This window comes from Eleutherodactylus coqui, chromosome 4, assembly GCF_035609145.1.
Source record: "Eleutherodactylus coqui strain aEleCoq1 chromosome 4, aEleCoq1.hap1, whole genome shotgun sequence".
Lineage (NCBI taxonomy): Eukaryota > Metazoa > Chordata > Amphibia > Anura > Eleutherodactylidae > Eleutherodactylus > Eleutherodactylus coqui.
The window spans coordinates 149,109,114-149,253,292 of record NC_089840.1 but is presented as its reverse complement, the minus strand read 5'-3'; the positions used below and the strand labels follow the sequence as shown (position 1 = coordinate 149,253,292).

Here is a 144,179-nt window from a genome sequence, read left to right as displayed (position 1 = left end):
TGAGTGTACTGTGCCATATGCTGCTCGTGTGTGGTTGAGGGGATGGGCCAGCCTGAGCCTGTCCGGATCTGCCATGTACAGTGGCCTGTGAGAATCAGTGTCATTACTGACAGTAATAGGCAGTACTTTAGGTGATGAACGTGACAATAAAGATAATACACTGTACTACATAAGTAGTGCAATGCATTATCTAAACAATAAAAGTCCTCTTGTGGGATGAACTAATGTTGGATGAAATAAATAAATAAATATTTAACATGTAAACCCGTTTCCCCCCCCAAAAAAAATTCCAAAAATCCCCATTTATCTATTTATTAATTGAAAAGTACAAATTAAAAAAATACTCCACAAATTCGGTATTGATGCATTTGTAACAATTGGTACTACAAAACTATTATGTTATCTATCCTGTATGGCAAAAGCCGTTAAAAAAAAGGGAAAATAATGCTAAAATTGCAATTTTGATGGTATTTAAATTCCATACATTTATGGCATATCCACCTATAGGACCCATTTCTATCTCCAGACCAGGGTTCCCCTGCCCCCTACCTGCCTCACATCCTATTTCGGAAATAACCAAACTGGCTGTTCTACACTGTTTCTGTAACTCTCCTGCAAGAGAATGGAAGTTAGGGAAACAGAGTAGCTCGCTGTGCTATATTGTTTAACTACTATTCACTTCTTTGGGGTTACTGAAATAGTGTAATAGTGGATGTTTCAGTAAATCCGGCCACTGGTGGCCATGGCCGCATGAATGACTGAGCTGGGAGTACTGTCTTTAAGCATTAAAATATTTAAAGGGTTGATTCATCATAGACATAGCAGTATATTCAGGGGATATGCCAAAAATGTCACCACTATGAAGAAACAAGTCCTTTTAGGAATCTTGCTCTACATTATTGGCCCTTGCTCTTAAAATAATCAATGTTTATATTCTTTTGCAGGCAATTACCCTACAGTCAGCGACTATGGTAGCAGTGATGGTGATTTTATATTTTAACCTCAACTTGGATCTATGAACAGGAGCTTAATAGAACTATCTATACAATTTGTAAAAAAAAAATGTATTTTTACCCCTTTAACTATCACTAATAACATTGTCAGGCACATCATTACCATTTGCAATATAAAGATAAAGGTGGTTTCACATCTGCGCTTGGGGTTCCGCTTTCCTGCAATGTTTGGGGAGAAAGAAAGCGAAATCCCCTCAGCTAAATGGATCTGTCTCTGGATAGAGCTTAACAGCGCCAGAGGGAGCCCATTGACTATAATGGGGTCTATTTGGTTTCCGCCCAGCTTTCAGACAGAAGAAAAAGCACTGCATTCAGTGCTTTTTCTTTTGGTATTTTGAGCCAGATCTACAACGGAACCTTCGACTAGAGGTTCCAATGCAGATGTGAAAATAGCCCTAAATATGCGCACACAGACACCCACACCCTACATGCACATACATATATTATCCATCATGATAAAGAATTGTCCTAAAGTTCTAATAAATTAGGAGAGACCAAGGTTAAATGTAACATTTCATGACATATCTTCATGTTAAGAAATTGTATGTACTTTATGAGAATGTGCTGTTTCTTTCTTGATTGTACATGTGTCAATAAAATGGTAAATTCTATTTTTAAGAACGACTTTGTGAGCAGTTCTTTGCTAGTTTTCAAATGTGTCAGAAAAAGTGGGCAGGGATTCTGAGTAGGGGGTGACTCATTTTTTACATTTTCTGCTATGGAAAACAGCAGCAGAAAATCAATTGGCGACCTCTCTTCATGCAGCGCGGGCGTCAGCTATTTATTACAGCTGACACCCACACGGCCGATCTGACAGCGACATTTAAGTCCCCCGAATGATGTTCGGGGTCCCCTTACGCCCCCCCGGCGGTGAGATCGCAGGAAGATGTGCAGGTGTCATGGCAGACGGTGGCCTTCTGAAAGGCCCCAGGGCTGTCTTAGCAGACTACCTGGCAAGCCACCCCACGGAGATGGCTTTGATAGGCTGTCTGTCAGATTGCACTATGATATAATTGTATAGCATTACATCATACTGCAGGAGCGATCAAAGGATCGCAAGTTGTGGTACCCTATGGGGGCTAAAACAAAAGCAAAAATAAGATCAATAAAGTTTTACTAATTGTGAAAAAAAAGTATTAAAAGTTTAAATCCCTGTTGCGGCTTGTCGGTCGCAACAGCGTTGTGGCATGGTGGCTTTAATGCAGGCTATGACCTGTTGCCTGGTTAAGCAGGTCAAGGATTAATGCATCATGTGCAGAATCAACTATTGCTGTCTGCCTTGCTGCATGACTGCATGTTGGATTAGCCATGCCTGAGAGTAGGGTGGAGGTGTGCTTCTCTATTCACTCTGCCATTGTTTCAGGTGCAGAGCAGCTATTTATTCTCTGCCCTCCTGGTTAACAGTGCTGCTTATTTTCGTACACAGTGGAGTATGTGGAGTTGGAGCTTTACTGTGCCGGGTGTTCTGCAACTGGCAGATAAGTAGCTGCTGGGTCCTTTCCAGTTGTTTTGTTGTTTGTCTATTCTGTTTTAGCTTTGCGTGTTGGTGTGTCTCTCCAGGGGTTCTTATAGGGACATTCAAGCCCCAGAAAGAAGATCGCTTGGCTACGATGTCCCCACTTTAGGTAGGGAGCTGTCAGCCTCCCAGCTAAGTTAGGGCCAGGCTTCCTTCCTCCCTTGAAGTTGCTGCCACCGTCCCGCATTTCTGTGTTTATGGTTTTTCTACCATTTTGTAGGTTCCCTGTCACCATGCGGAGTGGTGTACTCTTGTGTCCCACGGTCCTTACTATCATGGTTATCACCACCCCGCGTCCCTATTGAGCGTGGTGCTCCAGCTCTGCTCGGACGTGACAATCACCCCTCTTTTGCCATATCTATAATTTAAAAAAATCTAACTCATCAAAGAAAAATACATATTTGCTATCACTGCGTCAGTAAAAGTCCGATCTATCAAAATAGCACATTGTTTACCCCGTATGGTGAACGTCATCTGGAAAAAAAAATAAAGAATGCCAGAAATGCACTTTTTCAGTCACCCTGTCTCCCAGAAAAAAGTGCAATAAAAAGCAATCAAAAAGTTGTATGTATTCTGAAATGGTACTAACATAAACTACAAGATGTCTTGCAAAAAATGAGCCTTTACTAGAGATGAGCGAACGTACTCGTCCGAGCTTGATACTCGTTCGAGTATTAACGTGTTCGAGATGCTCGTTACTCGAGACGAGTACCACGCGATGTTCGAGTTACTTTCACTTTCATCTCTGAGACGTTAGCACGCTTTTCTGGCCAATAGAAAGACAGGGAAGGCATTACAACTTCCCCCTGCGACGTTCAAGCCCTATACCACCCCCTTGCAGTGAGTGGCTGGGGAGATCAGGTGTCACCCGAGTATTTAATTCAGCCGCTCCCGCGGTTCGCCAAACCTGCATTCTGACAGAGATCAGGGAAAGTGCTGCTGGTGCCGGAGCTGCTATAGGGAGAGCGTTAGGAGTTATTTTAGGCTTCAAGAACCCCAACGGTCCTTCTTAGGGCCACATCTGACCGTGTGCAGTACTGTTGAGGCTGCTTTTAGCAGTGTTGGACAATTTTTTTTTTTGTATATCGGGCGTGCAGAGCATTGCGTCCGCAGTCTGCAGTCATTTACAGTATAGGGCCAGTACTGGTGAGGCAGGGAAAGAGATATTCAGGCTATATAGGTAGTGGGCTTTTTCCAAAAAATTGGGGAAAAATACTATATTTGGGCTGCCTGTGACCATCTTCAGTTTACTGCATGTCTGCTGGGGGTAGTAGTCCTAATTAATACGCAGCTAAGAGTTACAGCAGGCTTGCGCAAAATTGTTTCCTGGATCTGCTGTCTCTGTTACATGATCGCCGTCATCCCGCCAGAGGGAAAGAGTATACATAATATTATACGCTGCCTACAGTATCTATCTGCTGGGGGTAGTAGTCCTAATTAATACGCAGCTAAGCGTTACAGCAGGCTTGCGCAAAATTGCTTCCTGGATCTGCTGTCTCTGTTACATGATCGCTGTCATCCCGCCAGAGGGAAAGAGTATACATAATATTATACGCTGCCTACAGTATCTATCTGCTGGGGGTAGTAGTCCTAATTAATACGCAGCTAAGCGTTACAGCAGGCTTGCGCACAATTGTTTTCTGGATCTGCTGTCTCTGTAACTTCAGCGCTGTCATCCCGCCAGAGGGAAACAGTATACATAATATTATACGCTGCCTACAATATCTATCTGCTGGGGGTAGTAGTCCTAATTAATACGCAGCTAAGCATTACAGCAGGCTTGCGCAAAATTGTTTCCTGGATCTGCTGTCTCTGTTACATGATCGCCGTCATCCCGTCAGAGTGAAAGAGTATACATAATATTATACACTGCCTACAGTATCTGTCTGCTGTATCAGCTCAGCATTTAAAAAAAATAGAAGCAAAATACTTAAGGCCTAGTAGTGGCCTTTGGCCACTTGACTGCTTCTACGCTGTGAATTCCACTAGCTCAGTCATACGCACCTACGTCTCACTACAGGCGTGCGCAAAATTGTTTCCTGGCTCTGCTGTGCGTTCCGTAAGGGAAGTCAGCCTCCAACCACAGGCCAATAAGCGGCACATTTAATTACAGCATTCTGTTTCTGCACTACTGGTAATACAGCATGCTGAGGGGTAGGGGTAGGCCTAGAGGACGTGGACACGGGCGAGGACGCGGAGGCCCAAGTCAGGGTGTGGGCACAGGCTGAGCTCCTGATCCAGGTGTATTGCAGCCGACTGCTGCGGGACTAGGAGAGAGGCACGTTTCTGGCGTCCCCACATTCATCTCACAATTAATGGGTCCACGCGGTAGACCTTTATTAGAAAATGAGCAGTGTGAGCAGGTCCTGTCGTGGATGGCAGAAAGTGCATCCAGCAATCTATCGACCACCCAGAATTCTGCGCCGTCCACTGCTGCAACTCTGAATCCTCTGGCTGCTGCTCCTCCTTCCTCCCAGCCTCCTCACTCCATTACAATGACACATTCTGAGGAGCAGGCAGACTCCCAGGAACTGTTCTCGGGCCCTTGCCAAGATTGGGCAGCAATGGTTCCTCTCCCACCGGAGGAGTTTGTCGTGACCGATGCCCAACCTTTGGAAAGTTCCCGGGGTCCGGGGGATGAGGCTGGGGACTTCCGGCAACTGTCTCAAGAGATTTCAGTGGGTGAGGAGGACGATGACAATGAGACACAGTTGTCTATCACTCAGGTAATAATTATTGGAGTAAGTCCGAGGGAGGAGCGCACAGAGGATTCGGAGGAAGAGCAGCAGGACGATGAGGTGACTGACCCCACCTGGTTTGCTACCCCTACTGAGGACAGGTCTTCAGAGGGGGAGGCAAGTGCAGCAGCAGGGCAGGTTGGAAGAGGCAGTGCGCTGGCCAGGGGTAGAGGCAGGGCCAGACCGAATAATCCACCAACTGTTTCCCAAAGCGCCCCCTCGCGCCATGCCACCCTTCAGAGGCCGAGGTGCTCAAAGGTCTGGCAGTTTTTCACTGAGAATGCAGACGACCGACGAACAGTGGTGTGCAACCTTTGTCGCGCCAAGATCAGCCGGGGAGCCACCACCACCAGCCTCACCACCACCAGCATGCGCAGGCATATGAGGGCCAAGCACCCCACAAGGTGGGACGAACGCCATTCACCGCCTCCGGTTTGCACCACTGCCTCTCCCCCTGTGCCCCAACCTGCCACTGAGATCCAACCCCCCTCTCAGGACACAGGCACTACCGTCTCCTGGCCTGCACCCACACCCTCACCTCCGCTGTGCTCGGCCCCATCCACCAATGTCTCTCAGCGCACCGTCCAGCCGTCCCTAGCGCAAGTGTTCGAGCGCAAGCGCAAGTACGCCGCCAAGCACCCGCACGCTGAAGCGTTAAACGTGCACATAGCCAAATTGATCAGCCTGGAGATGCTGCCGTATAGGGTTGTGGAAATGAAGGCTTTCAAAGGTATGATGGTGGCGGTGGCCCCGCGCTACTCAGTTCCCAGTCGCCACTATTTTTCCCGATGTGCCGTCCCAGCCCTGCACGACCACGTCTCCCGCAACATTGTATGCGCCCTCACGAACGCGGTTACTGGCAAGGACCACTTAACAACGGACACGTGGACAAGCACAGGCGGGCAGGGCCACTATATCTCCCTAAAGGCACATTGGGTGAATTTAGTGGAGGCTGGGACAGAGTCAGAGCCTGGGACCGCTCACGTCCTACCCACCCCCACAATTGCGGGCCCCAGCTCGGTGGTGGTATCTGCGGCGGTGTATGCTTCCTCCACTCAACCACCCTTACTCCTCCTCCTCCTACGCAACCTCTGTCTCACAATCAAGATGTGTCAGCAGCAGCACGTCGCCCGCAGTCGGTGTCGCGCGTCGTGGCAGCACAGCGGTGGGCAAGCGTCAGCAGGCCGTGCTGAAACTACTCAGCTTAGGAGAGAGGAGGCACACGGCCCACGTACTGCTGCAGGGTCTGACAGAGCAGACCAACCGCTGGCTTGCGCTGCTGAGCCTCCAACCGGCATGGTCGTGTGTGACAACGGCCGTAACCTGGTGGCGACTCTGGTGGAGGCTCTGCAGCTCGGCAGCCTCACGCACGTGCCATGCCTGGCCCACGTCTTTAATTTGGTGGTTCAGCGCTTTCTGAAAAGCTACCCACGCTTGTCAGACCTGCTCGGAAAGGTGCGCCAGCTCTGCGCACATTTCCGCAAGTCCCACACGGACGCTGCCACCCTGCGCACCCTGCAACATCGGTTTAATCTGCCAGTGCACCGACTGCTGTGCGACGTGCCCACACGGTGGAACTCTACGCTCCACATGTTGGCCAGGCTCTATGAACAGCGTAGAGCTATAGTGGAATACCAACTCCAACATGGGCGGCGCAGTGGAAGTCAGCCTCCTCAATTCTTTACAGAAGAGTGGGCCTGGTTGGCAGACATCTGCCAGGTCCTTGGAAACTTTGAGGAGTCTACCCAGATGGTGAGCGGCAATGCTGCAATCATTAGCGTCACCATTCCTCTGCTATGCCGCTTGAGAAGTTCCCTGCAAAGCATAAAGGCAGACGCTTTGCACTCGGAAACGGAGGCGGGGGAAGACAGTATGTCGCTGGATAGTCAGAGCACCCTCCTGTCTATATCTCAGCGTGTTGAGGAGGAGGAGCAGGAGCATGAGTAGGATGAGGAAGAGGGGGAAGAAACAGCTTGGCCCACTGCTGAGGGTACCCATGCTGCTTGCCTGTCATCCTTTCAGCGTGTATGGCCTGAGGAGGAGGAGGAGGATCCTGAAAGTGATCTTCCTAGTGAGGACAGCCATGTGTTGCGTACAGGTACCCTGGCACACATGGCTGACTTCATGTTAGGATGCCTTTCTCAGGACCCTCGCGTTACACGCATTCTGGCCACTACGGATTACTGGGTGTACACACTGCTCGACCCACGGTATAAGGAGAACCTTTCCACTCTCATACCCGAAGAGGAAAGGGGTTCGAGAGTGATGCTATACCACAGGACCCTGGCGGACAAACTGATGGTAAAATTCCCATCCGACAGCGCTAGTGGCTGAAGGCGCAGTTCCGAGGGCCAGGTAGCAGGGGAGGCGCGGAGATCAGGCAGCATGTACAGCACAGGCAGGGGAACACTCTCTAAGCCCTTTGACAGCTTTCTGGCTCCCCAGCAAGACTGTGTCACCGCTCTCCAGTCAAGGCTGAGTCGGCGGGAGCACTGTAAAAGGATGGTGAGGGAGTACGTAGCCGATCGCACGACCGTCCTCCGTGATGCCTCTGCCCCCTACAACTACTGGGTGTCGAAGCTGGACTCGCGCTGTATGCCCTGGAGGTGCTTGCTTGTCCTGCGGCTAGCGTCTTGTCAGAGAGGGTGTTTAGTGCGGCTGGGGGAATCATCACAGATAAGCGTACCCACCTGTCAACCGACAGTGCCGACAGGCTTACACTCATCAAGATGAACAAAGCCTGGATTTCCCCAGACTTCTCTTCTCTACCAGCGGACAGCAGCGATACCTAAACAATACGTAGGCTGCACCCGCGGATGGAAGCATTGTTCTCTATCACCATCAAAAACGTGGACCTTTTAGCTTCATCAATCTGTGTATAATATTCATCCTCCTCCTCCTGCTCCTCCTCCTGAAACCTGACGTAATCACGCCGAACGGGCAATTTTTCTTAGGCCCACAAGGCTCAGTCATATAATTTTTGTAAACAATTTTTATACGTTTCAATGCTCATTAAAGCGTTGAAACTTGCACCTGAACCAATTTTTATTTTAACTGGGCTGCCTCCAGGCCTAGTTACAAATTAAGCCACATTAACCAAAGCGATTAATGGGTTTCACCTGCCCTCTTGGTTGGGCATGGGCAATTTTTCTGACGTACATTAGTACTGTTGGTACACCAATTTTTTGGGGCCCTCGCCTACTGTGTAATCCAATTAATTTTTTGCCCACCTGCATTAAAGCTGACGTTACATCAGCTGTGCTGGGCACTGCAATGGGATATATTTATGTACCGCCGGTGGGTTCCAGGGAGCCACCCATGCTGTGGGTCCACAGGGAGTTGTAACTGCATGTGTCCACTTCTAAAGAACCCCAGTCTGACTGGGGCATGCAGTGTGGGCCGAAGCCCACCTGCATTAAACATGACATTACCTCAGCTGTGATGGGCAATGCAATGGGATATATTTATGTACCGCCGGTGGCTTCCTGGCACCCACCCATGCTGTCGGTCCACAGGGACTTGTAACTGCATGTGTCCACTTCTAAAGAACCCCAGTCTGACTGGGGCATGCAGTGTGGGCCGAAGCCCACCTGCATTTAATCGGACGTTACCTCAGCTGTGATGGGCACTGCAATGGGATACATTTATGTACAGCCGGTGGGTTCCAGGGAGCCACCCATGCTGTGGGTCCACAGGGAGTTGTAACTGCATGTGTCCACTTCTAAAGAACCCCAGTCTGACTGGGGCATGCAGTGTGGGCCGAAGCCCACCTGCATTAAACATGACATTACCTCAGCTGTGATGGGCAATGCAATGGGATACATTTATGTACTGCTGGTGGCTTCCTGGCACCCACCCATGCTGTCGGTCCACACGGAGTTGTAACTGCATGTGTCCACTTCTAAAGAACCCCAGTCTGACTGGGGCATGCAGTGTGGGCCGAAGCCCACCTGCATTTAATCGGACGTTACCTCAGCTGTGATGGGCACTGCAATGGGATACATTTATGTACAGCCGGTGGGTTCCAGGGAGCCACCCATGCTGTGGGTGCACACGGAATTCCCATTGCGGAGTTGTACCTACCTGTGACTATTTATAAAAAACCGCGGTCTGACTGGGGCATGCAGACACCTTGACAGAATGAATAGTGTGTGGCACATAGGTTCCCCATTGCTATGCCCACATGTGCAGCTCCTGATGGCGGTGGCACAGGATTATATTTCTAATTGCTTCTGTACAGCATTGTGGGCTATCGCCCCGCCCCTTTTAAAGAGGGTCGCTGCCTAGCCGTGCCAACCCTCTGCAGTGTGTGCCTGCCGTTCCTCCTCATGGCAGACGCACTTATAAATAGACATGAGGGTGGTGTGGCATGAGTGCAGCTGAAGGCTGTGCAGGGACACTTTGGTGTGCGCTGTGGACACTGCGTCTAGCGGGGGGGGGGTTGGGCAGCATGTAACCCAGGAGAAGTGGCAGCGGAGTGTCATGCAGGCAGTGATTGTGCTTTGTTGGAGGTAGTGTGGTGCTTAGCTAAGGTATGCATAGCTAATGAGGGCTTTTCAGAAGTAAAAGTTGTTGGGAGGGGGGGCCCACTCTTGCCGCTATTGTGGCTTAATAGTGGGACCTGGGAACTTAAGATGCAGCCCAACATGTTGCCCCTCGCCTGCCCTATCCGTTGCTGTGTCGTTCCCATCACTTTCTTGAATTGCCCAGATTTTCACAAATGGAAACCTTAGCGAGCATCGGTGATATACAAAAATGCTCGAGTCGCCCATTGACTTCAATGGGGTTCGTTACTCGAAACGAACCCTCGAGCATCGCGAAAATTTCGTCCCGAGTAACGAGCACCCGAGCATTTTGGTGCTCGCTCATCTCTAGCCTTTACACAATGACATTAATGAAAAAATAAAAAAATTATTGCACGCAGAAGATGGCAGCAGAAAATAATTGTAAAAATTAAATGTTTTTGAAAAAAATAAAAGCAGTACAGCAAAAAAAAAGTTATACAAGTTTGCTATCGTGGTAAACGCACTGACCTATAGAATACAGTTAACATGTCATTTTTGTTGCAGTTTGTGTGCGGTAGAAACAAGACGCATTGAAAGATGGCGGAATGTCGTTTTTGTTTTTTTTTACCCCATTTAGAATTTTGTAAAAGTTTTTCTGTTCATTAGATAGTACATTAAATAGCACCATTGAAAAATACAACTCGTCCCACAAAAAACAAGCCCTCATACAGCAACGTCAATGGATAAATAAAGGAGTTACGATTTTTTAAAAGGGGGGAGAAAAAAACAAAAATGAAAGAAGGAAAGCGTCATTCAGGGGTTAAAATATTTCCAAATCAGGTCGTAGCAGTGTTGAACCCTTGGGCACATTAAACAGAAGACACTATACCACACAGTACCTCCTCAGAGTGATGGAGTAGCTTATGACTCAGGTATGACATCATGGTGTAGAACTGCTGACTAGGAACTACGGCACAATCCTATGCATGAGGGAATCAATTCTGCAACCATAATTGATATCTGCCTTAGACACGAGTTTAAACAACACATTTTTTTTTTCAAATAGTCCCTGCTAGTTTCACTGCCCCTTTTTATAATTGCTTCTAAAATTTGCTGTATAAACATACTTTACTCTACAGGTACATTAAAATTGAAAAGAATAGAACATTGAAATCAATAGATTACAGCTGGACATGGGAGCTCAAAGCAGTTGGGCAATCTGCGGTCAGTTTATTGTCTGGGGACCTTCTAATGAAAAAGGAATTTTTTCCAAGTAAACTGTATTCCACACTGTAGAATGAAAAAATGCAAAACATTAAAACCCATATACTTAATTTTTGAATTCAGGGTGTTGAAAATTCTATTATGTCATTAAACTGATAATCTAAACCCATTTTCCTTTCATGCTCCTCTTAAATACATCAGAAGGTATTACCATACCCCAACCAATACACTATCAGGGATATCTAGAAGCAATGTGAGAGATACTGTACCATATGTTAGCACACTGAGTGTAGAGTCACACAGCCACAGGGGTTCATTTAAAAGCTTAATTAGCACACATTCTTAGCAGAAAGAATGTTGCTGAATTTGGAACTATGGAAATATTTTTCCCCCCATTTTTGTTTTTTTCTCCCCCCTTTTAAAAAATCGTAACTCCTTTATTTATCCATCAACGTTGCTGCATGAGGGCTTGTTTTTTGTGGGATGAGTTGTATTTTTCAATGCTGCTATTTAATTGGTGCTGTTAATACACAGATTTGTAATTTATGTTTTGTTAAAAAGGAAAAATATGGTTACATTGTTTAAGTAAACTCCACCTCCGATACGACCGAATGGTTGCGTCTTGCTTCATCATCTATCCAAACATGTGGCATACATAAGTCCTCTGTTTTCAGACCCAGGGTTAGAATAGAGGCCCTAGGGATAAGTTGGGACCACCCTCAGAGGACCATGGATAGCTCCTAGAAACCTCCAACTTCCTGGTTAGGTAAGGCAACACATTCCCTAGTGGTTAGGTCAAGTTTTTGGGATGAGGGAGGAGGTCATGTTGTTGATGGTATGGGGGATGAGCTGGGTAGCATGATGAATCGGCCGCAAAAGGAGGAAGCTGTTAGTGAAATGAATATGACTCCATGTTCTATCCTATGCATAGCTATTTTATAAGCAAGTAGCCATCTTCTGTGTCTATTTTCACTGTATTCATTTGTCCTCTTTCTCCAGGATATATGGATATTAAATGGTTATTTAATAAGCCTTGAGTGAATCACTTAGTCTTTTTGTCCAGAAGATAGTTATATGGCATTTAGACTGGATGGCAGGTCAAACTGACATGTTCCTAGCTGTTCACATATGTTCCCAAACATTCTATGTAAACAATTTATTGTTTTTAATTATTGTACTTTTGTATTCTGAGAAGTTAATCATGTGTGACGCTTCTGCACTTCTGTGGTTTTTGCCTTTAATTTTAGATGTTAAATTCTTTATCTTGCATATTTATATTTTGTTTATGTTCTTTGATCATGGTAATAAATGAATTATAATAGATTTGAATTATTGTAATTGAATATTTGACCCTATAAAAACAGATAACTTTGGATCACAACCCATGCTGTGTGATTTGTTAGTCTCCTGAGCTCAACTTACCTCTAAAATTGAATTTGGACCCCAATAGCATATCGCATAGCAAATATTGGTTTGCACTAATACTTTCTTTGACCAATGGTAATAAATGAATTATACTAGATTTGAATTATTGTAATTAGATCTACAACAAAGAGCTTAGATTTTATTTTTCTACAGCAATTTAGGAAATTAAAGCTCTGCTTTGATTGGGCAAGATACCACCTCTATATATCTATTCAATTTCCACCAACTTTGCCTGAGATTTTTAGGTACAAGCAATGTATCCCTGCACAAACCTGGTCACAGTATTGTTGAACCCTGGGACAATCCAAACAGAAGACACTACACCATACATTACCTACTTTGAATGATGAGTTGGTCAGTGGCTTAAATGTGACATCATAGAGTAGAGCTTTTTGGGGAGGCACAGGAGTTTACCTTTCCTTTAGACGCTCTTCTCATCTGGTTCTACTTTTTCTTTTTACTCCTAGGGTCTGGTTCCTGTGAAAGGGACAGCAAAGAGATATCCAAACCTGATAACCATAGGGATGTCTGATGCATCCAGTGAAAGTAGGGCTGCTGCTTTGGCTGCAGCATCAGCCCTTCAATTCCTAGAGCCTCAGGAGTTACTTCCTTGGTGTGAGCCTGGAGCTCACTGACAGCTACCTATTTGTGAAGAGCTAAATGCTAGTACAGCAGAGACACTGCTTCTGCATTCCGGATTGGTTTACCCAATGATCCAACAAGATTCTACTGTGCCCCAAAAGTGTGAAATTGAATTCAATTCCAAAGGCATACTCAAAATGGGAGTTTCAACAACATTTTCCAGACCCATCATCTCATGTTCCATTAATTCTAAACAATCATGCATTTATATTGTATATTCCACATTTTCTCCCTCTCCTGAATTCAGTGAAAGTAATGAAACTGTTTTCAGGACTACACATCTTCTAATTATTATATGTGAGAGTGCTATTTTGGAAGAGACAGGCAGTCGTAGAGAGGTTGCAGAAGGCTGGAGACTTAGGGTATCTCTGCAATATCCCACTAATCCCAGGAAAGTGCGCAGTTTCTGAGGGTTTCTGGGGTGTGTGATAGCCTGTACTGCCTGACTCTTGTCAGTAGGAAAGTGCCTAGTGCCCTGTGAAATGCAATGGCCTAGGAACATGACTGTTGATAAAACAGAATTTTGGACTTGGATGCATTGCAGTCATTCTCAGCAAGAAAGTGTAACAGAGTAATTGTCTCCTCCAAACACTGTTCATAAGTGTCACAAGAACGACTTATCAACATATTGAAGCAGTGAGGTACTGAGATATTTTGAGACCCAGTTTTGCAAAGGTGTTTGTAAGGTCTTAGAGTACTTACTGCCCGGGGAAGTTGGCTGCCCTGGGATAAACCTTTATCTTTCTTTATCATATATCTTTGGTGTTTCTTTATTATATAAACCATTCTTATAATACCTGTATTTAATCCTGATTAGTGAAGGACCCCTTTGTAAACTATATTGGTAGTATTACCTTCAGGTGCGAGGATCACCAGACTACTAGCGGAACTCATTGTGGAACAGCCACAAAGAATGGACCATGTGAAGAATACTCCTCCCTCAAGTCTATTCCAGCTACCTTCAACGATTGCCCCTGTGATTTATTGATTGTCATTGCAAAGCAGACCTTGAGAGGGAACTGCAGTCTTTTGAACTCAAATGGGTACTTGGTGGGGATCAACGGTATTCGTAGTACAAATAGTTTCCCCTTTAGCACATCCAGTCATTACTGTGGCCTCTATAACATTTCGATGGAGAACTTTTATTTGCAGTCTGGTGCCATTATATAATTTCGGAGGGTTTAGACTCCTTAGTAACATAACTGGTGCACTAATTTTAGGAATGAAGTTAACATTAACCCAAACCCAGGATTAATACTAACCCCCCCCCCCCTCCCCCAGTATTAATAGTTTTCCCCCAACCCATATACTTACTTCCTCCTTGCTGTCAGCGCCACTCACCCTCTGCTCGCGCTGAGCCTGGGTGCACAATGACATCAGTGTGTGCGCCCAGAACACTTCCTCCCTGAGTCCTATCCTGCGGAACTGAGGAGCAGGGGACTCAGGAGAGGAGGATCCCAGCTGCACACTGATGTCAGAGTGTGCTTCAGAATCAGCGCAGCTAATGTGATTACCAGCGAGGAGCTGTGGCACCCCAGCTGGTAATTGCTACAGTGGTGAGTCACCGTTGACACGCCCCGGGCCACATAAAATGAGGTAGTGGGCCGGATTCAGCCCGTGGACCTTGTGTTTGACACATGTGATGTAGAGTAATTTACAGCTCGTGGCGTTCATCAGTAGCATCACTCTGTACTGACATAGTCATGGGGAGAGGACAATTTCCCCCTCCAGCATGAACATAACACGTGACCGGGCAGATGGAACACACCGTGCATTCTATTATTTCAATATGCTTTATTAAGCTCTGTTGAGCTCATACAAAGCCGACATGCATTAACTGAAAACAGCACCTTTTGAACTTATGATGCTTATGAATGAATGTTTAGTAGCAACTTAATGCGATATGCAACTTTTCTAAAATATGCATAAATATATTCATTCTTTATGCAACACTGAAAATATTTAAAATACTTTGTGTCTAAGTACTATCCTATATTAGCATAAATTCATTAAAACACACAAATACATGTAATTTAGGACATACTACATACATAAATAATAAATACAGTATACATTTTAAAATTATGAATATGACAAACTTCTAAAAGAATATAGAATACACAAATGGGATTATAAAGTGTTATATGCACAATTGTTATTATATGAATATATGTTATTATAAAAACTATTGTAATAACTTAGGGCTCAGTTACACGGGCGCCAATCCACCCGTGTTTCAGGACGGGAAGATGGCCGCACCGCGTGCCGAACGAATCTCCGCATGATCGGCTCCATTGCCAGCCATATATTCTATTTCTGGCAGGTGCGGAAATTCGTCCGCACTGCTGTCTTCCCGTCCTGAAACATGGGCGGAACGGCGCCCGTGTGACTGAGCCCTAACTAAAAATTTAGATTAATGATATTTTGGGATAATATTAGATTTTTTCCAACACCTCGTTAAGACCCTGAGGCGTTAGAGATTGGAGATGGTAAATCATCTAAAAAGGCAGAGCATAGCCCTGGGCCGATTTTCTACCATTTTATCTCATATATTGTATACTATTTTATTAGGTAGCTCACTGTAATCCCTATAGGGGATGTAATATGGAAACAGAGGCACTACATTATTAGTGAGTTCCACACACGCACATCCTGTCTAGGGGGAATACAGTTTATTGTAAACACTTTTTCTTGCACAAATGAGATGGCATGATGATCCCCAGTTCATGAGAACTAACCAGGGGTCATAGAGACATGTGCAACCATTTTCGGGAAATATATGCACATACATATATACATACACATAAATACACACAAAAAAGTTTTTAATTTTTTCTTTACGTGACCTGACCTTCATAATGCGGTAACGATGGATGTACACACAAAAGCGTAGAGGAAGATATTATAGAAGCGTGGGTATACATAAAACAGTTCTTCAATTTTCTACAACAAGTACTTCATGATTTTTAACACACATATTGTCTCAATTACTTTCTAACATTATTTTCTAACATATTATTAAAACCCCAAACCCATGGTAGTAAAACCATAACTTAAAAGATATGCATAGTCTAGCATAGTAACATAGTATGTAAGGCTGAATGAAGACAATGTCCATCTAGTTCAGCCTGTTTATCCTCCTATGTTGTTGATCCAGAGAAAGGCAAAAAACCCCAAGAGACCGGAGCCAATTGACCCTTTTGGGGGAAAATTCCTTCCCGAATCCCTAATGGCAATCAGACTAATCCCTGGATCAACCCCTAATATTTCCTACCTGCCTGTATACCCGGTTTAACAATTGACCTAAGATTTATATCCTGTAATATCCTTCCGCTCTAGAAAGACATCAAGTCCCCTTTTAAACTCCTCTATGGATTTTGCCATCACCACTTCCTCCGGCAGAGAGTTCCACAGTCTCACTGCTGTTACAGTAAAGAACCCTTTTCTGTGTTGGTGATGAAACCTGCTTTCTATAAGACGTAGCGGATGCCCTCTTGTTACAGTCGCAGTCCTGGGTATAAACAGATCATGGGAGAGATCCTTGTATCGTCCCCTCATGTATTTATGCATATTTATTTGATCACCCCTTAGCCGTCTTTTTTTCAGGGTAAATAATCCCAATTTTGATAGCCTCTCTGGGTATTCCAGTCCCGTCATTCCATGTATTAGTTTAGTTGCCCTTCTTTGAACCCCCTCCAGCACTGTAATATCTTTCCTGAGCACTGGTGACCAGAACTGTACGCAGTATTTCATGTGGGGCCTGACAAGTGCCTTATATAGCGGTAGAATAATGTTCTCATCCCTCACCCCTATACCTCTTTTAATGCACCCCAAGACTTTAGTAGCTTTTGCAGCAGCTGTCTGGCATTGGTTACTACAGTTTAATCTACAATCCACTAGTACTACCAGGTCTTTTTCCATATCACTTTTCCCTGGCAGTACCCCATTTAGTGTATATTGGTGACATCCGTTTCTCCTGCCCATGTGCATAACCTTACATTTATCAACACTGATCTTCATTTGCCATTTTTCTGCCCAAGCCCCTAGCTTATCTAGGTCCATTTGTAGCCGTACCTTGTCCTCCTTTGCATTGATTATATTGTATAATTTTGTGTCATCTGCACATATTGATATTTTACTGTGCAACCCCTCTATCAGGTCGTTGATAAATATATTGAACAGAATGGGGCCTAATACCTGAACCCTGTGGCACCAGGCTAGCGACGGTGGCCCAATCAGAGTACGAACCATTTATTACCACCCTCTGCTTTCTATCTCTGAGCCAATTCTTTACTAAACTACACACGTTTTCACGCAATCCAAGCTGTCTCACTTTATATATTAGCCTATTATGAGGCACGGTGTCAAATGCTTTAGAGAAGTCCAGATATACGAGATCAATAGATTCTCCCAGGTCCAGCCTAGAGCTTACTTCATTGTAGAAGCTGATTAGATTGGTCTGACACGATCGACCCTTCATTAATCCATGCTGGGGAGAAGTTATACCGTTGTTCTCTTTGAGGTATTCTTCGATGGGGTCTCTCAGAAACCCCTCGAATATTTTTCCAGTTACTGAAGTGAGACTTCCTGAAGTGAGCATATCTTTCAATTGGACTGAAGTGGCAGTCATCAACTGGATCTGGTATGGTCCATCAAATCTCATGTCCAAACTTTTTCCTAATATGTCCTTCTGAGGAGAATCCAGTCATCTTAAGACACAGCTTTAACCCCTTCAGTGGCACACCTGGAAATTTTCAGGGATGAGCTCCACTGCCCATAGTTATATATCCCTGAAGATGTTCGGGCTATGTTTTACTATGGGGCCTGCAGAGCACAATGCCATAAGCTGTGGCAGTGTGCTCTGCCTGCACAGACCCAGAGAGAACAGTGCAGGACTGTTAAAAAAAAGAAGCAGGAAGATATAACCGATCTGCCGGGAGCAGGAAAAGCTGGTGCTCGGCTATCAGAGGATAGCCGGGCCCCAGCTCTTATAGCAGAGAATGGAGAAAACCTCTGATCTCTGCTGTTTAACCTTTTACATCCCACGGTCTGTGCGACTGCAACATGTGAAGGGCTGGTAAAGGGAGGGGGCTCCCTCTGTCATACGATAGCCGGGCACCAGCTCTTACAGCAAAGAATGGAGAAAACCTCTGATCTCTGCTGTTTAACCCTTTACATGTTGCGGTCTATGCGACCGCAGCATGTAAAGGGCTGTCACCATTGGATACCCGCAATGTGATCAGGGGGTCCTGATGGGTCTCTGTGGAAGTCCCCTAAAGGGATAAAAAAATTTAAAAAGCAAAAAAAAAAAAGGAAAATTATTAAAAAATTTAAATAAAAACGCCAAAACACCACCTTTCTCCCTTAACTTTGTAAAAAATTAAAAATGAAATTACACTGGTGGTATCCCTGCGTTTGTAATGACCCAAAGAAGGAAGTTAGTACATTTAACCCCTTAATGACACGGACCCTTTTTTTTCCCCTTTTCATTTTTCCTACCCCCTTTTAAAAAATCCTAACTCCTTTATTTATTCATCGACGTCGCTGCATGAGGGCTTGTTTTTTGTGGGACAAGTTGTATTTTGCAATAATACTATTTAAAGTATCATAAAATGTACTGAAAAACTTTTACAAAATTCTAAGCGGAGTAAAATGAAAATAAAAACACATTCCACCATCTTTCAGTGCGTCTTGTTTCTATGGTTCACAAACTGCAACAAAAACTACATGATAACTTTATTCTATGGGTCAGTATGATTACAATTTTTTTGCTGTAGTACTTTTTTTCTTCAAAGACATTTATTAATTTTAAATTATTTTCTGCTGCATCTTCTGCGTGCAGTAACGTTTTTATTTTTCCGTCGACGAAGTTGTGCAAGGGCTCTATTTTTGCAGGATGTCCTGTAGTTTATGCTAGTACCAATTCAGAATACACACGACTTTTTGATCGCTTTTTATTGCATTTTTTCTGGGAGACAGGGTGACTGAAAAAGTGCATTTCTGGCGTTATTTTTTTTTGGGACTATGTTCACCGTGTGGAGTAAATAATGCACTACTTTGATAGTATGGACTTTTACAGATGTGACGATCTCAGGTCAGTGCTCACCTTCAAGCCAGTCCTACACATTGCAGTGAGTGCCATCATCTCCAACCTCCTAGGATATGTCCCAGGAAATTCCTCCCACTTACCAATAATGTATAACATGTTCTGCTTGTCTATTTCTATGATATTCTGGAAAAATCAACAGAAAAAACTCAAACCTTGCATTAGCAATTGGATGATTTTCAACATACTTTAAAATACAGAGTTTTTTTAAGCCAGTCAATGGTTACTGTTCCCATTTCCTCCCCCCTTTGAATCCATGCAAAAATAATTTAGCGGGATTCAATGTAGCTATTTTTATTTCTATGGCCCCAACCTAGCTGCAACTATCTATGATCACTCCCAAAGTTCAGGGAAATCACCATCACTTTAGGCCCGAAATAGGGAAGTCCAAACAGTTTTAGCCTCACATGTAGGCCCGTTCTAATGAAGACAATGTCATCCACCCATTTCCAAAGCATTTAGGGACCATGCTAAGGAAAGGGTCAGTTGAGCCGAAGCTGCAGACAGTTGTCGTTATCCTGTAATTGTTACTGAAAACTCTTGGCCGCCCATCTGGAAGGTGGGATCAGAAGCTTCCCAATTTCTGTCTAACCAGTCGCCCATAGCATTTATGGGACCTCATTACTTGGCCCCTTGGGCAAAAAGTTGTCCCTTTCCAACAGAAGCGATCCAACATCTATTTGTGAATATCGCTTACTGCTCCCTGCTGCCACATTCTCACCATCTCCAGGCACTACTGCACACGGACTTGCACAAGAATCCCATGTAAAACAAGTAGTCCCGACGGTCGGGAAGAACTGGGAGCAAGGAGCACCAAGGGGGTCGTTCAGTTATGGGCTCCTGATGGTTCAACCACAGAATAGGCCAACAGTAGCTGTTCAGTGGGCCGCTTCACTCTGGTATTCTGCCAGATTGTAAAGGACCAGCTTGGGACAGCCAGCCAAATTCTTATGAACAGACATGAATGAAACCAAAAATTATGCTATATGGATCATCAGTTCTTAATGGTGTCCCTACTATTGAGTAACATTATAATACTGGTATCAATTGATTAAAATAGCTAGCTCTGAAGTTTGAACATATACTGCAAGATTCATTTCAAAAACTATATCATACCAACAAAACTCACTTTTTATGCTTCTTGCTACAAGTAAATGCACTACAGCTCTATTTGTTCTAGATAAATCTCTAACACTGCTTATCCTGAACATTTGAATTAAAATGCTAGAGCTGCAGTGAAGACTGACACTTATGTCACGGGCATAGATAAGAAGAAGCAGAAGTAATGCTGATAACCCCAAGATCGTGGACAAATTTCTACAAAATTAATGTAATGGGAGAAGATTTTGGAATGTATACGACAAAACAAAAATAACGATAATATCTGAACATAGCTTGAATAATTCTCATAAAATCACTCTTCAATTACTTTTAACCCATTTGTAGTATTGAATACAGAAATATTACACTTGCTTCTACCTGAGTGCGCTGGCCAAAGACAGTGATATTTTTTTTCTGCAGGGGGTGGAGTTGTTACAACTCTCAACTGCCATAACACAGCATTCTCTATATGTTTTTAGGTTATAAATAGAGATGAGCGAGCACCAAAATGCTCGGGTGCTCGTTACTCGGGACGAAATTATCGCGATGCTCGAGGGTTCGTTTCGAGTAACGAACCCCATTGAAGTCAATGGGCGACTCGAGCATTTTTGTATATCGCCGATGCTCGCTAAGGTTTTCATTTGTGAAAATCTGGGCAATTCAAGAAAGTGATGGGAACGACACAGCAACGGATAGGGCAGGCGAGGGGCTACATGTTGGGCTGCATCTTAAGTTCCCAGGTCCCACTATTAAGCCACAATAGCGGCAAGAGTGGGCCCCCCCCCCCCTCCCAACAATTTTTACTTCTGAAAAGCCCTCATTAGCAATGCATACCTTAGCTAAGCACCACACTACCTCCAACAAAGCACAATCACTGCCTGCATGACACTCCGCTGCCACTTCTCCTGGGTTACATGCTGACCACACCCCCCCCCCCCCCCCCGCACGACCCAGTGTCCACAGCGCACACCAAACTGTCCCTGCCCAGCCTTCAGCTGCCCTCATGCCACGCCACACTCATGTCTATTTATAAGTGCGTCTGCCATGAGGAGGAACCGCAGGCACACACTGCAGAGGGTTGGCACGGCTAGGCAGCGACCCTCTTTAAAAGGGGCGGGGCGATAGCCCACAATGCTGTACAGAAGCAATGAGAAATCCAATCCTGTGCGACCTGCATCTGGAGCTGCACACGTGGGCATAGCAATGGGGAACCTATGTGCCACACACTATTCATTCTGTCAAGGTGTCTGCATGCCCCAGTCAGACCGCGTTTTTTTATAAATAGTCACAGGCAGGTACAACTCCGCAATGGGAATTCCGTGTGCACCCACAGCATGGGTGGCTCCCTGGAACCCACCGGCGGTACATAAATATATCCCATTGCAGTGCCCATCATAGCTGAGGTAATGTCGTGCTTAATGCAGGTGGGCTTCGGCCCACACTGCATACCCCAGTAAGACTGGGGTTCTTTAGAAGTGGACACATGCAGTTACAACTCCGTGTGGACCGACAGCATGGGTGGGTGCCAGGAAGCCACCGGCGGTACATAAATATATCCCATTGCATTGCCCATCACAGCTGAGGTAATGTCGTGCTTAATGCAGGTGGGCTTCGGCCCACACTGCATGCCCCAGTCAGACTGGGGTTCTTTAGAAGTGGACACATGCAGTTACAACTCCCTGTGGACCCACGGCATGGGTGGCTCCCTGGAACCCACCGGCGGTACATAAATATATCCCATTGCAGTGCCCATCACAGCTGATGTAATGTCGTGCTTAATGCAGGTGGGCTTCGACCCACACTGCATACCCCAGTCAGACTGGGGTTCTTTAGAAGTGGACACATGCAGTTACAACTCCGTGTGGACCGACAGCATGGGTGGGTGCCAGGAAGCCACCGGCGGTACATAAATATATCCCATTGCAGTGCCCAACACAGCTGATGTAACGTCAGCTGTAATGCAGGTGGGCTAAAAATTAATTTGATTACACTGTAGGCGAGGGCCCCCAAAAATTGGTGTACCAACAGTACCAATGTACCTCAGAAAAATTGCCCATGCCCAACCAAGAGGGCAGGTGAAACCCATTAATCGCTTTGGTTAATGTGGCTTAATTGGTAACTAGGCCTGGAGGCAGCCCAGTTAAAATAAAAATTGGTTGAGGTGAAAGTTTCAACGCTTTAATGAGCATTGAAACGTATAAAAATTGTTTACAAAAATTATACGACTGAGCCTTGTGGGCCTAAGAAAAATTGCCCATTCGGCGTGATTATGTGAGGTTTCAGGAGGAGGAGCAAGAGGAGAAGGAGGAATATTATACACAGATTGATGAAGCAAAAAGGTCCCCGTTTTTGATGGTGATAGAGAACGATGCTTCCATCCGCGGGTGCAGCCTACGTATTGCTTAGGTATCGCTGCTGTCCGCTGGTGAAGAAGAGAAGTCTGGGGAAATCCAGGCTTTGTTCATCTTGATGAGTGTAAGCCTGTCGGCACTGTCGGTTGACAGGTGGGTACGCTTATCCGTGATGATTCCCCCAACCGCACTAAACACACTCTCTGACAGGACGCTAGCCGCAGGACAAGCAAGCACCTCCAGGGCATATAGCGCGAGTTCAGGCCATGTGTCCAGCTTCGACACCCAGTAGTTGTAGGGGGCAGAGGCGTCACCGAGGACGGTCGTGCGATCGGCTACGTACTCCCTCACCATCCTTTTACAGTGCTCCCGCCGACTCAGCCTTGACTGGGGAGCGGTGACACAGTCTTGCTGGGGAGCCAGAAAGCTGGCAAAGGCCTTGGATAATGGTCCCCTGCCTGCGCTGTACATGCTGCCTGATCTCTGCGCCTCCCCTGCTACCTGGCCCTCGGAACTGCGCCTTCAGCCACTAGCGCTGTCGGATGGGAAGTTTACCATCAGTTTGTCCACCAGCGCCCTATGGTATAGCATCATTCTCGAACCCCTTTCCTCTTCGGGAATGAGAGTGGAAAGGTTCTCCTTATACCGTGGGTCGAGCAGTGTGTACACCCAGTAATCCGTAGTGGCCAGAATGCATGTAACGCAAGGGTCACGAGAAAGGCATCCTAACATGAAGTCAGCCATGTGTGCCAGGGTACCTGTACGCAACACATGGCTGTCCTCACTAGGAAGATCACTTTCAGGATCCTCCTCCTCCTCCTCCTCTGGCCATACACGCTGAAAGGATGACAGGCAAGCAGCATGTGTACCCTCAGCAGTGGGCCAAGCTGTCTCTTCCCCCTCCTCCTCATGCTCCTCCCCCTCCTCCTCCTCCTCCTCTGGCCATACACGCTGAAAGGATGACAGGCAAGCAGCATGAGTACCCTCAGCAGTGGGCCAAGCTGACTCTTCCCCCTCCTCCTCATGCTCCTCCCCCTCCTCCTCCTCCTCAACGCGCTGAGATATAGACATGAGGGTGCTCTGACTATCCAGCGACATACTGTCTTCCCCCGCCTCCGTTTCCGAGTGCAAAGCGTCTGCCTTTATGCTTTGCAGGGAACTTCTCAAGAGGCATAGCAGAGGAATGGTGACGCTAATGATTGCAGCATCCCCGCTCAGCATCTGGGTAGACTCCTCAAAGTTTCCAAGGACCTGGCAGATGTCTGCCAACCAGGCCCACTCTTCTGTAAATAATTGAGAAGGCTGACTCCCACTACGCCGCCCATGTTGGAGTTGGTATTCCACTATAGCTCTAAGCTGCTCATAGAGCCTGGCCAACATGTGGAGCGTAGAGTTCCACCGTGTGGGCACGTCGCACAGCAATCGGTGCACTGGCAGATTAAACCGATGTTGCAGGGTCCGCAGGGTGGCAGCGTCCGTCTTGGAGTTGCGGAAATGTGCGCTGACCCGGCGCACCTTTCCGAGCAGGTATGACAAGTGTGGGTAGCTTTTCAGAAAGCGCTGAACCACCAAATTAAAGACATGGGCCAGGCATGGCACGTGCGTGAGGCTGCCGAGCTGCAGAGTCTCCACCAGATTACGGCCGTTGTCACACACGACCATGCCCGGTTGGAGGCTCAGCGGCGCAAGCCAGCGGTCGGTCTGCTCTGTCAGACCCTGCAGCAGATCGTGGGCCATGTGCCTCTTCTCTCCTAAGCTGAGTAGTTTCAGCACGGCCTGCTGACGCTTGCCAACCGCTGTGCTGCCGTGCCGCGCGACACCGACTGCTGGCGACGTGCTGCTGCTGACACATCTTGATTGCGAGACAGAGGTTGCGTAGGAGGAGGAGGAGGGTGGTTTAGTGGAGGAAGCATACACCGCCGCAGATACCACCACCGAGCTGGGGCACGCAATTCGAGGGGTGGGTAGGACGTGAGCGGTCCCAGGCTCTGACTCTGTCCCAGCCTCCACTAAATTCACCCAATGTGCCATCAGGGAGATATAGTGGCCCTGCCCGCCTGTGCTTGTCCACGTGTCTGTTGTTAAGTGGACCTTGGCAGTAACCGCGTTGGTGAGGGCGCGTACAATGTTGCGGGAGACGTGGTCGTGCAGGGCTGGGACGGCACATCGGGAAAAGTAGTAGCAACTGGGAACCGAGTAGCGCGGGGCCGCCGCCGCCATCATACTTTTGAAAGCCTTCGTTTCCACAAGCCTATACGGCAGCATCTCCAGGCTGATCAATTTGGCAATTTGCACGTTTAACGCTTGAGCGTGCAGGTGCGTGGCGGCGTACTTGCGCTTGCGCTCAAACAGTGGCGCTAGCGACGTCTGGACGCTGCGCTGAGAGACATTGCTGGATGGGGCCGAGGACAGCGGAGGTGAGGGTGTGGGTGCAGGCCAGGAGACGGTAGTGCCTGTGTCCTCAGAGGGGGGTTGGATCTCAGTGGCAGGTTGGGGCACAGGAAGAGAGGCAGTGGTGCAAACCGGAGGCGGTGAACGGCCTTCGTCCCACCTTGTGGGGTGCTTGGCCATCATATGCCTACGCATGCTGGTGGTGGTGGCTCCCCAGCTGATCTTGGCGCGACAAAGGTTGCACACCACTGTTCGTCGGTCGTCAGGCGTCTCTGTGAAAAACTGCCACACTGTAGAGCACCTTGACCTCTGCAGGGTGGCATGGCGCGAGGGGGCGCTTGGGGAAACAGTTGGTGGATTATTCGGTCTGGCCCTGCCTCTACCCCTGGCTACCGCACTGGCTCGGCCTGTGCCCACACCCTGACTTGGGCCTCCGCGTCCTCGCCCGCGTCCACGTCCTATAGGCCTACCCCTACCCCTCAGCATGGTGTATTACCAGTAGTGCAGAAACAGAACGCTGTAATTAAATGTGCCGCTTATTGGCCTGTGGTTGGAGGCTGACTTCGCTTACGGAACGCCAGGAAATAATTTTGCGCAAGCCTGCTGTAACACTTAGCTGGCTGCGTATGAATTAGGAGGACTACTACACCCAGCACAGACGCAGAACACTAAGGACAGTCACAGGCAGCCCAAATAGATTTTTTTCCCCAAATGTTTTTGCAAAGGCCCACTGCCTATATTCAATAAATATATCTCTTCTCTCTCTGCGTCACCGCTACTGGCCCTGGAGTATGTCAAATAACTGTAGACTGTTGCACTGTGGACTGGAATACAGCGGTGATGTAACAGCCAACACAGAGCCAGGAAATAATTTTGCGCAAGCCTGCTGTAACACTTAGCTGGCTGCGTATGAATTAGGAGGACTACTACACCCAGCACAGACCCAGAACACTGAGGACAGTCACAGGCAGCCCAAATAGATTTTTTTCCCCAAATGTTTTTGCAAAGGCCCACTGCCTATATTCAATAAATATGTCTTCTGTCCCTGCCTCACAATATATGTGTTCTGTCCCTGCCTCACAATATATGTCTTCTATCCCTGCCTAACCACCACTTCTTGCCCTGGAGTATTACTGCAGGGCGCAATGCTTTGCACGGCCGATATACAAAAAAAAAAATGTGCAACACTGCAAAAAGCAGCCTCCACAGTACTGCACACGGTTAGATGTGGCCCTAAGAAGGACCGTTGGGGTTCTTGAAGCCTAAAATACTCCTAACACTCTCCCTATAGCAACTCCACCAAGACAGCACTTTCCCTGAACTATGTCAGAACGCATCTGTGGTGAGCCGCGGGAGGGGTGACACCTGATCTCGCCAGCCACTCACTGCAGGGGGGTGGTATAGGGCTTGAACGTCGCAGGGGTAAGTTGTAATGCCTTCCCTGTCTTTCTATTGGCCAGAAAAGCGCGCTAACGTCTCAGAGATGAAAGTGAAAGTTACTCGAACATCGTATGGTACTCGTCACGAGTAACGAGCATCTCGAACACGCTAATACTCGAATGAGTATCAAGCTCGGACGAGTACGTTCGCTCATCTCTAGTTATAAACATAATAAATGTTACTATGACTGAGTTTCATATTATATATTATATATTTTTCTTTTTTTCAGAATTTCTGGTTTTGGAGTGCTTTTGAAGTGTAAAATTTGCTATATCAAAATGCCACAAAAATGTGTAAATTTACTGAATAATTTTTATTACATTTGTGGTGAAATAACATTTTCATCACAGAAACGTAATCTGACTGCCTATCATCATTATTTTGTTATGAAGGTAGGGGACCAGGATAAGTCATCTGCTCCACATATGCTGCAACTCCTGTTCAGTTAAACTACAAGAATGGCTGAAAAATAAAAAAAAGATCTATGGCTTTTGGTGTGCCTATGGTATGGCGGGAGCCTACAAACCATACAGATAACTGCTATTTCTGCTTAACTCCGCCTATAAAGGCAGGATTGTCAATGAAGAAAACAGGAACAGTTCAATACCCAAATCTTCCTTCTGCTGTTTAACCTATTCCATATTCAGATAGTTTACCAGTTTCTACTCCACCCCAACATTATGAGCTTGAAGTAGAAAATGAAGAAAGTGTGGAGAAAGAAGCCTACCACATCCTATGACCCTGACTTTGAGGTAAAAGATGATACACCGCACAGACTGAGTCAAGCGGGATTGAGTGATCTCATTTGAGACCTTGACTTGTCAAATGAGAATGCGTAACTTCTAGGGTCAAGACTACAGCAATGGAATCTTCTCCAACGTGATGTCAGGATCTTACAGTACAGAGAACATCAGATGGATCTGCTTACTTTTTTTTTAAAAGAAAAACAATCTGGTTGTTTGCTGCGACATTAATGGCTTGATGAAATGTTTGAATTTGAACCATGATTCAACTAAATGGAGGCTATTCAAAGACTCCCCATCTTGGAGTCTATTCCGCACTACTGCGCATGCGCAGAAAGATTCAACCCCCACACGGCATTATGATATCCGGATTCCATTCACTTCTGTGGGTGATGCTATCTTGGCATGGTCCATGTCGCACTGCAGAGCCTCAATGTCATAGCCAAAATTAAAACCCACCTGTGTCACAGGTAGTATGCAAGGACATCCGGGCCAGTATGACATTGAGGCTCTGCACATGCACAGTGTGACATGGACCATGCCGAGATGGCATCACCCCCTTGAGTGAATGGTCTCCGGATAACATAATGCCGCGTGGGGATTGAGTCTTTCCGCGCATGCGCAGTAGTGTGGTATAAACGCCAAGATGGCGTTGATTATCGGAGTAATCTGTGACATCTCACGGCTGCACTACGGAGTCTTCGCTGGCCTGGATGTCCTTGCATACCACCTGTGACACAGGTGGGTTTTAATTTTGGCTAAACTATGAAATTGATTGGTGGAGGGTGGTTATATATTCGTTTGTCTGTACAGTGTTTTAGTGACTTGGCTGGATGTCTAGCCGAAACGTTGTCTATATGTGGAACTAAATAAAGGGACATCCTCTGCAACATGAGGATATGACAAGCTTTTTTGCACCAGTTGCTACTCCTGCTCACTTATTTTGAAAGCTGTATTACTTTACAATGGCAACTGTCTTTCTTCTATTCCTGTTGGTGATGCAGTTCACATGAAGGAGACTTATGCAAACATGACAGCCCTCCTCGACTCAATCATATATGCTGAACACAAGTGGAAAATCTGTGGCGATCTAAAAGTCATCGCTGTACTCTTAGGAATACAACCGGGGTACACTAATTACTGTTGCTTTTTATGTATGTGGGACAGTAGGGATAGGAAATCACATTACATTCAAATGGACTGGCCTGGAAGAAATCTTGACTCTACCGAAAAAAAAGGCGTTGCCGAACCTCTAGTGGATCCAAAAGATGTTCTTCTTCCACCCCTTCATATAAAGCTGTTGTCAAAGGTATGTCAAAGGTATGAACAAGGAAGGACAGACATTTAAGTACATAAGAGACAAATTTCCTATATTGAGTGATGCAAAAATTAAGGAAGGTATTTTTGTTGGGCTACAAATTGGATAACTTGTAAAGGATCCTGCGTTTGACCAAGTTTTGGGGGGGAAAGAAAAGGAAGCTTTTCAAGCCTTAAAGGGAGTTATTCATGGATTCTTAGGCAACAAAAGAGATGATAACTACACTCAGTTGGTGACAGTACTTCTGGAAAAATACCATCAACTCGAATGCAACCACATCCCTTAAAATCCGTTTTCTCCACTCCCACCTAGACTTTTTTCCTCTTAGTTGTTAGAGGCTACACCCACAGACCTTCCAATGGTCTATGTAAGTGGGTCACAACCTCAAGGTGAGGACTTATCTTCACCTTAGTTCCCAGTCCAGTGTTCCTCAGTGCTGAGGGAAAATCTCATAGTTGGGTAGACTGTAACTTTTGGTGTTTCATTGGGTATGCATCTTCATAAGGGTGTTGTCTAAGGTTTACCACCTAGGTAACTGCCTTAGCTGCTTTCTTACAAAGCTTAAAGAGATATGGTATGCAGCACTCATGTAATTTTCATTAATATGGGGCTATGTGTGCATATCCAGCAATTTGTAAGTTTCTCTGAATCATCAAAAGCCTTTATCTATAGTCTCATGATGTTTAACAAACTTATTGTCCCAATCATTTTTGCTGTCATTGAGTTCCTCTAATTCAAGGTTTGTCCATCTCAGGCTTTGGAGCCAAAACCTATTTACAACAACTTGTGTGTATCTAGGTGTCCTTTTCCTCCAATTTGACTGAAGTGGCAGTTGTCAGCTAGATTTGGTATGGATCATCAAATCTTGGTTTCAAACTCTTTCTCACAAGTATTTTTAAGGGCTACCCAGTCTCCAGGAAGCAAGTTATTTGACCCCTCTTTTGAGTCTGGATCTGGAATAGAGGAAAAGACACGTTTATGAGTGACAGTCAATTTTTGATGTAAAGCACTCACATAGGAGGTGAGGTTTCCATGCTGCGCCTGCAGATGTTGGATAATATACAGACCTGTTACAGAGGCTATTAGGTAAGGTTCTTAATGAATAAAGAATTAAGAGAAGACACTCTGACCATGATTTCTCTTTCTCCTCAATGGATTTCTATATTTTCAACTTCAAGGTGCCATTTAACAATTTTACCTTACCACTACTCTGTATGTGATAAGACCAAAAATAAGCCCTAGCTGCATTACATTTAAAAAAAACCAAAAACATTACCTAACAGACTCAATCCAGGTTCCTCCTGCTGATCTCCGGAGCTCCACCTCGCTTCTTGCAGTCCTCAGCTGCCCACAGAAGATCACATCCTGGTTACAGGATTCATAAATCCCACCTCTAGGAAGCAATGGCTCTGATTAGTCGTCTGCCGTCAGTGAGTGCACCCGTAGCAGTGCCACTGACTGATTACCAGCCAGGGAGACAGACAAAGGGCTGTTCTGCTAAGGAACCCTGGGGACAGCGGGACACGGGGTCACAAAGCAGGACTGTCCCGCGTACATCTGGTCACCTTAGTTGTACAACATGTGACAATTGTTGAGGTCCAACCACAGCCTCAGCAGCAGATGAGCAGTGGCGACGTACCATGACAGTATTTGATGACAGCAGAGGTGTATGCACTGCAAACTATTTTTCCCTAAATATAGAGCACATTTTCTATAGACATATAAACTTGATGCAGCTTCAGTGTTCCCAAGATTAGCTTGCAGCTTCTCTGTCCTGGTCCGAGTTGTAAAATGGCAAGTGGTAAAACAGTGCCTATGTTATATATGGCTAGGTCATGTGATGCAGGCATCCAGTGAAAGTGCAGCCCATATGCAAGATGGAGGAAATATTCGGGCACATCATTAACCTGCCTAGTGATTAGCTGCACGCTAACTTCTTTACCTAGCATTATGGAAAAAAATCGATTTTTCCGCAAGTTCCATTAAAAATCAGGTTGGACTCCCCCAATCTGATTTTGTGAAATCGACCTGACTAACAATACTTTAAAGTTCTCTTTGCTCAGCGAAAGCTTTCTCATATGCTGACTCCCTGGATTCTCTTCTTAAAGGTTTTTTTTGACCTTTTTTTTCACTGATGACCATTCCTCTGGATAGGTCATCAGTAGTTAATGGACAGGGGGTTATCAATCTAGACCCCCTCTATAACTGATCATCCTGCTCATCACTGTACAGTACAGCTGACCAGATGTTTGTCATATGCGGACAGGGGAAAGAGTGTGTGTGCCTGATTTCAATGGGGGAGCCCGCACTGCCACCACAAATCCTGCTTCTCTCCTGATCAGGGCTGAATGTGACATCCTGACCAGCAGGGAAACAGGAAGTGCCGTAGCACAATATAAACTCTTTGTAAAAAAAATCAAGCCCCTAGAGGTAGTAGTCGTTTTGCTGCAAAACACGGCATGCAGTTATATCTCACGCAGATATGTAAATAATTAGACTTGTGATGTGATGAGATGAACAGTCTTGCCACATGAGACCCTAAAAGTGATTCCCCCCATGGCCTATAAAAAGGCTCTCAGAGGCTCCTTGTGTGTAGTGACCTCTTCTTCCTCTTGTGGAGAGCTTGTGAACTACTAGACACCTCTACGACACAATCAAAGAGATTTTGCCCAGTTAACACAATTTGAGAGGGGGCGCATTATTGGAATGTAAGAAGCTATATGGTCATGTCAGTGTTTCGCCCACTACCTAGACCATTCTGACCATACTGTTTGGAGGTGTTTGGACCAGTAGATATGCGAGGGCATGCCCACAAGCATAGGCATACCGGCAGGGGGTGCCGGGGTCGCAATGGCGACCCGGCCCCTGCGCTTGAGGGGGCCCAGAGGCCCCCCTTCAGCATATACAGCTCTACTTTCACTTCCCGCTGTCGGCGGCCGCTTGCTAAGTTAGTGCGGTCCGGCCGGCCAACAGCACGAGCCAGAGAGTAGAGTAGGAGAAGGGAGGGGGGGGACTTGGAGAGAAGACAGAGAAGAGGTGGGGGTAGGGGAAAGAGCAGAGAGGACACAGAAGCAGACTCACCGCACATGGGCACAGAACAGCAAGGCATTGAGTGGAGCAGGGATGATGTCATCTCCCTGCTGCTTCCTCCTGCTGACACTGTGTACAGTCCGGGCACTAGGGTATGTATCTGCTTGTCTGCCTGTCTGTATGTCTTTCTATGTGTCTGTCTGTCTATCTATCTATCTTGCATGTCTCATATGTATCTATCTCTTTATTTCATCTATCTACCTATCTCCTAACTATGCATCTATCTATCTCCTATCTATCTGTCTATCTATCTATTTCATATCTCTCTATCTATTTCCTATCTATCTATGCATCTATCTATCTATCTATCTATCCATCTCATATCTTTCTATCTATCTATCTATCTATCTATCCATCTCATATCTTTCTATCTATCTCATATTTATCTATCTATCTCATGTCTATCTATCTATCTCATATCTATCTATCTATCTCACATCTCTCTATCTATTATCTATCTATCTCCTATCTATCTATTCATCCATCTCATATATATCTATCTATCTACCTATCTATCTCTTTCTCTCCTATCTATCTATGCATCTGTCTATCTATCTATCTATCTATCTATCTCATATCTATCTATCTATCTCTCTCTCTCTCTCTCTCTCTCTCTCATATCTCTCTCTATCTATCTATCTATCTATCTCTGAATCTCTCTCATATCTATCTATCTTTCTCTATTAGGCCTCATGTCTACTTGCATGCACGGATTTCACTGCGGAATCCCGCAGTGAAATCCGTGCATGCCCACGGACATGAAGAGGGAAAATACATTATACTCCCCTCTCCGGACGCTGCGGTGCTCCCCTCTGCAGGCCTGATCTTCTTTCTTCCGGTCGGCGGACGTGCTCGGCATGCCGGCAGCGTGCCGCGTGCATGTGCACCAATATTTTTAAAATCTCATGCTTTTAGCTGCCCTAGCGTTGCCAATGCATCCCTATGGGCAGCAAGATGCACAGATCTCCTGTGCGGGTCCACGTCCGGATTTTATAAATAAAATCCGCACGTGGACATTGGCCCTCAGGCATCGCTACAGGGCGAGGGGGAAAAGGGCCTGGGGGGGCCCGAGCTGAACTTTTGCACCCGGGCCCCTGAGCCTTTAGGTACGCCCCTGCCCACAAGGGACGCCCTCGACAGACTACCAGTAGAGAGAACTGTCTGATTGTTCCACAGGTACCAGCAGCTTCAACTGTTTCATTGTCCACCATCCAGAGACAAGGGGCGCCATCGTTAAACCCCTGTACCTGTCGGAACCATTTCCGGGCACTTGGCTGAAGGACATTTGGTCTCATGGTGCCCATCACATGTACTGACTTTGATACCCAATGTCGCCTCCATTTGCAGTGGTTTTGAATTACAAAACTGGACTGCTACGGAGTGAAACCGGGTTGTCTTTAGTGACAAATCCAGGTTCAGTTTTTGCACTGATGATGGCCATTCTCATGTCTGGAGACCTTTTCTGTGGAGCAGCACACTGCCCCCATTGCTAGTGTGATGGTCTGGGACGCCATCGCATACGACAGTTGGTCACCCCTAGTAGTGGTAAAAGGGACAATTACAGCTCAGTGATATATTCAGGACAATCTGCAGCCACATGTGTTCCTCTCATGGCGGCTTCTAAGAGTCAGCAGGATAAGGGATCACAGGAATGTCTCCACAACATTGTCACACTTCCATGGTTACCCGGTTGCTAGATTTATCATCAAAAGAACATGTATGGGACCATCAGGGATGACAATTTCGACAGCCTGTGAGTTTGCACACTCTAGAGGCTCAGTTACAGCAAATGTGGAGCAATATGCTGCAGGATGCCATATGAAACCTGTATGCCTCCATGCCCGCCTGCATCACATCTTGCATCTAAACTAGAGGCAGTACAACAGGGAACTAGAGCCTCCATGCCTGCCTGTATCCCATCTTGTATCCAAGCTAGAGATGGTACAACATGGTAATAGAGCCTCCATGCCTGTCTATATCATATCTTGTATCCAAGCTAGAGGCGCTACAATAGGGTAATAGAGCCTCCATGCCGGCCCATATCACATCTTGTATCCAAGCTAGAGGCCATAAAATAGGGCACTGGAGCCTCCATGCCTGGCAGTATCACATCTTGTATCCAAGCTGGAGGTGGTACAACAGGGTACTAGAGCCTCCCTACAAGGGGTCATTTCTCCACAATAAATGATGCTTTTGCTCTGATATTGTAATCACTCTCTTATAACAACGTTACAATCACACACAGAAAGTTTCATTAGACTTTGACAACTTCTAAAGGAGGGATTTTTTATGACAATAAGTGTATATTGACGTTAACCCCTTTACTGACCTAGACCAACTAATTATTAGGGCCACTGGCATAACTATAGGGGATGCAGTTGCACCCGGGCCTAGGAGCCTTATGGGACCCATAAGGTCTTTCTTCTCCATATAGGGAGCCCAGTACTAAAAATAAAACATTATAGTTGGGGCCCTGTTACAGGTTTTACATTGGGGCCTAGCAGCTTCAAGTTACACCTCTGATTAGGGCCAATACATTAATACATATTTGATGCTGTTTTGCATCACAGGCTCAGCTCAGCTTCTCAGCATGTCTGAGCCTTCCATCAGAGGTACACTGTATGCTAGAACTCAGGAGTATTTCCTAATGTACACCTCTGACAGTAGGCTCCAACATCCTTAACTGCCAACATTACAGAACAAGTATACATTCATGTCATTCCAGTGATGATTTAAGGGATATATCACTGATCTTTGAAACCATGGAAAACATGTACACTTATTGCTTCTTTGCACTTATCAGATATGGATTAATCATTTTAACCCCTAAGGACCAAGCTGTTTTGTATCTTAAGGACCAGACACTTTTTAGGGATTTTACCCATGTGGCGGTTTTACTGCCCTGTTTTGTTTCCTTTAGCTACCAAAATTATTTTTACTGCATTTTTTTTCTGTGAGATATAGGGTGATTTTTTAAATATCTTTTTCACTGACTTTTTTTCCGTTTTTTAGTTTTATTGGGGGTAAAATGCTAAAAAAAAAAATTTTTTAACATTTATAGTTATTTTTTTAATTTGGTATATTTATGCTAAAACAAAGTATGGGAACGCGTTCCTCTATTTGTTTCGGACATTTTGATATATAGTATGTATGGTTTTGGTTTACAGGGCGCATACGGCGATGGTTATGGTTGGCGTTGGCTTTGTGTTATTTTCTTTCTTATGTATATATTGTTGTTTAACCCATTCCCGCTCCAGGACGTACTGGTACGTCCTGGGAGCCTGGTACTTCCCGCAACAGGACGTACCGGTACATCCTGGGGATAGCGCGAGATCACATAAGATCCTGTGCTATCCCGCAGCAGGACGCCGGCTGCCAGTCACAGCCGGCGTCCCGCTGCAACAGCGGGGGGGCATCGGAGGTGCGCCCCCCGCTGTTAACCCCTTCCCTGCCGCGATCCAAGTAGATCGCGGCAGGGAAAGAGTTCACAAAGGGAGCGGACTCCCTCTGTGTCTCCGGCCGGAACTCGCGATGTCATCGCGAGAGCCCGGCCTGTCACCATGGCAACAGGATGCCAGACACTGGTGTCCTGTATTGCCTATGCCTATAATCGCTGTACAAGCGATAAGGCATGGCAGAGCGGTAGCTCTGCCATGCCTTATAACAGCGATCATAGGCACAGTGCTGCAAGTCCCTCAGAGAGACTCAAATAGTGTAAAGAAAGAAAAGAAAAGTGTAAAAAAAAGAAAAATGTCAAAAAAAATGTTTAAAAAACCCTTTTTTTATGCTTTTTCTAATATTACCATAAAAAAGGGAAAAAAATTAAAACCCCATATATTGGGTATTGACACGTCCGTAACGACGTGTACAAATACTTGAACACACTTTTTATTTTGTACGACAAAAAGCGTAAAAAAAAACACTAAAAAACTGAGGCAAAATGGTAATTTTTAGCATTTTGCCTCCCAAAAAATGCAATAAAAGTGATCAAAAAAGCCATACATTCCTCAAAATGGTACCAGTAAAAACTACAGCTGGTCTCACAAAAAATAAGCCCTTATAGAGCTCCGTGCATAGAAAAATAAAAAAGTTACGGACTTTGAATGCAGCTATAGAGAAAAAAAAAAGATTTCCAAAAAAAAGGGGGTTTTATTGCAAAAAAGTGTAAAAACCTAAAAAAATATAACAATTTTGGTATCATTGTTACCATACCGACCCGCAGGAAAAATTTAGTGTGTCATTTATGCTGCATGATTAACGCTGTAAAAAAAAAGAAAAAAAAATCTATGGCAGAATTGATGCGTTTTCTCTCCCTGTTATCATAAAAAAAAAAAAAAAATTTACGATATAGTCTATGTACCCAAAAGTGGCACCGATAAAAGCTACAGCTCGCCACGCAAAAAACAAGCCCTTATATGGCCACGTCGACGAAAAAATAAAAAAGTTATGGCTTTTGAAAAATGGAGATGGAAAAATACCAAAAAAGCACTTGGTCCTCAACGCCAAAATAGGCCATGTCATTAAGGGGTTAATTCTGTAATATTGTTTTCTTTGTGTATGTAATCATGTTTTTTACTATCTATGTTCCCTATGACGTCATGTAAGACCTCGGGGGGACATTCATTTTTTTTAAATCTTTTTTTATTTGACACTTTCCCACTGTAGCCGGGGCATCCATAGGAGTCCCAGTTACAGGGGGAAACAACCCCTGGAGTGACATTAGTCACTGGCAGAGCTGGCCAGGGTCGTATATTTTCGCACCTGGTCCTTAATGGGTTAATTACCATACTTCATTTTAAATAATATTAGCATGTTTATTGCTTCTGCACAATTCCCTTTTGACTTGATTGTTTGATACCCATTACCAGCACGATTTATTACAGGCCTCTTATGCCAAACACGATACTTAAAGGGATTGTACCAAGATTGCAGGTTATCCCCCCATCGGATAGGTGATAAATTGCTGATCTGCCCCATCTCCAGAACGGAACTCCTTTGTCCCATTCTGCCTGTTATTGCAGGGGTTACTTCTCCACCTATAGTAACATGGAGAGAGCGCTGAGCAAACAAGCGCACTGTCAGCACTCCAATCATTTCAATGGGGCTGACGTAAATAACTGAGTGTGTGCTGCTCGGTTATCTCTACAGTCCTAATGCAAGTGAATAGAGTGCTAGTGTGCCTGTGAAACCAGTGTTCCATTCAGTCTCCTCCTCACTAGTGAGACCCCCACTGATCAGCAAGTTATCCCATATCCTAGGTGATGATAAGCACTATTGTAATAGGTTTTATCAGCCTATTATGTGCATCTTTCATACAAAACCCCTCTTTAGCTGTGCAGCTAGGTAAGGACGGTGTTGAAAAGTCCATCTTTAGCTAACTGCATAGCTAAACAGGGATCTCCATCTGAGCCTACATTTTTCTATGTAGCGAGGTGTAGTTACAGGCTCATGGGCCTGCGTGCAAAAGGTTCAAATCTGACCGAGGGCAACATCTGTATGAGTTTTTGATGTTCCTTTTGTGTTTATTCTTTTTGTTGCTTTTATTGTGTAGAGTGGAATGCACGAGTGAGGTGGCTCAGTTGTTAGCACTGCTGGGTTTTTTTATTGCTGGAATTATAAGTTCAGATCTGGCCAAAGGCAATATGTTCTTTTTTGTATTTATTCTTGTTGCTTTTGTTTTCCAGAGCAAAACGGACAAGTGTAGTGGCTCACTTATTAGCACTGCTGTTTGTCAGTGCTGGAGTTATAGACTCAAATTGCACCCAGGGTAACATCTAGATGAGTTTTTTATGTTCTCTTTGTGTTTATTCTTGTTGTTTTTCTCATCCAGAGTGGAATAGCGCAGTGTGGTGGCTCCATTGCTAGCACTGCTTTGCAGTGTTGGAGTTGTAGGTTCATGTCTGACTATGGATAACATTTGGATGACTTTTTTTTCCTTGCAGAAGAAAATAGCCATACATGGTGGCTGAGTCGTTAGCAGTAGTGCTCGAGTTGTAGGTTCAAATCTGACCAATGACAACCTCTGGGATGACACAGTACAATTTTGCAAAAATTTGCTCAATTTTATCTTGACGAACAACACTACTTCCTAAATACAGTACCAGAACTAAGCTTACTGCATACGTATATATGGTAACAGAACTGAGCTTCCCACATAAAAGCAATAACAGAACCAAATTTACAACATAGAGAAAGTAACAGAGTCAATCTTACTACACATATACAGTACCAGGACCAATCTTACTACATAGATTCCATTACAAAACTGAGCTTACAACATAGATACAGTACCAGAATGTATACACATAAGTACTTTTATACATACATGAACCCAGACATATAGTAGACATACTTTTACATACATACATTTCAAATTCTCTATATACTTGCACAACCTAGCCGTGTTGTTGGCAACAGCTGCACACTGGTCGCAAGCCTGGATAAATGGGGAGGCATGGGGAAAGTAATGGCAAACTACTGCACTACCACTGCCAAATTACTTTATGGATCAAAAACAAATGAGTCCAAATATGGTGCTGGAAGGTGGGCCCCCTGGGCTGGAAGACACCGATCAAGCCACCAGGGAAGGACAAGGATGAAACTCAAATAACCAGTCTGTTGATGCAGCTCCAAGCGAAAGGTTTTGTTTGCATTTCTCAAAGATTCACAACATCGGCACATGGAACGTCCGTGGCATGAAGACGGCAAATTGGAAATTCTAAAAAATTAAATGGAACAGCTCAACATTGACCTGCTGGGTAACAGCGAGCTTCACTGGACAGGCAATGTTTTTTTCAATAGTGATGATTAAACCATTTTCTACTCAGGCAATTACACCATCAGACACAACGGAGTGGCATTTATCACAAATAAGGCAGTCACCAAAGCTGTCCATTGTTTCAATGCCATAAATGATAGGATCATACCTATACGTGTCAATGGGAATCCTCGCTCAATCACAATTCTGCAAGTTTATGCACCCCCAACCGATGCAACAGATAAGGACGTTGAAAAATTCTATGCCAATATCCAGCAAGTAATCAATCAGACCCCTGGTAAGGATATCACTTTTATAACAGAGTATTTCAATGCAAAAATTGGCTCTGGAGAAGACCTACCAGTAACTTCCAAATTCGGTTTGGATGAGCGGAATAATGCAGGCGACTGTATGGTCCAATGTTGCATGGATAACTGCCTATCAATCATGAACACATGGTTTAAGCAGCTGATACCCTGTTTGTACACATGGACGGCCCCAAAATGCCATGACCGAAACCAAATCGACTACTTCCTATGTCAACTGCATTGGAAAAGCTCAATCCTGTCCATGAGAACACTTCCGGGTGCAGACTGTGGCTCCCATCATCAGATACTAGTCACACAAATCAATCTCAGATTCAGCACCGTCAAAAGGTCACAAGCAATACACCGTTTCGATGTACACAACATCCCTTCAAGATACGCAGTCGAAGTCAATAACCGATTTGAAGTACTCAGCACCATCGAAAAGACCCTGGTGAATTATGGGAGGAAATCAAATCATCCCTTTCAAAAAGATCTGCAAAACGACCGCAATGACTATTGGATGAAACAATCAGAATTGCCAACAAGCACCGTGCAGCTAAAGCAGCGGGCACCATCGTTGAATTCAGACAGCTAAATGCGAAATTTCAAAGAAAAGTCAGACAAGACACAGAGTGCTACTGGAATAACCAATGTGCGAAACTGGAAGAAGCAAACCAGCAAAGGCACACTCAAGCTCTCTGCGCCCATGTGAAGCAGACCCAGGCACCATTTGTACCACACAAGACAACTATCAAAACTGAGATGGCAAATTACTACAAGAAGAAGTTGAAATCAAGCGTAGGTGGCAAGAATATACAGCAGAGCTGTATGCAGGCAATCAGACAACCCGTTGGATCACATACATCAAGTAGAACAAGAATTGGGCATTCTGGAGGAAGAAGTCACATGGGCCCTAAAACAACTACCAAACAGAAAAGCTCCAGGCATTGATCCCATATCAACGGAACTGCTCCAACCAGTGTCAGTTTAGATCCTAACTGACCTATGTCAAAAAATCTGGAGCTCCAAATCGTGGCCCAAAGACTGGACAAGATCTGTCTTCGTCACGCTTCCAAAAAAAAGGTGATGCTCAAGAATGTTCCAATTACCGCACCATCGCCCTCATATTTCACGGGAGCAAAATTATTTTAAAGATCATACAAAAACGCATTGCGACAATTATTGAACGGGAACTGCCGTACGATCAAGCTGGATTCCACAAAGGTCGTGGCACCAGAGACCAAATCGCGAACCTGCGCTGGATTATGGAGAAGACCTGGGAGTATCAAAAGGATGTGTGCATGTGTTTCATCGACTACAGCAAGGCATTTAGTTGTGTCGAGCATGACAAGCTTTGGAAGTGTCTGAAGCAAATGGGCATAGCAGAACATATTAGCACTAGTAGCTAGAAATATTGAAGGGCCTGACAAAGTTAGGGGTACAGGTCCCATGACATGTTTTATTCCTTCTTAACCTCTCAGAAAAAGGAAATAAAAAATATGTATATATGAGGCAGTTTATTTATATGATAACTTTTATACCACAGAGGGCTTAGATACAGTGGCTTAGCTACAGTATACTTCTAAATAATGCTGTTATCATATAATAGTCAGACATTGGCTCTACATAGTCATAGTGATTTACAGTACAGTTATCTCCAGTGATCACGGGAGATGTGAGTGGCATCATTTTCTTTCCCTTTTCTGCTCTGTGCTGGTCCAGACCGTCATGAAGACTTCTTCCATTCACAACTTTTCTCTACAGACTCTACCCCTCCTGTCACTATCAATACATTTCTTAATGCTTCCCATAGTAATAGTGCCCTCTTTTTGTGCCCAACAAAATAATAGTGCCCCTAACAGTAATAATTCCTCCATACTGACTACCACAAGAAATAATGCCTCTTTTGTGCCCATAGTATTACTGCCCTTCTTTCTGCCTGCTCCAAATTAATGATAAGCAAATAGTGCTCCTGAAATGTTAAAGTGATCCCTCAAAGTAATTGAATCCCCCAGTGCCCTTTCTAGGTAAAGGAGACCCCTTGTCATGTCCTCTAGGTAATGGAGCCCTCTGTTACCCTTTGTAGATAATGGAGCCCCCTCTGCATCTTCATCTGAATGAACATTCACAGCACTCAGAGGCCAATCATCACTCATGCTGTCAGCATTAGGTTACGCAGCACTGAACATAGTGCGTAGAGCACATGGTGAGCATGACAAGGTGAGGTGTTGGGATATGTTCAGGGTCGTATAACCCAACTCTGACAAATCAGACGCACAGTAGTAAGTGATAACTGACTTTTGAGTCTACTGTGACTGTTTATACAGATGGAGCATGAGAGGAAAACAGCACTACAGTCAATGTGGTGAGGGGGGTCTTTGGGCCCCCTTGTCTAGAGGCACGGCCACAGTTGTGACACCTATGACCCCTATAGCTATGCCACTGCTCTTTAGTGTAGGCACACTGTTACATTTAACAGTTTATGAATAACGCCTGCTTTATATTTTATAAACATTTATATGGAAAATAGTTAATTATATACTTTTACTATACTTTTTAACAATAAAAAAGCATTATTACATTTTCAGTTAGAAGTAGTTTACTGTTGGTGTGGAAAGATACATAAAAAATACCCAAAGCCTAACTTTGAGTGGAAAGCATGTGATTAGTAATGCCAAATTTGTCTTTTTTGAAATAAAGCTGTCACTTATCAATCATGCACAGAGTATCTATTTAACTTCCATTAAAGCATATCTTTTGGCACTTCCCAAATGAACTTCAAATGGTTCTAATCATAGGTGATTAAATAGTAGCGAAGGTCATAGCTATATATTATCACATTATTCTCACCTGGCAAATGAGTTATCTAAACCAGGAATGTTAAACGAAGAAGTCCATTGGTTGGAAACACCCATCGTACATAAAGGCACACATTTTAGCTTACCCTTTGACTTCATTTTGTTCCTGCAAAAGTCACTAAGCCCGAGGAACTGTCCAAAAATAATATATCTTAAATCTGATAAAATGTTTTTAAATAATTACTTTTGATCAAGATACCAACAAATAACACAAAATAATTGTATATTTCCAGAGTAATTAAGATGTCAGTTATCGAAAAGATAAGGAGAGAGAAGTATAAATAGTGAAACCTTTCTAACAGGAGTCAGTACGAGGCAAGATGGCAAAACTTATCCTCCTCACCGGTAAGGGAATAATAGCAATTATAAAAGCATATGATTATAATATATGTTATAATATTTATCAGAATTAGTTTTGTTGTGTTTCTGTAGCTTTTCCTATAATACAGCTTAATCAAGTTAATACCAAAATGAATATTCATCACTGAGAATTGTTTTCACATCTCAGTTTCTGTTTTACTAAGTGGAAGATATACTGGATACTGACATTTCTCCTGTATAACAAACACAACTATGTGATTGTTAGATTGTGTTGTAGCAATCAGTGGAAAGTACTTCCAGGTATCAGCAAGGTACCACCAGGTATCAGCAAAGTACCGCCAAGTATCTCCCACTGAAAAAGAATTGTGTGGCTGGATGACTGTGCTAAAATGTCCAACTATTAGTCACTACGTCTACCTCAATTTTATATTCCAGAAAATTTGAAAAAAGAAAATGGCTTTTTCTCCGGACTGGCTTTCAATGATTCCACCAAAAGAGATCAAACATTACATACATTAAATTGCCAAGTTGATTAAACTCTGCATGAAAACAACACATTTCAGGCAGTTTAATAAATTGTTTTATATAATGTTTAATCTTCCTTGGTGGAATGATTGGGAGCTTGTTCCAGAGGAAAAATATGTTTTCTTCATCCACTTTTCTGTTGAACTTGACCCCTGAAGTAAATCCCAGTGGCTGACTGGACCTAGAAGCATGCTGACTGATATGCTGTTATCAGGGGTATATTAAGGCAGCCATTGGCCGCAGACTGTCTGAAGATTGTGGGCCCCCCAGTAGTCTAAAGATTTAAGATGATCTGCTGCTTACTACAGAGAAAGATAATAGAACTGAGCTTAATACTTAGATATGGTAGCAGAACAAAACTCATTACATAGATGTAGTACCAAAAGCAAGACTACTGCATAGATACAATACCAAAACCATGATTACTATTTAGAAACAGCAACAGAACCAAGAAGACTATATGGATATGGTACCAAAACTAGTGTCACTACTTAAATGCAGAGAGAAAAAAAGGTCTCAGCTCTCTGGCAGTAACTGTAATTGAAAATGAAGCTGTAATGTAAAATTTAGTATCACTTACTTCACAGAGGTGCCTGTGCTCAGGCACGCCCAATCCCGGCAAACATGTAGAGAGAAATCAGCAGCAGTGATGGTTCCACAGTTTAATATAGTAATGTAGTACAACACGTTTCGGCCTTAGCAAGTACAAGTACAAGTGTCACTACTTAGATACAGCAAATGAGCCAAGTCTGCTGCATACATGTAGTACTAGCACAAAACCTATTGCAAGAATATGGTAGTAGAACTGATCGTACTACATAGATACGGTACCAGAATTGAGTTTATATTTGCTTCTGTTAGAGGAGTAACTAACATTGTTTTTAAAAAAGCAAAAAAGAAGAAAACAAATCCATAAAGAATAGCATATGATTGTTTTTCCTTTTTTTGTAGTATCCCTGAAAAAATGTGAGAATGCACATCTATCCTATGTTTTTAGAAAATATGTTTAAATCATCTGCATACGCTTTAGCACACCACAACCAGACTTAAAGCCCTTTTACACATAACGATAAATGTTCTGATTCTTGCTGAATCGCGGGAATCTCAACGATAATCGTTCAGTGTGAATGCTGGCAGCAGCTCAACGAGAAATGAAAATTTGTTCATCGTTCAGTTTCTGCAGTCATAAAGTCCCACAATGAACGATGATCTGCTTGTGTAAACAGGCAGTCAGTCATCTGCAATTGCCTGCTTACTGTGAATGGAGGCTAGAGGCCGGAGCGATCACCAGCTGCTCCACCTCCATTCACTGAGCGATCCTCACTCCTATGTGAAAGCACAGCAGCAATTATCACTGGGACAAGCCTTAGTACATAAATACAATAAAAGAACAAAGTCTACAGCATAGATACGGAACTAGAATCAAGCTTACTGCCCTTATTACAATCTACCATTGGCTCTTATAGAGGTTGTAGCTGCTCAAAACCCAGCAAGGTGAGCACATGGGTTATTGTTATCTGGTGTCACCTAATACTGTGGTACATATATATTCTCTATGATACATTCTTGCTTTTTCTGTTAGACTTTTGCATCATTTAGCTTGAGTCCACCATGTGTAATGTATTGTAACACACCGGATAGCACTTTTGCAGTGTTTGTTGCATGGTGCGTTGGTGAGATTGCCAAGCAGCTAGCATTTTGGAGTAATGGCTGCTCAAAAAAAATCAGAAATCCTAACCTTTCAACCAATCTAGAAGTCCGGCTGATTGGCCAAAGAGGAGATTGGGTGAGGGGAGATTTAGTGTGACCACAGGGAGAGCACAGTGTGATGTATGACCCTGCTCTGCAAACCTTGCCAGTTGTTGGAGAGTTTGTGTCCCACTTCCTGTTCTGTTTATTCCGACTTAGTAGACCTGAATTCCTGTATCCTGTTTTGAATATCTGTAGACCTGACCCTGTTTTCCCCTTTCTGTTTTCTAATGACTTGTATGTACCCCTCGGGTCTCTCTGTCCTAATACCTGCATTCTGACTGTTGTCCACTAGGCGCTGAGTTAACCACTCACAGTCATTGAATGGCTGTGATTTGATAACCCAGTGCTGGCTTTCATTGGCTGACGTCGTGCTGAGTTAGCCAATCAGAGCAATAGCTTTCTGGAGGCGGGGCATTCAAGCCCCGCATCCAGAAAGCAATGCTCTGTCGGCGTGGAGGAGGGAGCGACAGCCTGCAGCAGCGTCGCGGGGGGTGAGTATTGATTTTTTTTCTACAGCGTATTCCCGGCGTATAAGACGACCCCTGACTTTGGAGAAGATTTCCCTGGGTTAAAAAGTCATCTTGTACGCTGGAAAATACGGTATCATATTTGTCTGACATAGGCCCTGCCTTAGGCCTGTCCCATGAGTTTAAGCTACTGCATACTATGTGCACAGTTTTTGCATGTGTAATATGCAGTACCAATCTCTCATAGACTTTTAATTGTGCCGCTCACATGTCATCCACTAAATACGCGTGCGAAAAAGAATAGCACATGTTCTATCTTGATGTGTAATATGCTCACATACACGCCAAAATAGTGTATGGGGATTGGCGGCATGCAACAAGTATGAAAGGAATTGCATACTTCCTGCTTGCTCTCGTGCGAATGATATGTACGCGGCCCACTGGCAAACATGATCGCGTAAGCCCGGCCTTCCTCTAATCCTTGAAATTAAAGTACATATGAAACCTGACAAAGTCGGTACCACACTAATTGTCTGAAAGTGACTTTGAATGGAGATTGTAATTTAAAAAAAGAAAGTTCAGAAATGACACCTATAAGAAGATATCTTAATTGTCAGGATGCAAAAAACCCTCAAAACACATACAAAAATGTGATGTTAACAGAAGCTTGCCTTAGCATTAAAAGCCATTTTAACATTTCTGTCTTTTAGGGCTGGTATTGTTGCTGAACGCTCAGATAGGTAAGTTGTAAAATGTGTCATTCAATGGGTGATTGATAAGAATCATCTGCTAAAGCTATAAAGGAAACATGTTAGATCACTCTGATTAAAATATGGCATCATCAAGCAAGTATACTAGTGAACATTTCCAAACGGTAAAGATCATGGCTCAACTGATGGCAAGAATAGTATGACACATAGATTTCTCACCCATTTACCCAAAGAACGATTGGCTTCTTAGCATACAAAGCGAGAGTACACTATGGCTGATATATACATATTAACACAGTAATGGAAAGAATGTTTCAAACAATTTTCCTCTGGTGCCAGTGATATACATCAAACCCAAAGAATTCATCTTTTGGACCCTAGGGCGCCATTCGTGAGCCACAGTTGCTCATATAAGTCTTTAGCAGGTAGACAACTCACTGTTATCCTAGTGCAAAGGTACTACCTCAGTATAGATACAAGGATACACCACTAGTGAGTATGTATGTATCATAGAAAATACTGGTTTTGTATTCCTGGAATCACTACAATGTGCATATTTGTATGTGCTTATTCTTACTTTTGATATAGGCTCTGCCTTCGAGCTGTCATGCTATTTCACCAACTGGGCCCAATACAGACCTGGACTGGGGAAGTTCAAGCCTGATAATATTGACCCATGCCTGTGTACTCACCTGATTTATGCCTTTGCTGGCATGACCAACAACCAGATTGCCACAATTGAATGGAATGACGTCACTCTGTACGGCTCTTTCCAAAACCTAAAAAATCAGTAAGTAGTTATGTTATAATTTAACATTTGCTATTATTGGCCATTGGTCTAATGTGATATATTACCATCCTTTACTCTTGCTAATTGGCAGTCATACTTTAGAGGGCTCCTGCACACTTGCGTTCTTCTTGCACGTTTTTTTGCACACGATTTTGCTGCGTTTTTTTAACGCAAAGTCAATAGGACTTTCTAATGTTAAAAACGTGAGAGAAAAACGCAACTGTGCAAGAGCCCTAAAGATCATAGTTGCTGAGAATGTTGTGCAGTAATTGTCTTCCCCACAACTCGTTTTACCAGTCTAATTCCATCTGTTGTGTCGCTCTGAACTAAAGCACTCTCTACTTTTAGGCCTCATGTCCACGGGGAAAATCAGGCCCGCCGCAGATTCTCCATGCAGAATCCCACAGTGGGTCCCTCCTTTCCCGGGGAAATAAGACTAAAAATAAGAATAAACTCACCTGTCCGGACGCTGCGGATCTTCCCTCTGTCGCGGCCAGATCTTCTTTCTTCTTTGGCCCGGCGAATGTGCTCGGCACGCCGGCAGCGTGCCGCACGCATGCGCCAGGCACATCCGTTGGACCGAAGAAAGAAGATCCGGCCGCGACAGAGGGAAGATCCACAGCGTCCGGACAGGTAACTTTAATTCAGGTACGGCTGTTCTGCGGATCTGGACGGCTTCCATAGGCTTCAATAGAAGCCTGCGGGAGCCGTCCCCGCAGGACACCCGCACTAAAATGGAGCATGACGCGTTTTTTTTCCCGCACACGCAATCCGCGCCTGAAGGAAAAATGACATCCGCAGGTATTTAACTACCTGCGGGTGTCCAATGCATCCCTATGGGGCACTGATCCGCATGGGGGAAAAACACTGTGGATTTTGAATCTTATTTTTACGGAGGACATGAGGCCTTACAGTCATATTTCTTTAAAAAATCTGCTTAAATTTGTATTAATGTCCACTTCAAAATTTATTGTAAGTATCTGTCATGTCCATGATACATTTTTAGTGAATACATCGGGCGAATACATATGTGCACATAATATACATTATCTTGTATGAAGCACCATACATGTTGAATGAAAACAAAACTCAAACTGAAGTGTTAACACACAAAATCCATAGAAATAATTTTACAGGTAAAATTATAGCAATTCTTTATTTCAATCCATGGGACCCCTGTTACTAGACAATAGTCAAATGGTTAGGAAGAAAACTTTTAAGAGCAAAGTGAATAGCATTAAGCCTTATACACACAACACAATGTGAGGCACTCTATGAACTGCCAACTGTGGTAACAGATCATGCACATATTCTCCCATAAAAGCAATGCACCTAGTGAAATATACCTATAAAACAATATAAGATGGCATATGTCACAATTTATTTTTCTTCTGCATTCAAATCTCTATGGGTTCATATCTGACCACTGCCATATAGATGTACAGTATGGGCCAACAAATATCTATGGTTTCTGTATTGTAACTCCATTCAATCCAGAGGAACAAAAAGAAACCTTCTACCCATTTGTACATCCTCTCTATAGTAGAAATATGCCACTGGATAAAATGCATAGTTTAGGTCAATAGAAGTAATAAAATGTCTTAATTCTAGGAATGGTAACCTGAAGACTCTGCTGGCCATCGGAGGCTGGAACTTTGGCACTGCACCGTAAGTAGCAAATAATCCAGATATAATGTGAGTGCGTATCAATCAATCTATCTGAATTTAAAAACATTTACATTTAACTTGTTTACAGTTTCACCGCCATGGTGTCTACTGCTCAGACCCGCCAAACCTTCATCACATCTGTGATCACATTCCTGCGCCAGTATGGTTTCGATGGAATTGACTTTGACTGGGAATACCCTGGCTCAAGAGGCAGCACTCCTCAGGACAAAGCACTCTTTACCACTTTGGTTCAGGTACTCTTGGGTTCATGTGACCCATGTCTTAAGGTCCTTTTACACAGGCTGATTATTGGGCCTGAAGTTTCCACCAACAGCTTGTTTGCCTAACAATCGGACCATATAAAGTGACTAACGATCAGCCGAACAAACGCTAGTTCGTTGGCTGATCATTTGGTTTCATCAAGCATAAAAATACTCTGATCAGTGGTATTTAGCCATGTGAACAGGTACATGTACAGCCAGCCTATGAGGACAAACAATCATAGCAATGATCGTTTGTTCCCAGAAGCCTTTTTTTGGCCTGTGTGAAAGAAAATAAAACAAGCGCCGATCAATATGCATGTTGATCAGCGCTCATTACATCGGGCCACGAATTTGACTCATGTTAAAGGACCATTACTCATCTTTATTAGTATCCAAACTGCAAAAGCAGATATAAATAATAAGGCAATTTTATCTATAATGGCATCTTACAGGAAATGAGGGCGGCTTTCCAGACAGAGGCTTCACAATCCAACAAAGCAGAACTCATGATTACTGCTGCCGTAGCTGGTGGAATCTCCAACATTCAGTCTGGTTACCAGATACCTCAACTGGCTCAGTAAGTAGATAGAATAAATGTAATCATTTGTAATAGAAAAACCTTTGCAGGCATTCTTGTACATTTTATACTAGAAAGGGCTGTGAATGATATGTACTTGTAGTTGCGTTTTAAAGTGAATTCCCCCATAGCAGCACCTTACACTCTGCTGTACTGCTGCTGCAAGACTTGCTGCAAAGGCAGTTGCAATTCATTTGGTCGTTCCTCAGTAATAGACTTAAACTGCTGTCCTGTTAGCACTAGTAGTACATGATAGCAGTTTGTAGTATGCTGCTATGAAATTCTCACAGACTTTAAACACCCGTGAAATAGGACTTACTCGATAAACAGATAATCAAAGAATGGCATGAAAAAAATCTTAAATCTAATACAACTTTTGGCGTGGGCTCGGCTCCAGAAAGAGTGAGCGCTACCTGCTAAGATGAAAATGGTCTGCTTGTCCCCCTACCTCCTCGCAATTCCACAGACCCAGCAATATCAAAGTGTTTAAGACCAGGCCGGATGGCGGTTGATGGAGGCCCTGGGTTGTGCACCCCCATTTTAAGTAACCGTAGCTCACAAACTAGCAAACTTCATAACAATGAATTTATATAGCTATTATGCTATTTTATTGTTAGGTGGGCAACAGGAGAAATTCTTCACAGGCCAGCCCATATAGAAACTAGTACATAGAAAATCAAAAGTATTTATTTTCCCATAGCAGAAATATATTGCAGCGACGTTTCGACCAGCGATCTGGTCTTTATCAAGCTTGATAAAGACCATGATAGTACATGATGTACCATTTTCAATAGAGGTTATTCTGTTTACAAATACACTTGTTTTCCCTGTCTAGAATTTTCTATTACATTAGTACATATACAGCATATGCTAAAATGGTAGCCGACATGTACATTACTGCATTACTAATTAACAAATAAAATAGCTATTATGTTAATTGCATTAATTGTATCTGACTGGACATGAATTTAGGTAAAATTTTTGCTATAATCCAGGTAAAGGAATTGGGAAATATGGGACCCACTGGCAATTTAGGATTTTTAGTTATATTACATTATGAATTATTTATTTTAAATTTGTCATAAAACCGTTTTAAGGAACTAAGGGGCAATTTATGTGGTGGCTTTCTCGTAACAAATATTGCAAGGTTTTAACAAGGTTTCCAACATTTTAGGGCTTTGGATTACTTCCATGTTATGACCTATGATCTGCATGGATCTTGGGAAGGATATACTGGAGAGAACAGCCCACTGTATGCTAACCCTTCTCAAACTGGTGCCAATGCTTACTTGAATGTGGTTAGTATCTATCAAATGATAGTTCTGTGAATAAGCCAGGTGTGTAGTTCTATGTTTGAGAATTTCTCGGTGGGTGTATGTATGTACATTATGACTGCATATGCATGATTGCATAGTATCTCTGGGTGAATTGATAAATCCATGCAAAAATGCATCATTTATGTTTTGACGCTATAAAATCTGAAAAAGCATAGAATTTAATAAAATCTCACAAAATTCTTCATAAATTCTAGGAGTACGTCATGAACTACTGGCTGAACAATGGTGCCCCAGCTAATAAACTCATTGTTGGATTCCCAACTTATGGACACACTTTCATCCTGAGCAATCCATCTAACACTGGCATCGGTGCCCCAACTTCTGGAGCTGGACCTGCTGGACCTTACACTAGACAGTCTGGATTCTGGGCCTACTATGAAGTAAGATATTCTTAAACTAACTAGTAAGCCCAATGTTAAAACAGAAGGTGAAAATAAGAATAATTTAAGCATTAGGGCACACACAAGCAGGTGTCCAAAAATTGACACTATTGCATCATAGGAACAACCTAAAAATACATTTAAAGCAGTTTTCGAGCTCTGAACTTTTGATGACTTATCCTGAGAATACATCGTAAATAGTTGATTGGTGGGTAAGTGCGCCTGCCATTTTAGTCTGTTGCACAGTGTGTTTCTGGCACACAGCAGCTCTCTAAGGCTCTGACGAGGTTGGCTCATCATTGGTGTAGAGCTGGAAATCCCCCTTTAATTGTCTGAGAGACAAAACAGACAAACTCACTTAAAATAATCTTACTATTAAACAGAATTTCATAGAATCTCACTTTACCACTTATTTCTGCAGATCTGTACTTTCCTGAAGAATGGAGCTACTAATATGTGGTCTTCTTCTGAAGAAGTCCCCTATGCCTACCAAGGTAATGAGTGGTTGGGATATGACAATCAGAAGAGTTTCCAGTTAAAGGTAATTGCATTATTTTTCATTAAAAAAAAAGAAAAAAAACACAAGACATATATGACATTGTTGATTTTCACATTTCTAATATATAGGCTGAATGGCTGGTAAAGAACAACTTTGCAGGTGCCATGGTCTGGGCAATTGATTTGGATGATTTCACTGGCACTTTCTGTAACCAGGGCAAATATCCTCTAATTTCCACACTGAAGAACGCTCTAGGCATCCAAGCTTCTGGTTAGTATTATGCTTATGTTAGGATATTACTTTCAGTGAAATTATATCCTGACAGTAATCAGAGCTGGCTTTAGGCTATAGAGTGTGCCCCGTACAGGAAGATTTTGATGCCCCTCCATATGCCCGACATAGGAAATTGAATAGGGATCATCACTAATTTAGCCTTGACACTGCTGCACAACAGAAAAACAGTGAAGGGGTGCAGCATCGCAACAGAGCTGGCTGCTCTTCATTCTCAGGAGTAGCAGGGGTACCAGAGGTTAGACCCCCACAGATCATAAATGGATGGCATATACCAGCAATATGTTGTCACTTTATAAACTTGAAACCCCCCGTTAAAGTGATTAATTCTTGAACACTTGTAACATATTGCTTGTGTAGACTAATAAATCTAATTGTCAGGTAACCACATACAAATACACAGAGTGGAGTCACGTTATTATGACCACAAGCTAAAATCCAGTAATTGCCATGTGCCGCACAGACAGCAGCTGGACGAGCTGTGAGTGACTCTATTAGGTGTGGGTAGGTGGTCTCAGGTATCTGGAGCCATGCTGACTGCAGTACATCCCACAGTTACGGGAGGGTGTGCGGGGAAGCAACCATAGAGCGAACATGATGATAAAGGTGGTCCGACAGATGCTCAATTGGATTTAAGTCTGTGTAATAAGGGGTACAGGGAAGTATTTAGAAGTCTTGGTCGTGTTCTTCCAGACACTGCCTGACATTCTTCATTGGCTATGTGCTGTCAACAACTAAAGTAGGAGATAGTCATAATAATGTGACTCGACTGTGTATATACATAGCAATATTTGTCTGGGCGTTCTCTATGTGCTTTTTTTCTTGCATTCAGAGTAGGTTGCCCTGCCCTCCAGAATTATGGGGACCACATAACTTAAAGAGGTTTTGACCCTTCAGAAAAAATCTCCCTTTTCTACCTACAACATCTCCTCACTCCCTTTCTAAGAAGTCATCTCTGCACTTTGTGACATCATTTCACCCCACTACTCACAGCATTACCTCTGCCACTTCAGTATCATTTTTCCAACTTGGAATTTTGTTTCCTTCCACTTCCTTAACAGAATCGCCTCCCCGACCGAGATATCATCTCTACCCTTCCTTGGTATCAATTCAACCATGAGTCCTCCCAAGTATCATGTCTCCCGCTAGGTGTTATGTAGAAGGTAGAATGCTGGTCTGTAGATCTGTCCAATTGCAAGCAGGGGTCAGTAAAGAATGTTTCCACATTTGGGCAAATTGATCTATACCATATGAAATGGATAAACCTACTATGCAATTATACTGACATGTGCAGTAATATATACCAATAAAAAGCATGCTGTTCTGATTAACCTTATACATTTCTTTCTTGTAGGGTGTACACCTCCTGCAACTCCTGTTGCTCCAATAACAGCAGCACCACAAACTGTGCCCAGTGGAAGTGGATCTGGCAGCGGTGGTTCCAGCAGTGGTTCAGGCAGTAGCTCAGGGGGCAGCGGATTTTGTGCTGGCAAGGCTAGTGGACTCTACCCTGTGGCTGGAAACAAGAATGCCTTTTGGCACTGCTTGAATGGCATCACTTACGAACAGTATTGCCAGTCTGGCCTTGTGTTTGACCCTAGCTGTGAGTGCTGCAACTGGGCATAATCTGTAAAGAGTTAGTAACGGATGGCACAGAGAATATCAAAGTGAATTGTTACAAGTGCTACAAAAAATAAACAAGTGTTCAGCATATTCTGGCTCAATGTTTTATTGCAAAATTTTTTTGAATTAATCGATAATTGTATGTTTTACTTAAAAAAAAAGGCAGTTACATATACACACAACTCAATATAGGATAGTAGCAGAATCTTCTGTTACAGCTCTGTTGAAGTGAGAAGGCATTGCAGCAGGTTAAGTCACAAAACGTTTCAACAATTTATTAGTGTATGGAGAGCAAGAAAGCATAAGCAATAGAGATGAGCGGGCACCAAAATGCTCGGGTGCTCGTTGCTCGAGTCGAACTTTTCGTAATGCTCGAGACCTTGTTTCGAGTAACGAACCACATTTAAGTCAAACACCAGAAAACATCAGAAAGTCATGGAAACACCACAGAAATGGATAGGGAAGGGCAGGGGCAGCATGCATGGCTGCATCTGAGGCTCCCAGGTCTCACTATTAAGCCAAAATGGGGGCTAGAGTCTAGCATCACCCCCCTAACAATTTACTTGGGACAAACCCTCATTAGCAAGGCACATGCGCTGGCACATCTTAGCTAAGCACCACACTACCTCCAACCAAGGACAATCACTGCCTGTGATTCTCCTGGGTTACATGCTGGCATTACTGTCCAACCCCCCTGCACGACCCTGCGTCCAAAGCGCACACAAAAGTTTCCCTGTGCAGTGTTCAGCTGCCCTCATGCCACACACTCGCTTCATAGCCACACCACCCTCATGTCTATTTATAAGTGTGTACTGGATGAGGAGGAACCAGAGGCACACACTACAGAGGTTTGACAGGGCCAGGTAGCGACCCCCCTTTGAAAGTGTGGGCGATAGCCCACAATGCTGTTGAGAGTTGATGATAAATTGACGTACGATCATCATTCCAATCCCGTGCCACCTCTGTCCCAAAATTGTCAGGAGCCGCAATCGTGGGCATAAAGGGGACTCAGGTGCCAGCACTTCTACACATCTCCACAATGCAGCAATACTCTGTGTGGGAAGCACGTGAGCGGGCCCAGGGTCAAGCTCAGTCCCAGCCTCCACTTTGTGTGACCCAAGCTACATAGCAATGAGAAATCAATGTGTCCCCACACAATTCATTCTGTGTAGGTGTCAGATAGCTCAACACCGCAATGGGAAATCTTTGAGTTCCTTGGGCTTGCCTATGCTGTCGGTGCACAAAGATGGTATTACACAAGAAGAAATCAGAGCGTCCAAACTTGGCATAGTTTCACCCCGCCAAGGACCTTGGCCCACATTTCTACCCTAGTCAGTCAGTGTATTTGTGCTAGACAGGTAAAACACTGCAATGGGAAGTCTTTGTGCACCCACAGCATAGACGAGCCCCTGGAACCCAAGGAAAGTATTACACATAAAGAAATCAGAGCGCCCAAACAAGGCAGTTTCACCTTGCCAAGGACCTCAACCTCGGCTCACACCCTCAGTAATCGTGGGAATAATGCGGACTTGGATGCTAGTGCAGCTGTGAATGTCTCATTAATGCAGTAATGCTCCCTTTGTTTGGCCCAAACCAGTGTCTCAGATAACTGTGATATCACAAGAGAAAATACATGTTGCCCAGCACTGATCCTCAGACCCCAAGCAGGAGGAGGAGGTGGCATAACAAGGCCAAGAAACCATGACCGAGGTAGGACCCGCAATAGTCTGTGTGGGAAGTACGTGAGCGGGCCCTGGGTCAAGCTCGGACCCAAGGTGCCGCGAGTTACATAGCAATGGAAAATCCATGTGTCCACACACTATTCATTCTGTGTAGGTGTCAGATAGCTCGGCCTCAGCCCACATTTCTGCCCTAGTCAGTCAGTGTATTTGTGCCAGATAAAATACCGCGATGGGAAGTCTTTGTGCACCCACAGTATAGGCGGACCCCTAAAACATTTCTATAGCAAGAGTATAGGCGGACCCCAGTAACATTTCTGTAGCAAAAGTATAGGCAGACCCCTGTAACATTTCTGTAGTAAAAGTATAGGCGGACCCCAGTAACATTCCTGTAGCAGAAGTATAGGCAGACCCCTGTAACATTTCTGTAGCAAGAGTGTAGGCAAACCCCTGAAACATTGGTGTACCAAGAGTATAGGCGGACCCCAGTAACATTTCTGTAGCAAAAGTATAGGCGGATCCCAGTAACCTTTCTGTACCAAAAGTATAAGCAGACCCCTGTAACATTTCTGTAGTAAAAGTATAGGCGGACCCCAGTAACATTCCTGTAGCAGAAGTATAGGCGGACCCCAGTAACATTCCAGTAGCAAAAGTATAGGCGAACCCCTGAAACATTGGTGTACCAAGAGTATAGGCGGACCCCCGTAACATTTATTTAGTAAAAGTATAGGCGGATCCCAGTAACATTTCTGTAGCAAAAGTATAGGCGGACCCCAGTAACATTTCTGTAACAAGAGTGTAGGCGAACCTCTGAAACATTGGTGTACCAAAAGTATAGGCAGACCCCAGTAACATTTCTGTAGCAAAAGTATAGGCAGACCCCCTAGTAATCTTCCTGTAGTAAAAGTATAGGCGAACCGCAGTAACATTTCTGTAGCAAGAGTATAAGCGAACCCCTGAAACATTGGTGTACAAAGAGTATAGGCGGACCCCAGTAACATTTCTGTAGCAAAAGTATAGGCGGATCCCAGTAACATTTCTGTAGCAAAAGTATAGGCGGATCCCAGTAACATTTCTGTAGCAAAAGTATAGGCGGACCCCAGTAACATTTCTGTAGCAAAAGTATAGGCAGACCCCAGTAACATTTCTGTAGTAAAAGTATAGGTGGACCCCAGTAACATTTCTGTAGCAAAAGTATAGGCAGACCCCTGTAGCATTTCTGTAGCAAAAGTATAGGCAGACCCCTGTAACATTTCTGTAGTAAAAGTATAGACGAACCCCAGTAACATCAATGTAGCAGAAGTATAGGCAGACCCCTGTAATATTTCTGTAGCAAGAGTGTGGGCGAACCCCTGAAACATTGGTGTACCAAGAGTATAGGCAGACCCCTGTAACATTTCTGTAGCAAAAGTATAGGCGGACCCCAGTAACATTCCTGTAGAAGAAGTACAGGCAGGCCCCCTAGTAACATTCCTGTAGTAAAAGTATAGGCAGACCCCTGTAACATTTCTGTTGTAAAATCATAGGCGGAAGCCAGTAACATTTCTGTAGAAAAAGTATAGGCAGACCCCTGTAACATTTCTGTAACAGAAGTATAGGCAAACCCCTGTAACATTCCTGTAGAAGAAGTATAGACGGACCCCAGTAACATTTCTGTAGCAAAAGTATAGGCAGACCCTGTAACATTTCTGTAGCAAGAGTGTAGGCGAACCGCTGAAACAATGGTGTATGAAGAGTATAGGCAGACCTCAGTAACATTTCTGTAGCAAAAGTATAGGCGGACCCCAGTAACATTTCTGTAGCAAAAGTATAGGCGGACCCCAGTAACATTTCTGTAGCAAAAGTATAGGCGAACTCCAGTAACATTTCTGTAGCAAAAGTATAGGCAGATCCCAGTAACATTTCTGTAGCAAAAGTATAGGCAGATTCCTGTAACATTTCTGTAGTAAAAGTATAGGCGGCCCCCTGTAATATTTCTGTGGCAAGAGTGTAGGTGAACCCCTGAAACATTGGTGTACCAAAAGTATAGGCAGACCCCAGTAACATTTCTGTAGCAAAAGTATAGGCGGACCCCAGTAACATTCCTGTAGCAGAAGTATAGGCAGACCCCTGTAACATTTCTGTAGCAAGAGTGTGGGCGAACCCCTGAAACATTGGTGTACCAAGAGTATAGGCAGACCCCAGTACCATTTCTGTAGCAAAAGTAAAGGGGGACCCCAGTAACATTCCAGTAGCAGAAGTATAGGCAGACCCCTGTAACATTTCTGTTGTAAAATCATAGGCAGACCCCAGTAACATTTCTGTAGAAAAAGTATAGGCAGACCCCTGTAACATTTCTGTAGCAGAAGTATAGGCATACCCCTGTAACATTCCTGTAGAAGAAGTATAGGCGGACCCCAGTAACATTTCTGTAGCAAAAGTATAGGAAGACCCCAGTAACATTTCTGTAGCAAAAGTATAGGCAGACCCCTTTAACATTTCTGTTGTAAAAACATAGGTGTACCCCAGTAACATTTCTGTAGAAGAAGCATAAGCGGACCCCAGAACATTTCTGTAGCAAAAGTATAGGCAGACCCTGTAGCATTTCTGTAGCAAGAGTGTAGGCAAACCTCTGAAACATTGGTGTACCAAGAGTATAGGCGGACGTCAGTAACATTTCTGTAGTAAAAGTATAGGTGGACCCCAGTAACATTTCTGTAGCAAAAGTATAGGCAGACCCCTGTAGCATTTCTGTAGCAAAAGTATAGGCAGACCCCTGTAACATTTCTGTAGTAAAAGTATAGACGAACCCCAGTAACATCAATGTAGCAGAAGTATAGGCAGACTCCTGTAATATTTCTGTAGCAAGAGTGTGGGCAAACCCCTGAAACATTGGTGTACCAAGAGTATAGGCAGACCCCTGTAACATTTCTGTAGCAAAAGTATAGGCGGACCCCAGTAACATTCCTGTAGAAGAAGTACAGGCAGGCCCCCTAGTAACATTCCTGTAGTAAAAGTATAGGCAGACCCCTGTAACATTTCTGTTGTAAAATCATAGGCGGACCCCAGTAACATTTCTGTAGAAAAAGTATAGGCAGACCCCTGTAACATTTCTGTAACAGAAGTATAGGCAAACCCCTGTAACATTCCTGTAGAAGAAGTATAGACGGACCCCAGTAACATTTCTGTAGCAAAAGTATAGGCAGACCCTGTAACATTTCTGTAGCAAGAGTATAGGCGAACCACTGAAACAATGGTGTATGAAGAGTATAGGCAGACCTCAGTAACATTTCTGTAGCAAAAGTATAGGCGGACCCCAGTAACATTTCTGTAGCAAAAGTATAGGCGGACCCCAGTAACATTTCTGTAGCAAAAGTATAGGCGAACTCCAGTAACATTTCTGTAGCAAAAGTATAGGCAGATCCCAGTAACATTTCTGTAGCAAAAGTATAGGCAGATTCCTGTAACATTTCTGTAGTAAAAGTATAGGCGGCCCCCTGTAATATTTCTGTGGCAAGAGTGTAGGTGAACCCCTGAAACATTGGTGTACCAAGAGTATAGGCGGACCCCAGTAACATTTCTGTAGCAAAAGTATAGGCGGACCCCAGTAACATTCCTGTAGCAGAAGTATAGGCAGACCCCTGTAACATTTCTGTAGCAAGAGTGTGGGCGAACCCCTGAAACATTGGTGTACCAAGAGTATAGGCAGACCCCAGTACCATTTCTGTAGCAAAAGTAAAGGGGGACCCCAGTAACATTCCAGTAGCAGAAGTATAGGCAGACCCCTGTAACATTTCTGTTGTAAAATCATAGGCAGACCCCAGTAACATTTCTGTAGAAAAAGTATAGGCAGACCCCTGTAACATTTCTGTAGCAGAAGTATAGGCATACCCCTGTAACATTCCTGTAGAAGAAGTATAGGCGGACCCCAGTAACATTTCTGTAGCAAAAGCATAGGAAGACCCCAGTAACATTTCTGTAGCAAAAGTATAGGCAGACCCCTTTAACATTTCTGTTGTAAAAACATAGGCGTACCCCAGTAACATTTCTGTAGAAGAAGCATAGGCGGACCCCAGAACATTTCTGTAGCAAAAGTATAGGCAGACCCTGTAGCATTTCTGTAGCAAGAGTGTAGGCAAACCTCTGAAACATTGGTGTACCAAGAGTATAGGCGGACCTCAGTAACATTTCTGTAGCAAAAGTAAAGGCAGACCCCAGTAACATTTCTGTAGCAAAAGTATAGACAGACCCCAGTAACATTTCTGTAGCAGAAGTATAGGCAGACCCCTGTAACATTCCTGTAGAAGAAGTATAGGCGGACGCCAGTAACATTTCTGTTGCAAAAGTATAGGCAGACCCCTGTAACATTTCTGTAGCAAGAGTGTAGGCGAACCCCTGAAACATTAGTGTACCAAAAGTATAGGCGGACCCCAGTAACATTTCTGTAGCAAAAGTATAGGCGGACCCCAGTAACATTTCTGTAGCAAAAGTATAGGCAGACCCCTGTATCATTTCTGTAGCAAATGTATAGGCAGACTGCAGTAACATTTCTGTAGCAGAAAAATAGGCAGACCCCTGTAATATTTCTGTAGCAAGAGTGTAGGCGAACCCCTGAAACATTGGTGTACCAAGAGTATAGGCGGACCCCAATAACATTTCTGTAGCAAAAGTATAGGCAGACCCCTGTAACATTTCTGTAGCAAGAGTATAGGCGAACCCCTGAAACATTGGTGTATCAAGAGTGTAGGCAAAGGCCGGAAAAATTAGTTAGATAACAGTATAAGCGAGGGCCAAAAAAATTTGTGCACCCCTGAAAAATTTCTCAACCGCGAGGGCAGGTGAAACCCATAAACATTTTTTTAAAGATACAGCTCGCTGTTGCTTAATTTGTAACAGAGCCTGGAGGCAGCTCTGTGAAAAAAATTGGTTTCTGTTAAAATATCAATACTTTTGAAACTTTAAAAAATTGTAAAAAACTTTAAAAACAGAGCCTTTTGGGCCGCAGAAACATTGGCAGTTCAGCATGATGACATGATGTTTTAGGAGAAGGAGGAGTAGAAGGAGTAAATATATTCGAAAGAGATTGGCAAAGCTAATTCCCCCATTTTTGTGGTGATAGAGGATGCTTTTTTCTCCTGTTGCAGCGAAAAGAATCATTAGGTTTCGCTGCTTTCCGCCAGTGGAGAAGAGAAGTCTGGGGAAATCCAGCGTTTGTTCATCTTATGAGTGTAAGCATGTCAGCACTGGCAGTTGACAGGTGGGTACGCTTATCCGTGATGATTCCCCCAGCTGCACTAAACACCCTCTCTGACAAGACGCTAGCGGCAGGGCAGGCCAGCAGCTCCAGGGTGTACAGCGCAAGTTCGTGCCACGTGTCCAGCTTTGACACCCAATAGTTGTATGGAGCAGAGGCATCACGGAAGACGTTGGTACGATCGGCTACTTACTCCCTCACCATCTTTTTACAGTGCTCCCTCCGACTCAGCCTTGACTGGGGAGTGGTGACACAGTCTTGCTGGTGAGCCATAAAGCTGGCAAAGGCTTTGGAGAGTGTTCCCCTGCCTGCGCTCGACATGCTGATTGATCCCAGGGCCTCCCCTGCTACTTGGCCCTCGGAACTGCGTCTTCTGCCACTAGCGCTGTCAGATGGGAACTTTAGCATCACGTTTTCCACCAGGGCCCTGTGGTATTGCATCACTGTCTTACCCCTTTCCTCTTTGGGAATGAGAGTGGAAAGGTTCTCTTTATACCGTGGGTCGAGAAGGGTGTACACCCAGTAATCCGTGTTGGCCAGAATGCGTCTAACGCGGGGGGCACGGGAAAGGCAGCCTAACATGAAGTCAGCCATGTGTGTCAGGGTCCCAGTATGCAACACATCGCTGTCCTCACTAGGAAGATGACTTTCAGGATCCTCCTCCTCCTCCACAGCCCATACACGCTGAAGAGATGAGAGGCGAGCAGCATACGCAGTACCCTCTGCAGTCTGCCCAGCTGTCTCTTCCCCCTCCTCCTCCTCCCCCTCCCCATCCTCCTCCTCCTAGATATAGACATGAGGGTGGTCTGGCTATCAAGCGACATACTGTCTTCCCCCGTCTCCTGTTCCAACCTCAAAGCATCGGCCTTTATGCTTTGCAGCGAACTTCTCAGCAGGCAAAGCAGCGAGATGGTAACGCTAATGATTGCCGCATCCCCGCTCACCATCTAGGTAGACTCCTCAAAGATATCTGTCATCCATGCCCACTCCTCAGTAAAGAATTGCGGAGGCTGACTACCACTCCGCCGCCCATGTTGCAGCTGGTATTCCACTATTGCTCTACGCTGCTCGTACAACCTGGCCAACATGTGCAGCGTATAATTCCAGCGTGTGGGAATGTTGCACAGCAGTCAGTGCTCTGGCAGCTGAAAATGACGTTGCAGGGTCCTCAGTGTGGCAGCGTCCGTGGTGGATGACGCGGCACACCTTGCCGAGCAGGTCAGAAAAGTGGGGGTAGTTTTTCAGAAACCGCTGAACCACCAGATTGAAGATGTGGGCCAAGCATAGCACGTGTGTGAGGCTGCCGAGCTGCCGAGCCGCCACCAAGTTACGGCCGTTGTCACACACAACCATGCTCGGTTGGAGGCTCAGCAGCGAAGGCCAGAGGTCAGTCTGCTCTGTCAGACCCTGCAACAGCTCGGGGGCCATGTGTCTCTTGTCACCTAAGCTGATTAGTTTCAGCACGGCTTGCTGACGCTTGCTCACCGCTGTGCTGCCGTGCGCTACCAATTGCTGGCGACGTGCTCACACTTCCTAATTGAGAGGTAGAGGTGGCAGAGGAGGAGGGGGAGGGTTTGGAGTAGGTGGCATAAAACGCTGCAGATACCAGCACCGAGGTAGGACCTGCTATTCTGGGTGTGGGTAGGATGTGAGCGGTCCCAGGCTCTGACTCGGTCCCAGCCTTCACCAAGTTCACCCAATGTGCCGTCAGGGAGATATAGTGGTCCTGCCCGCCAGTACTTGTCCACGTGTCCGTGGTTAACTGGACCTTCCCAGTAACCGCGTTGGTGGGGGCACGATTTATGTTGTGGGAGACGTGCTGGTGTAGGGCTGGGACGGCACACCGGGAAAAATAGTGGCGACTGGGGACCGAGTAGCGCGTGACCGCCGCTGCCATCATGTTTTTGAAAGCCTCCGTTTCCACAAGCCTGTACGGCAGCATCTCCAAGCTAATTAATTTGGCAATGTGCACGTTTAAAGCTTGTGCGTGCAGGTGGGTGGCGGCGTATTTGCGCTTTTGCTCCAACGCTTGTGTTAGCGACAGCTGAACTCTGCGCTGAGAGACATTGCTGGATGGAGTGGAGGACGGTGGAGGTGAGGGAGCGGGTGCAGGCCGGGAGGCGCTCGGGCCTGTGTCCTGGGAGGGGGATTGGTTCTGTGTGGCAGGCTGGGGCACAGGGGAAGAGACAGTGGTGGGACACGGAGGCGGTGAATGTCCTTCGTCCCACCTTGTGGGGTGCTTGGCCATCATATGCCTACGCATGCTGGTGGTGGTGAGGCTGGTAGAGGTGGCTCCCCGGCTGATCTTGGTGCGATACAGGTTGCACACCACTGTTCGTCGGTCGCTCGCGCTCTCACTAAAAATCATGCACACCTTTGAATACCTAGCCCTCTGCACAGAGGCTTGCCGCGGGGGGAGGGTTCTTTGGGAAACAGTTGGGGGATTCTTCGCTCTGGCCCTGCCTCTACCCCTGGCCACTCCACTGCCTCTTCCAACCTGTCCTGCTGCTTCACCTGCCTCCACCTCTGAAGACCTGTCCTCAGTAGGCTTAGCAAACCAGGTGGGGTCAGTCACCTCATCGTCCAACTGCTCTTCCTCCCAATCCTCTGTGCACTCTTCCCTCAGACTTATTGCCCTTACTACTACCTCACTGACAGACAACTGTGTCTCATCATCCTCATCCACAAAAAGCTCTTGAGACAGTTGCCGGAAGTCCCCAGCCTCATCATCCGGACTCCGGGAACTTTCCAAAGGTTAGGCATCGGTCACGACAAACTCCTCAGGTGAGAGAGGAATCATTTTTTACCACTCATGACAGGAACCCGAGAACAGTTCCTGGGAGTCTGCCTGCTCAGAATATGTCATTTTTATGGAGTGAAGAGGATGGAAGGAAGGAGGAGCAGCAGGCAGAAGATTCAGAGTCGCAGTCCCTAGACCGGGAGTAGTGGACTGCGTAGAAGACTGGGTGGTCGATACATTGCTGGACGCATTTTCTGCCATCCACGACAGGACCTGCTCACACTGCTCTATTTGTAATAAAGGTCTACCACGCGGACACGTAAATTGTGATATGAAGCTGAGGAGCTGGGATCTCTCCTAATCCCGCAGCAGCCGGCTGTGATTCACCACACCCAGGAACTCGGCCTGTGCTCACACCTTCACTTGGACGTCCGCGTCCGCGTTCACGTCCTCGATCCTTATCCCTACTCCTCATCATGGCAGATTAAGAATAGAGCAGGGCTCAAATAAATTACCCCACTATACAGCACTGACAACTGTGGCTTAATTCACCGCACACAGAGACTTGTAGATAGCGGAGGCTCTATGCTGTGACTTTAAAAAATTAACCCGCTGTCTTGCGCTGATACCTAGGGGTAATTTACCGCTCGCAGAGACTTGTAGATAATAGAGGCTGTGTGGAGTGGGAGAAGACTCTAAAGCCAGTGGATAGTGCTGGTAACTGTGGCTATCTCAACCAAGGAAAGCGTATTGTGAGACGCTCTGCACAGCGGCAGAGCTGAAATACTTTGCAGTGGCCCAGGAAATATTACAGTACCGTTTAGTGGTGAGACCTCTGTCTAATGCACTGCAGACACAGAACGGTATAACTGAAGTAGTTTGCAGTAGGCTAGGAAATATTAGAGAGTAATTTCACGGTGAGAGATCGTTGTACAGCACTGCAGCCTGAGAACCCTATTACTGAAAGGCTGGGAACTGGCCTAGATGCGTAATACAAAAATTGATGCACTACTACTCCCAGCCAGCCAAAACTATAATGCACACAGTCAGATGTAGCCCTAAGAAGGACTATTGTGGTTCTTGAAGACAGGATCCTACTCTAACACTTTCCCTATATAAGCATTTCTTTCCCTAAACTCTGCATAATACACTGCAGACTGAGAATGCTATAGTTGAAATGGCCTGCACAGCCCGAGATGCTTAAAAGAAAAAATTGGTGCACTACTACTCCCAGCCATCCACAACAGTAATGCACACTATGAAGAGTGAGTAGCCCTAAGAAGGACCGTTGGGGTTCTTGAAGACAGGATCCTACTCTAACACTTTCCCTATAACAGCAGCACTTTCCCTAACCTCTGCCAGCATGCATCTGAGGCAAGCCACGGGCGGGACCAGTTTAAGTACTCGGCGGTCACCTGATCGGTCCAGCCACTCACTACTGTGGGGTGGGATAGGGCTGGCACGTCACAGCAGGAAGTGGCAATGCCTTCCCCGCTTGTCTATTGGCTTGAAAATGGCGCTAAACATGTGGAGAAGGAAATGCAATTGACTTGAGAACAGCGTGGTGTTCGTCTTGAGTAACAAGCATCTCGAATACCCTAATGCTCGAACGAGCATCAAGCTCGGACGTGTGTGCTCGCTCATCTCTAGTCAGTAGGGACATATTATAATTCATCACTGCCAAATGCTGAGAAGCGATAACCCGAAAGGTTTTCAAGTCAATTGTGACACCTTGGCAATGCCATCTCCTTCGTAGGGAGGTAATGGATTCTGCTGAGCACCCTCCTGGTTCTGGTGGCCATCTAGTTACTGACTATTGATGTGCCTCAACCCCTGTGCAGTAGCTACAACATTTTTCTGTAGGCTTTCAAGCTGCATACCACCACCTTTTAAAAGTCATCTCGTTATTCCTTTTTCTGTGTCCTCCAATCCTTGGCTGACTTTGTGTGTACATGCCCTTTTCCCCATCAGGATTGCTCAGCTGTCATATTTATTTGTACACATGACTGGCTAATTGTGTTCAATGGCTGCTAAGCAGTTGTGGCCCCTTTGTGATGTCATTCGCCTTGGCTGCTCAGAAGCATCATTGGGACAGCAGTGTTCCATCCAAACAAATGCTCAATGAACCATACAATATCAGTCTCCATTTTGATCTGTACCAAGACCCGTGCCCTTTAACAGCTGTCTTTTGGAGTGCCCAGAGTGGGATATAATAGCTTACAAAATGGAAATTGGGCATCAACATGCATTGATGACATCTTAAAAGGTATTTGTCCAGGTGTGTGCAACACCAACATTGTACTTTTGTAGGTGAGGTTTATGATGGGTGTCGTTTCAATGCAGGGTTGCTAGAACTGGAACATGAAACCAGGTCAATAGTTGCCCCAGCAGTAGTAGTGACCCCCAATAATTGCCCCAGCAGTAATAGTGACACCCAATAATTGCCCCAACACTAGTAGTGACCCCCAATAATTGCCCTAGCAGTAATAATGACCTCCAATAATTGCCCAAGCACAAATAGTGACCCCCAATTATTGCCCCAGCAGTAATAGTGACCCCCAATAGTTCCCCAGCAATAACAGTGACCCCCAAATAATTGGCCTAGCAGTAATAGTGACCCCAGTAATTGCCCCAACAGTAGTAGTGTGAGGGGTTAATTTGTGTTTATGCTTTTCTAAAGAGAAAGATAAGTGTATTTCATCTTCTTAAGCTTAACCACAAATACGTGTAAGGGCTGACGCTTTTAAAATGGACTACAAAGACTCCATTTTGTCTCTTTGCTTGTCTGCTATAATACACATATATATTTGTATTAATTTCAACTTTCACTTGAGAAAAATGTTAGATTTCAGTTAGAATGATCCACCTGGAAATATTAATTGGATTACCGCTAGGTTTCTGTGCTGTTCTTATCTCTAAATAATTCTAGTTGAAACTTACTAACAAGCTCACAGGAATGTACCTCCCGATTAACACCTACACAGAGGAGGACATACTGATAAGAGGCCGAGATGTTTTAAATCAATATATGTGCTTATTAATTTTAATTGTATCTGGCATAAAGCCACTCACTTCGCAGGACCGTATAAAGATTGAATACATTGTACATTAAACAGGCATTTCTTTGGTTAACACGTACGGTGTGGTGTCCATTGATCTCCTCCGAGTATACTCGCATGAGCTAAGACTAATTCGGAAGCAGACAGCATCAGCTAAATGGTCCGTCTTGACCCCCCTAACAGTAGTGACCCCCAATAATTGCCCCAGCAGCAATAGTGACACCCAATAATTGCCCAAGCACAAATAGTGACCCACAATATTGCCCCAGCAGTAAAAGTAACCCCCAATAGTTGCCCCAGCAGTAATAGTGACCCCCAATAATTGCCACAACAGTATTAGTGACTCCTAAAACGTGTCCCAGCAGTAATAATGACCCCTAATAATTGCCCCAACAGTAGTAGTGGTGTGGATTTTGACGCAGTTTTTGATGTGGAAATGCTGTGGATTTTGTTGTGTAATTTTCGACTGTGGAAGTTCTGCCGCATTTCTCCTATGTGTGAGTGCACCCTATGGGTGGACAAATTCAGCATACCTTGGAAGATGTCAGCAATGTGTGTGGGTGCTCAGTTTCCATTTCGTAAGCTGTTATATCACCCTTGTGGACTCCAAAAGGCAGCTATTAAAGGGGACATATGTGTCCTAGTCCAGATCAAAATTGTGACAGACTGATATTGGTCAGTCAAGTATACAGAAAGACATGCGTTGTGGTCACTAGAAAAGAGTCAATGCATGACAATCTTCAGTAACCAGATGGCCACCACAACTAGTAGGCTGCCCAGGAGAACCCCCTATTTCCCTAAAAAGTAGGCAGTGGAGACAAGCGGTCACCCTTGGTGTCACCCTCCCTGCATTTTCTTGTTATGGAGTGGCCATATAGTTACCGACAGTTGATGTGCCTTGACCCTTCTCCAGTGATCCAGTGTTTTGGATGCGGAAATTCTGCAGAATTTGACATAGAAATTTCTGCTGCAGACATTCTGCAGCATTTTTGTAGTAGCCCAGAGGGTCCTACAGAACAGTCACATCAACTTTGCCCTGTCACACCTGTCTATGCGCTTCTCTTGAAAATAGAAGGTGCTGAGTGACAGAGAAACCCTGTTTCTCCCCTTCCTAAACTCAGAGCTTGCCATAACAAATAGCTGGCTTCCTATTGGCTGTCTGTCATGCCTCCACTGATTGGCAGGTGAGTCCCAGGGTGGGAAATGATTACATGAGTCTCTATGCAGAGGGGGGCGTGGAGGAGAGAAAGTGCAGGAATTTAGAGGAGAGGTGAAGGAGGAGTGAGTGCGCAGACAGAGGGGAAGGAGTGAGGAGTCGTGGTCAGAGAGGAGGAGAGTTACCGAGCGAACCGAGTGAGCAGCATTCTACTAAAGCCAGCAAGGGCAGGGAGGTCCCTTTTCACTCCCTTGTACACCCAGGAGTGAGGAGATCCGAGCTGAAGGCCAGCATTCTACAAAACAGTGAGTTTTAACTACCCGGAGAAGACAAAGCCACGAGTAGTCTAGTGGCCATCTCTAACTTGCATCCCACACCTGCACTGTTCACGTCCAGTAAAACTCACCAGCTAAGGATAACAGCTGTGAGATCTTTACTGAGTTACCTCTAGGAGAAATATAGAAAGAGAGAGCATTGAAGGAATTGTTGTCTTATAGTGGAAAAATACACTGTTTATCAACGTTTTCTTGTACTGCATTATTGTCGGCTCTGCTACATCCCTTTCTGCTGAAAAGTTAGCTTGTTATTACCAAAGCTTAAGTAAATCTATGTGCTCATAAATTTACTAATACAAGCTACCGGACTTGTCCCAAGTTATTCCACCACCACTAGACTTGCGAGTTCAGAAATGGAGTACTGGCGTCACCCGTGACATAACACTTGTTTACTTTAGACGTACCTATATACATCAATCTTGCCACTGAGCAGAGCACCGTTATCGCCACTGTCGGGAGGGATTACAGAGCCACTTGTGACAACCATCTTGTAAACTCTGTGGTCTCACCCACTTTAGCGCGCTCAGCTCAGCCTTTGCATTTCTACCCCGTGTAAACATAACCTAAGATTGTATTCACATGTGCAACTGTGATATCAGTCCGCAAAACTGATTTGCGCCTGTAATTGCGATGTAAATACATTGCATTTTTCACAAGTTTTTTCATAGAAAACAATAATGTAAATAAAAAAGAACCTGCACTCATACGACAGTGTAAAGAAAAATTGGTAATACTAGAGAAGAGGGGGGTTTGATGTGGGAATAAGAACCCTCCTCTGGTCGAACATTAAGATGCAGTGTAGCCGGATAATAATGGAAAGCAGTTTTTTTAATGACACAAAGACACAGAACTTTACAATGTTGCAATGCATTTCGGTGCCTACATAGCAACTTTTTGCAGCATGTACGACCCGAAGGGGTGTACGAGGTTCTAATTCCCACATGAGACACCCCTCCCCCCCCCCTCTTCTCTAGAAGGTATTACCAATTTTTCTTTACACTGTCTTAGGAGCGCAGGTTTTTTAAAATTTATATTATTGTTCTCTTTGTCCTAAATCCCTGCTTTGGATTTTGGAGTCTGCCCTGACGCCCTCCTGTCATATGGATGCACTTGGTGCATAAGAAGCGTGTTTTTTTTCAGCTCACCAGCGCTACAAGTGCGGCGGCTACCCCTCCCCTCGTGCTAGCTGTCCTCACCAGGTGAGTATTTGTACTAGTCACTTCTTCTTGTTTTCTTACAAGGCGCTATCCTTCTGATTTGTTTTTTTCATAGTAAGGACAGACATTTACATAATAGAGTGCAATGTGATTTTTTTGCCTTTAAAAAATAATAATGAACAAGAATCAGCCAAAAATAGGATGTGCAGCGATTTTTCTACCTCGGGCCATTGGTCTAAGAGAAAAATCGCTCATGTGAATACAAAGATTGAACTACATGTGTTCTTTTCACACATGTTCTGTCCATATCTCAATCAGACGAAAGTCATGCACAAAAATATCCCATGTGAATAGAGTCTAAAGGGATTTCCAAGATGAGACAATTCAGGAAATATCACAATCGGAAGAGTGTTGAAATACAGCAATGGTTTTGCACAAATAAAAACACAAGCATACACCACAAAAGCGTATTGAAATGATGATTTATTAGGGAGTTTACATTGGTGCTTTTATATGAGAGAAGATGGCCAGTTGCAACAATTGCAACCTGCCTGATATTCTAAGCCATCCGGACATTTCAATGCATAAGTGATTCCACCTGCACATATGTAAAATTTGTTTGAATTTACTGGGTTTACATGAAGGCCATCTGTTTTACCCGCACAGAAGTTGGGGTCCTCATCATTGACAGGAGGAACAGTTGGAGGAGTGACCGGAGGGTTAGTTGGAGGAGTGACTGGAGGATCAGTTGGAGGAATGACAGTTGGAGGAGTGACCGGAGGATCAGTAGGAGGATCAGTAGGAGGCTGTGGTGTACCGCCTCCTGAACCACATGTGTTCCCAGGGCAATTTACAGATGAACCTAAATATATATTAGAGAGAAAACATTCCATGAAAGTGTTAATATCCAGAAGAAACCTTATTCTGAGGACAGTGATATTAATGGAGTTCTACATTTAATAAGAACAAAACTACAGGCACAGTGATAAAGGTGAAGCGTAATAATTGTATAAGGGCTCCTGCACACAGGCGGATTTAATTTGCAGAATTTAGGAATGGCGGCTTCCCTTCGGATTTCACAGCAAATACTGCCCATAGCCTCCTGTAGCGAACCGCTGCTTCCTGCACACAAGCAGTAAAATAAAATCGCAGCATGCTCCATTTCTGTGCTGGACGGCTTCCATTGAGGTTAATGGAAGATGTCTGTCCCGCGGCCCTTTTGCAATCATCATCCTCCGTGTCATCGTCTAGTGACGGCGCAGCATAATCTGTACTTCCGCAGTACAGATAAAAAAGAATCTGGACAGGTAAGCGGGGTCACCAGCTGGGTACAGGGTGGGATCCTGCTGCAGAATCCCACATGCCAGATCTGACCCTGTCGTGTGCAGGAAGCCTGATGGTCATGTGTATTATATTACGCTGCCGACATCTTTCTGGGAGAATTAAATACAAACATTTTTCTCTCATCTAGACAGCTCTTCACAACTCTGCTGCATCACATATGTTCTCTCTCATCCCTATATACCAGCCCATTTATGCTCTTCACTTTGCCAAGGACCATCAGACTTCTAGTACTACGAGTCCACGGACTATTCACAAACTGCGTGGTCAGACATCCCTCAACTGTACAGGTAAAAAGTGACAGTGTTCACCTAGGTGGGAAATTATCAAACGGTCTTTGTAACACAACATTTTAACCTGCATAGAGGTCTTTATCAAGGATCACCTTGTCACACCCAGGTGGATGCTGTCACATTTTACATATTTTGGTAATCAAGTGTCCTTGAGAGACCCCTGGACTCTGGGCTCCTTCACACAAATGTATTTGCGAGCGCAATACGCAGTGAATAGAACCCATTGATTTTAATAGGTTTGTAACTTCATTAGGGAATGTAACACGGGGGAGCTCTAATAACTATGTATATATATATCAGGGGACAATACAGAGATCTCCCCCATCATCTATTTATACCCAGGAATGTGACTGTAACAAGGGAGCACTCTAATAACTATGTATAGATATATATGGGGTCAGTACAGAGATCTCTTGCATCATCTATTATACCCAGGACTGTAACAAGGGGGCGCTCTAATAACTATGTATAGATATATCAGGGGTCAGTACAGAGATCTCTCCTGTTATCTATTATACCCAGAACTGTAACAAGGGGGCGCTCTAATAGCTGTGTATAGATATATCAAGGGTCAGTACAGAGATCTCTCCTATCATCTATTTATACACAGGACTGTAACAAGGAGGCGCTCTAATACCTATGTATAGATATATCAGGGGTCACTACAGAGATCTCTCCTGTTATCTATTAATCCCAGGACTGTAACAAGGGGGCGTTCTAATAGCTGTGTATAGATATATCAAGGGTCAGTACAGAGATCTCTCCTGTCATCTATTTATACTCAGAACTGTAACAAGGAGGCGCTCTAATAGCTGTGTATAGATATATCAAGGGTCAGTATAGAGATCTCTCCTGTCATCTATTATACTCAGAACTGGAACAACGGGGCGCTCTAATAACTATGTATAATATATCAGGGGTCAGTACAGAGATCTCTCCTATCATCTATTTATACCCAGGACTGAAACATGGGGGCGCTCTATTAGTTGTGTATAAATATATTTCTTTGCATCAAGAATGCTAGAGACATTCCCTGATTTGCTAATTTGCCCTCTTATGAGGAATTTTATTCAGGGACTGCAGAAATTATTAAAAGTGGTATTTTGTGTTGAATTTGGAGAAACCACTTGTTGTATTAGTTGTGTTGAGCTATTTAAAAAGATCTTCATGGCTGTGAAAAAGGATTTTTTTTCCTGAAACGCATTTAAAGGGCTATTCCTGGACTTTTTACACTTTATTGATGACTGTTAGCAGTGCAGGAAGCAGAAAGCGCTGACCATAGCTCTGTAGCCTGGGTTATCATTGCAGGCGCAGTTCCCATTGAAGTCAGTAATAGAAAAAGTGCAGAAAGTTCCAGAATAATCCTTTAATGTTCCGAATAAGGGTGCCTACTAGAGATGAGCGAACGTGCTCGGCCTCGCCCCTTTTTCGCCCGAATACCGCGATTTTCGAGTACTTCACTACTCGGGTATAAAGTACTCGGGTGCGCCGGGGGGCGGGGAGAGGCGTGGCGGCGTGGGGGGTAGCAGCGGGGAACAGGGGGGAGCCCTCTCTCTCTCCCTCTCCCCCCCACTCCCCACTGCAACCCCCCGCGCCGCCACGGCGACCCCCGAATTTTTTCGCCCGAGTACGGAAGTACTCGAAAATCGCGGTATTCAGGCGAAAAAGGGGCGGGGCCGAGCACGTTCGCTCATCTCTAGTGCCTACCCACTAGCGTTTTTTTTGCTGCGAATTCGCTGCGTTTTTTTTCCCTAAAGTCAATGGGAGTTTCTATTGTTAAAATCGCAATGCACAAAAAACGCAACTTAGCTCGAAATTGCGTTTTTTGTGCGTTGCGATTTTAGCATTAGAAAGTCCCATTGACATTAGGGGGAAAAAACACAGCAAATTCGCACCAAAAAAACCGCTAGTGGGTAGGCACCCATAGGCTGGAAGTTTTATATGATTTTCCTAGAGTTCTGAATCTCTCAAAATGTAGACTGTGTCATGTGCACGTGTAATTCGCTACATATGGTGCATATGCATCTTCTGCTGTCTGGGCAGGATATGACATCATTTTAAACATTGAATCTTCTCTGTAAAATGGTTGCATACCTTCTAGCAAGGACTTCAGGTGGCTGATCAGTGGATATTTCCCTTCATTGCAAAAGGTACCCAGGAAGTCATCCAAATCAATGGCCCAAACCATGGCACCACCAAACCCACTTTCTTTTAAGAACTTCACCTTGAAATAAGAAATATAATATATTAATGATAATAAATACAAAGCACTACTTACAGCCTTAAAGGGGTATAAACCATATTAAAGTGGTTTTCCACAGAACAGTTGATAAGTGTCTTATTTCTGGGGGCCCATGGACTTTGAGTGACAGTAGACGCTCGACCATTGTTCCATTTAATATACTCCTTACTACGACTGTGCGGTGAGAAGGAATATGAGACCCCTGTTCTAGTAATCTGTGCGGATTCCAGGGTGGGACCTCCAGCAATCAGACAATTATCACTATCTTGTGGATAAGTGATAAATATTCATTCCTGAAGCATAAAACTGTACCGCGTGAAGCAGGAGCTGTCAGCTGCACTGACCAACGGCTCTAACATCTCCTGCGCTTTGCAATCTGTGAGAGGACTCTGGGGTAGTGAACACCTTCAGTAAGAGCAGCTGATAGTGCAACTTGTATGTGACTATGCCACAAGTGTGGACAGAGGAAGTGGTGCTAACAGCTCACTAAGGGCTCCCACACGCGTTTTTTTAAAGCGAAAGTCAATGGGACTTTCTAATGTTAAAAACACATCGCACAAAAATAGCACAGCACAAACTTGCAATGCGTTTTTAACATTAGAAAGTCCCATTGACATTCGTGTTAAAAAAATGCAAGTGTGTGGGAGCCCTAAGACTGATGCAGTCATGGGGAAAAGACAATTTGCACGTTAAAAACTATCATTAGATAATAATGAGGAGAAACAAAGTTAGATGCTACTGAGGGAGGAGATATGATCTTCATTCAGTAGGTTAGTAAAGAAATAGAAAATTGATGAATGAAAAAAAAGCCCACGTGGTCCATCTAGTCCGCCCTTATATTATCTCCTTGTTATCCTCTCTTAGAATAGATCTATGCTTGTTCCCAGCAGCTTGACTTCATTTATTGTTGCTTTTCCAACCAAGTCTGCTAGACGTATGTTCCAAGCATCTACAACTCTTTAGTAAGTATCATTTTTTGACATTACCTCTGTCCTTTCCACCCCCCAAGTGACCTCAGATTGTACCCCCTTGTTCTAGTGTTTAGATTCCTAATAAATTCACGGTCCCATATTTATACAAGTATAAATGTTTACATCATGTCCTCATCTCCCTTCTCTCCTCCTGTAACATATATAAAGGTCTCCATCATGGCCCTCCTCTCCGTTCTCTCCTCCTGTAACATATATAAAGGTTTCCATCGAGTCTTCCTCTCCCTTTACTCCCCATGTAACATATATAAAGGTCTCCATCATGGCCCTCCTCTTCCCCTGTAATATATATAAAGGTTTCCATTATGTCTCCTCCTCTCCCTTCTTTCCTCCTGTAACATATATAAAAGGTTTCTATCGTGTCCCCCCTCTTTCTTCTCTCATCCTGTAACATATATATAAAGCTCTCCATCATGGCCCTCCTCTCCGTTCTCTCCTGCTGTAACATATATAAAGATCTCCATCATGGCCCTCCTCTTCCCCTGTAATATATATAAAGGTTTCCATCATGTCCCTCCTCTCCGTTCTCTCATCCTGTAACATATATAAAGGTTTCCAGCATGTCTCCCCTCTCTATTCTCTTCTCCTGCAACATATATAAAGGTTTCCATCATGCCCCCCTCCCTTTTCTCTCCTCCTATAACATATATAAAGGCTTTCATCATGTCCTCTCTCTTCTCTCCTCCTGTAACATATATGTAAAAGTTTCCATCATGTCCTCCTCTCCTTTCTCTTCTTCTGTAACATATATAAAGGTTTCCATCATGTCCCCCCTCTGCCTTCTCTTCTCCTGTAACATAAATAATGGTTTCCATCATGTCCTCCTCTCCCTTCTCTCCTCATGTAACATATATGTAAAAGTTTCCATCAAGTCCATCCTCTTCCTTCTCTCCTCCTGTACCACATATAAAGGTTTCCATTATGTCTCCCTCTCCCTTCTTTCCTCGTGTAACATATATAAAGGTTTCTCTCATGTCCCCACTCTCCTTTCTCTTCTACTGTAACATATGTAAAGGTTTCCATCATGTCCTCCTCTCTCCCTTCTCTTCTCCTGTAACATATATAAAGGCTTCCATCATGTCCTCCTCTCCCTTCTTTCCTCCTGTAACGTATATAAAGGTTTCCATCATGTCCCCCTTCTCCTTTCTCTTCTCCTGTAACATATATAAAGGTTTCCATCATGTTCCTTTTCTCTCTTCTCTCCTCCTGTAACATATATAGAGGTTTCTATCATGTCTTCCTCTCTCTTTCCTCCTCCTGTAACATATACAACGGTTTCCATCAGGTCATCCTCTCCCTTCTCTTCTCCTGTAACATATATAAAGGTTTTCATCATGTCCCCCCTCTCACTTCTCTTCTCCTGCAACATATATAAAAGTTTCCATCATGTCCCCCCTTTACCATCTCCTTTCCTGTAACATATATAAAGGTTTCTGTCATGTCTACCTCTCCCTTCTTTCCTCCTGTAACATATATAAAGGTTTCCATCATGTCCCCCCTCTCACTTCTCTTCTCCTGTAACATATATAAAAGTTTCCATCATGTCCCCCCTCTACCATCTCCTTTCCTGTAACATATATAAAGGTTTCCATCATGTACCCTCTCTCCCATCTCCTCTCCTGTAACATATATAAAGGTTTCCGTCATGTCCCCTTCTCCCTTCTCTTCTCCTGTAACATATATAAAGGTTTCCATCATGTCCCCCTCTCCTTTCTCTCTTCCGGCAACATATATACAGGTCTTAATCATGTCTCCCTCTCCCTTCTCTTCTTCTGTAGCATATATAAAGGTTTCCATTCTGTCCCCTTTCACTTCTTTCCTCTAGGCTAGTCAAATTAAGTTCTTCAAAGCATCCCTCCAGTGTCAGGACAAAACTCGGTCTCGGAAGCAGAGGGTAAAAGAGGTATATTATATTATTTTTGGCCGCCCAGAATGTCTGATGAAATCTTCAGATTACTTAACTTTCTAATCCCAGTGCATTGGTAGTGTTAGATTGTAAATGCACTATATCTACTCTTTGATTGTGCAGCACTGATTCTTTGAGCAACACTAGCCAATCAGAGAGCATTAGTTAACTGGAAAATTGCCACAGCCATTTTGGACTGCCAAAAAGAAGAACTACCGATAATATACCGCCTTCCACGTCTGTTTCTTGGACAGAATTTTATCCTGAAATAGAAGTGTTACTATAGGTCTTTCTTGATAAATTTTGTTTTAAAACCTTCCTCCATTTTTGTAGCTACATGTCTGGCTAAAACAAGAACAAATATGTCAAGTGTTCCTAAAGACATACGTGAAACATCTGAATATTCAATAATAACAATTTTGGACACCTCATTATGTGCCCTAAAGATTAGAAGTTCAGGAATGCATAGAATGTGCCATTCTAATAATACAAAGCTTCATTTAAGCATCATCTTACTTTGCATTCGTAACTTTGTTGATTGTCAAATCCAACCCACTCATTATCCTTGCAAGCATATGGCACCCTCTGGTCTTCAATCCATTTCACTGTGGTCCCTTTGAGCCAAGTGCAGATCTAAGGAGAACATACTGTATTATTAGTGCATACAAAGCATCATCCCATAGATTTGGCTGACTTATAAATAAAATTATGTAAACTGAGATGCATTGACTCTAAAGCACTGTACACCGATGCAGCCTTACAGAAACACAGCCAATCAAGCACTGGATGGGGAAAATCATCTTTTTAGCATTCGAGGGAAGGCAAGTTAATGAGAGCTCTACGGTGCTGCTGGAGGTCTACATGAAGATCTGAAGACATCTCTTCTGCTACAGACTACAAGAATAATCTATCTGGCAATTGTCTCATTTATTTCAGCTGTGATATACACACACATCCTGCTGAACTGTTTATACCGGAAATACAGAAAGGAAGTGTGCATCCTCAATATGGCCACCCCCGGGAGGTGTTCTAGATATAAAAAAATAACTACAACATTAAAAAGGACCAAACATTATATTTATCATTTATACTTGAGTGTACTCTAGATTTGGGGCATATGGCTACATTGAGAAATCTAAGAGCCCTACTGGAAACCAATGGCTTAATTTTATACAAAGGTACACAGACTTTTCTTTTTTCTTATGGATTCTGTGAGAATCAGTAGGGAAAAGTCCTGACTTGCTTCATCATCACCGTGTGGGCCCATGTGCATAGAACATTCCAGTTAAAGAGATTGTCCAGTTTTGATGGTCTATCTTCAGTATAGGCCATCAATAGTAAATCAGCGAGGGTCCGCCACTCAGGACCCCTGCAGATCAGTTCTTGACAAGGCTGCTGCACTCAGGTATGGAGCTGGTTTCTGCTGGAAGCAGACAGCTCCATTCCAACTGTAGTGGTCCAGCTTGGTATTGCAGTCCAAGTTGCCATTCATTTCAATTTAGTTATTTATTAAAAGGTGTCACATCTAAAAGATTATTTTCTTTCTCTTACCAAGAACAAGAATAATGAAACCAGACTTTAGCTCTCTATGATCAAGAAGTCTACATTTGTTTTTTATATGATGTGAAGTGTAAAATGGTGTGATGGGGGACAAGGCACTTCTGAGATGGCAGTGCTACGTGCTTATATGAGACGATGTTGGATTCACATTAGATTAAAGTTGCTTGAGATGATATTCTTCTCTACGGTGTTTGAGCCAACAGGGACACTGGGCTCGTAAATTTCGTGACGTGCTCTGGCACCTATGGTGCATCAGGCCACAGGGTTGACATGCCGTGGACCTTCAGTAATAAGGAGTACAAGGATATGTCTGAAGTACCACGAGGACAGCAGTTACGAATGATGGATAGAAGTATGAAGAGCCTTGTCCCACCGAAGTAATCCTGTTATGTGTAATGGACGTGGTTGCAAGAAATGCCGAGGGAAGTAGATGTATCGAGCACCTAACTTGCATTGATCACTCATACGCAGAGTAAGGAGACTGTTCCATGAAGACATGTTATGAGTGTAAAATTCCAGTTAACTATATGTAGCATAAGAAGTATTTGTAATCTCTGAGGGAGTGGCGCATAATTACACCACCACCTGCTTCACAAGGACCCAACATAAGAGTGCATAATCTAAACTGAAGTCTTGGGATGGGGGGGCTCAAGTGTGGTCCTTGACTTCACCACAGAGTACATAACATTCAGCCAGGACAAACGGTGGGCATACATGAGGGGAGTACATAGAAGTCATTGGGCTTCATAGCAAAGGAAAATTATATATGTGTTAAATGCAGGCAATGAAAGTCAATGGACTTTCATTCTTCCATGCACACCAACGTGTTGACACTGCCTGTCAATAGGCGCATGAAAAAAAATGCAGCATGGTCTGTTTTACAGCATAATATGCGCATACAGCCCCCATAGAACTCTATGTATGCGTGTGAATATCCAGGGGATATGCAACCCATTGCGTAAGCCTTGCATGTGCAATGCTTGTTTAATAGCCACTTCTAATTATTCACTGTATATGCTTATTTCCTATGTATGGAAACACTGCTACATATGCAGCCATACCCACACAAAAAATGCATACGCACTCAGAAGCAGGAAAAAATGCAAGGAATACACCAGCTTTGATACGCAGCGTTTTAAGCATACTCCCATGGACATGAGCCCTAACTGTAAATAATACAGTCACCATGTAATAGATACACAAGGATAGTGTCCCCTCTCTGTGGCTGCAAAAGATAAGTGTCCCTTCTGTGGCCCCAGGAGGTATTAGAGTTCCCCCTCCCTGCCAGCAGCACATGAATTTAGAAACTCACAGTCCTGCTGTTGGGGACTTTTCTTAGTCTGTGCACAGGCGGCCTCTTCCTTCCCCACTCTCAGTAGTGCTACAGCAGGAGCACAGGAAGGAGGTGGGAGCAGCCTGCACGGACTGAGATCTCCATTCACAGTAGCAGCACTGTAAACTACTGAAATTCCTGTGCCGATAACCGGACATTCCAGGTAATGGGGAGGCGAATCAACATTGGGACAGGGAGCTGAGCCATTCAACCCAGGGCACGGCTTTCCCACAGGCTCTATAGCAGTTAAGTGGTCTGCCTACATGGGCAGCATGCCACTGGCATACACATAAATATAGGTACCAATATCATAGCTGTATGCAATCTTACTTACTCCATAATTTTTTTTCTAAAACATGACTGATGCCAGCAAAGCAAAAAAATTTATTTCTGCTCTTCCTTTTATCAAGATTTTTGTTATTTTAGCAAAATATGAACAAAAGGATACAAGCAATAGATGCACAAATACACATGCATAAATATGTGAAAAACACACACAATCCCATAACAGTGACCAGTTTATGCTGCGCGATCAAGAGCAAAATAATACTGTTAAATCCTACCTCATAGTAGGCCCAAAAACCAGCCTCCCTGGTGTATGGTCCAGCCGACCCTGCTCCAGACACGGGGATTCCCACATCACAGCTGTTAGGATTTGGGTTTCTGAATGTTCGACCATATGTTGGGAATCCAATAAGAAGTTTTGCTGCAGGAACTCCATTGTCTTTCCAGTAATTCATCGCAAATTGCTAGATTAAAGTGGACATATAGACATTAAAATTAAATACAGAAATTATACAAATGGTGTTGAGAACAACATTATGGGGTTGATTTACTAAGCACAGTGCGCCTTAAGTCATAAATGATTGGGGGGCACAAATACAATTAGGTCCCTCTCAGCAGTGTTCTCTCTGCTTTCCTTTCTAGTGGATATTTGTCCCCTACAGCTGTGGAAGTACTACTGAAGAGGGTACATAAGGGAGCAATTTTGACCAACAGTCGTCCTGTGTAAAAGTGGGGCCCAACAGGGTACTGAACGAGAAATCGCTCCTTAGTTAACTGGTTGCTTCACGACTAATGAGGGCCATCTCCCTCAGTGTTAACAGGCAGTTGTTCATCTATTAACGACTACCTGTTCACAGTGAATAGAGGCGGCCGGCTGGAAGAGATCTCCGGTGCATCGCCTCTGTTCACTGAACAACTATTGCACAGGAGCTGTAGTCATTGGGACGGCTTTCGGGCACTTAGGCGTCCTACAGTCATCCAGTTTATCTTGACCTTATTATATACTACCACTACTAATATGAGTTTACTTAAAAAATGTAAGATAGATTACATCTTGTGGGAGGGGCAAAATGACTTAAAGAATAGCTTCAACTTTAGATGTCTTTTCAGAATAAGCTGTGTGTACCTGAGGAATGACCTATTTCTGGCCATAATATGAGTTGTATCCTGCATGTTTTAGCAATTTTCTCTCTTCTATCTCTAATTCTCAGTTTTCCCTGAGTTAGTGGGTGGAGACTAGCTGCTAGGATGTGTCCTATATATGTGTCTGACACCACATCTTAGCATTAACAACTAATGCTATCAGAAGATGAGGGATTCAGAGAGTAAACCAACTGTACCTTTTATTTTTCACAGGAGTCCATTCTGCAACTATCTGCTTTTCTGTGCTCCCGATGTGGTCAGCTAATTACTTTTGAGCTCATCCAGGCTCTCTTTAGTAAAGCGTGCCCCTCTATGTTGCAGTCTATGTTGAACATGCAGCATACATCAATCTACAGCTGGAGGGGTGGGTTTTACTATAGAACGGGAGGAAAGCCCAGACGAATTGTGGTGAAGAACTGCCCATTGGACTGCTTCAGGGAAATTATCATACCATGCGGGAAGCGAGGAAAAACAGATATTTTGAGAAGAACTCATTGTAACGAAAAAGGTGCATTTATTTACACCTTATTACAAGACCCATAACATTTTTATTTTTTTTGTTGACAAAAATGTATAAGGACTTATTTCATGCAGAACAAATTGAGGTTTTCAGTGGCACCATTTTGGGTTACATACGTCTTTCTGACTAGCTTTTATTTAGTTTTTGGGAGGCAGAGTAAACACAAAAGGCAATGCTTGATTTGTGTTTTATATTTTTGTTTGTATGGAGTTCAAATAACATGATCATTTTGTAGTTTGAGATGTTACAAATGCTGCTACGGTATACTAATGTTTTTTTTTTTACTATTATTTTTTGTTTTAGAATAAAGGATTTTGTAAAGGAAAAAGGATTCTTATTGTTCTCTTTTTCAAAACTTAAAATTTATTTAACTTTTTTATACTCATATGGGAATTAAACCTGTGGAAGTTTGATTGCTTTTGTAATATATTGCATACTTCTGTATTGCAGTGTATTATGCCAGTCAGAGAGGTATACTGACGCTGGTGCACACGGGCTGATCAGATTTCGCATGTGGAAGGTCCTCAGCGGACTCCAGCTGTGAGATTGGCCGGTCACCCTGCGTATCTGCTATTACTGTATTGTGAATTACCGCAGCAGTTCACAGACAGTCATGCGCAGTACAGTTTTTCTTTTCCTTTATTTGTATTTCCCGTGCCGTCGGTTATTAATGACGTGGGTCAGACGGCCTCCATTGACATCAATTGCCGTGGATTCCGTGCCAAAATAGAGCATGCTGTGTTTTTTCTTCAGCTCATGGAATACGCAATTCATATCCACAAGTGTAAATGAAAAAGTGAAAATGCATGCCTTTCAATGCCCGCGTTTTACTGCGGATCTCCTATGCGGATGGTGATAGCGGAATCCACAATCCAAATCTGTCCTTGTGAGCCCGGCTTGACAGGTATCATATTAGGCCCAGCGTTAGATACTATTGACAACAGCGTCTAATAGGTTAATTGCCTGGATTCCTCCAATCCTGGCCGTGAGTGCAGGAGCTTGGATGTTATTACACAAATGAGGACCAACTCTCACCAGCACGGGACACTCATGCAAGCTTATTAACCCCCAACAGCCTTACAAAGGTATATTGGTGGTTGTTGAAGGATTAAATGATATCATATCAAACAAGTATAACCGTCCTGAGAGCAACCATAAGTATACGGACAAATAAGTCCAGCTGAATCTTTCCTCTAGCTTGCAAGATTTCTTAAAGGGGTTGTCTCGCGGCAGCAAGTGGGTCTATACACTTCTGTATGGCCATATTAATGCACTTTGTAATGTACATTGTGCATTAATTATGAGCCATACAGAAGTTATAAAAAGTTTTATACTTACCTGCTCCGTTGCTGGCGTCCTCGTCTCCATGGTGCCGACTAATTTTCGGCCTCCGATGGCCAAATTAGCCGCGCTTGCGCAGTCCGTGTCTTCTGCTGTCTTCAATGGGGCCACTCGTGCAGAATGCCGGCTCCGTGTAGCTCCGCCCCGTCACGTGCCGATTCCAGCCAATCAGGAGGCTGGAATCGGCAATGGACCGCACAGAAGAGCTGCGGTCCACGGAGGGAGCAGACCCCGGTGGCCATCTTCAGCAGGTGAGTATGAAGACGCTGGACCGCCGGGATTCAGGTAAGCACTCTCCGGTTTGTTTTTTTAACCCCTGCATCGGGGTTGTCTCGCGCCGAACGGGGGGGGTTAAAAAAAAAACCCTGTTTCGGCGCGGGACAACCCCTTTAAATTGCATTATCAAGGTGCCCATTGTCTGCTCACATAAAAATAGACAGGTGACAGGTGAGCAGCACAGATACAGAGCAGTCCGGGCTGCAATATCTGCAGAAGACAAGCATACACATATGGGGCTGCTACACAATCCTTTTATACCGTTGGAGCTATACTATATAAAGAGACACATTAGAGGAGGGATACGATGAATGCAGGAGAAGTTGGGTATTTTGTTATACCCAACTGTAAATGAAATCTTTAGTTAAAGAATAAATTAACTAATTTTCTTACTATGTTAAAGTATACTAAGTCTCCGTAGTCTTTGGAACCCTGGCACAGAGGGCTGTTGTGTCCAGACTGAGTGTCCCACCCACCATGGAAATCATAAGTCATCACGCTGATAAAGTCCAGTAACCTACGGAGAAACATGGCATTGTCATTCCTGGTTTCTTTATCAAGGTTGTATAAAAATGAAACCTTTCAATTTCCAACAAAAAATACTGGCAGACTCGTCTTATCATCATAAACCCCCCACCCCCACCCCCTTCCTCCACATGAAAAACCCACATGATACACAGTTGGGTCCATAAGTATTTGGACAGTTACACATTTTTTATCATTTAACCTCTATACACCACCACAATGAATATGAAGATCAATCTGTGATATTTTTTTGTCCTAGGGCACAGAAGGGGTTAATGGGCCATTCTCTGGCATTACCCCTAATCATGTTTAGCTACCATATAGTATAGCACTGAAAACACCACATTGAAAGCACACATGTAAGAAGGGTCTGTTGATCTTGTGAGAGCTTTAAACTAGAACAATATGGGAAGGGAAGTGAAAGGTCTGGTAAAAATATACAGCTAATTAATACATTTGAGAATCGTGCTATTAGAAGTGGACAGAAAGAACAGTGACAAAAAATTCTGAAGGAAAGTAGAGGAGCAAGAGACACCGATCACAAACTAAAATGTTTCTGCACAAATGCACAGAGCATGGGAAACAAACAAGGAGAATTTGAGCTCCTAACACAGGAAGAGATATATGATGTTATAGGCAATACAGAAACTTGGTGGAATGATACACATGATTGGAACACAAGGCTTGAAGGATGCAACTTATTTATAAGCAACAGACCTAAAAAAAGGGGAGGAGGCGTTACATTGTATATAAGGAAAACATCTTTATATACATCCACAGAGATTCAAGCTTCAGAGCATGGTAGTTCTGTAGAAACTGTTTGAGTAAGAATACAAGAAACGAACAACAGAAAGGACACCATTGTAGGCATTTACTACAGGCTGCCTGGACAAGCAGAAGATATTGATCAACTCTTTCTACACCAGATGGCCAAGCTCTCCAAAAAGCATGACATAGTGATCATGGGTGATTTTAACTATGCAGACATTTGTTGGGAATCTCTATTACATAAAAGTAATGGATCCAACAAATTCTTCTCTGCGCTTGTTGAGAACTTTATCTTCCAAAAGGTAGAAGAAAAGGCAAGGGGATCTGCTATCTTGGAACTAATTCTTACCAACAGGGAAAAAATAGTTGAGGAAGTAAGAGTGGTTGGGACCTTAGGAGGAAGTGATCATTCTATCCTTGAATTTTGGATAAGAAGGGGAGGAAGATCTGAGAATACTCAGACCTCCAGGTTGGATTTCAGAGAAGCAGATTTTAATTAACACAGAAAGAAGGTAGGAAGAATCCAATGGCTGGATGTTCTTAAGGACAGAAATGTCCGAGAAGGTTGGGAAATATTGCGAAATGAGATTCTCAAAGCACAATCATTAACAATCCCTATAAGAAGGAAAAATGGGAAGCATTTAAAGAAACAAGGATGAATGAACACAGAACTTGCACATATGTTAAAAACAAAGGAAAATATGTTTATCAAATGGAAAGAGGGGGGAATATCTAAAGAAGAATATAATGTGGTCCGCAGAAACTGTAGGGCAAGTGTCAGAAAAGCTAAAGCTGATAATGAATTGATGCTTGCAACAGAGGCCAAAAGCAATAAAAAAGGATTTTGGGGTTATGTCAAAAGCAAAAGAAAAGTCAAAGATGCTATTGGATGCTCACAAGATGAAAATGGTGAATTGGTTAAAAATGATGTTGAGAAAGTTGAACTTTTTCATTCCTATTTTGTATCTGTTTTCTCTCAGAAAGTAGATGGGACATCAACTGATCTTCCCTGTGCTATTGGGGGAATAAAAGAATGCAGGCTATCTGTAAGCAGAGAGATGGTGAGGGAACACATAGCTAATAGTTCAAAGGTAATTGCTGAACCAACTCGCCATAATCTTTGAAAAGTCCTGGAGAACAGAAGTCCTGGAAGATTGGAAAAGGGCAAATGTTGTCCCTATCTTCAAAAAAGGGAAGAAGGTGGATCCAGGAAACTACAGGCCTGTGAGCCTGACTTCTATACCGGGAAAGATCTTTGAACAAATTATTAAACAGCATGTATGCAAGTACTTGGATAAAAATGGAGTAATTAACCAGAGCCAGCATGGGTTTGTAGCAAACAAGTCATGCCAGATGAATATAATATCCTTCTATGATAGAATCACCGACTGGGTTGATCAGGGAAATGCAGTGGATATAGTATATCTTGACTTTAGTAAAGCATGACATACTTATTGAAAAAATTACCAAATATGTAATTGACAAGGCAACTGTTAGGTGGATTCATAACTAGTTGAGTGATCATGCTCAAAGAGCGGTCAAATTTGCCAACGACACAAAGCTAGGTGGGATAGCTAATATTAGGGAAGAGAGAGAGTATTCAAAAAGATCTAGAAAAACTTGAACAGTGGGCGTCAACTAACAGAATGGTATTTAACAAGCAGAAATGCAAAGACCTACATCTGGGCAAGAAAAATGAAAAAAGCACATACAGATTGGGAGGAATTGGGCTAAGCGGCACGTGTGAAAAAGACTTGAGTATACTAATAGATCATAGACTGAACATGAGTCAACAATGTAATGCAGCAGCCAAAAAGGCAAACACAATTCTGGGATGTATTAAGAGAAGCATATTGTCTAGATCATGTGAGGTAATTATCCCCTTTTACTATTCCTTAGTCAGACCTCATCTGGAATTCAGTGTCGAGTTCTGGGCACCCCATTTTTAAGAAGAAATAGACAAACTGGATCAAATTCAAAGAAGAGTTACCAAGATAGTGAGCGGTCTGCAAATCATGTCCTATGAGGAACAGTTAAAGGATCTGGGAATGTTTAGCTTGCAAAAAAGAAGGCTGAGAGGAGACTTAATAGCTGTCTACAAATATCAGAAGAGCTGTCACAGTGCAGAGGGATCAGCCCTATTCTAATTTGTAAAGGAAAGACTGGAAGCAATAGGATGGAACTGAAAGGGAGGAGACACAAATTAGATATTAGAAAAAACGTTCTGACAGTGGGGGTGATCAATTACTGGAACAGGTTTCCACGGGAGGTGGTGAGTTCTCCATCAATGGAAGTGTTCAAACAAAGGCTGGACACATATCTGTCTGGGATGATTTAGTGAATTCTGCACTGAGCAGGGGGTTGGACCAGATGACTCTGGAGGTCCCTTCCAACTCTACCATTCTATGATTTCTTGGGGAGTCCATAAAATATAAATAAGAAAACAATCTATTTTTTTGCTTTTCAATTAGGCTTCTTTCAGAAAAACACAGAAGCGGGCAAATCACCAGCAGTGAACAAAGCTGCCATTAGTTTCACTGAAGTCCATATGAATGTTCAATCCATGTGGAAGAGATAATGGAGGCAGAGGCAGGCAGAGAGTGACTCCTCTGGAGCAGAAAAATCCTTTCCATGTTACCAAAGAATCTCAGTGTTACAAGCAGCTTCCAAATGTGCATCCTTGAGTGGCTGTTCAAGGATTGGAGCACATTTTTTAATAACAGGGATAGTACGGTTTAACTTAAAACACATTAATTTGTACACATGAATGCATTCAAGCAGTCATTAAGTACAAGTGATTCTCTCATAAATTCCCTGAATCTAAAGTCACTTAATCTCAAATCACACACTTAGGGTGCATTCACACGAACGTATATCGGCTCGGTTTTCACGCCGAGCCGATATACGTCCTCCTCGTGTGCAGGGGGGGGAGGCTGGAAGAGCCCAGGACCAGGAACTGAGCTCCCGCCCCCTCTCTGCCTCCTCTCCGCCCCTCTGCACTATTTGCAATGGGGAGAGGCGGAACGGGGGCGGGGCTAATTCCAGGAATTGCAAATAGTGCAGAGGGGCGGAGAGGAGGCAGAGAGGGGGCGGGAGCTCAGTTCCTGGTCCTGGGCTCTTCCAGCCTCCCCCCCCCTGCACACGAGGAGGACGTATATCGGCTCGGCGTGAAAACCGAGCCGATATACGTTCGTGTGAATGCACCCTTAAAGGGGTATTCACATCTCATCAAATTATTACCTATCCACGGCATAGGGGATATCTTGATGATCAAACATTGGGACCCTCACCAATCTAGGGATTTTGTGCCTGGCGCATCCCAAAGTTGTGTCGTCAGTGCTTGTGCTTCAGTGGGAGCGCTGGATGTAGCTGAATTCATGTCCCAGAGGTTGAACCCCACCAATCAGCAAGTTATTCCTTATCCTTTGGTTAGCAAATAACTTGCTGTGATGGGACAACCCCTTTAAGAATAAAAGCACTCAAAAGCTCCCACTTTTGCTTTTCAAGTTTGCTTATAAGGGTGCTTGTACATGTTGCGACTGATCTTCTCAAAAGCACGAGGATCAGTGCTAATTGTCGGGTGGCAATTGGACTTCTTGTTGTTTCTATTGGCAAGTCCAAGTGCTCAGCTCTCATTTCTTAAACTGCTCTGGAAAAATGAAAGCTGGACTCTGATTGATTGCTATGGGCAACAAGTGCGGTCAGACCCACACTGCAGTAAACCACCTTTGATCTAAGCCCCAACCACTAACATCGGCCAATTGTATGAAGATTTTGCCAGTAATCCTGCTTTTTAAGTTGTTTTTGTAAGCGAACCCCTTTAAGCACCGGTGATGCGCACTGTGCCGACACACTGGTCACATGCCCCTAAGGATGGCACTGCAGACCAGTCATACTATAGATGATTACAGAACCTCATTCTTTACTATATCTTCCTGATTTATTCCCCTGGACTCACCTTCCGATGTTAGCTATCTCATATCCAGCATCTATGGTGCCTTTCCCAGCTGATACTGCGGCTGTGATTAGGAGTCGTGGAAGACCTGAGGATTTTGCTTCCGCAGTAAATGCATCCAGCATTTCCTAATAGACAAAAAGGCAAAAAAGGAACACAATTAAACAGAATAAAATAACCCAAAAAAACTGTTCCCCTGTTCACCTGTTCACCCTGGAGTCTATTTATTGTACTGTATGTCAAATTACACACTATCAATGCATCATAGAACGGTCAAATCCAAGGCAAATGTTTGAATATTGATCTGACACTTTAATCTGTGGAAAAACTCCCGAGCCAAGTCTCGGAATTCTGCAGCTGATTTTCATGCAGATCCACACAGATTTAGCACCAGTCAATGGGGCAAATCTGCGTATGTCTGGACAATGTGGTTTCATGTGAAAACTACAACAAGACTTGACATGTCAATTTTTTTTTCCTGCAAGCAGATTTCTAGAGCCATGTGCGGCAAATCTACACCACATGAACTATGGCACACATTGCCACAGCATACAATAAAATGCTAAAATGGCATGGCTATCCCCACAGATTTGGGCTAAAATGGCATGGCTATCCCCACAGATTTGGGCAAGTAATCTGTGGCAAATTTCATGAACAGGGTCTAAAATTCTAAAATAACTGGCTAGATAAAGCAGGTCTTCAAGGCTCTGTTCACATCGGCTTTAATCCTGTTCCATTATGGTTCTGTTACTTTTTATGGCAATGATAACATAGTCTAGAACTCTATTATTGCTGACAAAAGTACCAGAACCTGTGTGGAAACATGAAAAAACCATTATAAGTCAATGAGATATCAGGGTTTGGAAAAAGAATACATCATATGTTTTTATGAACAGAATCCATATGAGTAGTGTGAACAGAGCCTTAGAGAGAATAAATAGCCCCTCCCCACCTAACTAAAGGTTTTGAAAAAGATACATTCCTAAATGTCAAATAATTTTTTGGATCAAAGATCATAAAACTATCAAAAAATAGAATAATTATTAAATATGTAATTTTTTTTATCACCAAATGTGAAAACTATAAAACAACAAAACTCAACAAGATGCTTTTGTGTTGTGTGTTGTAACTAGAAATGTATTTTTGGCATCATTCTAGACCAGTTTTATACCAGCAGATGTTTTGATTGAGTTCCCACCTGTATAAGTATAGTAAATCTTTGCTTATCCTCTGGTGGGCTACCTCGAGATCCCGGGTACTCAAAATCAAGGTCAATTCCATCAAAGTTATTTTGTCGCAGATAGGCAATCACAGAGTTGATGAAAATTGCTCGGTTCCCAGCAGTAGCAACCATAGCTGTGAACCTAGATTGCAGAAAATGGGAGTGTTAGGCTGGGGCTATATGGAGACTTTCTGTAGCACATTTTTCCAATCATGTTACAGCTGCTGTCCAGGGGAATACTGAGTGCTGCTCCCAATTTAGTGCACCCCTGTGAACCCCAGCTTTCACGCAATAGTTAAAACTAGAAAGTCGTGCTACAAAAAGTCTCCATGTAGCCCTGCCTTAGAGACATAGGCTGTGTGATTTAGCACACATTTTCATGCATAAGCATATACTTACTTCTGTGTTCCAAAGTTCCAACCACCGATTGCCAACAGTGTCAAGAGTTTAGAATTTCTGAAACAAAAGAACAATAAATCAGAACATTTCCTTGGTTTATACGGGATCCAGTACCCGGATGGATGGATCTTTTACAGCTTACATTGTAGGACTACAATGAATGCAGATTGTATGATACAGAGCCAACAAAGATGGCTAGACCATGAAAGTGAACACTAGAAAGAAAAGGATAACATTGTTATAATACTAACTGTTTCTTGAGGTCGTTAAACTGTTTGTATAAGACATCATCATTCCACTCATAAGGCGCAATCTTATGATCACTCATGGTGGCGAAGGCATACATGAGATGAGTGCAGAGCTGCGGGTCAATATTTGCTGGCATGTATTTTGCCGGTTCCGGACGATACTGTGACCAGTTTGTAAAGTAACAAACCAGTTTGTATGTAGAACCTGAAAAGTATAAAACATCATAGTCATGCTGAATGTAAAATGCAAAAGTATTAAATATGATTATATATTATGTTATTAGGTGTGAATGCCTCAGTGGTGACATATCCAAAATGCAATTTAGAAGTGTTGCATCTTCTTCCACTATATATTGTTTCTTAGTTGCAACATTTGTGTATTATTTCTGTAAATTAATATATGAATATTAATTAAGTCAATATCTTACCCAGCTGAACATTCAGCAGCAGGAATAGACCTGTCATAGAGAAAGCAGAAACATTGTTTTCATACAATAGTAGCAAATTACATAGTGCATTTAACCACAAATTTTCAAAAATCCATTTTTTGCATAGGAGAGTGAAAGATTCCAATAATTAGTATGGATTATGCCCTAATGATCTTCACAGGGACGTACTGAGCACATTAAGTATCAATACAGCATTCTCTAGGTTCTTACCCGCCCAAAGCAGCATCTTGCTCATTCCTCTGTCTGCCTCAACACAACCCAAAGGTTGGTGATAGCACTTTATAGAGAAGGATTGCCTGTTATCAGTGTGGGAGCTCTGCAGGTGCAACCAGTAAGAAAACCTTCAGTATCAAATTTTTTAAAAGAACATTTTAAAAACATTATCTTGGCAGAAAAATAAAGCCATGTGTGAGATTAGTAGGGAACACTGACAAATAGGTTGGAACTGTTTAAGTGATGAAGGTGATATTGTACAAGCTGGGGCAAGAAATGCCAAAAGGAGCTCAGTGCTACATAATCAGGGGTATTTAAAAGAGGGATTCTAAATAAATCAATTTTTTACATTTTATTTAGAGGCTTATTTCTATAAGATTTTTTTTCACTGGGAAGTTCCCTTAAAACATTATTTTTATTTCCCCAACATAAAATGATAGACTAATAGTGCCAAGTCAAGAGCACTGAAAAAGCTATTTAGTTTGGTATCTTTATGGCCACAGACCCAAAAATAACAACTTCCTCAGCAGGAGAAATGACATTTAAAAGATTTTTATGACCTACTAAATATATGAGCTCTAGTTGTTTTTTTCCAAACTGACATTAGGCGTTTGTTTTTTTCCTCCCCTACATACAGAGCGTGATAGACATGGATGGTGGCTATCCATCAATAATAAAATTACAGTGGCTGGGACCTTAAATAGGTCACACAAAAGGTGTTCCTCAGATGAAAGACTAGCAACCATTGAAAAGAACCCAAGAGATGATCTGAGGCTGAATGGAATACTGATATAATATTTGTATAGCGTCAACTTATTCCACAGTGCTTTATATCTCACTATACTCAGTATCAAATAGGTGGCTAGCCTTCTAGCGAATATATGTTTTGGTAGTTCACCACAATATGGCAGCCCCAGGTGTAATAGCAGAGAAATCCTAGTTTCATCAGAGACCCCTTTTAAGTTACTAAATATTTCCTTATTTCTGAAGTACACTATATGGATCCTTTGCATAGCGGGAGCGGCATACTTTGTATATATGAGAGAAATTGAGAAAATAACTACAGCAATAAGAAAAAATTAGGAGACAGTATCAGTCACAGTTACCTCAACCCTTGCTTGATCTGTTACCAGTGGATTCTCTATTAGGATATGTATATATCTGTAGAAATGGGGAACTAAAATACAGTTGCAGCAATATGTCAAAAATGAGCAAGCAACAACCCCCCTAAGCAAGATACCAACAATAAACCTTGCCCCACTGATCCTCTCTCTCCAAAAAGAACTAGACAACTATGGAAAAGCGGAACCCTCGTGGTTGGGTAGAATAGTACTATATAAGATGATGGTCTTACCAAAAATCTTATATATCTTCAGAACAATGATAATGCCCATCCCACAAGGACTCCTTAAAACCTTGCAAAACCAAATGCTATCTTTTATTTGGAGTAAGAAGAGACCAAGAATGGCAGCATCCATACTATATACATCCAGGGGAAGAGGAGGGATGGGCGTCCCTAACCTCGCAGCATACCACAGAGCCACAATTACGCAACAACTGAGAGCATGGTGCTCCCCAGGGAGCGCAAGCTGGCCAGAAATAGAGAAACAGCTGGGGAGAGGGAAAAACCTCCGCACACTACTATTGGCGGCGGCCATAGATCCTAAAATCAAAACCCCGGAATGCCCTTCTATCAAATCCTCAATAGAAACATGGTTGGCTACTCTCAAAATCACAACGCTACATGTTCCGAGGAGACAAGTACCAATACCAATTGAAGCATTGGAAGCACTGATTCCTAACATAGCGCTAACAAAATGGAAGCAAAAAGGAATAAAACTAATTTCAGATATCCAAGAAGACGGTAAAATTCTGGCCTTCGACAAATTATGCGAAAAAACAATACTCACTCAAGCAGATGCATTTCAATACATGAAGATAAAAAGCTACATAACGGGCAATAAAGGTCGTCCACTTACCCTACCCATCAACCTTTACAACTTACTCTACGCTCAAAACCTACCACACAATAAATTAAAACAATGGTATGAGCTGCATAATGGAGAAGCTAAAGGAGACCCAAACAAACAGAAAAAAATACATATACTTAACTGGGAAAGAGACCTAAAAGTTTCATATGAACTAGAATACTGGGAAAAAACTTGCAATTGGGCATTTAAATGTACCTTGAGCGCCAAGTTACTTGAAGTCCATCAGAAAACAATAACAAGGTGGTACTACTCCCCCTTAAAACTTGCTCAGATGTTCCCAGGTTCCCCGGAAAATTGCTGGAGAGGATGTGAGGAAAGGGGATCCCTAAGACATATACTGTGGGACTGTCCCTGCCTAAGACCACTGTGGAATGAAATTCCCACAATCGTCCATAAAATCTGGGGGATCAGAATTAAAATAGAACCCCAAACAGCGATATTGCTGCTGGGGGTGGAGAAGTTTCCGCCCCAGTGCAGGAAATTCATAACACACATGCTGCTCTGTGTAAAATTCTTGATAGTGAAAAACTGGAAATCCACAACAACACCCTCAGCCCAGAACCTCACAAAATTATTAGAGGAACACAATACACTAGAAAAACTGTTTGCAATGAAACAAAATAACATGACCAAATACAAAGCAATCTGGCAACCTTGGACAGAGAGTAGGAAAAGGGACCCATCTCCTTACTTAGTTTGATGGGAATCCGAACAATAAGACATGGAAAAACGATAGATAAACGTGAAGTAGACAACAAGCGGACTCAAGCACCTCCATTTCCCCAGTGTTTCCCCACCTTCCCTATCTACTTACCCCCCCCAACTAACCCCCCCCCCCCCGAGGTTAATATAAGGAAAAATGTATGTGGAAAAGTTGTTAAAAATGTCTATAATATAAACCAGGATGTGTATGTACAAATAAACATGTAGACCTGTATGTTATATTGTATCTGTTAAGTTCCACAATAAAAAACTATTGGAATTAAAAATGAGCAAGCAACAGATGAATAATATGCCCTGATGTGTAATGCTAATTGCATCACTTCTACAAGGACCACTCCGGTGGTGAAAACACATTTTCCATCCCTGTCCCATTCACCTGATTGCCTGTCACACTCTGGAGGTCTCCTATGTGTGTTCCAGTTCCTCCCATGCACCGCAGTCGCCTGTCTGAAACTTATCAGCCACCATCTCGAGAGTAAGATTCTTTACTTTCACTCTCTAATATATCCCATGATATATCAGTACAGCATTAAGGCTCTTTCACACAAGTGTATATTGGCCATGTTTTCAGGAACAGCCGATATACGCTCCCCATCTGATGCATTGGAAACCAATGGGCATATTCCCAATGCGTAAAAACGGTCAGCCGGCAAAGATAGCGCATACACTTTTACAGTTTTTATGCCGGCTAGGAAAGATAGTTCTGGAATATAGTTAGAGTTTTTTCATAGCTGGAATACACTGGCCGTCCCATAGACTCCTATGGGAGCCCAATGGGAGCTGCCGGGAAAAAGGGAGGTGGGATGGAATTTAGCAGCGTGTCTGCTAAACTCCAACCCCCTTCCCTCCTCCTCTCCGCCCCTTTGCTGGCTTTCTCCAATGGGAGGGGGCAGGATGGGGTGGCAGCTAGTGTGCTAAGCTCTCACCCCTTCCCGCCCACTCCCATTGGGCGGGAAGGGGTGCCGCCAAGAGGCAAAGAGAGGTAGGGAGTTTAGTAGACTAGCTCCCGCCCTGTCCTGCCCCCTCCCCTTGCTGACAGTAGGTAAGGGGTCGGAGAGGGGGAGGCAGTTTAGGAGAGCTAAACTATCTACTCCCACCCAACGGTATTCCAGTCTGAATGGGTGTTGAAGCAGGAGGTCTAACTCTCGTTCACGCAACTTTTGGCTGCGCTGTGGCCGTGACACAGCCGGCCAAAAATCTTCATGCTCGTGTGAATGAGCCCTTAGCCAGAGGCTATACTTTTATGCGTGCTGGGGGGGACAGTTTAGTTATCATTACCTTCTTTATTACTGTGTGACAGCAAGGGCCCTTGGAATAGGACATGCTGTGATTTTCCCTCCGTGAGTGGAAAATCGCAATTGATTTCCGCTCGTGGACATGGAAAAGCGATTTTCCATAGCATGTCTATGGGCAGTATTTGCTGCAGAATCTAGGGGGCGGATCTGTGCTCAGATCCTTTGTTCTCCATGGGGAAACAATGCTATCAGCACTCCCCCATGGAGAACTAAGATAAAAGTGAGTGATGATTTTTAGGTGAGCTTAACAATCAGCTAAAAGTGCCCAAAATGCGGATGCCCCACATCCATTTACACGCACCAATTATCGCTAAATTGATCGCCGATTAGCAAGTTTTTAGCGATAATCGTCCAGTGTAAATGGGCCTTTAGTCCAGTCTTAAGTGTTTACGCAGCCCGTTCAGTCTGTCGCAGTGGGCGGGGCATTTCATTCACCTCATTCAAATCTCGAACATCAGTAGTAAGCTACTAATTGCTTCGATGATATTTTTGTTCTTCTTTTTCCTACCAGTCGCCTTTTCATATTTGTGTGTACGGTAACAGTGTGTTTCTCCTCACGTTACCGTACACGTTCATTTCACTGATCTTACATCACTAGTCTTTGGAGCTAAGTGTTATGTAAGAGGCTCCATACCAATACCTGTGGTTTTGGATTCTGTCCACCCTGTTAGATTTTTCCCTAATGTACTTGCAAGTCAATTCCTTTACACCCTGTCATAAATAGAAGCCACACATAGAAATGACACTTCCTTTAGTCAAAGTGCACTGGGGGTGGGTACATTCTTATATATAGGTGACCAGAGGTAGGAGTTGTGTTTACAGGTTTCGCCATGCACACTCCGTGACTGAGCAGTGTGTCCTTAAAGGCAATGAAAGTCAGACACTCAAGATGGCACGTTTCCGGATTTATACACTCTGTTTTAGAGGCACCAGGAATGGCTTCATTCTTAAGTAAGGGGGAAACTGTAGTGGCCCAGAACACCATTCTGGTCCTCTCCGTAAAGGTCATACATGTTTTGTCCTATGTTGATGCACTGTGCAAAGTTGTGATGTCATATCCAGTGTGTGTGTTGCACAGTTGCGGCGCTTGAGAGGTTAACAGTAATAAAATCATTGCATGCCTGTAAATGTATCAGTTTGTCCTATCATGTGGTACAAGTGAGGTTATAAATATGAGTGTTTGAGATCAGGAAGAGGTCTTCCATCTTGCCTGCTACAGAGTGCAAACAAAGAGCCGCATGGAAGCATCTTCAGCTTTCATGTAGCTGAAGATGGAGGAAGAAGAGCGACATCCCGTAGTGTTTAGAGTGTGGATGGGAGAAGAGTGAGTCCCTGCATCAGAGAGAGAGCGCACTACCCCATTTTCTAACACAGGTACCCGTTCACACATCAGACTTTTCCTGTGCGGCCGTCCTTCATTAGGATCACTGCACAGAGGTACTTTATTGAGACATCCATGCATCTGCCGTGTGGGGTGTATATTGGCTAAGCCTTCCTTTAGTAATTGTTTTCCAGAGTGTCTGCGGAGTGACCCCTACCCCCCTTCCTCCTCTGGAGTGCTCCCAATCCAGGACTGGTGACATGAAGATAACGTGGACTGTAGGGATGTATTCATCTTGTGTATTCTCCATACCTCTGAGCTATAGCCTGTCACTGTTTTAGGTGAATTGTACCTGCATTACCTGTTGTACCAGTTATTAATCAGGTATAAGTTATACTGGGCCCTAATCGTTCCTAGGGACACGAGGTACTACACACAAGTCTCCATGTTTATTACTCCGCCGTATAGAATAAAAGTGTGTGGAAATAGTGGCATCACGAGTGATAAGTACTACTAATCTCCTCATCCAATTTATTGGCACTCCCTGCCAAAGAAGTGTCGAAGCCGGCTTGCGATCCTGCTCTGGCCTTGGCTATGTGTCATCCCTGAGGGACCAGAACCTGGTAAGTGCCACCGTGATAAGACAGCACTTATTCCTCCCAGCTCTTCACGTTAGCCAGGTGCCCAGGGTCACCCCTCTGGGGTGTTGCAGGGTAAAGGAGAGATCAGAGTCGAATGTAACCCCAAGGCAGCGGGCGTGCTGTCTGGAAGTTATGGTGGTGCCACACACTGAGATGGAGATGTTAGGATGAGGTCGGTTAGCAGAGGATGGAAACACCAGTAGGTCAGTTTTTGAGAGGTTCAGTTTTAGGTTGAGAGAGGACATGGTTTTAGAGACAGCGGACAGATAGTCGGTGGCACTGTAAAGGAACGGTGCTGTGATGTCACGGGAAGAGGTGTATAACTGGGTGTCGTCAGCGTAGAGGTGGTATTGGAGGCCAAATCTCATGATGGTTTGCCCAATAGGGGCTGTATAGATGGAGAAAAGGAGGGGGCTGAGGACCTAGCCCTGGGGGACCCCAACAGCAAGGGAAAGAGGAGGGAAGTGGAGCCAGCAAAAGAGACACTGAATGAGTTGTCAGATAGGTAGGAGGAGAACCAGGAGAGAGCAGTGTCCTTTAGGCCGATGGAGTGAAGCATACTGAGGAGGAGTTTGTGTCAAATGCTTTGGAGAGGTCGAGGAGGATTGTAGTGGCCCAGAATACCATCCTTGTCCCATCCATAAATGTCATACATGTTTGTCCTATGTGGATGCACTGTGCAAATCCTGTCTTGTCATATCCAGTTTGTGTGTTGCACAGCTCTGGTGCTTGAGAGGTTAAGGCCTCCTTCCCACGAGCGTGACGGGCTCCGCCGCGTAATATTACGCAGTGAAGCCCGTCACGGTGCCCCCCAGAGCCCCTATACTTACCTGCGGGAGATAGCGTGAAAACGCTTCCCCGCCCACCGCCGTCGCGTCGTGTGACACGCCCACCGCGTCACGTGACGCGGCCGGCAGTGTCACGTGACGCGCCGGTCGCGTCAAATGACGCTGCGGCGGTAGGTGGGGAAGCGTTTTTTCACGCTATCTCCCGCTGGTTACAGCGGGAGATAGCGTGAACGGACGGCTTCCATTGACTGCAATGGAAGCCGTCAGCGCGTACAGCCCGTCCTCACCCGCAGCAAATAGAGCATGCTGCGGGTGAGGACGGGAGAAATCGCGGTGCGTAATTCCGCGGTGGAATTACGCATCGTGAGCATTGTGCTATTAGGTTCAATAGAACCTAATAGCAGGGGGCCACGCAGCGGATTTTTGCCGCTAATTTACGCGGCGTAAATCCGTTCGTGGGAAGGAGGCCTTACAGTAATAAAATCATTGCCTGCATGTAGATGTATCAGTTTGTCTTGTTATGTGGTATGAGAGAAGATATAAATAGAAGTGCTTGAGAGCGCGAAGGAGTTCCATCTTGTCTGCTACCTGAGAGGGTGCTAACACAGAGCCACATGGAAGCACCTTCAGCTTCCATCTAGGTGAAGATGGAGGAAGAGGAGAGATATTCTGTAGCGATTGGAGTCTGGATGTGAGTGGAGTGAGTCCCAAGATCCTAGAGAGAGAGCAATTCCCAATAATTCTGTATAGAGGAACCCACCGTACAGGTACCAATTCACACTACAGGCTTTTCCTGTGCGGAAGTCCAGAGTCAGGATCACAGAGGTACGCTACTGAGACACACCCACGCGCCCGCCTTGCAGGATGTTATTGATTAAGCCTTCATGTAAATAATTGTCTGCTGGAGTATCTGTGGAGTGACACCTACCCCCCCTTCCTCCTCTGGAGTGCTCCCAGTCCAGGAGTGGTGCCGTACAGATAACGGGGACTGTAGGACCGGTTTCATCCTGTGTATCCTCCCTGACCCCGGAGCTCTAGTCTACTTGCACTTAAGAGAATTGTACCTGCATTGTCTTGAATAATTGTTTGTGAAAGTTATTTTTTTCAAGTAAAGTTATATCAGGCCCTAACCATTCCTGGGGACCTGAGGTACTATACACAAGTCTGTGTTATTTTCTCCGCCGCGTAGTATGCCAGTGTGTGGGAACAGTGCTGTCATGAGTGATAACTACTACTACTCCCATCAACCCGTTTATTGGCATTCCCTATCTTAGGGGTGTCGAAGGTGGCCTACAATCCTGCTCTGGGCTTGGCTACATGCTATTCCTCAGGGAAGCTAACACTTAACCCTCCCAGCTCTACACAGTAGTCAAGTGTCCAATGATCATTCCTCTGGGGCGTTTCAGGATTAGTAGGGAGTAATCGCGCCTCGATTTGGCTGTCAGGAGGTCATTTGACACTTTTGTAAGGTCAGTTTCTGTTGAGTGTAGGGGGTGGAAGCCAGACTATAGGGGGTCGAGAAGAGAGTTTTATGATAGATAGCTTATAAGACGGGAGTAAAACAAGTGTTCTAATAGTTTGAAGATGAAGAGGAGATTTGAGATAGGTCGGTAGTTGGCAGCATCAGTTGACTCAAGAGTGGGTTTCTTTAGCAGTGGGAATATGATGGCATGTTTGAAAGAAGAGGAAAATTGCCAGAGGTCAGAGAGAGGTTGAATATAGTGGTGAGGTGGGAGATAACCACTGGGAAGAGGGACCGGAGGAAGTGTGAGGGGAGAGGGTCACTAGTGCAGGTGGTGGGGTGAGCAGAGGAAAGCAATCTGGAGACTTCTTCCTCTGTCATTGGTCTGAGTACAGACAGTGAGCAGGAGCTAGATGCAGTACTGACGAAACTATGGTCAGGGATAGTCTGAGATTGGGAAGTTATTTCCTGACGGATGTCATCGATTTTCTTTTTGAAGTAGACAGCCAGCTCTTCAGCTCTTCTACTGAGATCAGTCTTGGGGGGCTGCAGTGAGGCCAATTTTTATTATTACCTTTAAAGCTGGAATCACACATGCAATATACTTTATACTTTTGCTCTGCATTTTCAAGATATTTACTATCAGTGAATAAGAACACTTAGAGGCAGCAAATCTCTATATAGGTAGTCCTGCAGGTAGCTGAGAAGTAGATACAACTGTACCACTCAAGACTAATCATTCACTTACAGCAAACAGATATCTTGGAAATGGTGATGACTAAAACAAAACCGAAAAGAGGTCTAGGGGCGCATGACGAGAACAGTGTTCTTCCTCTTTACAATTCACTGGTCAGACCACACATGGAATACTGTGGACAGTTTTGGGCACCGGTACTCAAGAAGGACATATCAGAACTTGAGTGTGTTTAAAGCGGCAACTAAAGTAATTAATGGAATGAATGGACTGCAATACCCAGAGAGCTAATCCAAATTGGGGTTATTTAGTTTAGAAAAAACACAGCTGAGGGGTAACCTAATAACTATGTGTAATATTTTAAGGGTAAATATAGAGATCTCTCCCAACATCTATTATACCCAGGACTGGAACAAGGAGGCGCTCTAATAACTTTGTATAAATATATAAGGTGACAATACAGAGATCTCTCCCATCATCTATTATACCCAGGTGGCGCTGCAACAGTGTTCAGAGTCTCTGTGGAGAGAGACAGTTGTGCCTGGGTTTTCTCCTCTCCCTAGGGAGAGGGAGGTACACACACTATGTTTCCTAGTGGTGCAACCACTGTTCCTCGGGCAGGGCCTGCGAGGGATAGAGTGTCGCAACCGGCACCGGAGAGCAATTATGGTCCAAGGAGATCGGAGAGGCTGCGTTTTCAGGCAAAACCCACAAATCCTGCAGCAAATGGTAAAGACAACAGCAAGGATTCCAGCAAACCCTTACCCCAGTGCCAGTTGGGATGGGGTGAGCGGACCCCCCAGTGAGTCCACACAGGCATGCAGCATGCATATACATGAGTACACTAAAGATTTTGAAAACTGCTAAGACTGCTAGGGTCTAAGTTGCAGTCTGCCAGGGCCGCAGCAGACAAACTCTCTAACTGGAAACGCCTAAAATATGCAGTTGAAGTAAAAAAGCTGAAGGAAGAGATTAAGCACCTGCCAGCACCTTGCAGACGGGAGGACCCTTCACTGAGTGTTTGTTTCCTACTAGTATTTTTCCCAGACTCCCTGCTATTAAAATGTACATCCTTATTCCCCAAACATTCCTCCTCGTTATTCCCCTCACATACTCCCTCCTTACCCACATGATCCCCTTCATTCACAGGCGCATTCACTACCACATTGTCCCCAGATGCATCCACCATACACACATCATTATTATTGGAGACATGCTTACTCTCGCATACACCTTTCTTGCCTACAGATTTTTGGGTCACCCTGATATCTCGTCAGAATGACATTAAAGGGGTTGTCCCGCGAAACAAAGTTGGGGTATACACTTCTGTATGGCCATATTAATGCACTTCGTAATGTACATTGTGCATTAATTATGAGCCATACAGAAGTTATTCACTTACCTGTTCCGTTGCTAGCGTCCTCGTTTCCATGGTGCCGTCTAATTTTCAGCGTCTAATCGCCCAATTAGACGCGCTTGCGCAGTCCGGTCTTCTCCCTTCTGAATGGGGCCGCTCGTGCCAGAGAGCTGCTCCTCGTAGCTCCGCCCCGTCACGTGTGCTGATTCCAGCCAATCAGGAGGCTGGAATCGGCAATGGACCGCACAGAAGACCTGCGGTCCACCGAGGGTGAAGATCCCGGCGGCCATCTTCGCAAGGTAAGTAAGAAGTCACCGGAGCGCGGGGATTCGGGTAAGTACTATCCGTTTGTTTTTTTTTAAACCCCTGCATCGGGTTTGTCGTTATAGGTCAAAACGGTCACTGCCTTAAAGGGGTTGTCCCGCGCCGAAACGTTTTTTTTTTTTTTCAATAGCCCCCCGTTCGGCGCGGGACAACCCCTTTAAGGCAGTGACCGTTTTGACCTTTAACGAATCGCTGTCTTATTTAGATATCATGACCTGGTTAAGTTGGTATGGAGACGTCCATGGCACCCCCAAAAAAACACAGACGAGTATGGTATCTGGTTTGGGACCTGGACCCTCTTGGTTGAGCTGAGGAGGTCTGCGAATTCTGTCACTCATATTCCCACCTCTGTGTTTTTGGGGAGGCACAGGATCCTGTCCATCTACCAGGAGCAGGCGAATGTTTGCCACAGGTGCGGTGACCCCACATATTTTAGTGCAGCATGCACCAACCAGGTGTGTGCTTTGTGTGGGGAAGTTGGTCATACAGCTGCATCCTGTGTGGACGTTCTCTGTCATCTGTGTGGTGACTTGGGACACCCCTACAGCTGCTGTCCACGTGCCCAGGCTAACGCCGTGCCCAACCCAGTAGAGGTTCCTCTGGATAGGGAGGTCTCGGCCGGTGAGAGTACCAGTGGGGGAATAGGTACTGGAAGTCCAGTGATGGAGAGCAGCAAAAAAAATAAACCCATCAGTAAATTGAGGCATTAGGAAGTCCAGAGATTGGCGAGAGAAGAGGGGGAGTCTAGCAAGATAACTTGCCTCAGGTGAACAGCCTGCTTCTGAGGACCCAACGGGCAATGAGTTGGAGGAGGAGTTTAGGAGACTGGAGAGAGGAAGGCGAGGAGAGAGTTACCTTTTTGGATTCCTGCCCAGAAAATAGTATGGGTGAGGTGGCTTATAGGAAAAAAGAATGGAAAAAACGAGGGGAGAAAAGTCCTTTTCCCCCTGGCCAGGTACTAAAGGAAGGACCGACCAGTCTTTCAAACCGCTTTCAACTTCTGGGAAGTGATCCCAAATCTTCTTCATTAGAGGAGGAGGAAGGGGAGCTCAAGAAAGGAGGAGGGCTGAATGGGGATGTTGCTCCCTTTTCAGGGGGATCGGAGCACCTTGGGGGGGAGGTGTGCTTGGCTCCACTGGACAGAGACAAGGAATCACAGAGTAAAATGGACACCTCAGAGAGCCTGAAACATGGTAGTAGGGTTGGCAGGCACTCTGGGGAGGAAGGTGGTGGGAAAGTGAGAGTTATTCAGCTGAATCATTCATGATGGCGGCACTTTCCTTGTTGACATTGGCAACCATTAAAGGGGTTGTCCCGTGAAATCAAGTGGGGTTATACACTTCTGTATAGCCATATTAATGCACTTTGTAATATACATCGTGCATTAAATATGAGCCATACAGAAGTTATACACTTACCCACTCCGTTGCTGGCGTCCCCGATACCATGGCTCCAACTAAGTTCTGCATCTTCTGGCTTCTTTAGATGCGCTTGCGCTGTCCGGTCTTCTGCTCTGCTCGCGCCGGAGAGCTGGTCTTCTCTGCGTCATCGTAGCTCCGCCTCCATCACATGGTGCCGATCAGCCAATTAGGTGGCTGTAATCGGCAGTGGAACGCAAGACATCCACGATGCACCATGGGAGAAGACCCGTGGTGCAACATGGGAGAAAACCGCGGTGCATCATTGGGAAAGGACCGGCGGCCATCTTTAAAAGAAGAAACTGCCCGAACTGGGATGCAGGTAAGCGATTTTTATTTTTTTTAAATAACAAAGGGATTGTTTTTAACGGGGCACAATGTGGGGGTAGGTAGAAAAAAATTTTTTTTCATTTCGCCGCGGGACAACCCCTTTAATGTTGCCAGCATAAAGTCAGAGGGGGCAAGATTTACGTTTTTTGATTTTTTTTCAGCCATATTGCAGTTGATATTTTATTTTTGTAGGGTGGCGGTAGTTTTAAAAACTGCAGCGGTAGAATGCAGATGCATGATCGAGGTAGAAATAGGGTGGTTTCTGGTCTTGTGCAGCGTCTGAGGAGCGGGCCGCAGCCTAAGATAAAGCGGGGTAGAGTTATAGGCCTTGTCACGTTGGCTCTACAGTCTCCCACTCGGAGGGTAACCAGGGACACGTCCAAGGGGCTCGAGGGCAGGCTATTAAATAGGTTAACCCACTAGTGGTTTACCTTAGTCCTTTTGTCATTCGTAATGTCACCGTTTCGACCTCTGTGGTGAATCTAGTTGTTAACAATAGAGAGTCCAAACACTGGGATTTAACTTTCACAGCCAAACTGGGAACGGTAGCTGAAGCTAATTTACTGGAAGTAACTTTATACAGTTCAGCAATACACACCAGCAGGGAAGTAGTACAAGACACAAAGTGGTGTGACAGGGAGCATTCACAGGTTTACAGATGAGTCCACAGTCTAGTTATCTGTTGGGTTCTCTTTCTGGCCATTCTCCTTCTCTCTCCAGCTCTCTTCCGGTCATCACTCACATTTGGAAAGTGGGTACGCTGCATGGTGGCTCCTCATTTTCTCTCCATCCTTCCCATCCATTAACACAAAGGTCTGGGTACATTGGGCCTGGGGCATTCACAAGGCATCCGCTCGGCCTCTTCCATCCTGGGGGGAGGATGGGGGGGTTGTGAATTGGCTAAAGACTTTATATAAAGGAGCTGAGAGTTTCCCACTAGTAAACAATTAGATCAGGCGCCCCTTTGGAGTGGATTCTGGTGTCCATCAGGGTTGTCCTTTGAGCCTGTTGCTATATGTGTTCGGGATAGACTCCTTTCTAAAGAGGTTGGATCGTGGGCCGTGGGTCGTGGGTGAGTCTTATTAAAACCTTCCTGGCTCCCTTTGTTAATTTATCTGGGCAGTGTTTGTGTTCTGCCAGAGCCTTTTTGGACACGGGTCTACAGCCTGTTTTTGCAATTGTTATAGAGATATAGGCTGAACCTAGTCAAACATGAAGTTACATACCACATAAGGAGACTAGGGGGGTTAGGTATGGTTAATCTCGTGGTGTACCTTACCTTTCTTATGACTAACCTAGGAAACTTTTGGCATTCAGAAAGGGCTCCCTTTATGGTAGTCTCCTCCAAGGCATGGTTTCAGCCCTTCTGCCAGGAAAGGGAGACAGGGGGATGAGTGAAAGACTTTCGTACAACTCACGAATATCTCCTGGCTTATGTTGTACCAGTTCTGAAGGTTATTCGTGGATGGTGTTGGGGAGTTGTGGAGATCAGGACGCTGTCAAGGAGATTCCTTAATCAAAGGGTTCTGGCCTCTCACTTCCAGAAAACATTGGCTCTTAGGGACTGCCCAAGCCAGGACCTGGAGAGTGGGCTAGTGTTAATTAATTCAGCAAGTCCCGTTGAAATTTTGGGATTTGGCTTGGTGTTTCCACAGTAAGCTGTATGTGAGGGATAATCTGAAGTACAGGAACTCAGAGGAAAGAAATTGCCCCCGAGAAGAGTGTAGCTCCACGGTGGAGACCATGGAACATTTCTTGCTTTGTTGTCCCTTCAATAAAGAGGTTTATAGAAGGGTAGGGGTTTTCATCGGCTGGCCCCAGCTGGCTGTCCTCTCCTATCGTGACTGGGCGCATGGGGCCTTCAGATACTGTATCTAGGTGGTCAGGATAAGTGTACTTCATATCTAGTTGGCCTGGTGTTTAGTGTTGATGCAACAGAAAATCCTTCCCATGGAAGTAGTATGTAGGGACATCATTGGTGACCTTGTGAAGGTGCGTTCCCTGGAGTATAAAAGGCTGGGGACTCCTAGGGCCTCTAGGTTATGGAGAGGTCTCTTTTTCAAGGTGCCCTAGTCTGATGACTCCATCCATGGTGACGGAGTTGTGTGACACATCTTAGCTTTTTGTTTTGTTTTCAAGTAGGTACAATAAATAGGGCTTACAAACACCAAACTTGGACCTGAGTGATAAGCTAAAAGGGGTGGTGGTTATGGTTTCTCTTTTATGTGATTTGATTGGGTATTATGGTACATTGTATTTAATATTATTCGGTATTTCATTACTTTGTGATTTTTTTTATATCACGTGTGTTACAGTATATTTAAAAAAAGGGGGAAAAAATTTTTGGGGGGTGGGGGGGAATATGTATACTGTGTCATAAAATGGGGCGGATTATGTTTTTTTTGTTGTGTAAGGTGGTTTGAGGAAAGTGAGTCATGCAGGTGGGTTAGTAAGGCCCACGCCACACATTGGGTGAAATATATGTATATGTGTATATATATTCATAACTAAAGTAGGAAAAGTGAAATTGTGGTTTATAGGATGTTTCTGTAGATATGTATGTGTATGTGAAGAAAGGATGTGGAGGTATGGTGGGGGTTTCTCCTGCATTGCCACTAAGTTCCATTAATTGCCATTAATTGTCCTTTTCCCCTTTTTCAAAAAGAGTAGGTATGGGTGGAGTAAGGAGAGGAGGGTTCTTGTTAGAACAGGCATAACGTATGAAAGTTCCTGAATAAGGATCCAAGACATACGAGCACAGAGGAAGAACAAAGCCAAGATCATACCAGAGTGAAGACGGAAGCTGCGTTATTTAAAATTTTAAAAAAATTACTTCAATTTTGTTATGTTTATTATGATCATACTGTTTGGGTTTACTTGTTCATCTTTTTGGTTTTGTTTGATCATTTACCTTTGGGCCGATTAAATACATTATGTGTTGTTTTTTTTGTTAATTCCAAAAAGAGATTATGTTGTGAGATTGTTAAAACTTGCTTTATGTTTTGTACTTTTATAAATAAATAGAGCTACATAGAACTCTCCCATCATCTACTATACCCAGGACTGTAACAAGGGGGCGCTCTAATAGCTATGTATAGATATATCAGGGGACAATACAGAGATCTCTCCCATCATCTATTTATACCCAGCACTGTTACAAGGGGGCACTCTAATTACTATGTATAGATATATCAGGGGTCAGTACATAGATCTCTCCCATCACCTATTTATACTAAGGACTGTGACTGTAACTAGGGGGCGCTCTAATAATTATGTATAGATATACCAGGGAACAATACAAAGATCTTTCCCATCATCTATTTATACCAGAGGTTCCCAAACTTTTTGCCCCATAGACCACTTGCCGATTTTTGGGTGTTCCTTAGTTAATGACGCTCAGCCATTCATTGAATGACAGTTGAGCGCTGCCTCTTATTGGTCACAGCGCTCAACCAAGCAGAGACAGCGCTTTCAAGAGGCAGGAATTTTTAAATCCCTGGCCAGAAGAAAATGCTTTAGAACAGTGCAGGGAAGCCGGGAAGATGAAGCGCCGGAGCTGGACAGTTCCGTAGAGGTGATGTATCTTTTTTGCAGCAGCAGCAGCAGCAGCAGCTAGGGGTTATTTTCAGGGAAGGGCTTATATTTCCATCGCTTCCCTGAAAATCCCTGCAGGGGTTGCCTTCAACCCATTGCTTTCAATGGGGTGGCAGCAGCGCCGGCCCCATTGAAAGCAATGGGATAGCATTGCGTTCCTCTGTCACAGCTGTGGCAGGAGATTCTTTCGTCCCTGCTGCAGCCCCCTCATCACTGAACACCGTGACATTGCTATCATAGTGTATAGTGATGAGGGGACTCCCCACGGGGATTAATGGAACCCTCCGGGAGTCCCCTCATTCCCACGGGGACTAAGGGGTTAACAGTGGGACACTTAAAAGGTGCTTCTGGCTAGAAGCACCTTTTAAATGCCCTGCTGTAAGCAGCGGGGAAGCTATTTTCTGTGCAGGAGTTTCCATTAACTCCTGCTCCCAAACGCTTCTATAGGAACCCATTGGTTCTTTTAGAAATGTGCATTATGCATGTGCAAAACACACACACTCGTCTCACCGAGCTCTTAGATAGGATTTTTTTGTATAGTGGACAATTGTAAAAAAAAAAAAGAAAAACGTACAATTTTTATTCAGATATTTATTGAAAAGACACAAATGCAAGTATACATTTGGATTTGCAACAAAACAAAATCAGAACCTAGTAAAATTCTTACATAAAATTGAAACACAAATAATGCTGTTAATGGGAGCGATGAGCCTGATCCTCAGATAGAATTGTTCAAATTAGTGAGGTAGAGTCTCAAATCCCCAGGCCCAGTGATTTGCAATCAATTTCTTTTGTTTTCGTAAGAAGATTGGCGACCGCGCTAAAACTCCTTTCCACGAGGAGTGAAGATGGGAAAGCTATCAAAAACTTTGTTGCCATAGTCCATAATGCAGAATAAGCGAACGGTACGCGCGCAATGCGTTGCTGCCGGTATGAAAACTTGTAAAAACTTGCACATGAACATAGCACACCACAAAGCAGATAGGTATAGTTCACACAAAACGTCTTAGGCTCTGGTAGATCATGTGAAAATGATGCGCAGTATAAACTTTATAGGTAAATTAGCTACTGTGCAGGTCTGTTTTCTCTATGGCCAGAGCCCAAGAAGTTTTGCGTGAACTTTACATAAACAATTTTATGAAATATCAAAGAGGTAAGTAATTTCTATGTCTATTATACGTATTATGTATGTACACACAATCTGTGTAAGATGTATTATGTCATTTACAGAACTCCATTTACAGGGGTCACTACAGAGATCTCTCCTATCATCTATATATAGCCAGGACTGTAATAAGAGGGCGCTCTAATAACCATGTATAATATATCAGGGGTCAGTACAGAGATCTCTCCCATAATCTATTATACCCAAGACTGTAACAATGGGGCGCTCTAATAACTATGTACAGTTACATGAGGGGTAAGTATAGAGATCTCTCCCATTATCTATTTATACCCAGGACAGTAACAAGGGGCACTCTCTATGTCTAGAGGAAAGGTTTCTTCACAGCATAGAAGGGGGTTCTTTACTGTAAGAGCAGTGAGACTATGAAACTCTCTCCTGAGGATGTGGTGATGGCAAACTCGATAAAAGAGTATAAGAGGGACCTGGAAGCCTTTCTTGAGTATTACAATATTACATGTTATATCACTAATTATTCAGAAGGGTCGGTGATTCAGGGATTATTCTGATTGCCAGATTGGGGTCTGGAAGGAAATTCTTTCCTTAAAATGGGGAAAATTGGCTTCTACCTCATTGGAGTTTTTTTTGCCATCCTCTGGATCAACATGGGGTGGGTTGTGTGTGTGTGGGGGGGGGGGGGGGGGACAGACTAGATATGTGTCTTTTTTCAGCCTTACATACTTTGTTATTTATATAGTGATTAATCTTTTTTTTTATAAAAAACGAAAAGGAGTTTTCTACATTCCAGAAAGGGAAGGGAATGGCTAATAACAAACAATCATTTTTAATTCCAATCCCCCACCACAATCAGTGAAGTTCCATATACACACAGGACCACTGCAGCTGATCCCTGGCCTGAGCGGTACATGGCTTGAGAACACTAAGGCCAATGATTGACTGCAGCGATTATATGTGTACATAAAATGTCTCTGCTGCCGCCAAGTTAAGACAGACCATTGGTGGAGGCGGCACCAGCAGGGGACTGGAGCAGTGAGTATAAGGACTCATGTCCATGGGTGGGTTTGAATTCTGGGATCCGTGTGAGGCACCCATGTGGATGATCTGGAGTCCAGGCCGCTCATAGATCATCATGGGCGCCCGTAGCTTAATTAAAACAATACATTACCCAACAGGCGCCGCCCGCTCCACCGCACTTCTCCTTCCAAAGCTCCGGCACACTTGTCTATAGTCTTCAGCCAGTGCTTCCTGGTGAGAGGGTTTAAAAATCACTGAATGGCTATGATTGGTTCTCAAGCGCCATGGCTCAGCCAATCAGAGCCAGCGCTTGCTGGAGGTGGGATTTTTGAAGTGCGGCGGAGTGAACAGCGCTTGTTAGGTGATATATTGGTTTTTTTTGTTCGTTTTTAATGGAGCTATATTTCAAGTGCCCCCTTCCTTCCCCCCCCGAAAATCACGGCAAAAGAGTGCTACAAATTCACGCAACATCGCTGCGAGAAAATGCAGTGATATCGCACAGAACACAGTTAGAATATCACTGCGTTTTTCTTGCGGCGATATCGCTGTCACCCGTGTGAAAAAGGCCTTAATCTCATGCTGCATTTTTACTATCAACGGGGATTAAAGCCCAGGACCAAGTGCCGTATATTTATGGTGCTTGGTTCTTAATGAGTTAAATTGCAAATATTTAACTGTCCATATCTGACTCCAGCAACATTTTAAACAGAATAAACTAAGTTTCCAATCTTAAATTCTGCCTTCTCTTGCCTTACTTTTCTTTTTATTGGCATTCCTCATGTTTTGCACATATTCAGTCTTCCTTTGCGGATCTTCAAGTTGCTGTATATTGTTTCCTTGTGTAATTTCTATGAAAACCAACCATGTGGATGCTTAATAACAGTGTGCCGGTCTTTTGTGCTATTGAAACGAGGCTAAGGAAGTTAGCACAAAACATGAGACATGTCTGTCACTACACAGTTTATCACGAGAATGTGACTTCGCAAGAAAAAAAAGAGAACATTACAAAACTTGCAAAATAATGCTGGTTGCCCACAGAAAAAGGAACACATATGAAGGGTCAGTCGTATGGAATTGCCAATTAGGAGAGGCTGCACTCTAGCCCGTATTTACACGACCGATAATAACGCACAAATTCTGTGTGATTGCAAGAATGTGCGTCTCGTAATAACCCATTATTGTCAATGAACATGACTGACTGTTTAATCACAACAATAGTGCAAGATCGAAAAAGTGTAGTAAGTTGTTTTTTTCTGCGAGGACTTGCAAAGTGGGGTGTCCGTGTGTTGTGCGATGCGAGTTGCACCCAAGATTCTCGGCCATGTAAATACAAAGGAGAAATTTGGATGTATTCTGGCAGTTTTGGGCTATAGTATTTGGATGCTGCTTTATATATGGGTGGGGAGTCAATGAGAGCGGAAAGGATTTTGAATGTTTGATATAACATAAAAACATCAGAGGTTTTTCTTGAAAGTAATGCCAATCTAAGAGCATGTTCATATCACATTTAAAAAGTGCGCTCCATGCATTTTCTAAAATCTGGGCCAGGCTTGATGGGAGGGAATGTAGCCCCTCAGACTGACAGATTTATTATAATTTCCACCAGAAACTGGTATACACTATGGCGCACATCTATACAAGCTCACAGCTGATGTAGATTTCATTTTCTGGTACTACAGACTGCCAAAAGATGCGTTAAACTTGGCAAAGCTTCCTCCAGTGCACTCTAGATTACGACAGGCCTGTCTTGATAAAATCAGGGTCATACTGTCCAAAAGGGATGCAAAAATCAGGATCATTTTCACACTTTTGACAAACACAAATCAAAGATAATCATAAAATAAATCATATTCTCCCCCCAATAGCCAGGTATTATTATTTTGAAAGTAGAGACATGACGCCTGCTGTAAAGAGGTCACCCAGCACTTTACAATCACAGGGGTCATCACATAGTTTTGTATCAAAGCTTTACAGTCTACAAAAAAACTGCATAAAAATTTGTGCTTGTGGCTAAAAGTCTGACCCGAGCAAAGCTTTAGAATCACAAGTATAAAAAAATCAAAGTTCAGTATGTGCAGAGTTCCTACATGTCGCTGTGTCAATCTCTACATACATATTCAACAGGGTGAGAAGCCATAGTGCTTGCTGAACACCAACGTGTTTCCCACTCCATCCTGTAACTTACTTCACACATGTATTCAGATATTTTGGCACAGGAACAGAACAATCAGAGGTTTACAAGGACATTTACAAGGCCTCATGAAGAAAAGCTGCTACTGACCTTCACCCACACAAGTGTGTACACAGGGGTGGAAGATGGCCTGATTAAAGCTGGACCTTGTTTAGAAATATACTTCTGCTGTATGATCAGTCTGCTTAGCAAATGGTTGAACAGATAACAGTTCTTCATTTCATTATATAATATATCACATATATACATATACACACACATACTATATACTATGTAAGCCTTAACTAAAGCTCAGGTAACGGATTAACACTGCCAGCGTACAAGCTAAGGAATGCTTTTAGATTACCAATTTACGATCACAGAAACAGCAGTCTGACTAGAGAAGAGTTTTGCCCAGAGACCGAAGTCACGGCACAAGTTTGAGTAACCAATAATAATAATTACTAATAAGTTATGCATATGTATACGTGAGGTGACATCTAGCCTCGCTTTCAATGTATTTGTCTAAAAAGGACTATAAATACTTCTGCTTGTTAACAAATAAATGGAATCAGTTGTGATTACACAAACTGCTCTGTGACCTGTCACTGATTCTCTGAGCGGCTTGCACCTAACCCTTGATTTGTAACACAAAAATATACCGGTAGCGCTCCATTGCACTGACAACAGAACTGAATAGTCTCTAGGTTAGCGAGCAGGGAGAGATTACATGAGCAACTCCTCATCCCCTCACTCCTTTGGTCGAAAAATACACCCCCTTCTCTACATGTGGCAAAGGTTCCTGTATCCCAAGATAGGGTCACTGGACGGCTACAGAGGGAGCGATGGCTGTGACTCTTCTTCCTAATGCCACTTGCTCCCTCTCACCACACCCTTAGAAACTGAAAGTAAAACATTTCATACTACTCCCTAAATATTAACCTAATTTAGCCAGGTATCATTTAAAAGCTATGACTCTGGGCTTTAATTTAATACCAAGATCTAAGCTGTAGCCCAAATAGTACAGTGAATGGGTTGAAGAAACGTCTTGCGTCACACTGACTGACATGCCATACAATTGTTGCAGAAATTTCCACAATTGTTCAATTCATCTGAACGGAGCTTGCAGAAGACTATGGGAGCAATTTATTGAGACTAGCGTTTCATACACCAGACTTAATCCACAATGCGTTGGAGTACTGCATGTTAAATAGGCAAATCTCTCTTAAGAAATTTGGCACATCTTTGTTAGTCCATGCACATTCACATTCACAGATTTGTGCTGTAACTTTCACCAGTTGCTTGGGTAAATTATAGTAACTCTGTGGGTGGACAGAAGTCCCTGCCTCCTTCTGCTAAACCCAACCACTTTTCTTGACACATTTCAAAAGTTGTTACTTTGGCACATTTGCACAATAATTGGCAAACAAACCGCAAAATGACAATTTGTTTTTACACCAAAAACTGGCAAAGCCTTAAGTAAATTGCCCTATTTAGAAATGTCTGCAACAAATCTGCCGTGCAAATTTACACTTAAAATAACAAAGCACCTGTATGCACAATTTATCAAATTGTCTGAAAGAAAAACTTTCTTTGTTGCCAATAACAACCAATCACAGCGCAGTTTTCATTCTCCAAGAGAGCGGTAAGAAATTGTTGTTAGATCAGTTGCTATGAACAACAAAGTTTTTATCCTGGACAGTTTCATAAATCTTCCCATGTATGTGTGAGAGAATAGCATGTTATTAGTAATCTAAAAAGATTAGAGGAGGTCCAGCTCATCCAATGGAAAAACGTATAAAAACACCAAAACTTTAATTTGACATGCTTCTAACAAAACAATGTCGTGCAGACCAAAAATGACCATAATTCAAGAGCCCTTAGTCATAGCAGGAACTGATGAGTGCTGGATGGGATGGCGCAAGAAATGCATCAGTGGGTTTACAGCATTTTTCTTGTGTATTATAGTCATATTTGGTCTGCACGAGATTTTTTTTAAGAAGCATGTCAAATGAAAGTTCAGTGTTTTTATAAATTTTTCCCATTGGATGAGCCGGACCTCCTTTTGTCTTTTTTGCATGTTTGCTTCCATGCTTTGGCAAGCTAGCATTTTCCTCTTTTGTATTTTTAGTAATCTCACTTTTGTCCCGGATGGTTTGGTTAAGAACATTTGACACCGGGAAACATTATTTTTGCTACTCATAATATTCTAGACACAGTATGTAATTTTCCTTTTTTATTAAGAAGTTCAATACAATGACCATGCGCCCACGTGGCGCACACACTTATAAGAAAAAGTAAAGAAATAAATCAAAACTGCTCTTCTTCTTTTGACACAGTGATAGAAGGTCCGTCTTACATTTTACAGAAAATATTCTTGCCCTCTTGATGGACAGTATTTCATGAGTCGCACCAGCAATCCCTAAGACATCCAAGTACATGAGTAATGCCAACTGCTCGGACTGTGGCTGGTAGAGGTAGTATGTGCGGCACTGCACACTCTTCAGCATTTACCCATCAGTCTATGTGTCCACAGAAAACTTCCTCATTTTTGATGCTGTTACTTTTTACGTCTCAATTTAGGCTTCTTTACAGGTCGGAGGTAAGGATTATCTATCAGTGTCTCCTCACCGCCCTTCATTGAATTCTGCTGCAGAACTGATGAATTTTCTTTTTCCGCGCCAGTCTCATCCTAGCAGCAGAACAAAAAGCAGAAATATTAATACAGTGACTAATGTGACTAAACAAACAGTGGGAGAATAACGTAAACTTCAACATCCAGCCTCGGTTAACTCCAAGTTACTTCCATAAAACTCTCCACTCTGTTACCAGCCCTTATGTAACAGATTTGAAAACAGGAAGGGGGGGGGGGGGTTGTCATTATGTAAAATCCTGCTTAAAGCCTGCATTGTGGGAAGATATATGGGAGGGAGATGAACATGTGGAGTCTCTATGAGTAGGAATACACGGAGGAAAAAAAACATAAAATAATTCTCATAGAGGTTTTCTATAGACACCAAATATAACAGAAGCCACCGAAAATCTGTTACTGAGGCAAATCAATGAAGCAGCAAATCACAATGAGGTAATTATTATGGGGACTTTAATTATCTACTGGGAAGCCGAACCCTTCGTATCTCTTAAAGTAGCAAGTTTCTGTCAATTACTAAAGATAATTATCTTACCCAACTTGTACAGGACCCAACTAGGGGGACGGCCATGTTGGACTTAGTATTAACCAACAGATCTGGAAGAATAACAGGGGCGCAGGTTGGGGGGCACCTGGGAAATGGTCACTATAATAGAATATATTTCAGCTTGTCCTTCAAGAGAGTTTTATACAGGAGCTACGAAAATACTAAACTTTAGGACGGCCAAGTTCCATCAGCTTAGAGATGTCCTTAACCCCATAGACTAAGACAATGTCCTCAGAATTAAGAGTACAAACAGTAAATGGGAAAATGTCTAGAAACATCTTAAATACATTCGAATGACCAGCTTTGAATTGCAGATTCCTTGATCACTGTCCGCATGGACGATATGCGGTTATAAATGGGCATAGAAAGTTATGGCTTTTCGCCAGTTCACTCAAACGTGTGGGTAGCAATTGTGGATTCCGCGAGTGCAAGAAAAATTGCAACATGCTATATTTTAGCGCGGATCCTGCACATATGGTCTCCATTAACCCCTTGAGTGGCAGGTTTCTTACCACCCTGTCAGACCCACCAGGGCAGGTTTTTTAAATGGTCTAATCATTTCATTTCAACTAATTTTGCAGTTGCGTTTCAAGAGCCATAACTTTTTCCTTTTTCCATTTACACGGCCATATGAGGGCTTGTTTTTTGCGGGACAAGTCGTACTTTTTGATGGCATCATTTTTGGGTATATATAATGTATTGCATAACTTTTGTAAAAAAAATTGTAGGGAGATTGGGGGAAAAAAAAGAAATTCTGCCATTTGTTTTTTGGATTAGATCTTTACGGCGTTCAGCGTGCAGAATAAATAATGTGATATCATTATTCTCTGAGTCAGCACGATTCCAGCGATACCAAGTTTATACAGTTTTTTTATGTTTTGTTATTTTTGTACATTTGCTTTTGTGTGGCCACATTCCAAGAGCAGTATTAATTTTATTTTTCTACTGCCAGAGGTCTAGAAGCCGTTGCTTTGTGCAGGATGAACTCTAGTCTTCATTTATCTATTTTTTTGGAACATGTAAAATTTTGAATAATTTTTATTCCATTTTTTCTAGTGGCAAGATTAACAACATCTGTAATTCTGGCATGTTTTTTATTTTTATTTTTCACTGCATTCTCTGAGCAGTATAAATAATATATTAAAGTCATTCTACAGGCTGGTACGATTATGTCAATACCAAATTGTAATAGTTTTTTTTTTTTTCACGACTTTTTCACACTTAAAAAAAAATTAATTAATTTAAAAAAAAAGTTATAAAAGTTTAACTCACCCCCCTTCTGCCATATCTATAATAAAAAAATCTAAATCATAAAAGAAAAATACATATTTGGTATCACCGTGTCCGTAAATGTCCGACCTATCAAAGTAGTGCATTATTTACCCCGCACGGTGAACGTAGTCCGAAAAAAGTAAAGAACGCCACAAATGCACTTTTTCAGTCACCCTGTCTCCCAGAAAAAATGCAATAAAAAGCGAACAAAAATTCATATGTATTCCGAATTAGTACTAATGTAAAATACAGGACATCCAGCAAAAAATGAGCCCTCGTTCAACTACGTCGACGGAAAAATAAAAAAGTTATTATGCGCAGAAGATGCAGCAGAAAAATTTTTTAAAAAATTAAATGTCTTTGAAAAAAACAAATACTACAGAAAAAAAAAAAAAAAAACATACAAGTTTGGTATCGTAGTAATCGTACTGACCCACAGAATAAAAGGTATCAGGTCATTTCTGTTGCAGTTTTTGTGGGTTTTTTTTTCATTTTAATCCATTTAGAATTTTGTAAAAGTTTTTCAGTACATTATATGGTACTTTAAATAGCACAATTGAAAAATACAGCTTGTCCCACAAAAAACAAGCCCTCATACAGCGACGTCGATGGATAAAGGAGTTATGATTTTTTAAACGGGGGGCGGGGGGGGGGGGGGGGAGCAAAAAAAAAAATGGGGAAAAAAGAAAAAAAGGGGCCGTGTCATTAAGAGGTTAAATAATGTACTAACTTCCTCCTCTCGGTCATTATGACGCAGGGATACCACATGTGTAATTTTATTTTTAATTTTTTACAGAGTAAAGGGAGACAAGTGTTTTTGTTTTTTTAATAATTTTTTAACTTTTTTCGTCCTTTTAGGGATCTTCCACAGAGACCCATCAGGACCCCCTGATCACATTCCGGGGGTCCGATGGTGACAGCCCTTTACATGCTGCAGTCACATAGACTGGAGCATTTAAAGGGTTAACACAGCAAAGATCAGAGGTTTTCTCTGATCTGTGCTGTAAGAGCTGGTGCCTGGCTGTCCTCTAACAGCCAAGCAGCAGCTCTCCCTGCCACAGAGACCATCGGTTGGCTTCTAACAAGCCGATGGTCTCTATGGCAACCTGTAAACAAAGCAGTGCAGGAATTTGAAATTCAGAAGCGGGAGATTGCCGGCAGATCGGATCCGTAAGGGGAGCTGAGAGTACTCACCCCCCGTCCTCCGCGCCGTCTGGCATCTTCTTCTTTCTCCTCAGCCCTGCCGCCGGCGTCTGTGCATGCGCGCCTGACGCATTACGTCACGCGCAGAGAGCCGGGAGGCCCGGGAAATTTAAAAACTCCCTGCTCCCGGCTAGTATGAGTAGCCGAGAGCAGGGAGCTGTCACCAGGAGCCGCTGTATGCAGTTCGAGGTCACATGATCGCCGCTATCCAATGGATAGCAGCGATCATGAAAAAGTTTTTTTTTAAGTTTTTAAAAAGTGTAAAAAAAAAAAAAAAACTGAAAAAAACGTTTGTTTCATCTCCCCTCATGGATCATATCCATGAGGGGAGATGAAATTAGGTACCTAAAGCCCCCAGATTTTTTTCAGACGTTGCCCGGCTTCTGTGTACGCATCCGTCGCCAAAATGGCGGACGCAGGCACAAAAGCTGCAGATTGGCGGGGTAATTTAAAATCTCCATGCACCTGGCTACTAAATGTAGCCAAGAGCCTGGAGATTTCATGGGGTGCAATGGTACATGTTTTCCAGTTACGTGATCGCCGTTATCCAATGGATAACGCCGATCACGTAAAAGTAAAAAAAAGCTCAATTTTCACCTCCTGTCACGGATCGGATCCGTGAGGGGAGGCGAAATTACTTAAATAAGGCCACCGACGATGTTCCCTGACGGTATCCTTATCCGCAGACCTTTCCTCAGTTTTGGCGCATGCGCTCGTTGCCAAAATGGAGGACGCAAGCGCAGAAGCTGGGGAGGGCAAGAGGAAATTTAAAATCTCCTTGCTACTAAAGGTAGCCAAGAGCTTGGAGATGTCACGGGGGGGCGCGGTGAGCGGTCTTCGGTCACGTCCACTGGATAATGGCGATTACGTAAAAGTTAAACGACAGTTAAAGTTTGACGCTCTGTTCAGTTTGGGCCCATTGTGCAGAAGATTAGGGCCACAATGGGTATGTTTCTGAACATGGGACAAATGGGGATATACATTTTGGGGTGAAAGTCTTTATTCCTATGTATGTTGTACAAAAAAAAAAACTATTTTTAAAATGACATAATTGCCAAAAATACAAAATACGTAATTTTTTCCTTCTGCATTACTTCGATTCATTTAAAAACGGTGGAGTCAAAATACGCAGTACACCCCTAGATGAATGCGTTAAGGGGTTTAGTTTTTATTATGGGAGTCATTTGTGGGGGATCTCTATCGTTTTGGCCGCTCAAGGGGTCTACAAGTGGGCAATGGGGCCTAAATCCCCTTCAAGCAAAATGTCTGTTCTGAAAACCACCCGCTGCTCCTTTCGGTTAGGGCCCCATTGTGCATACGGACAGAAGATTAGGGCCACAATGGGTAGGGTTTCTGAACACGGGACAAGCGGGGATATCCATTTTTGGGTGAAAGCCTCCATTCATATGTCTGCTGTCCATAAAAACTGTTTTTAAAATCACAATTGATTAAAAAAACAAAAATTGTAATTTTTTACTTATGCTTTGCTTTGATTCATTCAAAAACTGTTGGGTCAAAATAAGCAGTACACCCCTAGATTAATGCGCTAAGAGGTATAGTTTTCAAAATGAGGTCATTTGTGGGGGTCCTCCGCGTTTTGGCCGCTCAAGGGGTCTACAAGTGAGCAATGGGGCCTAAAACGCCTTCAAGCAAAATGTCTGATCTGAAAGCCACCGGCTGCTCCTTTCGGTTTTGGCCCCGTTGTACATACGGACAGAAGATTAGGGCCACAATGGATAGGTTTCTGAACACAGGACAAACGGGGGTATCCATTTTGAGGTGTAAATCCTCATTTCATGTGCACTATAGAAAAAAATCCTGTGTTTAAAATTACGTATTTGCAAAAATATGAAATTTTATTTTTTCTACTCTAAATTGCATTAATTCCTGAAAAGAAACTGTGGGATCAAAATACTTCTGACCCCCCTTAGTGAATACACTAAGGGGTGTAGTTTTTAAAATGGGGTCATTGGTGGGGTTATCTATAATTCTGACACCTATGAGCCTTTGCAATCTTGGCTTGGTGCCGGAAAATAAAGTGTTCCTCAAAATGTTGATAATTAATGTTAAATTTGTACGTCTCCTAAATGGTTTTAAAAAAACGAAAGTTTTTCAAACGTGCATTTAGAATAAAGTGAACAGATGGAAATATATATCTTAGCAAAAATTTGTACAGTATTTTTGCACATATTTGAGATATTACAGTTGAAAATGTGAAAAAATTACAATATTTTCAAAATGTTCCCAATACTAGCGCTTTTAATAAATATACACAAATTCTATCGGTCTCTTTTCACCACCTAAATGAAGTACAACATGTGGCGAAAAAACAATGTCAGAATCACTTGGATATGCAAAACCTTTACGGAGTTATATGTTAAGTGACACGTCAGAATTCCAAAATTTGGCTCCTTCACTAAGGCGCAAACAGGCTTCGGCACTAAGGGGTTAAAAGAGGTCTAGAGGCGCATGATGAGGACATTGTTCTTCCTCTTTACAAGTCACTGGTCAGACCACACATGGAATATTGTGTACAGTTTTGGGCACCGTTAGTCAAGAATGACATATCAGAGCTTGAGTGGGTACAAAGGCGAAAACTAAAGTAATAAATGAAATGGGCGGACTACAATACCCAGAGAGGTTATTTAGTTTACACAGAAGACGTCTCCTAAAACAAAGTTCATATTGTGCAGAGTTTACAGGTGCCACTTATCTCTATATCTGTATACACACGTCTTCACAAACACCAGAACCGAATAGACCACAAATCTCTGTGATCCAGATGCCAGTTAATATTTGTACAACTGCTCATCACTTTAGTACAAAAAGGACCCCTAAAATCTGACAATTAGAGAGCGAATATCCTCTGTGATAAAATGAAGAAGAGTTCCTGCATCAGCCCCTGAGGTCATCGGAAGGCAGAACACGGAGAAAGGACATTAATAGTCTGTGATCTTTCTTCTTTATGTCACTTAAAAGAGTTGTCTGAATTGTACTATCTGTGGAAACCCCTCCCTGTGCGGTAATATAGCAAATGGTGATAGACTCCCACCTCTGTGTACCGCACGGGTGCTGGGTCCTCCGCTCCGGTCTCTGTTGACAGCTGCAGTCCTGCCCAGATGTCGCAGAGGCTGCAGCCAATAACAGAACTCAGTGGTCGATCGCTGAGCTTCGCATCCGGCTACCCAACTATGGACAACTGCTGTGCCTCGGGTACCTCAGCAAGATCTAAGTTCCGTCCGGCTCTCCTATTCTAGGTGTAGCATGACATATTAGGTATGTGCTTGGCAGTGAAAGGATGAAACATTAAAATTTATACAAAGACACAAAGGAAGCAAAAAAAGAAATAGGTCCGAAAAATCACAGACATAAAAGAAGTCCCTCAACCCCTTAGTGACAGACAATACACCTTTTTACTGACCTCACTAATGGACTTTAACCTCTTAATGCCACAGGGTGTACAATTACATCCTGCACGTTTGGGGTATATATGAAGGGGGATCATGGGTTGATCTCGCTCCATACATCGCGGCTGACGTATGTATTCCAAAGTGGTACCAACAGAAACTACAGGACAAAATGAGAGCGACACAACTATGTTGATGGGAAAATAAAAAAAAGTTATGGCTGTAAGAAGATGCCAGCAGAAAATAATTTGTTAAAAATGTAAACAACACCCCCCTCCCAAAAAAAAACAAAAAACAAACAAACAAAAAAAACCTAAGGCCTCCTGCGCCCAGGCAAGGCGTTCCCCACATGCGGGATTCCCGCAGCGGAGTTCGTCCCGCTGTCCGGCCGGTGACCCCTGCCTACCTGTCCGGCGGCTCTGCACAGTACTGTGGATGTGCCGTTCGGCCTGCGCTCTGAAGTGATGAGTATTCCACGATACTTCCGCAGTGCTCACGGCGGAAGTGCCGCAGAACGTTCGGCTTCCGCAACCGATTTCTGCTCGTGGCGTTGAAATGGCATTTTGTCATTGAATACTATGGGCTGTATTTGCTGTGGAGTTTGGAGGCAGAAGCCCGCCACGGACTCCGCAATGCAAATACACCCGTGTGCAGGAGGCCTAAATCTGGCATTGTAGTAATCATACTGACCCATAGAATACACCTATCATGTCATTTTTTTGCAGTGTGTACGCTGTAGAAACAAGATGCACCCACAGATGGCGGAATTTCTTTCCCCACCACCATTTCATTCCACTTAGTTATGATTTTTTAAAAGGGGAGAAGAAAGAAACGAAAATCAAAAAAAAAGGGACAACGTCCTTAAGGGGTTAAATCTACACATACATCTTTTTAGACAGTGACTTGGCTGACTACTGACAGCCAGGACAAGAGAAACCCCTTTAACCCCCTTACATGCCACAATCAATAACAACTGCAGCATGCAAACAGATGACAGGAGGAGGGGGCTCCTTCTGTCACCATACAGAGCTATTGAAAGGCCTCATTGCGTACTATGTAACTCACCCAATTAGGCCCCGCCTCCAGCAGAGTCTAATAGGCTGCTGTCATTGACTTCATAAAATGCACTGCAATGTAGTATTCTAGCAACCAAATAATCGCATCTTCAAGTTCCCTTGACGGACTAAAAAATATAGTGTCAAAAAAGTTCAATAAGGTTTAAACGAAAGGAAAAAAAATCTAGTTTAGGAAATACATTTTCCCCCACAAAAACACTTTTTAAATGGATTAAAAAAAAAACAAAAACACAAAAAGAACAATAACAGGTATTGGTGCATTTGAAATGACCCAGACAATGAAAATATTTTGTTATTTGTCACGTACGGGAAACATTGTAAAAATTATTATAAAATTGCTATTTCTCTTTTGTTTGCCTCACAAAAAAACACAATTAAAAAAAATCAATCCAAGGGTCACATGTACCCCAAACTGCTACCAATGAACCTACAACTCTACTCACAAAAAACAAGACCTTACAGAGCTCCAATGACGAAAAAAATAAAAATGTTCTGGGTCTTAGAATGCAGCGATGCGGAGTGAATTGTTTTTCTTTAAAAACATGTTTTATTGTGCAAAAGTAGTAAAAAAGTAAAAGAAGAATCTCTATAAAATAGAAAAAAAAATTAAAAAAATTATAAGTTATACGACACATTATTTGTTCCCCAGAGTGCAGCCATCAAAAGTACAACTTGTACACTTAGTGTTTTTACTTTTGTCCTCTTTTTCTCTCAATTCTCATATATACTGTGATGTATCAACAAGATGTGCCCTTTTTTTGGTGTCCGCTGTTTTTGTATATGTATCTATTTTGGCTTAATAAACATTCCTTTAAAAAAAAAAAAAGTACAACTTGTCCCAAAAAAACAAGCCCTCAGACAGCAGTGTCAAGGAGCTATGGCAATGCAACAATGAAAACCGCTTGGTCTTTAAGGTTAAATAAATAAAATCGCCTGGTCACTAAAGGGTTAACACTGTACATACCGCCTGAAGGTGCATGGAGAGGTTCTCGTTATCAGTCTGGTCATCTTGCTCGGAAGAGTCAGTTTCTTCAACCTGCTGCAGTTCCAGCTCCGATGGGAGAAGAGCGTTCAAGTATGGAATAGACAGGGAGCGAGCAGCGATCACTAGGAAGAATACAACAAACGCATCAAGGCCCAAGTTCCAGGCGATTCCAGCCGGTAACATTAATCACTTGTCCACTGCATGGGAGATACTCCGACCGCTGGAACCCACTGATCTCTAAAGGAAAGCGGAGCACCCTTACTTGAGTTTGCCATCATTTCTTTAGGGCCACTCTGCACAGTCCCATTTTCAGGCATTTTAACGTGTGTATGAGCGACCAGCCTTTCCTTTATGGGATTGTATAATGGGGTCTTTCATTTTATACATGTATTTTTTTCTAGTATTTTTCAAGTTCTATAGAGAAGCCTATAGAGAATGGAAAAATGGTAGAAAATCCTCCGCTGCATCCTGCGTTACAGTTTTACATTTCACTATCGACTTCAAAGAACAGCCTGCTCAAAGACACTTCGAAAAAGCAAAGTTTTTTTCTCAAAAACGCTGTGTAGGAAACCAGCCTTAGGGCTCATGTCCACGGGCAAAATAAGAATTAAAATCCGCAGCGGATTTTAACTCTTCTCCTGCCCGCGGATCCGCACCCCATAGGGATGCATTGACCACCCGCAGGGTAGATAAATACCCGCGGATCGTCAATAAAAGTGATTTTAAAAAAAATGGAGCATGAAAAAATCTGGACCATGCTCCATTTTCATGCGGGTCTCCCGCGGGGACGGCTCCTGCGGGCTTCTATTGAAGCCTATGGAAGCCGTCCGGATCTGCGGGACACAAAAATCAGATTTTACTCACACGCTCCGGTTCTTCTCTTCGCCGCGGCGCCATCTTCTCTCAGTCACGGCCGGATCATTTTGCTTCGGCCCGGCGCATGCGCGGGGCACGTCACCGACGTCATCATGCACATCCGCCGAGCCGAAGAAAGAAGATCCGGCCGCGACGAGAGAAGATGACGCCGCAGCGAAGGAAGTATCCGGAGCGTGTGAGAGGTGAGTTAATTCTGATTTATTCCTATTTTAAGCGCTCATGTCCGCGGGGCAGGAGGGATCCGCTGCAGATTCTACATGGAGAATCCGTAGCGGGCCTGATTTTCCCCGTGGACATGAGGCCTTAGGCTAATTTCACATGGGTGCCCTTCACAATATAAACCTAGTTAATATAATTAAAGTTTATTGAGGCTATTTAAAACTAGGGCTTTAGACACGCATATAGGCTACGCTAGCCTCACTTGTGATTGTATGTCATGAGTGCAGGAACATGAGTTTGTTTATTAAACAAACACTTATGACTACGGGGAGATCCAAAACGGGGAAATCCCAAACAGTATTCAGAGTCGACCCTATACGTTAGTTTGGATGTAGAAGAGGATAAGGATCTGATTATAGATATGAAAGCAGCTGAATTTAGAGGATTCAGTTAGTACACAATTCGATTTGGACAATAATATCTCCCTTTGTTAGTAACAGAGGTTTCTGAGGCATCGTCCCCACATTACGGTTTATATGGCAAGTTGGGTCGTTGTTTAGTTTTTAATCATCATATTCCTATTTAGAAGGATAGTTTGTTTGTGGTTCAAGATGTTTCCCTGCTCTTTCAGCAGTTCATCAAGAACCTCATGAACGTTAAGTACTGTCACAATGGAATGGGAGAAGTCAGACAGAAGTGATATGCATGACTGGCCCATCCAATGCAATTGTCTGAGTACTAGATTTCCCTCAGCAGTTGGTTGGTGAGAAAAGTTTATTGAGTACCTGCCTAGAATCCTTTATAATCCAATCATTTATAATGTATAGGAGCTACAACCAATTATCTAAGGGAATCTCTCAAATTCTTGACTCCCTGCTTATCGCTACATGCACTCAATAGAGAATTCCTTGATTGTTGGCTTCAGTCTTAATAGGAATAGGTTCCAGGATATAGCGTTAGCCCAAAATACGTCGAGCATAAAGGCAAGGCTTCAACCACGATAGGTCAATCCTGCCAGAAATTCTCTGGAGCTAAATAAATTCGAAGGACAGCTCGAAGAGAACCCATAGACCTTAGACAGATGAAACTCAGCCAGATATCGCGGTCGGGAATGTGCGATTCCCCCGCATGTGTGAGGCGCTTTTCTTTAAGGTAAAATATTGATCCTCTGGTACAACTTTCAGTCGTGGCGGTGGATCAGCAAGTGTTTTTCCATTGTTCTTAATGGGAGACCTCCCATTGCACGCAGTGCAATGTGTTTTCAGGCCCCATTTAAAATAATGGGCGAGGCATTACAAGGAAACTACCAAAAATAGGGCATGCCGCAATTTGTTTACTGCATCGCACTGTGGTGTGGCTCATATTTATGCAAGATTTGTGCGTTTGACCACACACAAATCTTGCGCGCTTTCTCGGCTGCGGGAAAGCGTCCTGGAATACAATCCAAAGCATTTTGAAATCCTAGCTAAATTAATAAGTTTTAGTAATTTTTCATCTATAGGAGTGGAAAATATCTGCTGTGTAATTGTGCTTGCGGAACAGATTTTAATGTTGCGGAAAAAGCATGTAAATGGCTTTTCTGTACGTTTCCCCTAGCAGAATTTAACATTGTGTTCATATAGTGCTGCGGAATATGTTGGCGCTATACAAATAAAGATTATTATTATTATTATTATTATTATTATATAGAGGAACATATGAACAGAGGAAAATCCGCATAAACGAACAGAAATCAAATTTGCACTAAAATTTGCACTGAAAAAACACCATGAAATTTGCAACAAAGCAGAAACTTTCTGTCTTTTAGATTTCAGGATGGTTTATCAACTGCCTGGGGAAATTGCGTATCCGTCTGGCGTGAACACAGCCTTAGGGCGGTATGCTGCATACAACTCCTACTCGCTGCAGTTATGTGGGATGAGGGAACACAGATTCCTGCTGTTCTGTCACTTATTGGGGTCCTCATCTATTCAGTGGTCATCTGTTCAAAGTTAATAGCTGCAATACAAAGCACAGAGCGAACAGAGAGAAGATGAGGAGTTACTGATCTCCGCTAACTCTAGGACAGCTGTTATCTCACATGGAAAAGTGCTGGTATCATCCTTAAAAAGACTCTGTGTCTCTCCGGTCTTGGCCATAAATCGGGTGAGTGCTCTCTCCACGTCTCTACGCTGAGATGCTGCTTTCTCCCTTAAGACTTGGTAATCAGCAACCGGCTCGCGGCAGGTCTGAAGAAAGAAGTAACCAAATCAGCAAGAGGAAAATGTATATAATCAGTCGTCATAAAACCCAACTAAACGCCTGGAGTGTGGAGATATAAGACACACAAATTCCATGGATCTACTTCTGGTCTTATAACTCCCTTTATTCCCTCGCAATAAGCCCACAAGTGATCCAAGCTCTGTAGGCCATTGTCCGAGCTCTGGTGTCTACAAACCGCTGTCAGCTGGCCACCAAAGACATGCAATGTACAACTGGAAGAAGCATTTGTGACCACTGGCACTTTGCATTTACATTGTGTGAGTACTGTTTGCCTTACAGCCACATTGATGGTATTTTGGTTGGCTTTATAGTGGCATTTTCTTCGCTATATGGTTGACAACCATGTACCATAGATATACCGTAGCTTTAGTGCTGTGGTCATGATAAGCCCTGTGTTGAGGTCATTATGAGCATTTTATACAGCAGAGATACTCAACAAGGTCCGAACGCGAACCTTGGCCGCCAGTTCCCCGGACCCACTGCCAGCTCCCCTTCTGCCCTCCACTAACTGTATTCCGTGTGATCACACTATCAGCGCTGTAACGCAGCATCTCTCCTTCGGCTCTGGACTCTCAGTGATCTTGTGAAGGTATATGTATATATTGCCATATGTTTTTTATGCTTTATACCTATATGCGAGTTCTATTCAATTCCAAATGAGAAAAAACTTAATCTGTCGCCTTACATCATATATTCCAAAGGCCTTGCAAGGCGAAGACAAAATGTATCAAACCCAGCAAAGAAGAACCAGACACAAGGCCGTGTACTTGGCCGTTTTCCCAGAAGCGCCATATCAAGATGGAGACTGTTCAACCATGTACATAACTTTCACTGTCTCAGGCCGGAAATCCGGACTTCCCATATATGGTTATGAGCCCATCACCCATTCCTGGTGATGAGACAAAGGGTATAAGATCTCATGTAATCTGTAATAAAGCGAAGCGCAGCCATGTCCCCGTGTGAGAAACTATACCAGACCTCCGTGTGGTGTCTCTTCTTACCGCCGGCAGCGGGGCAAGTGGGGTGGGCCTGATTGGTGCTGTACTTAGAATTTTACCCTGACAATTTGGAGAACAGGAATGGAAGATGGGGAAGGAGCAAAGCTATACTATGGCTCATAGCAGGGGGCAGCACCGAGCTTCTCTACCTGTGTGTAATGGTGAGAGGAGGGGAGGATTTTAAATGGGACTATACGTTGGACGGTACAGAATAGAGGATATGAGATGTGTTTTACGTGGGATATTATATGGGACTGTATGTTGGAGGGGTATATTGAGAGGCTAGAGGTAGGGGCAGTGTTGAGATTTTTTTTTACATGGAACTGTAAGAGAAGCCGAAGGAAGGGAACTCATCTGTCTTTGTATGAGAAGTATGATGGAGAAGATGAAGGGAGGGAAAATGTGTTTTTTTACAAGGGACTGGATGATGGCAGAGTTAGTGGAGGGGGCACTAACAAAGGGGCCACAGGGGAGCACTATAAGGCCTTAGTCAGACGGGCGCTTTTTCGCGCGATTTGCGCATGCGTCCGGCGATTTTTTAAAACCATTGCTTTGCAATGGTATCGGACACATGAGCGCTTTTTATGCACTCATCCGATAAATTATAGAACAGAAATCGCAGATCGCACCTATCTGCGATCTGCAATTCCTGTTCTCTTCTCTAAATGCGCTCAATGGGGCCGGCGGCAGCAGCGCCGACCCAATTGAGAACATATAGAAGACAAATCATTCTTCTCTGCCACAGCTATAACAGCTGTGGCAGAGAACGATGTTTGCCCATTGAATTCAATGGAGCCAGCAATACAGCCGGCTCCATTGAAAGCAATGCGCTGCCAGCGTGCGCGGGATGAATTGTCGGGAAGGGCTTAAATATATAAGCCCTTCCCTGCAATTCATCCAGAAAAGTGTTAAAATAAAAAAAATATATATACTCACCTGCTCCCGGCAGCCGGAGTTCCGCTCGGCCGGCCTGCAGTGGGTGTGAAGGGGGTGTGAGTCAGACCTGCCCCCTGATTGGCTCAGCGCTGAGCCAATCAGAGGCAGGTCTGACTCACACCCATTCATGAATTCATGAATGGGTGTGAGTCAGACCTGCCTCTGATTGGCTCAGGCTGAGCCAAATCAGGGGCAAGTCTGAGTCACACCCACTGCAGGGCGGCCGCGCGGAACTCCGGCTGCCGGGACAAGGTAAGTATGTATATTTTTTTTACTTTAACACATTTCTGGATGAATTGCAGGGAAGGGCTTATATATTTAAGCCCTTCCCGACAATTCATCCCGCGCTCGCCCGCAGCGCATTGCTTTCAATGGAGCCGGCTGTATTGCCGGCTCCATTGAATGCAATGCGCTGGACAGCTCCGGCCCGTTTCTAATGAAACGCGGCTAGGAGCAGATTTTCGGGCGATTTTTGGGCATCGGTCACGCGATTTGCGGATGCGCATCCGTCATGCGATCCGCAAATCGCGCGAAAAAACGCCCGTCTGACTAAGGCCTAAAAGGGACTGTACAACTAAGAGAGGCCCAGGAGAAGGCAGTATAAGTAAGAGGGGCCACATTGGGGAGTTACTGGGAGGGGCATTAGGGATTGCAACAGGAATGTAAGAGTGTGCAAAGAGGAGTCATAGCTGGTGATGACGGTCTAGGCTCAGATAGAGAAGTAAGACAAAAACTGATGTCACCAATCACAGAAGACATCACCTGTGATCGCTGGAGGTAACTGCACTGTAATCACTATCACTGTGTAAAATTGGTATCCAGGCTCATAATTATTCAAAAACCTGTGTGTACCCTAATAAAGGTACAGAGGAAAACATTAACTCATTCTGCAAAAATTCATCCCTCACACAGCTCTGTTGGTGGAAAGAAAAACTGTGATGGTTCTCAGAATATGGCAAGTTAAGTGTTCTTTAGTGTAAAAGGTATGAGAAAAAAAAACTACAATATTTGGTGTTACCATAATCGCACTGTAATTTATATGTAATTATAATTATGTGCCTTGCTTTAACACTAATTACCTTGGTTTGCTGGGTCTTCACCTGATGGCAGATCCAAATAAGTGGACCTTTACATGAACTAGTTGATTACTCCCAATTTACAGGATCCACCAAATATTTTAATTGCGTTAATAAAAGATAATTAATATCACCGATCTCTATTTTAATTGCATATAATGGTGGTTTGCTTTAACAGAGGTTGGTAATCTAACCCTCTGCCTTCCATGCAGTAGTGTTTGGCCCACTGTGGATCATATATCAAAACTTAGAACTGGGGAAAGAATAGCAGCCAAGTGGATGGAGAATACACAAAAGTAGCATACGGGGCATAAATGGTTTGCAGGTTTACTGCGTGGGAATGAAAGCAAGTTCAATCTTTGAAATCTATTTTCATCTATCTATGCAATACAACAGTTAATGGGGGTTCATCATTAAGATTCTCTTTAAAGGAAAATTTCACCCTACATTTCTTCAGACTAGAAATGTATTAATTTCACTCATATAAAGTACTAGTTGATATACCCAGCTTCGCCCGAGTTAATTTGATACCGGTGTTCACTTGTTGTTCGCCCGGAATATTTCAAGGAGTCATGGTTACGTCAGAGGAACCGAGGAATAAAGTATGTATACACAAAAAGGAGCACTAGATTCTTCTTAGACTGCATGTACCGATGTCCCTCTGCAGAATTTGCCACCCCTCACATTCTCCTCACTTTTTACCCTTAAAGTTAACACCCCTTTTATTTAAATTTAACCCCAGACTGGAGGCTGCAGCCCTTTCTTAGCCTTAAAGGCATCCTCCATCCCTGCAGTCCATGGCTTCTTCCTTTTGTGACTGACACACACACACACACACACACACGTATTTCCGCGCTGTTCTTACCGGAGTCTTAATGTAAGTGTGAGGATCAGGAAAATCTGGAAGATGACCTGGAATATGTGCTGGGTGTGGCTTGTTCTGACCGGCGATCAATGCTTTCGGGACAACAGGATTATTTGTCACAGGGGCTAAAAGGAAAAAAAAAAAAAGTTTACATTCACAAGGATTAAGGAATCCTCTGTTTGTATTTGGACCTTCTAGAAGGGCCGCTCCCTTAAGTACAATTACTTCTGAGGCCTCATGCCCATGGCTGACGCCGCTAGCGAAATATCGCGACAAAGTCCACCATGGCACCCCCCAAAACCCCCATACTCACCTACCGGATCAGCCGCGATATTCTAATCCCTTGAGCTGGTGTGCATGCACAGTACAGCACATGACACACCAGCAGTGCGGGATGACGCAGCCGGCTGGGACGCGTATTCACGCGATACTTCCGCTGTAGCATAGCAGAAGTATAGCGTGACGCCCGGCTTCCATTGACTACAAATTCCGCAGTGTAAACATTGATCTATTAGGTCCAACAGAACCTAATATCTGCGGAATAATGCCACAGATTTCCGCTGCATAAAACACAGCATAAATCTGCCCGTGGGCATTAGCCCTAAAAACATGTTCCCTCTGCACTAAATTCATTCTAGAGAAATTATATTAATGCTGAGGAACTTTGTGTTAGATCACACTGGAAGTCGCTTCCTACTAAAAAAGCTTAGAAACTTTGTAATGAAGCATAGTGGATAATCCCTCAGTTTGCAATTTCTCTAATATAGAAAGGCAGGGCTCTGCGAGAGGAAGATTTCATAGAACGTTCGCTACATTGTAATTATCAGTATTAAGATTGTATAATAAGTAACAGAAAAATGAATTATATGTTTGCAAAAACTAAAAATAGCATTATATAGCCTTATACCTGACATTTACATGCCAATAAAAAGAACGCAGATAAATGAGTCTTCACATGTCTGCCTTCTGAAAGATCAGGCATGCTGAACTGCAATATGCCCGATCCTCTGCTTGCAGGGAGACAGTACTGCTGGCAGCTTATGCCCCCTCTGCATTTACATAAATGTGTACTTATCCAAGCAAAAAGGTTTGGGGGAAGCAATAAGAGATAGCTGGTATGTTAAAAACATAAACTCCAATTGGCCACAACATTTAAACTACCCACCTAATATTGCATTAAGTCCCCTCACAACTCCAAAAGAGCCCCCATCCTTGAAAAGCATTGGCTCTACAAGATTATCGAGAGTCTCCTGTGGTATCTGGCACACAGACATTAGCAGCAGATCCTTTGATTCATGTAAGATTTGAGGTAGGGCATTATACTCAATGAGCGATCAAACGATTGCAAGTTCAAACCCCTTATGCGGACAAAAAAAAAAAAAAAGATGAAGTGTTTTATTATTTGAAAAAATGTTTAAAAAAAAAATCATTTTTCAAAATTTATAATAAAAGTACGATCTATCTCAGTAACACATTATTTATTCCGCATGGTGAATGTCAAAAAATAAAATACACAACGCAAGAATTGCGCTTTTTTTGGTCACCCCAACTCCAAGAAAAAGTAATTTAAAAAAGCCGTATTTACCTCAAAATGATACCAATAGAAACTACAGTCCCACAAAAAAGAGCCTTCATGCAACTATGTTGATAGAAAAATAAAAATGTATGGCTGCCAGGAGATGGCGGCAAAAAATATTTCGCTTTTTTAAAGTAGTACGGCAAGAAAAAAACCCACTATATTAATCTAGTATCGCAGTAATTGTAATGACCCACTGAATAAAGTTATGTCATTTTTACTGCAGTGTGTATGTCGTAAAAACAAGACCCACCCTCCACCACCAAGATGTTGGAATTGCGTTTCCCCCCCCCCCCCCCCATTTACTCTACTTAGAATTTTTTAAAAGATTTTCAGTACCTTATATAGTACAATGAATAGTTCCAATGAAAAATGCAAATCGTCCCGCAAAAAACAAGCTCTCAGACAGTGCCGTCAATGGAAAATTAAAACAGCTGCCATTTTTTGAAAAGGGTACGGAGAAAACAAAAAACGAAAAAGAAAGAAGGGCAGCGTCCTTTAGGGGATAATAGGTACTAATTACTGCAAACTCACAAGACCTCCCACTTTGGAGATACTCTGACGCAGTCATCCAATCATCACAATTTGGACCTTGCTAAAGTCGCTCAGATCCTTAAGCTTGTATGTGAGCTTTAAAGCCATTTTCACACAACAGAGAAAATCTTGCATGAATATGAACACAATTCCTTTGAATGGTGTCATATACATGAGCGCTTTTTTTCCCACATAGTGATGCGAGGGGAAAAAAAATCATGGCATGTCCTATCTTTGAGCGTCCCCTCGGAACTCCTCATCCATTGTTTTCAGTGGGGCCGGCAAAGTGCAATGCAAGATTTCACATTGAAAATAATGGGAAAGACTTGCCGATCCTCCACGGTGGCTGCGCTACTTCCCTGAAGTGTGCGGTATTTTTAAACCCAAAAACACCTCCCATCTGCAGGGAAATCGCATGTTGGCAAGCGCCCTATCGGGTGGAGTTTCACGGACTGATATTGTACTCGCCCCTGTGTGAAATTAGCCTAAGAATTGACTGCACGCTTCCTACCTAATAGAACCCACCCAGGTGCTACTGTCATGCGGAAGTCAATGCTATCTGTTTCACCTGTCAGTGGTTTAATATTATGGGTGATCCACTTTACTTTATGGGTGATCCACATTAGTAAACTGCATTCATTTTTTTAAGGGTATTTTCACACATAGCGGAAATGCTATGGATTTTCTGCAGCGGAAAATTCTGTGGCAAAATCCACAGCATTTCTGCATCAAAGTCCGAGTCAAAATCTACACAGTTGGTGCAGATTTTGAATTGAATTCAGCTGCAAATCCACAGCAAATTTCAGCCTGCTCAGCGCTCCTCTCACCTCATAAACTGCTACTGAGCGCCGCCAGTCATCTGATGTGGAGGTGCTCAGTAGGAGTTGCTGGTGTACACTGCACTCTGGGTGTAGCAGCGTGCAGTATTGGGAGACGAGAGGAGCACTGAGCAGGCTGAAATCAGCTGAGGATTTTAACTCTGTTTTTGATACGGAAAAGCTGTGGATTTTATCACGGAAAATCCACAGCATTTCCACTATGTGTGAACATATAACATCCTTTTGGTGTCAACATCCGTTATCGTTTTACGTACATCTAGCGGTCTCGTGTGCATATCCAGCTATTAACATGTTCTTTTTACTTGCATCTATTGTGTGCCTGGCCACTTACTGATGTGGAAAGATGCATATGTTCAGCCACGTGACCATTTACAAGACTTACGTGCGGTTATCACCATCCTCTGAGAACGCTTGGCATATGCAGGCAGAGTGTCCACATTAAATCCTGCAAGCAATTAGTAAAATTAATGACATACAATTACTGACAAGAGAAAACAAGTAACTTGACAATAAAAGGTACTTACCCATTTCTATCAGGGAAACCACAATGTCCGGTAGTGTGGGCTGCGTCCGCGTGGTGTGCTCACAGTAGGACTTTGCACTTCGACCAACTTCAGTGAGATCTGTGATTAGAAGCATCAGTAATTGGCAAGCATCAGGGCACGTTCACACAGACTCATACACGGCAGATACACATCTTACTTATCCAACATAGATCTGCTAAAATAATCAACGGTAGAAATCTGAGGCCGAGTCCGAGTTCTGCCATGGATTTGCATCCAGTATTGTTGTGTTCCTGATACCAAAAAGCTCTAAAATACAGGAATCACAAGGCTTGAACAGTATGTGATATGGCAAGTCTTGCCAGGTTGCTGACAGCTACGTCCACTTTCATGAAACTTTTTTTAATGCAATAAAACATGCATTTGCGTGTAAAACTCAACTGCAAGTAGAGGTCTACACACTGAAAATAGATGTAGGTGTGCAAAGTTGACATGTACCAAAAGAAAAAAAAAAAAAAAAAAAAAGACACGGGCGGGCTGAGGCACACGAGGGGTGTGATCTAGCTGATTTTCATTACTTCTGTAAGTAAATTTGTAGAACCCCACCAGAATGTCCTCTGTGCATGACAATGCCGTCCAGTGTGCTACTTATGCAATCTACGCAGTTCTTGATCAGTTGGACAAGGGGTGCATACTGTTGCGCAAGATGCATGCACGTCGCACATTTGGAAGCCCGAATCCTGGATCTAAATGAGCTACTGGAAACACTAAGATACATTGACAATATGGAAAGGAGTTTGCTCCTCACTAAACAGGCACCTGCTGAGGTAGATGCAGGGGGAAGATGGTAGTTCAGAATAGCAGGACAAGCAGGCAGCTAGTTGGGTGACAGGAGGAGGGGTAAAGAGAAGAGAACCAGGGAGGCTAGTCTTGAAATGGCACATCCCAACAAGTTTGCAAAGTTGGTAGATGAGGAGCATGCCATTACAGGGTTAGCATTGCTGCAGCACAATACGCCCTCTGACTGCCAAGAGGGATGTCTGCTACAGTAAGAAGGGCAGGCTATACAGGTCCAAGAAGTGGGGCCCTCAATTATAAGGGGGACAGGCAGGGCATTCTGCTACAAAGGCTGGGATTGACGAACAGTGTGTTGTCTTCCTGGCGCTCAAGCTCAAACACATGGCGGATCGGGTTGACAGATTACTGGGAGCGGACGGTGAAGATCCAGCAGTCATGGTGCACATTGGCACCAATTATAAAGTTAGTAGTCAGTGGAGGACCCTCAAAAAAGGGTTTGGGTCCCTGGAGAACTAGACTGACTTTGCTGTCAGTACAGGCTCTACAGTAGGGATGGGCTGAATCTCAATAGGGAGAGGGCAGCTGTGCTGGGGGAGAAGATGGTTAAAAGGCTAGAGGATTATTTAAACTAGGGACTGGGGGAGGGGGGGGGGACAAAGAGAGTATTAGGGGAGAAGACAGTGTAGACAGTGACCTGGGACCAAGTAATGGGAATGGGGCTCGAGTGGGGGTTGGGGTTAGTACAGTTAGAACAGCTAATAGGACCATAAGTAGCATAATAAATATAAAGAACAACCATATAAATTGTATGGCAACGAATGCAAGAAGTCTGATCAGTAAAGTGGGTGAGCTTGAAGCGAGTGTGTCTGATGAAAATTACGACATAGTAGGAATAACGGAAACATAGCTCGATGATAAGTGCGATTGGGCGGTGAATCTACAGGATTACAATCTCTTTAGATAGACTGTGGGAACCAGTAAGGTCGAGAGGTATGTCTGCATGTTAAATCCTACTTAATACCAAGGCTACAAGAAGATATAGGTGTAGGAGATGAACACGTGGAATCTCTGTGGGTAGAAATAAGGGGAAGGAAAAAAAATTAAATTCTGGTAGGGGTTTTCTATAGGCCACCAAAAATAAAAGAAAACTTATTAATAAGGCAAATAGAAGTAATTATGGGAGACTTTATCCAGATATAATATGGGAAGACGAAACCTGCAAACCTCATAAGGGTGATAAGTTCTTGAGAACAATTAAAGATAACTATCTTACCCAACTTGTACGGGAGCCAACTAGAGCGAGGGCCGCTCTGGACTTGGTTTATACTAACAAACCGGACAGAATCACAGGGGTGCAGGTTGAGGGACACTTGGAAAATAGTGACCACAATATAATTAACTTCCAGCTGTCATTCAATAGGAAGTCCCATCAGGGAGCCACAGAAATACTAAACTTTAGTAGAGCAAAATTTGATCAGCTCAGAATTACTATTGGCAACATTAATTGGGACAACGTCCTCAAAAAATAATAGTACAGGCGACAAATGGGAGAAGTTTAAAAACATCATATTAACCTCATGTGAGCAGTTCATTTCCTTTAAAAATAAAAGAACTACAAGTAAAAGGAAACCAATGTGGCTCAACAACACTAAGGGGGGCAATAAATGAAAAAATTTTTAAAACAAGAAGGCAGCGAAGAGGCACTAAAAACATACAGGGAAAAAACAAATTATGTAAGGAAAAGATAAAAACTGCCAAGGAGAAGGCAGAGAGACTGATTGCTAAAGAGAGCAAAAATAACCCTAAACCATTCTTAAATTGTATAAACAGTAAAAGGATTTGCACTGAGAGCACTGGCCCTTTAACTAATAATGCAGGAGAAATCATAGAAGATGATGGGAGGGGCAAATCTATTAAATAATTTTATTCTCAAGTGTATTCACAAAGGAAAAAGAAATGTCACACGGGATGCAGCAGGATTAAACTAAACCTCCCGCAAAATATCACCTGCTTAAAACAGGAAGAACTGCATCGACAAATCGCCAGGCCCAGATGGAATACACCCAAGGGCTCTAAGGGACCTAAATGACGTGATAGAAAGATCACTATTTTTTATATTTAGGGACACTATTGAGACCGGGGTTGTACCACTGGATTGACGTAATGCCAAAGTGGTTCCAAAATGCACAAAGAAGAGAGCCTGGTAACTACAGGCCGGTAAGTCTCACTTAAATAATTGAAAAAATATTCAAGGGGTTTCGGAGAAAAGCCACCCTGGAATACCTCAAGGAAAACAACAGTATAACTTCTCATCAGCATGGATTCATGAGGGGTCAATCATGTCAGACCAATCTGATCAGCTTCTACGATGAAGTAAGTTCTAAGCTAGACCTGGGAGAGTCTATTGATCTTGTATATCTGGATTTCTCTAAAGCATTTGACACTGTGCCGCGTAATAGGCCGATATATAAAATGAGACAGCTTGGTCTGGGCGAAAACATGTATAGTTGGGTGAAGAACTGTCTCAAGAGATAGAAAGCAGAGGGTGGTAATAAATGGTTTGTACTCTAATTTAGCCACCTATTTTAGTGGGATGCCACAGGGTTCAGTATTGGGCCCCATTCTGTTCAATATACTTATAAAAGAACCAGATAGAGGGACTGTAAAGTAAAATATAGATATTTGCAGACAATACGAAATTATACAAAGGTAATTAATACAACTGAGGACAATCTACGACTGCAAATGGACTTAGATAAACTGGGGGTTTGGGTAGAAAAGTGAAGTTCAATATTGATAAATGTAAAATCATGCACATGGGCAGGAGAAAGGGATGTCACCAATATACACTAAATGGGGTACTGCTAGGGAAAAGTGAGATGGAAAAAGACCTGGGGGTCCTAGTTGACTGTAGACTTAAAGGGGTTGTCTCGCGAAAGCAAGTGGGGTTCAGCACTTCTGTATGGCCATATTAATGCACTTTGTAATATACATCGTGCATTAAATATGAGCCATACAGAAGTTATTCACTTACCTTCCCTGCGCTGGCGTCCCCGTCTCCATGGTTCCGTCTAACTTCAGCGTCTAATCGCCCGATTAGATGCGCTTGCGCAGAAGGGTCTTCTGCCTTCGGCTCGGCAGCAGCGGCGTTCTGGCTCCGCCCCCTTCTACGCTTCATCGCGTAGCTCCGCCCTGTCACGTGTGCCGATTCCAGCCAATCAGGAGGCTGGAATCGGCACACGTCATGGGGCGGAGCTACGCGATGACGCGTAGAAGGGGGCGGAGCCAGAACGCCGCTGCTGCCGAGCCGAGCCGAAGGCAGAAGACCCTTCTGCGCAAGCGCGTCTAATCGGGCGATTAGACGCTGAAGTTAGACGGAGCCATGGAGACGGGGACGCCAGCGCAGGGAAGGTAAGTGAATAACTTCTGTATGGCTCATATTTAATGCACGATGTATATTACAAAGTGCATTAATATGGCCATACAGAAGTGTATAGACCCACTTGCTTTCGCGAGACAACCCCTTTAACTGGAACAATCAATGCCAGTCAGCAAATAAAGTCTTGGGGTGAATTAAAAGAGGTATAGGGGCGAAGGATGAGAACATTATTCTACCACTATACAAGGCACTGGTCAGGTCTCATATGGAATACTGTGTACAGTTCTGGACACCAGTGACCAGGGAAGATGTTGCAGCGCTTGGGGGGGAGGGGGGGGGGGAGGCTATTAAAATTAGGGTTATTCACCCTGGAAAAAAGACGGCTAAGGGGCGATCAAATAACTATGTATAAATACATAAGGAGACAATACAAGGATCTCTCCCATGATCGGTTTATACCTAGGACTGCGTCGGTAACAAGAGGCCATCCGCTATGTCTAGAAGAAAGCAGGTTTCATCACCAACACAGAAGAGGGTTCTTTACTGTAAGAGCAGTGAGACTGTGGAACTCTCTGCCTGAGGACGCGGTGATGGCAAAATCCATAGAGGAGTTTAAGAGGCAACTAGATGTCTTTCTAGAGCACTATGATATTACAGGATATAGACAATAAGGTGACCAGTGGAGTTGTTGATCTCAAATGTTGATGCAGGGATTACTCTGGCTACCATTATGGAGTCAGGTAGGATTTTTTTTTCCTCCAAATGAGCTAAATTGGCTGGTTGAGGTTTTTTTGCCCTCCTCTGGACCAACAAAGAAGAGGGGTTAAAACAGGACGGACTTCGTTTTCATTCAGCCTAACATACTATGTCACTATATATTAATCAAGGCCACATAAAACAGGTGTTTTTGCTTCTACTCTGGTGCTTCATCAGAACTGGAGTCCGAGCTCCATAATTTCAGTTGTAATAAACCGCTGGAGGTTCGGGTCTTTTATCCGTAATACAAGTGCAAAACTGACCCATATTGCGCCTATCTAAAGGTGGCCAAATACGGATTTATTTTTGTACAGCTATTTTGAAACAAAATCGCTTATTGCGACCGTTGATGAGTGAAAATATCCTTTCTGATTGACAAAAATCCAGAAATGTTTTAGACATTTATAGATAATGGTGATCGCTACGACTGTCACTCGGAAGCAGTCAGCATATTAGATGCCAGAGATCGGTTACAGACAGGATAGGCACAATGTATAATATGAATTGATGTGTGTGCCATGACGGGGTTTGTGCAATCTGGATGCTGGTCAACATTTGGGTCAAGCAGCCCCATTAGCCGCGAGGGGGAATGGCTCATCACCTCACCACTACTCTGAAAAAAAGACCAAAAAGACCTCCATGACAATTAAGGAACAAGTATTAACTCTGAATGATAAGGGAAGGGTGATAGTCAGGTCCCCATCGAGGACTTGTTCCGGTCACTGCACACTAAGGCTGGCATCACACAGCCGAGCGCGATAACGGGCCATGAAACTCAGCCCAATATCGTGCTCATGCGATGACCCCATGGATGCGAGGTGTTTAGTGTCAAAAACTCCTCCATCACTTCAGTACAATTACGACCCTCGCGTCACTCGTGTGCACATCGCACGCTGTTCAATGTGTTCTCCGGACCCATAGAAAAAACAATGGGAGATGCGTTCTGACGGAACACCCAAAGATACGACATGCTGGAACAAAAAAAAACCATATATAACTCCATTAAAAAGAATGGGGTTTATATTTGTGTGTCTCGCAACCCACAAATCTCATGCAATTTTCTTGGCCGTGTGAAAGCGGCATAAAGAAGCAATCTCGTATCCATGCAATTCAAAAAACGTTTATTGAGGCAATTGTTCGGGTGTGATTTGTAATGCACGTGTCTTAATGTTTGGTTAGTACTGAAGGTTTTGGCCCCATCGGGCCTTTCTCTACGGCATATCTTACAGCCCAGATGACAAATTTGTGTTTCGTCAAAACCTGGAGAGGAGGCTTGCCCTGTCTCCGGCTAGACTGTAGCTAGTGCTGCATTCCCTTTTAAGCCAAGAAGCTCAAGTTACATTACAGCCTGAGATACAACTATTTGTAGCAAGGACAGATCTCCTGGGCTCCTGCAATGCTTTCTTACAAGGACGCATGAGATACTTTCTTGCCGACAAGTTCACTGACTTTGAACAGCATTCTGCAGCTTGTTCTATACTGTGATACATGTAAGCTGCAAAAGTTAAAAGGGGAAAATGTTTTAAGAAAACAATATCGCAAAAATGTCTTCAAGCCAAAAGCACATGCAGAGCCTTCAAGGAGGAGAAGAGCCTCATATGTGGGTAGGGAGGATATTGCTGTAATAAGATGATTACAGGGCTTCTTATCTTTCCTATTGATAAGTTTAGAATCGGAGGTCCACTTTCAGCTCATCTTCACATGAAGTGGATTTGCTGGGCATTTTTCCACACAACAAATCCGCAGCGTTTATAGTAGCAGTAATGTGGAGGAGATTTTCAAGGTGTCGCTGCAGAAAAAAAAAAATCATAGACTTCAACGGAGGCTGAAACCTGCAGCAAATCCGCAACAGCAGCTGAGGGGTTAGTTTACTGGGTGGAAAATACAGATTATCTGCAGCAAACCCCAAAACAAATCTGCAACAATAGCTGCAGTACTATACCCACGGAAACACTGCGGATATTCTGCGAGGCGACCGCGCCTCATGTGAACACTGCCTGAAACTCTGCACCATCCAGCAGGGCCGGTAATTCTGTGCTACACGACTACTTACAGCTCTGTAACATCTCGGTCAGAGTCTCCACCGCCGCTTTCTCTGCGCTGTCGAATCCGGCTTCTGTGAGCAGAGAACTGACCACCACCTGCAGTGTTCTTCGTCGCGCCAATATGTAGTTATCCGCAGGTGTGGACGAACCGCGGCAAGATCGCTTAGGAATAGAAGGAAAAAAGTAACATGAAGCAACTGCTCTCTGGCCGACCAGACATCTTATCACATTTATTATAGCGGCATTCTGCGCCTGCGGATTAAGATGGAGAGAGATGCGCGCACAACGCAATAGATGTGGTGCGGCCGCAATTTTTTGCACACCTATTTGCCCCTAAGACCTCACTGAGGACTATCGTGCCCAATTGTAAGGCATGCATATGTCTGAGTGACAACCACATGCGCTGCGTGTTTACGTGTTTTACGCACATGATCTGCGTCATGCTTTTCTTGAGCGCAAAGATGATACTGAAGGAGTTTTTCCTAAGAACTGCTTAGCAATGATCAGTGAAAAATACCGTAAACACAAATGTCCTCCGTGGGCGCCTTTGTGCGTATTCACTGACCACAACAGGAAATGCTGCCATTTTATTTATTTTTATTGCACTGAATAGCGGTCCATGTAAAAAAAAAAAAAAAACAAAGAAACCCACAAACATCTGGTGTGTGCACAGTCCTACTGGCATTGACAGGTCCGTGTGCCGTCAGCTACGCACGCAGCCGGCACACGGACCACAAATACGCCCTAAACGTTGCATCTTCCTCCCGCAGACCGTTTCCTCATCAACTGCGCCTTCAGCGCAACTTATAACGCGTGGCAGTTTGCAGCATAAGCAGATTAACCCCTTCCCACCACAGGCCGTACATTTATATCCTCGGCTTATAGGGGGCGGGGCAGCGAGCCGATCCTGCTCCATACAAGGCGGGTGCTGGCTGTGTAGGATCAAGTCTCTAGCTGCTGTGAGCAGCACTAATGCTGGCCGTGGCTGTTAACCCGCTAAATGCCGCTGTGAATTCTGACAGCATTTAAATGCCCTGATAGATGTTTGGAGGTCCTGAATGCCCCCATCCTGTGATCATGGGGTGCCATTCGGATGCCATGGCAGCCAGGAACCTTCTGAAGGACCACAGGGCTGCCATAAATTAATGCCTATGAAGACGTGTCTATGGCGTGCCTTCATAGACTGCCTGTCAGATTGCGGTATAATGTAATACTGCAGTATTGCATAACACTTTATGAGCGATCAAATGATCGCAAGTTCACGTCCCCTGTGGGGAATAAAAAGAAAACTAAAGCAAAAATAAATAAATAAATAAATAATAACAGTTATTGGGGAAAAAAAAGTTATAAAAAAAAAAAAAAAAAAAAAAGAAAAGGAAATTAAAACAAAACGTATTTGGTATCGCTGCGTCCGATCTGTCCTAGTAACACATTGTTTACAAGGTGAACGCCATCAGAAAAAAAAAAACAATGCTAAAATTGTACATTTTGGTCACACACTCACCAATAAAGAATTTAATAAAAAGCGATAAAAAAACGCAAAGAAACTTCAAAATAGTAACAATAGAAACTCCAGGCGAGCCCGCAAAAAACGAACTCCGCACAACTACGTTAATGGAAAAATAAGAGAGCTGTGGTGGTCAGAAGATGGCGGCAGAAAATAATGGAATTTTTTTTTCAAAGTTATTATCTAATATTTTCAAAGTCGTGCAGTAAATCCTCTCTACAGTCTCATGGCAGTCATGGCGCCCCGCAGAATACAGTCGTGTCGTATGGGCGCAGCGTGCCCACCGCTGAAAAAAAGACCCCCCAGATGGCAGAACTGCGCTTCTTTCTCTATTTCACTTCCATTATTTGGTGCACAAACCGCTGATGACGACGATGTAAACTAAAAAAAATAGAAAAAGTTAGGATTTTTTGAAAGTGAGGAGGAAAAACGAAAATGATAAAAGGAGGTGGTCCTGGAGGGGTTCACAAGCAGGAAGGCACACTGCACCGGAAAGCTGTGGCCACCGTACTGCCCATTAACCCGCTATATCCCGGCCTATACTCTCCACGTGACTAAGTTCCGCCTATCACAGCCCCCCGTGCCCTCGGAGCTCCGCCGGGCGGCCGCCTCACTAGTAGCGCAGCAGGCGGGCAGATCTGCGGGTCACCGAGGCGCCCAGGATCATTATCTCGAATGGGAAACCTTACCGTGCTGGAACCCCCAGAACTGGCCACGGCCACCGAGCTCTCCGCCATCTTGGATCCTACGTCACTAAGCATAGGCTGCTGGGAAATGTAGTCCTGTAGCGGCTCACCTCCGTTGACCGGCGAACAGGAAGCTAGCGGCGGGCTGTGGGGTTACCGCATGACTGGAGCGGGAGGGAGGCCGGACGGACACCGACGGCTCCGGAGGACACGAAGCGCCGCCCGGCCGCTACTTCACACATTTATTAGTGGTTCTCCTTCTGCATTAATGAGGAGAACTTCTATTACTAATTACTAGCATTACAGTGAGCGCCGTGGGGATGGCGGCACAGATGGGCACAGTACTGAGCCCCGCCGGGGATGATGACACAGATGGGCACCCCCCACTGTGCCCTGCTGGAGATGATGGCACAGAGGGGCACCACACTGAGCCCTGCCGGGGATGGCGGCACAGAGGGGCACCACACTGTGCCCGCCGGGGATGGCGGCACAGACGGGCGCAGTACTGAGCCCCGTCGGGGATGATGACACAGATGGGCACACCACTGTGCCCTGCTGGGGATGATGGCACAGAGGGGCACCACACTGAGCCATGGCAGCACAGAGGGGCACCACACTGCGCCCGCCAGGGATGGCGGCACAGACGGGTGCAGTACTGAGCCCCGCCGGGGATGGCGGACCAGAGGGGCACCACACTGAGCCCGCCGAGGATGGTGGCACAGATGGGCACAGTACTGAGCCCCGCCGGGGATGATGACACAGATGGGCACCCCACTGTGCCCTGCTGGGGATGATGGCACAGACGGGCACCACACTGAGCCCTGCCAGGGATGGCGGACCAGTGGGGCACCACACTGAGCCCGCCGGGGATGGCTGCACAGACAGGAACAGTACTGAGCCCCGCCAGGGATGGCGGCACAGACGGGCGCAGTACTGAGCCCCGCCAGGGATGGCAGCACAGACGGGCGCAGTACTGAGCCCCGCCAGGGATGGCGGCACAGACGGGCGCAGTACTGAGCCCCGCCGGGGATGGCGGACCAGAGGGGCACCACACTGAGCCCGCCGAGGATGGCGGCACAGATAGGCACAGTACTGAGCCCCCCTGGGGATGATGAGACAGATGGGCACCCCACTGTGCCCTGCTGGAGATGATGGCACAGAGGGGCACCACACTGAGCCCTGCCGGGGATGGCGGACCAGAGGGGCACCACACTGAGCCCGCCGAGGATGGTGGCACAGTACTGAACCCCGCCAGGGATCGCGGCACAGACGGGCGCAGTACTGAGCCCCGCCGGGGATGGCGGACCAGAGGGGCACCACACTGAGCCCGCCGAGGATGGCGGCACAGACAGGCACAGTACTGAGCCCCACCGGGAATGACTGCACAGAGGGGCACCACACTGAGCCCGCCGGGGATGGCTGCACAGACAGGAACAGTACTGAGCCCCACCAGGGATGGTGGCAAAGTACTGAGCCCCGCTAGGGATGGCGGCACAGACGGGTGCAGTACTGAGCCCCGCCGGGGATGGTGGCACAGTACTGAGCCCCGCCAGGGATGGCGGCATAGACGGGCGCAGTACTGAGCCCCGCCAGGGATGGCGGCATAGACGGGCGCAGTACTGAGCCCCGCCAGCGATGGCGGCATAGACGGGCTTAGTACTGAGCCCCGCCAGGGATGGCGGCAAAGGCGCAGTACTGAGCCCCGCCGGGGATGGCGGCAAAGACGGGCGCAGAACTGAGCCCCACCGGGGATTGCGGCACAGACGGGCGCAGTACTGAGCCCCGCCGGAAATGGCGGCACAGACGGGAACAGTACTGAGCCCCGCAGGGATGGCGGCACAGACGGGCGCAGTACTGAGCCCCGCTGGGAATGGCGGCATAGACGGGCGCAGTACTGAGCCCCGCCGGGGATGGCGGCACAGACGGGCGCAGTACTGAGCCCCGCCGGGGATGGCGGCACAGACGGGCGCAGTACTGAGCCCCGCCGGGGATGGCGGCACAGACGGGCGCAGTACTGAGCCCCGCCGGGGATGGCGGCACAGACGGGCGCAGTACTGAGCCCCGCCGGGAATGGCGGCACAGAACTGAGCCCCACCGGGGATGGCGGCAAAGACGGGCACAGAACTGAGCCCCACCGGGGATGGCGGCAAAGACGGGCACAGTACTGAGCCCCTCCGAGGACGGCGGCACAGACGGGCACAGTACTGAGCCCCGTTGGCAATGGCAGCACAGACGTACACAGTACTGAGCCTTGCCGGGGATGATGGCACAGAGGGGCACTACACTGTGATTCAAAGGGTCAAATAAAGTTGGACACTGAGCCAGCTGTTGGCAGGGAGCGGGCGACGGGGCTTTTATACAGATTTGAAGAAGTATTGAATTTGAAGGGTTTATAGTTTTGTCCGCTCCTCTAACAGCGCCAACACAAAACAATGCGCCATAAATGAGCTCAGCATGGCCTAAAGTAGTTCAATAATTGGCAAGTGGTCAGCTGGGGACTACTTAGTGCCTTGTAGAAGTACATTTTGGTCTCGATCTCGTCAGTCTTATCACATGGTGGTGGCATGGCAGTGGGGCGGCACTTCTGAGACAGTGGTGGTGAGACAGCAGTGGGGGTCAGCGGTGAGATGGTGGAGAGGAGGCAATGGTGCAAAGTCAAATACCGAAATGGAACACTACGGTCTCCACTATAACTCACTGGAGTCTTTTACTCCACTGGGAATTGCCGCCAAGGACAGAACGTCCACTGCAGTTATCCCAGCAGCTGCGATGGGACCCGTGGTATCAGGGGGCCTGGTCGGCCAGCAGTCTGTTCCCCAAGCCTCACATCATCTGTTCTTTACTGATATCACACCTGCAAAGCTGCAATTCTTATGCCAGTGCGATGCGCTTTGCAAGAAAAACTCATCAAATAACGGCACTTGTGATTTTTACGTATGTAAAAAACGCGCCTGAAGATCTATTCTTCCCTATGGGAGCAAACGCATCACACTTGCATGGAGCTCGCCTGTACGCGCCATCACAACGTGCTTTTATCCTCCCATAGGGAAGAATGAGAAGGAATTTTCAGGCAAAAATGCCTTGCAACACCGGTGAAATTCTGATCCTCTCGTGAGTTTCACAAATCACATCGCAGGCTCGTGAAATTGACCTTAATAAAACAAAGTCCAAGTTTTGAATGGAGTCACACATGAGTGACGTTTTCCTGGCATGTTCTTTTGTTTATCACGTTCCTCGGAACACGTCACCCATTGATTTCAATAATCCGCTAAATATATTGCATGTCTATGCATTCCATGCGATGTACGTGTGAGTGCGATGCGGGGAAACGCTTCCAATCCGATCGAAATTTCACAGAAGCGATGTGTTTTTGCCTGAAAGTCTCCCCACATTCGCGGGTAAAACGCACGTTGAGGAGCATGATATCGTGCTCACCTGTGTGCAGTTAGCCTGAGGCCTCATTCACATGACCATATACGTAAAACACCGTGGTCTGTGTGATGTCGGCAGAGGCCACATATGGCAGCAAGTGTACCATACATGACTGTGTATCTCATGCACATGGTCGGGCATTTTTTTTAAAAATTTTTTTACTGCCCACTCTGTTTCATACTGAAGTTGCGTATGAATCGCCGTCCATATATAATGTATTCCTTACGGACAGTGTTTGCATTCGCTGCCCATATAAAAGTATACGGCTCATGCTGCGTGATACATCGTGAAATAGTGCATACTGCGATCTATTTCGTACGCGCATCTATACACAATGCTTACACGCTCATCTGCATGGATCAATGAAAGTCCATTTACTTTCATTGACTTCATTCACTGCGTATCACGCAGACATTCACCTTGTGTGTAATGCACGAAAATACGGTCATG

The 144,179-nt window shown here is 44.1% G+C and overlaps 3 protein-coding genes across 3 annotated transcripts; 1 reads left to right on the top strand and 2 right to left on the bottom strand.

The window, feature by feature from the left end:
• Positions 1–41,846: 41,846 nt before the first annotated feature.
• Positions 41,847–52,732, top strand: LOC136624772 (acidic mammalian chitinase-like). Its single transcript, XM_066598708.1, has 11 exons — positions 41,847–41,871; positions 45,302–45,331; positions 45,890–46,091; positions 47,703–47,759; positions 47,848–48,013; positions 48,475–48,599; positions 49,774–49,897; positions 50,131–50,316; positions 50,738–50,857; positions 50,944–51,085; positions 52,461–52,732. The coding sequence occupies exons 1-11, from the start codon at positions 41,847–41,849 to the stop codon at positions 52,730–52,732; spliced, it is 1,449 nt and encodes a 482-aa protein (XP_066454805.1).
• A 15,821-nt stretch (positions 52,733–68,553) lies between these two features.
• Positions 68,554–89,145, bottom strand: LOC136624771 (acidic mammalian chitinase-like). The gene is made up of 11 exons (XM_066598707.1): positions 89,094–89,145; positions 88,863–88,892; positions 88,438–88,639; positions 88,187–88,243; positions 87,764–87,929; positions 86,569–86,693; positions 81,711–81,834; positions 78,316–78,501; positions 75,376–75,492; positions 71,817–71,946; positions 68,554–68,950 (listed from the first exon to the last, which is right to left on the bottom strand). Exons 1-11 carry the CDS (start codon positions 89,116–89,118, stop codon positions 68,598–68,600), a joined length of 1,515 nt encoding a protein of 504 aa, XP_066454804.1. The 5' UTR covers positions 89,119–89,145; the 3' UTR covers positions 68,554–68,597.
• Positions 89,146–111,585: 22,440 nt separating this feature from the next.
• Positions 111,586–140,407, bottom strand: TAF8 (TATA-box binding protein associated factor 8). Its single transcript, XM_066600298.1, has 8 exons — positions 140,301–140,407; positions 138,113–138,266; positions 131,148–131,246; positions 131,006–131,068; positions 127,675–127,799; positions 123,618–123,765; positions 120,482–120,624; positions 111,586–112,054 (listed from the first exon to the last, which is right to left on the bottom strand). Exons 1-8 carry the CDS (start codon positions 140,370–140,372, stop codon positions 111,923–111,925), a joined length of 936 nt encoding a protein of 311 aa, XP_066456395.1. The 5' UTR covers positions 140,373–140,407; the 3' UTR covers positions 111,586–111,922.
• Positions 140,408–144,179: the final 3,772 nt, after the last annotated feature.

What these genes read in the sequence shown, in the direction of transcription:
- LOC136624772 (XM_066598708.1), top strand. Translation starts at nt 41,847, where the DNA reads ATGGCAAAACTTATCCTCCTCACCG. An exon ending in AAAACTTATCCTCCTCACCG is followed by an intron (nt 41,872 to 45,301) that starts GTAAGGGAATAA and finishes TCTGTCTTTTAG; the next exon opens with GGCTGGTATTGTTGCTGAAC. An exon ending in GTTGCTGAACGCTCAGATAG is followed by an intron (nt 45,332 to 45,889) that starts GTAAGTTGTAAA and finishes CTTTTGATATAG; the next exon opens with GCTCTGCCTTCGAGCTGTCA.
- LOC136624771 (XM_066598707.1), bottom strand. Translation starts at nt 89,118, where the DNA reads ATGAGCAAGATGCTGCTTTGGGCGG. An exon ending in TTTAACGACCTCAAGAAACA is followed by an intron (nt 88,244 to 88,437) that starts GTTAGTATTATA and finishes CTTTTGTTTCAG; the next exon opens with AAATTCTAAACTCTTGACAC. An exon ending in AACAAAGTTACGAATGCAAA is followed by an intron (nt 71,947 to 75,375) that starts GTAAGATGATGC and finishes TCTTATTTCAAG; the next exon opens with GTGAAGTTCTTAAAAGAAAG.
- TAF8 (XM_066600298.1), bottom strand. Translation starts at nt 140,372, where the DNA reads ATGCTTAGTGACGTAGGATCCAAGATGGCGGAGAGCTCGGTGGCCGTG. An exon ending in GGTTTCCCTGATAGAAATGG is followed by an intron (nt 131,069 to 131,147) that starts GTAAGTACCTTT and finishes AATTGCTTGCAG; the next exon opens with GATTTAATGTGGACACTCTG. An exon ending in TGATACCAGCACTTTTCCAT is followed by an intron (nt 120,625 to 123,617) that starts GTGAGATAACAG and finishes TATTCTTCCTAG; the next exon opens with TGATCGCTGCTCGCTCCCTG.